The sequence below is a fragment of the Triturus cristatus genome, chromosome 9, assembly GCF_964204655.1.
Source record: "Triturus cristatus chromosome 9, aTriCri1.1, whole genome shotgun sequence".
Taxonomy (NCBI): domain Eukaryota; kingdom Metazoa; phylum Chordata; class Amphibia; order Caudata; family Salamandridae; genus Triturus; species Triturus cristatus.
The window spans coordinates 111,600,904-111,745,082 of NC_140592.1; the positions used below are offsets into that span (position 1 = coordinate 111,600,904).

General features: G+C 45.1%; 1 protein-coding gene across 2 annotated transcripts; it reads left to right on the top strand.

The window, feature by feature from the left end:
* Positions 1 to 4,962: 4,962 nt before the first annotated feature.
* Positions 4,963 to 120,810, top strand: CRBN (cereblon). Of its 2 annotated transcripts, none has more exons than XM_085624515.1 (11): positions 4,963 to 5,399; positions 35,245 to 35,357; positions 49,838 to 50,040; positions 56,158 to 56,307; positions 59,095 to 59,257; positions 71,131 to 71,193; positions 81,733 to 81,817; positions 94,356 to 94,471; positions 104,036 to 104,100; positions 114,766 to 114,897; positions 116,324 to 120,810. In XM_085624515.1, the coding sequence occupies exons 1-11, from the start codon at positions 5,291 to 5,293 to the stop codon at positions 116,505 to 116,507; spliced, it is 1,383 nt and encodes a 460-aa protein (XP_085480641.1). In that variant the 5' UTR covers positions 4,963 to 5,290; the 3' UTR covers positions 116,508 to 120,810. The 2 variants fall into 2 exon arrangements, with proteins under 2 accessions (XP_085480641.1, XP_085480642.1); XM_085624516.1 differs by having other exon boundaries at positions 5,193 to 5,399; positions 35,248 to 35,357.
* Positions 120,811 to 144,179: the final 23,369 nt, after the last annotated feature.

The window sequence follows — 144,179 nt, forward strand, 5'->3', positions numbered from 1 at the left end:
GACACGTTATTGATCAGCTCCGAACTCCGATACATTGCTCTCAAGTGACCGTCTGTCAGAGGAAACAAGCAGCAGGCACTTAAATGACCTATGGGGCCCCAATAATGCTAAACACTACGAAAATCAGATAGAAATCTGTACAAACCGACACGAGTCACATGCCATGTGTTTGGGTGTCGTGTGCTCTCGTGAGCACTGCCCATCAAGTCGTGCCACCCTGCAGCGTTTAATAGCACACATTATGACAAAGCTCTGAGCATACACCCCAGCATACACCCCGCTCCCTCCTCATCTTTCGCCAGCTTCACCTCTTTCACTCCTCCTCTGCCTTTATCCGTTCTCCCTGCTATCAGCAACCCGTGAAATACCTTCCTCTTTTACACCCTTCCTTTTCTCACCGCTACATCTTTCTTTGCATTCACAGCTCTCCGTGTTCCCTCCCTCTCCATCTCGCTAAAAACACCTACTCCTCTCTGCCTCTCGCCCTGCTTTAACCGGCTCATTCTCACTTTCCTGGCCGCATACTTTCCACGTGTTCTCCCTCTGAAAAACACTAATTACACTGGCGTTCCTGCCGGCACGCGTGGGTTCTTCTTTACGAGTGACCATCACACCGTGCCAATGCATGCTGGCCCCAGAGCTCTCCAATCAAAGTTTAAAACACTGCATCTGCTGTCAGGGGCGCTATTACATACACACTTTAAGGGGGGGGCTATTTTAAACTAGGTGGGGGGGGGGGTTGGAGCTATCTTCAGTACCTATGCCAATGTTTGCTTGTTAGCGTTTCTTTCATTAAGCACATCTACGGATCCCGCAAGTGGCTTGTTCCTGAAATGGCGTTGGGGATAAGCGCACAGGCACTGGTTGCTGCTTCAGTTGATAAACTGGTGGCGTGTGAACCAGAGAACTGCCCCATGCACATTGAGACGTAAGATGCACGATGACGCATCTTGTCTGGAGGAACGGGGAAGAGAGTAATTCTGACAAATTGCTGCTGTAGTTTGAGTTTGAAATGCATGTTTCGAGTAATCCGTACCAGCAATATTCTGAAACCCTCACTTTCACGCTTTTACACGCGTGAGTAAATATCTCTCGGGAAATATATGTTCCTGAAAAAACAGTCGCCAGCGTGTGTGAGTTTTGCCGAAAACGTCGTTTGTTTGAAATGAATTACAGACATTTTTGAAAAATATGAACACAAATACAGCTGTTTCCATGACTTAAGAAAAGGAAGGCGGTTTAAATTAATTTCGCTGACCTCCGATGTGCATTTAAGAGCAATTGATTACAATAGATGTATGCAGTGAGCAGCTGAATAACATGAATAACAATCCATCAGTGAGCTCAAATCCTCTATACATAATTATGCTTTATTATATGCCACATAATTTTACACCACTCAATGCAACACAATTCCACGCCATGCTACACAATTCTATGTCACATAATTCTACTCCACATCACATAATGCCACTCCACATCATGCCACATAATTTGACAGAACACCACATAATTCAACAAAGTGTAACATAATTCCACTCCTCCCTACATGACTCCACTCCACACAATGGCATTCCACATCACACAATTGCACTCCAAGTTACACATCTGCCCTTCATGCCATACAATTGCTCTCCATGCTGCACAATTCCATGTCTCACAATTCGACTCCACGCCACAGAATCCCACGCAACCAAGTTCCACGCAACGTAATTCAACTCCACACCACATAATTTCATGCCATATATTACCCCTCCAAGTCACATAATTCCACTCCACCTATTTTCAATCCACTCCATACCACATCATTTCACCACAGGCCACATAATTCCACACCACTCAAGGCCTCGCAGTTCCATGCCACACAATTCCACATCTCATAATTCCACTCATGCCACAAATTTCCACTCACACAATTCCATGCCACATAATTCTACTCCATACCACATAATTCCACTTCAGTGCACAACATATAATTCCACATCATGCCACATACTATGCCACATAATTTCACTCCCTACAACATAATTCCACTCTGTGTCACATAATGCCTCTTCCCTTTCGTGCCACATAATACAGCTCAACATATTTCCACTCAACTCAATTCCTTGCCATGCGACACAATTGCACATCACATAAATCCATGCCACATAATTCTACTATATGCCACACACTTTCACTCCACACCACATAATTCCACACCACATCACATAATTCCACTCCACATCACTTAATCCCACTCTACACAATTGCACTCCATGTCACACAGTGGCACTCCTCACAATTCCATTTCTCAAAATTTCACTCCATGGCACACAATTGCACGCCATACAATTTCACACCACACAATTCCATGCCAAATAATTCTGCGCCACTTAAATCCAATCCATGGCATGTAATGCCATGCCACACAATTCAAATCAACATAATTCGGCTCCATGCCACATAATTCCACGGCACGTAATTCCACTCAACACCACACAATTCATTACCATGTCACATAATTCCACTCCATGCTATATGATTTCCACTCCACTCAGTGACACTCCATGTCACCCAATTGCACTCCACAACACACAATTGCATTTCACGCCACACAATTCCACATTGCACAATTCCACTCCAGTCAACACAATTACACTCCATGCAACACAATTTTGCACCACACAATTCAACTCCATGCCACCTAAGTGCACTCCACCCTCATATTTCCAATCCAAGCCACATAATTCCACTCCATGTCGCATAATTCCAATCCTCTCAATGCCGCACAATACCATGCCAAACAATTCCATGCAACACAATTCTTCTCCACATAATTTCACGCCACCTAATTCTACTCTACACCACATAATTCCACTAGTCAACACCCCACAATTCCATGCCACACAATTCAACTCCATCCCACATAATTTCACTTCATGCAACATCGCATGACTCCACATCATGCTACATAATTCCACTCCATGAGACATAATTCCACTCCATACCACATAATTCCACATTGTACCACACTGTACCACCTAAATTTAATCTCCCCAAACCAACATAATTTCACACCACACAATTCCACACCACACAATTCCATGCCAGACCATTCCATGTCACATCTCATAATTCTACTCCACGGAGCATAATTCCACTCCTTGCCACCTAATTCTATGCCACACCACTTGATTTCACACCATGTCACATAATTCCACTTCACGGCACTGAATTCCTCTCCACACAATTGCACACCACGTCACATAATTGTAGTTCACGCCACACAGTAACATGTATATCTCAGTGAATGCAAAATAATTCCACTCCACATAATTCCATGCCACATAAAGTGCTCTCCACTTCTCATAAATCCACACCACATAATTCCATTCCATGGCACACAATTCCATGCCACATAATTCCAAACCACACCCCATAATTCCACACCACATCACATAATTCCACTCCACCCCCATACTTCCTCTCCGCAGAATTGCACTCCATGTCACACAATTGCATACCACGCCACACAATTCCATGTCTCCAATTTCCCTCAACACCCCACAATTCTAGGCCACACCACACAAATCCACACCAATTAATTCCATGCCATACCACATAATTACACTCCATGGAACGTAATTCCATGCCACATAATTCCACTCCACTATTAATGAATCCACTCAATAACATAATTCAACTTAGCGGCACATAATTCAAGTCCACCACATAATTTCATTCCATGCCACATATTTCCACTCCATTCCATGACACATACTTCCATTCCTCTCAACACAATTCCATGCCACACAATTCCACTCCACACAATTCCACACCACACCATATAATCCTACTCCACGCCATGCCAACTAATTCCACACCACATCCCTTAATTCCACACCATGCCACATAATTTAACTCCAGGTAACATAATTCATTTCCATACAATTGCAGTCTATGCCACACCACGCCAATCAATTCCACATCTCACAATTCAGCTCCATGCCACACAGTTCCAAGCCACTCAACATACTTTCATGCTACATAATTTCACCCCACACATCATAATTTCACTCTGCATATTTCCACTCTACTTGACACCACATAATTCTACTCCCCTCGACATTTGCAGAACAAGCATTTGCAATGCAATAGGTCTCGCATTTACGCAAGTTTAAGCTATTCACATTACAAATAACAATGCCTTTTATTTTTGTTTTCTTTTTTAAAACTTAAATAAAAGGCAGTGTCATTTACAATGCCAATAGCTTAAACTTGCGTAAATGCGAGACCTATTGCATTGCAAATGCTTGTTGTCTTTGCTGCAGAGACACATTTTCTTGACTATTTACGGTACTATTTACCCTTTCAGAAAACTTGAGAAAGTAGAACCGGGTTTGTATCCAAGGTGCCAACTGGCCAATATTATATTTATCAATATAGTGGGAATTTGTAATGCAGGACGAGGAAAAAAACTTAAAAAATCAACTAAACCTGGTATTTTTTATTTGCCATTGAGAATGGAAACCTAAAAGGACAAATACAATAAGAAATCACTCCATAGGTATTCTAAAGCTTCATAAAACTATTCCTAAATCACACGAAACACAAACAAAAAATCCCATATTACAAAAGAATAAAAAGATGATTTCACACAAATGGACCAGGTTACTGAACCCTTTAGTCTCAAAACACAAACAAATGACTGATTATATACCGCTAACAAAGTTAGCAAACCTTGATCAACTGCCCAACTTGTTCATAGAATAGTCCATTATCATTTCTGTGCAGCTCATTTGTCTCGTAGCATACATAGCATAGTAAACCACAGTGAATTGGTGACTCAATCTGGCCGGACCAGTCCAGACTTTTCAGTCGACGGCACATTGTATTGTGTACCTTTCAATTTCACTTTTAAAGCTATATGTATAGGCTTGCATATCCCAGCATGCAAAGCTTACACGAGCATGATAAGACAGGAAATTTGAGCCACTTGTCAGACATGCATCCTCGTGAAATGTTCAAAGTTCTCAACTGCTACAATTGTGGTGGGGTTAACTCACAAACTCCTACTACCCCCACCAAAGAAGCAGAGGAATAAATCCTCTCCGTGACCGTCTCCGAGGGAATTGAGGGTTCGCAACGCCCCTCTCTGATTCCCTACTATATAACCCTAAGATATAACCATAAGACGCCCGCGCTCGCTCTAGCCGCTCTAATCTCACTGGTGTGAGGGGACGCTCTATCCTCCGCTCCGTCTCCACTGCGCCGTGCCCTTCCCGTCATGCTGCGGTTGTAAACAGAAATGGCTGATGAAGACAGAGCAGACGAGGGGCAGAGAGACGTCGACAACCGAGAGCAGAACCGGAGCCCGGCACCTGGGCTAATGGGGAACCACCTGCAGCTCATCCCGGGTACTTTATTGAGTCACGGTCTGCTTTATACTTAATGCTTGATACAGCGGCTGCTGTGCCATAATGCCTTTAATTGTTTGATGCGGGCGTATCTGCACCTTAACCCTGGTATGGGGGCGGGACCGACTGCCCTGTCACTGGTGGTATCTCTTGGTCTCTCGGGGTACACTGTCAGCGCTCAACATTTTGAACAGGTGTAGCAGTGGCACCGAGACTGGGCTGGCTCAGAGCCTGATGATTGCGCATTCAAAACCCCTTTAAAGAGCTTGGCATCCAAGTGACAGAAGCAGGATTTTCAGCATGCTAATCTATTATCTCAATGAGTTGAGCACCCTCTCTAGATATCCGTCTGTAACCTGCATGACACTCACGAGGCGACCAGTGGTGGCAGATCAACTCTGAAAGTGGTGGTTACGTAAATACCGTCTTTATATTTCAACAAGAGAGCACAGAAAGCTAAACGCCCACCTTACTTCAGTGGTTCTGCCCTGCAACATTTTGTGAAAAAATCGTGAAGTGTTCGTTTTGTAACCCAATCTCATACCTTGTAATCTGGAGGTTTTGAAACGTCACTGATATATTAAAATACTTTTGTGATGTGCGAGGCAAGCATTGCCATTCCTGGGTATGTTGGGACTCGCCCTCAAATGGAAAACATAGAAATATGTTCGCAAAATTATTCACGTTTTCAACATTATATCTCCTAAAAGTTGGCCAAGGAGCTTTATTAGAGAGAGGTCAGATATTTAAGTTGTGTAAGGTCACGTGACCCAATGTGCTTCTTAAAATGTTTCATTATTCAGTTTTCCGCCATGTCCCTTCTAAGTAGATGCTCAGTCATGTATTTTTCTCTACATGAAAACGGCAGGGTGAACAAATCAAAGTTATACGTGTTATAAACACAGACATAGAGAAGAAAGCTAGACAAATCGAGAAGAAAGCTAGACAAATCGTAAAGACTAACACAGCAGTGGCATTGCTGTATTACACAGAGTTTAGAGTGGTTACATCAACCTTACATACTGAGTATTCAGATAGCAGTAGTAATAATTAAATGAAAGTTATCAATATTACTGATAAATGTCTTCATGCAAGCCATGAAATAGCAATCCTAGGTGAAAGTGCCCTTTGGAACCAAGGAACCAATGTAAGCAGAGTTTACCAAACTTAATTCAATATGAAATGTTACCGTATAAACAGCAACTCCAAAGATGTTTCAGAAATGCTGTAATTTTGTCAGCTTTACTACTTCTGAAAATGCAAAGATTTCACCTTAAATTAAAAAAAGGGGATCAATACGTTTTAATGACCCCAAACATATAATCTATTTCAAGAACCGCTCTATCATTTTGTCCCAAAATATCTCATTTACGTTTTTTGAAAATTCATATTTTGCCTCCAATATCAGCCTGTCATTTTCGTCAAACACCCAATACCGTCTTGCATGGAGAGATTCTTGCTTTCATGGCTATTTAACATAATCAGATAACGGGAGAACTAATACCATGGTATGGGTTTTCACCATAATCATGCCACAGATAGCCATAATTATGCTAAAAATATCCTTAATAAGTCAAGAATGGGCCACTGTTATTCCAGGGATTGCCAGAAATGTTTGTTGAATGACCACAATATGTCATGGATGGGTCACTGTTTTAAACAATGTCACTGATGGAGCTCCAGTATATCAGGAGGAGCCTGTGTTTCTTTAAGAATGCTCACAAATATATCACTGATGTGACTCATTAGATGCAGGTGAAATCTCATATGCCCTTCACACGCTTCAGCTTCAAGCCAGTGCGTCTATCCCGGGATTCATTCCTCTACGAATCACTCCACTCCAAACCCACTCTGGATTTCGCAAAATAACCACGAGATCCCACCATTGTCGGCATCCGTGCCCGGTCATCTCTACCTCCGTGCCAGCACTCCAAACGCCGCTCTCAACCGAGACGAGTTCAATTAACTTCCGCCCCCTAACAGCACCCACGCCTGGTCAATTCGGCTCCCGAGGTGCCAACCTACACGCTGTGCTCATCTGAGACGTGAACTATCACCTTTTCGGCAAATCGAATACAGCCCCCCCGGCACACGCCGGCTCTCCAATTCTACGTGCTCTCGCTTTAATGTCCTGATGATGATCTTTAATTGAATAGATCGAAACGCCGTCAACTTCATAATCAAAGCTCCCTAACTGTAACAAATTAATTGGGAGTCTTTGAATTGCTTTTCAATGCGATGTAAAGTTTTATTGTCACTAAGCACTTCACGCACTGTCACTTATTTGTGTGAGCACCGCAATTTCTTTTCTTAAAAAATGGATGATATTCCTTTTTATGATGCCAATAAAATGTGATGTCATTAAAAAAAAAAACCCGTGTCCACACATATATTGCCTACTTAATCCAATCCGGATCCAGTACTTAGTAACCTCATTTGAGTAAAACTTATTCAAATAATCAGTAGCCTTGTTACTCGAGGACCCTTCAGGCCTCACCAAGACCATTGTTTTTCCTAAACCTTTCCACAAGGAGCACCACACATTTACACACCCACTCAACCAAACACAGTTGGGTGTGTGCAGGATTTTCAGTGAGTTTTTTTTACAGTAGGTCAGCGGCAAACCTTAAATTGTTCAGTGGTGTCCTGCAAAGCACATTGGTGTCTGCAATGGCTTTTTACTGTTTCATCAGTAGCTCAATTTGTTGCAGGGATTCTGGTTTAGAAACAGAACTAGGCCGGGGATCACTGGATGTCCGTATGTAGGGACTGAGTCTCCATACCACATCAGTACCCATCAACCCAAATCCTGACTAGCTCACAGTGCCTTACCTGCCCTCTGAAACTTCCCAGAGTAACAGGTAATATGGCACCCCAGAACACAACACCCTAGTCCCCTCAGGGAACCGTGGTAGCAGGTCATCACCTTTAATTCTCTCACCCATGCATGTCCACAATAAACAGAAACGAGACACGAAAATAGTTTACAATATTTATTGAAACTATCATGTTCTATTAGGAATCAATTGTGCTGCAACTAGAAAACGTACAAAACTCAGTAGTGTAATTTGCATTGGCAATAGACCGTACACAATGCAATGCCCTGACATGCTTATTGGTGTATTTGCCTAAGACTAGCCTTATAATAATATGACAAAGATCTCTAGAATGGCACCGGGCTCCATATACAGCTAGTGCTCTCGTTCTGGGACCTTTCCTCTGTTAGAAATCTCTCATCTTTTTTCAAAATCGCAAGTCTCTGCCGATAAGATAAGAAATGTCCTACTTAAAAAGAGCAGCTGGGCCTCTACTAATGTGTCTAGGTGTTAGTATCCGACCACAGAGAAAAACAGGGCACAATGTTGTTTGACCTTGTACTAGATATTCAGACTAAATCTCTGCAAAAAGTAAAATAGTAAAACATATGAACACTATTTCTAAAATAAGTGTGGCACAAAAACAAGTGTGTTACTGCGTACTGTGTGCAGAGCAAAAGCAGCCTACAAAGTGTGCAGTTAGGCTAACATAGGGCAAAACTGCAGTGGGTCCTGTAGGAGACTTGTGACAAATTGATTGGCTGAGCTCAGTGAAGTACCAACATAAACTCAACTGGCATTTGAGTGAGCTGATTCGGATGTCTTCATAAGATCTGCATTAGGCCCCTGCATGAGCTCAGATGGTGACTAATAAGAGTTGATTTGGGTGTATGCATGAGCTCAGTGGAGTGCCTTAATGGACGTAGCTGGGTGTTTCATGAGCTCAGCTGTCACCAGTGTGAGTTCATTTGGGTATCTGCATGAGCTCAGTATACAGCTTGTGCAAACTCAGTTGGGTACTTGCATGAACGCAGTGAAGTGAGTGGAATGGCTGCATTCACACATTTTGTAGCTGCATGAACTCAATGGATTTCATACTTGAGGTCGTCTACTGTCAACATGCACTATAGTGCGTACCACTAGGACCTCAATGGATTTATCACTTTGATCACAAATAAATAGAATCAGCTCAGCTGTGTTTGCTTTACGTTGGAATTAGATAACACATCCTCACCCTCATTTTCACCTATTCACAATATAAAATTGCTAAAATCTTCATTAAAAATATTGGTGGGGAGAGACATATGTCTGCCTTTTTATCCTGCCATCCAGTGTGCCTTGAAACCGTGGTAGTGGTTAGAAAGGGTTGAACCCGTACAAAGGAATCCTGAAAAGCATGAATGGATAGCATAATGCGCCAAGTAGGTGTCGGTGAAGAATATGACAAGAAAAGGTGTACACAATACAACAAACCTAGACTATAGAACAATGTAATATATTTAAAAAAAAACTTCACACTATTGAATAGTAGTCAAGATGTCTGTAGGTTCTATATTCCCAGGTAGTTAGCGCAGCCTTTCACCAGTCTGAGGTTGATAACATTTGCAGAATAGCTCGAGGTGATACTAACACTCACTATTCCCACGCATAATGGCTCATCAGATTGTGGCATATGCTCTAAAAATCCCCCCTTGTATTATTATTCAACTTCACTCAGAGAACTTACCGCTAAAGGGTTTTTCACCAAGCCAAACTGCCTTGCTGTCCCCAAATGCATAACAAGCACATTCATACTGTGCACATAGTTCAGCTTGTAAGAGCTCGCAATTTCCGGCTGAGGCGAAAGTCAAATCAGTTTTTCTACTCTCAATCATACAGCATGTAGCTGTAAGCAAACATGACAACTTCCTGTTCACTGTACAAGTACTTTCAAACCTTCCCACCTCACTTCAATTAACTTTTATGATTATTTGCACATCTAATGCTGCCCAGATGAATCTAAAAATGTTTTAACTAAAATGCATCTGGGGTTGGCTTACATTTAAGCTCCCCATTTGAAATTACTCCTAATAAATTGGTATAGATGGTCATGAATGATGCATTGATGATGCTATGTTTTGAACGAAAACCTGCATTTTTCAATTGTGATGTTTGGTTGCTGCCGACGAGACTGCTCGGAGCACTTGATGCATAATTCTACCGTTGTGTTCTTTATCATTCACTGTGTCGATTTATAGCAGTACTGACTCAGCCCTTCAGTTGGCTGAAGATGTAAGAATGGCTGTTGTGCATGAGATGGGAGACATTTTTCTTAGCTATGCGCACTCTGTAGGTATTGAATATTATTAGGGGAGTGAACCCTAGAATTTGCCTAAGGGGAAAATGTAACTTCAAGTTGGTGCATGAAAATTGGAGAACCAAAGTTAAATGGGCTTAGCACTCCGTGAAGGTCAAGTGTGGTCACGGCAGATATGCGATGCCAACCATAGTTTATACATAGGCTGTCCGGTTTTAGGTTTAAACCTATTATAACTGATAAAACCCCACCGGAAGGGAAATAGCCCTCACCAGTGTAAACATATAAACACTGAAAAAAAACCTGAACAACAAACTAAATGCCATTCAAAGAATAGAAAAGGAGAGTGAAAGAGTAATTTTTATTTCTTCCTGAAGGGGCCAATACAATAACTTTGTTATACAGTAAGAAAGACTGGGCTAACATTATTCTGCTTGAGTTTTGTTGTTTAGTGATGTCACTAAAATATTGTTTCTTCCTTTTTTTTTTTTTTTTTTTTAGTTTTGTGGTCTTGTTTTAGGTGCTGTTTATTTATTTTATAAACTGTAGAGAATAAGGAAATATCAAAATCATATTTGATTTTTTGGCTACGTTTGAGTATTTCAATGATAGGAAAAATGTAGGTTTCATAAGAATCTTTCCCAATATGTACCATCACATATACCCACATAGAATGGGTAAAAACCCTTGATACATCAGTCCACTTTTCTAGTGAGTCAGTATTGATAGTAAGTGAATTGCCAAACACCCCAGGCTTTAAAAAGTCAATGCAAGGTATTGTTAGACGGACCGGGAGGGTCGGCCGAGGACAAGGGGAGAGGTCTCCGGGGAGAGCCGTCTCCAGCGATCGTACAGACGAATAACTCCCCCCCCCCCCCCCCCCCCACAGAGGTACACCACACAATGATAAGGTTTTGACGTTCTTTATAAGCAATCTTTAGGTACGATAGAATGGTACAAGGAGGTCAGGACTCAGGGGTCCCCTCGATTCTAGTCTCTTGGTTGGGAAAGGGGGTAGCGGGACAGTCTTGTTACCAATCTGGTAGCAGAGATGGTATGATGAATAGCTCACAATCCTCGAGCTCGGCGTTCTAGATGGACGGGCCGCGGCGGCGCCAGCAGGTCCCGGTGAAGGTGGTCGTTACAACGGTCCGCGGCAGCGCCAGCCGGTCCCAGTGAAGGCGGTAGTTACAACGGTCCGCGGCAGCGCCAGCAGGTCCCAGTGGAGGTGGTAGTTACAACGGTCCGCGGCAGTGCCAGCAGGTCCCAGTGAAGGTGGTCGTTACAACGGTCCGCGGCAGCGCCAGCAGGTCCCAGCGAGGATGGAGGATGCAGAAGGCTGCGGCAGCGCCAGCAGGCAGGACGATAGTTCGCAGGGCTACGGCAGCGCCAGTAGTCCGTCAGGGATGAGTTCTTCACGGTGTCTCTCGACTCCAGGATACAACTGCCTTCCTGCTCTGGAGCTGCCCCAGTTATAGGTCTGGTGCCCTTTGATGTCCGGACCCTCGCACTTGGCGGTCGGGAGGTTCGGGATGAGGGAGTCCAGACACCCAGCAGGGGGGTGGAGCCAGCGCCCGGGGGAGCTGGGGGGCGAGCGGCACCTGGCGGGGGAGAGCCATCGACACTTCTTTCTCCCATCGACCTGCCAAGTGGTCCGTTCACCTCCTGGGTGGATGGTGGTGCCAGGATGTCGGGGCCTGGCCAGGCCCAGGGTTAGGGTCGAGCTGAGGCCACGCGGCCTCGTGGTGCAGTGTCCAAGATGGCGGCCGGGCCGGGCGAGGGAGCCGGTAGTGGTTCGGCCCCATGATACAGAGAGGTCCGGGGGCAGGAGTCCCGTCTGGGGACGGGGTGCGGGTTGTTTCTGTGGGTACACCTGGAGGGCCGGGGCTCGGGCCCTGTCATGCGGGGAGGGAGCAAGCCCTTCACGTGGCCTGTCCAACATGCGTTCCCCCCCCCCCCGCCCCCCAGCTGAAGGTGGGGAGAGTCACCCATTCTCTTGGGGACTCTCCTCGTCGAGGCGGAAAAAGCGTGACAGGCCATCTGCGTTGGCGTAGTCTTGGCCCGGTCGATGTTCCACAGTGAAGTCCATCCCCTGCAGGGAGATGGACCAACGCAATAGTTTGGGGTTTTCCCCCCGCATCTGCATTAGCCACTGCAGGGGTCGATGATCTGTTTGCACCCGGAAGTGGGTACCGAAGAGATAGGGCCGGAGCTTTTTGAGGGCCCACACCACTGCGAAGGCCTCCCTCTCGATGGTGCTCCAGCGCTGTTCTCGGGCCAGGAGGCGTCTGCTGATGAAGGCCACCGGTTGGTCAAGTCCCTCGGAGTTCAGCTGGGAGAGGACCGCCCCAATGCCATGGTCGGAGGCATCTGTTTGTACGATGAATTCCCGACTGTAGTCGGGGGGCCTGGAGCACAGGGGCAGTGCACATGGCGGCCTTCAGCTTCTCGAAGGCCGCTTGACAGTCTGGGGTCCAGTTGACCTTCTTCGGGTGGTTTTTGGATGTGAGCCCCGTGAGGGGCCCCACAATGCTGCCATAGTCCCTCACGAACCGCCGGTAGTAGCCGGTGAGCCCCAAGAAGGCTCGGACCTCGGTCTGCGTGACTGGAGGCTGCCAGGACTGGATGGCAGCGATTTTGAGTTGCAGAGGGGCCACCAGACCGCTTCCCAACTGGTGTCCGAGATAGGTCACGGACCCCTGACCAATTTGGCACTTGCTGGCCTTGATGGTGAGGCCGGCCCGTTGGAGGGCCTGCAGGACCTCTCGGAGGTGGTGGAGGTGGTCGGACCAGTGGCGGCTGTACACAGCGATATCGTCCAGGTAGGCGGTGCTGAACTCCTCGAGCCCCGCCAAGACCTGGTTCACCAGTCGCTGAAAGGTAGCTGGGGCATTCTTCATGCCGAAGGGCATTACTTTGAAGTGGTAGTGGCCATCGGGGGTAGAAAAGGCGGATCGTTCTTGGGCCCGGGGTGTGAGACCGATCTGCCAGTAGCCCGCTGTCAGGTCGAAGATGCTGAGGTAGCGGGCAGCCCCCATGCGGTCGATCAGTTCATCCGCTCGGGGGATGGGATGAGCGTCGGTTCTGGTGACAGCATTCAAGCCCCGATAGTCGACGCAGAATCGGAGCTCAGGAATGGTGCCGGGGGTAGCAGCTTTGGGGACCAGCACGACCGGGCTGGCCCAGGGACTGTCCGAGGGCTCGATGACCCCGAGCGTGAGCATCTTTGATACCTCCTCTTGGATGCAGGCCCGTACCCGATCTGGTACGCGGTACGCCCGGTGTCTGATAGGGGGACTGTCCCCAGTGTCCACGTCGTGCAAGCACCAGGGGGTGACCCCTGGGGTGAGGGAAAACAAGGTAGCAAACTGCAGCAGGAGGTCCCGGCAGCCTTGGCGCTGTTCCGGGGTGAGGGCATCGGAGAGCCGGACCCCGTCCACGGAACCATCTTTCTCACGAGTCTTCATGAGATCAGGGAGAGGCTCGGAGTCTTCTTCCGCTCCACTGTCTGTAGCCATCAGGAGGCTGAGCTCCGAGCGCACAAAGTGGGGTTTGAGTCTGTTGGTGTGGAGGACCCGGAGGGGGTTCCGTGGAGATTCCATATCGATGAGATAGGTGACGGGGCTCTTGCGTTCGACCACTTTGAAGGGCCCTGTCCACTTGTCCTGCAAGGCACATGGTTCGGTGGGGGACATCACCCACACCTGTTGGCCAGGTTCGAATTCGATGGAGGAGGCATTTTGATCGTACCATTTTTTTCATGTCCTCCTGACTGGCCTCAAGGTTCGCTTTCGCCATTTCTCTGAATCGCCTGGTCTGATTGCGTAGGGTCAGGAGGTACTTGAAGACGTCTGGAGGGGTCTTTAGGGGGGCCATCTCCCAACCTTCTTTGACTAGGCTGAGGGGCCCTCGCACAGGGTGCCCGTACAAGAGTTCGAAAGGGCTAAAGCCGAGGGACTTCTGGGGAACTTCTCGATAGGCGAAGAGGAGGCACGGAAGTAGTACATCCCACTGGCGACGGAGGGGCTCTTCCAATCCCCCAATCATTCCCTTGAGCGTGCGGTTGAACCGCTCGACTAGTCCGTTTCCTTGAGGGTGATAGGGGGTCGTGAATCGGTAGGTGACCCCGCACTGTTGCCAGAGGGACTTCATATACTTTGAAATAAAGTTTGTGCCTCTGTCGCTGACGACTTCTCGGGGGAAGCCCACCCGGGAGAAGATCCCCATTAAGGCCCGGCCGACCACCGGGGCTGTTACAGTCGCAGGGGCACAGCCTCGGGGTAGCGGGTGGCGTGGTCCACCAGTACCAGGATGAACCGATGTCCTTGTGCTGTACGGGGGTCCAGGGGCCCCACAATGTCTATTCCCACCCTCTTGAACGGGGTGGTGACAACTGGGAAGGGTTGCAGAGGTGCTTTGAGTTTGCGGCCGCTCTTCCCGCTGGCCTGGCACGTGGGGCAGGACCGGCAGTGGTTGAGGACGTCGTTTCTCATCTTTGGCCAGAAAAAGTGGGTCACCAGGCGACTGTAGGTTTTGTCCTGGCCCAGGTGTCCAGCCAGAGGGACATCGTGGGCCAAATTTAACAGGAAGTCTCTAAAACGGAGGGGCACCACCAGCACTCGACTGGCCCCTAACTCCGCGATTCTCTGTTCACTGTACAATAGGTCGTTGTCCCAATAGATCCAATAGGCTCCGGTGGTGTCCCCCGCGCTCTGGGCGAGGGCTTGCTGGCGGAGTCCCTCGAGGGAGGGACAGGTCTTCTGTTCTTGACGGAACTGTTCCTGGGTGGGCCCCCCTTCTTGACGCCACTGAGCCAGGTTGGGAAGGTCCTGGGGCTGAGCGAGCCCTTCGGGGGTTTGCTCTGGGGGGTCGGTATGGTCGGTGTCCTCTACTGGAGCGATCGGGGGAGGAGGTGCTGGCCATTCTGGTTCTTCTGGTCGGGGGATGGCACGGGCGGCCATGGACCGGGTGGTTACGCACGCCCAGTCCGGGAGGCCCAACATCCCCAGGTGCTCTCTTCTTTCTACGGCGGCCCACGGGGAACTCTCAAGATCATTCCCCAGGAGACAGTCCATGGGGGCATCATCTCGGACCGTCACCTTCAACATGCCGGAGACTCCTCCCCATTCGAAGGGGACGCAGGCCATCCGACATAGACTCTCCGAATTGTCGGCTGAACGGACGGGGCAGAGAATGTTCGGCAGGATCTGCTCTGGTTTTACCAGGTGACAGCAGACGGCCGTCACACTGGCCCCCGTGTCACGTAGTGCTTCGGCCCGGCGTCCATTAATGTTCACCCACTGACTATATTTTCTGGTGTTGGCGGGTAGGGGAGCCCGCGGGACCATGTCTCTTCCCCCTAGGCACGCTAGAACCATGGCGGCCGGTTCCCACTCTTGATGTTCTTGCTCGTATTCTTCCTGTTCTGCGGAGATTTGTTCTCCCCCCAGGGCGGCGGCAGCTACCTGGCGGGGTCTCGGAGTTTGGTTCTGTGGACAGTTCGGGTCATTGGCGTAGTGGCCGACTCGCTGGCATCGGTGACACGTGACATTGGCTCGGAACCCCGGGCGCATCGGGAGGCTGCCCCGGCTGGCCGGGGGCGGGGTGCTGGCAGCGGGAGCGGCCGGGACGGTGTCTCTTCCTCGTCCCTGGCCTCCTCCCCCTCCTCGGGGACGGTGCTGACCTTGGTTGTTCCGGTTCTGTTCGTGCGGCCCTCTCCGGCCCACTCGGGTGCTTTCCCACCGGTCAGCTTCGGCGGCGAGTTGCCGTGGGTCAGTCAATTTACTGTCGAGGAGGTGCTGCCTGAGCTCGACGAAGCAGTTGTTAGAGAGGTGCTCCCACACCATGAGATTAAAAAGTTGCTCGTAGGTCGTTACGTGGCTTCCCTTGATCCAACCCTCGAAGGCTCGGCTGAAATAGTTGACATATTCCACCCAAGTTGTACCCGGGATCCGGGTGCAGTCTCGGAACCTCTGGCGGTACATTTCGGGTGTGAGCCCATATCGGGTGAGGAGGGCAGCCTTCATGTGGTCATAGGATGACATCAGATGGTCTGGGAGCTGTAACAGGGCATCGCGGCCTTCATTGACGAACCTCCCCCATAGACCGGCTCCCCAGTCACTTCGATCGATCCGGTGGGAGGTCATGGCGATCTCGTAGGCCTTGAACCACTGTTGTATGTCGTCCTCTCGGACATACTCTCGAACGACATCCTTGGGGATGTGGACTTTCTTTTCTGTCGCTCCCGGGGTGCGCGGTCGCTCGGGCACTTCCAGTTCTTTGTTCTGCTTCCGTAGGTCTATTTCTGCCAGTTTGCGTTCGTGTTCGTACGCTAATCTCTTTTCTTCGAGCTCTCTCTGCCTCTGTTTTTCTTCCTGTTCTTCTCGGAGCCGCAGATGTTCTAGGTTCAGTTTTTGTTCGGCTAATTTCAGTTCACCGTCCATTTTGAGCCGTGCCATTTCCAGCTCATGTAGTCTGCTTTTTTCTCTCTCTTGGATCTCTTCCTGCGAGAGACCCGTTCTTCGCTCCTCGGGAGCCGTGGTGTTCCTCTCTGATGCTGCAATGTTTTGGTCCGGGGATCTGGCGGCCCCGGTTTCTGCCCACGACTCAATGGCGTGCTTGAAATCGTCTTTGGTACTCAGGCCGGTGGTAGCAATGCCTAGTTCAATGCAGAATTGTTTCAATTCACGAGGGCTGTACTCTTCCAATTTCTCCATCTGGAATTTCTCGGTGGATCCGCTCTCTTTGGTTATCATTGTGGTTTCGTCGTGGGGTGAGTTACTCTCTGTACGATTACGCGTTGATTCGGATCGCACCGCTGGCCACCAATGTTAGACGGACCGGGAGGGTCGGCCGAGGACAAGGGGAGAGGTCTCCGGGGAGAGCCGTCTCCAGCGATCGTACAGACGAATAACTTCCCCCCCCACAGAGGTACACCACACAATGATAAGGTTTTGACGTTCTTTATAAGCAATCTTTAGGTACGATAGAATGGTACAAGGAGGTCAGGACTCAGGGGTCCCCTCGATTCTAGTCTCTTGGTTGGGAAAGGGGGTAGCGGGACAGTCTTGTTACCAATCTGGTAGCGGAGATGGTATGATGAATAGCTCACAATCCTCGAGCTCGGCGTTCTAGATGGACGGGCCGCGGCGGCGCCAGCAGGTCCCGGTGAAGGTGGTCGTTACAACGGTCCGCGGCAGCGCCAGCAGGTCCCAGTGGAGGTGGTAGTTACAACGGTCCGCGGCAGCGCCAGCAGGTCCCAGTGAAGGTGGTCGTTACAACGGTCCGCGGCAGCGCCAGCAGGTCCCAGCGAGGATGGAGGATGCAGAAGGCCGCGGCAGCGCCAGCAGGCAGGACGATAGTTCGCAGGGCTACGGCAGCGCCAGTAGTCCGTCAGGGATGAGTTCTTCACGGTGTCTCTCGACTCCAGGATACAACTGCCTTCCTGCTCTGGAGCTGCCCCAGTTATAGGTCTGGCGCCCTTTGATGTCCGGACCCTCGCACTTGGCGGTCGGGAGGTCCGGGATGAGGGAGTCCAGACACCCAGCAGGGGGGTGGAGCCAGCGCCCGGGGGAGCTGGGGGGCAAGCGGCACCTGGCGGGGGAGAGCCATCGACACTTCTTTCTCCCATCGACCTGCCAAGTGGTCCGTTCACCTCCTGGGTGGATGGTGGTGCCAGGATGTCGGGGCCTGGCCAGGCCCAGGGTTAGGGTCGAGCTGAGGCCACGCGGCCTCGTGGTGCAGTGTCCAAGATGGCGGCCGGGCCGGGCGAGGGAGCCGGTAGTGGTTCGGCCCCATGATACAGAGAGGTCCGGGGGCAGGAGTCCCGTCTGGGGACGGGGTGCGGGTTGTTTCTGTGGGTACACCTGGAGGGCCGGGGCTCGGGCCCTGTCATGCGGGGAGGGAGCAAGCCCTTCACGTGGCCTGTCCAACAGGTATAGTGACAGGTATATGTGAAAAGAGTGCAGTTGCAAAGCATCTGGGATACTGATGAAAACATAACACCAGACTTTTGGAAAACATGAAATGCAGTGTCACTTGGAATGCTGCTGCATGTATAAATTATACATGACATTTTGTGTGTTACAGATGGCAGAGGGTAAAAGCTAGTAAAGTGTGCACAGTGCCTTGTCATTAAAAATACATTATCAGAAGCACAGACATTCACACCACAATCCGAACACACCTTTAATATGCAGATGAACGATATTCGAGTGAGAAAGGACAAGGTATAACACCTTACATTTAAGAAAAAGAAAAGTAACTTTGAACATGACTATCTTTACTCTTTATTCTGCCAGTCATTAATGAGGAAAACTCGTAGAATTGATAGACATGAAACATGACTACTAACCCCGAACCTCACCTTTCTAGATAACTTTCTGGCAGGCGAGCTTCTTTGTGGATCCTCTCTGTTCTCACAGGTCATGCATCTCTGGATCATGAGCTGAGTGCCAAAGCAGAAGCTAGGATATGCATGGGGGCTGACACTTCACTCTTACTGTATCCTAGCTTCTGACAGGACAGAGAGCTCTTGTGCTAAAAAGACATCACCGCCCCTGCAGGTTTCTATCTTTAGACATGCTGCACTACAGTAGGCATGCACAGCATGACTACTCGACAGTGAATGTGAGATGGGAGCTGAAATGCACTGTGCCCCTCTCACGCACAGCCCATCTGGACTTCTGCTTCCTCCCTGCATGAACATGCTCCCTTTCTACTGTCTGTAGCACAAGCCGCAAAACCTAAACAGACGAACTGAGAAAGCCGTCAATTTGTCTGGAGTTTCTTTTTCTGTAGCTTCTGGTGCTGGTGGGGCCGCTCTTGTGCCCTTTTGCACTACCATGCTGTCCCTATTCTGCCCGATTTGCATCCCTTGTGTGATGGGAAAAGCTTGTGCTGATGGCACCATTTTCCACCTGTCTTCTAAAGTAGGGAAGCTTGCACTGTTTCTGCCCAGGATGCAGCTCTTCTGTGAAAAGGGGTGTTTTCACTGCTGTTGCCCCATCTTATAAAAACAGAGAATATTTTCAATACTCTTACCTAGCATGACCCGTCAGAAGTTTTTATTGTTCTCAAGGAAAAACTAGTTGTCGGGCCCTGACTCAGCGAACGTAGTCTCATTTACATCTTCCCAGCTTAGCCATTGTGTGTAACCCTGGGCAATTACTTTTCTTCCTTTTGCTTCCTTTTCAGGGATCACATTTTTAAGAGCACCTTTGAAATAATTCAGTTCATTGTTTAGTTGACCGCAGAGTTTCTCCACCTATAACCGCAGTAAAGGCATTCTATAGAAGGCACTAGACAACCAACCGTGTCTCTTGGGTCACATAAAATTGTCATCATGGCAGAAGGTGATATCCATACAGAATCTCAATTGCACAATGTCTAATCGCAAAGCCTGGTTTTAATCCCAACTTCTGAGGTTGACCAAACACTGTGACTTTAGGCAATTCGTTTTCTTCACTGTCTCCTTTTCCATGATCATAACATTTGTGAAATAGTTCAGGATGTACACTATACAACAACCTCTTTAGTGTGTGGTCTAATCAACCAAGTGTTGCTCCATGTATAAAAATAAAGCCTTATTTACGGGAAAACGTGGCAACTGTCTTGCCTTTTGAGTTATTAATACATTTGTCACAGCAGAAAGGGGGTGCTTCACTCATTTCAATAAAGGCCACTCAGAGCAGCTGTGATATAAACTAAGGTGCTAAAATGAAACCATCCAAAATATACTCTTTTCATGTAAATCTTTGTACCTCAGTAATAAATAAAGTTGCAGTTAGAGATACTTGCGGTAGGGCAGTAGGTCCAGCCTGAGCTAAGAGCTGTTCTCAGTCTCCATGACACAGATTTTCCAGACCGGATGAAACACAGATGGGGCTGAGGAGAATTATGGGACCTGGTCATCACCGACACTTCCACTGTCCAATTGGCGTTGGTGGCGAAGCAGGGGATGCTTTGGTGTTGGCTGCATAGTTTGCAATTTTAAGGCTTATGTATTCACACTGCCCACTTCCTGTCAACTGCGAGTGTGGCTTGGCTTGCTTCATAGAGTAAGCTATGATTACAGTGACTCGCCATGTGAAACATGCTACATATGCTGACCGCCTCACCAATGGTACATCTCGATGCTTCTTCAAGTAGTGGGGCCTGGGGAAATTTGCTCCATCACACCTCTGCTTCTAAGGCTAGTCAACAAGAACAATTAAGCAGGGAATTTTACATTTTTTTCATGAGATGCCTATATTCTTGGAGAACATGCCTGGGCCTATAGGGGCGATAATCAAAGAAAGAAAAATGCTGATGGAAAAGAAAAGCGAGGTCCAGTGCTCTGCCTTCCTGCTTTTAATATAGTGGTAGGGAGACCACAGTAAACATTTTTAGCTCACCCATGTACAGTTTTTATATGTTCTGACTGTTTAACAAAAGAGGGGACATTTAATTTGACACAAGTGACATAACCTCTTCCACACTAAGGAACTCCTAACCAGGGGATTGTACAACTAATGAAGAATAGTACTCTTGGATGATTCTCAGTGCTAGGTATTCAACCCATTGATGAAACATTCAACACTCGGTGGGTAAGTGTACATCTTTGTATGTGAGTGCATGAATGTTTGGTAATTCCATAAGAGGTCTGGCTGTTTGTTCCAATAGTGTTGTACTTCTAGGGTGTTTATGTCTGTTTATAGAAATCGTAGAACAGTATACAGCCCCGTCACCATCACAACTCTGCTCGAAGAACGATGCCTGACCTCTTGGCCCACTGTCAAAATCGCTGCTACCATATAGGCTATCCACTTGGGGTCCCCATCTTACCCTTGCCCACCAAATAACATCTGCAGATCAGCAATGCACTAAAACCCATACCACAATGCCTTCATGACTCCGCCACATTCCTGGACATGTGGAAACATGCCACTGTCATGCCCATGCTCAAGAAACCATCCGCTAACCCAGCCGCGTTTTCCAACTATGGACCCATTTCCCTTCTACCATACCTTGCAAAGTTCTTTAAGAAACTAATCGGCGAAAGCCTTACCACTCACCTCAGTAACCACCAGCTTCACAACGCCACTCAATCCGGATTCAGGCCCAACCACCGCACAGAAACAGCACTCGTGCACTGCCACATACAACAGCTCCATGATTCTTGACAGAGGAGGCATAGCAGCCCTTGTTCAGATGACTTCTACATGATTCTTGACAGAGTAGGCATGGCAGACCTCATTCTCCTGGGCCTGTCTGCAACATTTGATATTGTCTCACACCTCATCCTCTTCAGGAGCCTGCATAAGATTGTCATCCAAGGGTGCCCTCAGCTGGATATGCTCTTAACAGATGGAACGCAAGCTGCAAGCGTGGCACCTTACTCCACGGAAAGCCCGCAAACTCATCTGCGGACTACCTCAAAGTTCATTGGTCAACCTCATCCTCTTCAACACATACATTATCCCTCTGACTAACATCATTCACGCACACAACCTCCGCTTCCTCTCCTACGCTGAGGACATGCAGCTCATACCCTTCCTCTCGTGTAAGTTCCCCAACATAAGAAACCAGTTCACCGCCTGCATCACCAAAGTCGCTAACTGGATGAAAGCCAGTTGTCTCAAGATCAACACTAACATGACAGAAGTAGTCATCTTTGGCAAGAACATTTCACCATGGGTGGCCAGCTAAACTTGGACCCACACCCAGGATCCACGCCAGGAACCTTGGAATAATCTTCGCTGCAAACAAGGCATGACCGCACAAGTCCACGCCATCAGTGCATCCTGCATCCACACCCTAAAGATGCTGAGGAAGATCTTCTAATGGCTCACAAGCAACACTAGCAAAACGGTCACTCACTCCCTAGTCATCAGCAAATTGGACTACAGAAACACCCTCTATGCCAGAATCATCAATCATCCCACTAGAAGACTACAAACCATTCAGAACTCTACAGTAAGACTCATCATCAACCTCTCACACAACACCTCAGAGAGCTCCACTGGCTCCTGATACACAAACATGCTCATTTCACACACACATTCAAGGTACTACTCAACTTGGGGCCCACCTACCTGATCACTCTCATCTCCTTCCACCAACAAGCCAGACACATCCACTCTGCAGGACTCCTACTTGCACACATCCAATGCATACAAAAAGCGCTTCAATGGCTCTTCAGGGATAGTAAGCGCTATATAAATACAATTAGAATACAATACACAGAACCAGATCAGAACGGGTATTATCTTACATGGGACGGTTTCCAACTCTGCATCAGACCTTCCTTCTCTCTGCTTAAATTCTGTAAGAAGATGAAGACCTGGCTTTTCAGTTAGCTAACCTACCATGGGCAGGGCTAGGCACACACACCTGCCTAGCAGCTGATAGTGTACTTACAAATACACATAACCTAGACTTCCATATCATCTATTGCTCCGTCTTTAGTGTGTTAGCTGCCTGTGGTGTACGTTTCCTGTATGACTGATAGAATTGTGTGAAGTGCTGTCGCAAGGCCTGCCAGTGGTACACTGACAGGAGGTGGCACAGCACCAGCAGTTCATATTGGCTTTGAGCTGGGTGGGCCTTTTTTGACTTCTGAGGCACCAGTGGAAGAAACCCACTTCTGTGAATACTGTGTGTTTCTATGTCTTAGGGTGCTGACGGGGTGTTAGCCTCACCTAAAATTCACTCCTGACGTCATACATCGCTGAGTGGGAGCACGAGGCATAAGTACTGATATCGCTTGTGTATTCTATGTTAACCAGCACATTTTGCTTTATAAATCAATCTCTTTCTCTCCTTTTTTTTTTTCTCTCCTTTTTTTTTTCTCTCCTCCTTTTTTTTCTTTTTCTCTTTTTCTTTCTCTCTCTCTCTCTCGTGAAATAAACGTTATAACTTACATTTTATAATTCACATACCGCCTTCTATTTACTATAAATCACTGTACAGTCTTTCACCTCACTTGCCGCACTACATTAACTCTAACTCTGCACTCTACCAAGCACTGTGTTCTCAGATATATGGCATTTAAGATGTCATATGTGTTATGAGTGCTATCGTTTCACATGGTATAAGTCATATAATATGTAAAGGTATAACCAGTGCACAGTGAAGAATGGGAGAATTAAAATGTGTGGCATCGATTCCTGCAAATTACTCGGCTCTAGACTACACCCTACTGAATTGAATCTCCAAGAATGGTACCCCATCTGCGTGAAAAACCAGAGTAGCCAACTGAAATTCAGGGAGCATGGAAATTCAACCCTCTTGACAAATACTAGCACTAAGTGTGATTGTGTGCGCTACCTATAACAGTGTGATGTCCCATTGCATATGATTGGTCTTAGAGGAAGGGAGAATGATACAAGCTGAAACCCCAGACATGTGAACATGGCAAGATTTACACCACCATTCAGGCAGGTCTCAGGCTTTGTGAATCGTTCTACCTAAAAGGCCAAACAGAAGGCTGTCCTAATTTACGACTAACTCATAATGAGAGGAACAAGCTGGGGGAATGCAACTGATTAATTTGACCAGCTTCTCTAGGTTAACCAGCCTGCACTGCATGTATCATATGAATTGGTACACCAGCTAACAAACTCGGCCCCCAAATTCTCTGAAAGTACCGATTGGATGGCGGAGAACTTCTCGTCCAGGATAGACGTGATGGTGACTAATTTAGTTCCCATAAACCTAGCTCAAAGAAGCACTCCCAGCCTTGGTATGGGGAGTCATTAAAAAAAATCAAGACAAGAATGTCACAAACTGGAGCGAAAATGGGGGTAAAATTATGATGAAAAAGTAAGGAAGCAGTGTAAAATTAAACTAGCGGAACACAAACTGCTTATTCTGACTACCAAATCAGGATACTATTGTGAACAAATTAGTGTAGCCTGTCATGCAAATAAAACACTTTTTCAGGTCATAAAAAAACTTACAGTACCCATTAGCCTTAATGTAGCGATCAATAACCAGGAATTTTGTGACTCAGTTGCTGACTTCTTTCAAGAGTAGGTTATTAATATTCACAGTCAGTTAGCTACCTTGACTAATGTTCCCTTAGATACAGCGTAATGCCCCAATCTGGAGTTGGAGAACGCAGATAAGTAAATTGATCCCCATTACTAAATCGGGCTCTCCCAATGATCTGTGTCGAGCTAAGATTTTTCATATGGCACCAGAACCCTTCACGCTTCGACTAGCCAATATTCTGTAAGCAATGTGCAAGCAGGGAATTTTCTCTAATGACTGGAAATCAGCGTCAGTTTTCCCACTCTCGCAGTGGGGAATTTTACTTCCCAGTCCTACCATCTGGCCTGTGGGGTACCGCAAGGCTCATCTCTGTGACTCATGTTGTTTAATTTGTATGTCACTCCACTGGCTAAGCTCATCAAATCCTTCTCATTCTCCATAGCATCCTATGCGGATGACACGCAGATTATAGTGTCTCTTGCTAAAAATGCAACTGACCCTGGGGACTCTTTTAGTGAATGTATGCAGGAAGTAAACAAATGGATGAATAATAACTCTCTGATGCTGAACTCCTCCTAAACTGAGGTTATTTCGTTTGGAGAGAAGCCTTCTTTTTGGTCACACTCTTGGTGACAATCAGAACTAGGAGCACTCCCTTTACCGGTCCCAAAGGCAAAGAACCTGGGGATCTTTATTGATAAAGATCTGAAGTTGCAGGAGCAAATTGCTAAAGTTACCTCAGCCTCCTACTACTCGCTGAGACTTATAAAACAAATTGAGTAATATCTTCCCTTTGAACTCCTGAAAACTTTGGAAATGTCATTAGTTCTGACAAGGATATACTATTCCAATAGTCTTTACCTTAATATCTCAGCCAGACTTAAAAAAAAAAAAAGCTTCAAACTTTGCAGAATGCATCCGCACGCTTTCCTTTGCAGGTGTCTAGGTTTGAATCTGCAAAGGGAGTCATTAGAGCACTCAACTGGCTTTCAGTGAAGCGACAAATTGAGTTTAAGGCTGTGTACAGCTTTCATGGCCCTCCATGGGAATGGTCCGGGGTATTTCAGGGAACACTTTAGGTGGTACACTCCGAGTAGGGCTCTTCGCTCAAGCTCCACTAAAAATCTTGTAGTTGCTCCTTTTAGGAAAGCTATGTTGAGGGGGGGGGGGGGAGTTTATTTAGATCAACTGCTTTGCTATGGAATTACTTGCCAGGGAAGCTTAAGTCGTCCACCTGTTTACAAGATTTTAGAAAATCTTTAAAAACTTGGCTCTTTGCTTCTATCTATCTTCATAGCGCCTATACACCTCCAGGCATTAGCTTGTGCTTTATAGATATTTTCATTCTGCATTCTACCCTCTAACAGCTTCCTTTCTGCTTTCTACCCTCTAACAGTTTCCAGCCTTTTACGACTTTTTGAATGAGAAAAATGGCTGAAAAATCCTGTGCCCTTGCTGCCTTCATAAACTAGGCCCTTATTGAAGTGTCTCCGGACATGAGCTGCTGACCTCCCCTCATCCTGAAACCACTGCAAAAATTGATGCCCTATTTCCACTTAAGCCAGGGATGTGGAATGCCTGTAGCTAGACACACACGACATATTGTTTGGGGTCGAGGGCAACCAGTTTTTATGTGTATTTTGTCCTTGGGACAAGTAGGCCCAACCTGCAGCACAAACCCTTTGGCTGCCAGTTTGCAGTACCACATTATGGATCAGGGAAAGGCGCTTTCTGCAGTTAAGGTAATATTTTTGTTCATATTTTAAGTGTTCAACCTTGTATTTATGGTTCATTAATTGAAGGCCTTTATTATTAGGTTGCGCGCTCTAAGTAAATGTTGTAAGCTTTGACTGCACTCCTGAAAGTGGTTGCCATATGCTTGTCCTTAAACAATATCTTTTTCTTTGAGCAGATGTGGACCATCTGCTTCAGTAGCCTAAGCACCATCTTGCAGTTGGCTCTCTGTTGATTAATGGATTCCACCACAGACATTCTGTCAGATCAAAATACCACTGACCGATAACATAAGAAATTAGTCTAGATCAGTAAGGCCAGCAACATTGTAAGTAATTCGGGGAAAGTCACATTCTAACCTAACCTGACTCAAATCAATCTACTGGCCAATTTTGGCCACTTCAGAATTCCGGCAATGGCCCTAAAACCCATTTTCTCTGCCTGCTGCAGCAGTAGAAAGGCCTGTTTCTTTACTGGTTATCCTACGTTCTGGCCAAACAATAAAACCATTGAATCAAACCAAGAATTCATCTCGGAAAGCCAAATCCTGCCTCATTTGACAAAGAGCTGTGTCCTATTTTGAGCTATCTTTATACTTAACTTTGCCTGGGAGATAAATCGGGTAAAATGACAGCCCATAGGTATGATGCTGAGAGCAAGACTGAGTTGACTAATTAAAACTTGCAACTGGTGTAAGTCCACTTTCGGTGTGCTAAGATGGTGACTGAATGAAGCCTTGAAGACCTCCATGTTCTGTTGTAATCACACACCCTTCTGCAGTGTCTGTATCCGTGCCTAAGAAAATCATCTTAGTAGTTGGGCCAATAATTTTTTTCTGATGCTAATGGGATCCACATTTTGCTAATCAGCGGCGTGATTGTTGTTTAGGACTGATTGGCCCTGTCTGTGCCCATGAACTCAAAATCATCTAAAAAGTGAATGACCCACCCTCTGCTTCCCTCCTTTCCAAACACCCGCTCCAGAAAGGTGCTAATGATTCAGGATAATGCACAAGGCGCTGCACAACCCATGGGTGTGCGCAAGTCAAAGTAAACGGACCCTCAAACCAAAAACCTAGTAATGTGAAATCTTTTGGATGAACTGGTAGCAGTCTGCAAGTGGGTTCAATGCTTTCCTTGGCCAGGAGTGTTTCTGAGAATATCAAGTACCTTGTCTTTGGACGTATATTTTACAGAGGCCATATCTATCGAATCGTTAACTGAAACACTCTGTCACTGACCGATTGGGAATTAGCCTAAATGTCGACTGGAAACCTTTTTTTAGGTTTCGCCTAAATCTATTGCTTTTAATATAAACGTAATTGAGACTTGCATCCTGCCTCCTCTCTTTTCTGGCTTCTCATTGGTTCCTGTGAGTGCCACTTACCTTTCCGTCATTTCTATTGGCTGTAGCATATTCTCCTGCATTTACCAATGCTTGTTCCTCATCTGCTTCTCTTATCAGTTTACCGCTGCCAAAATACTGTTAACATCTGCTTTGATCGAACTGTTTTTTTAATAAAGTTTTGCCTTTTACCCTTGCAGCATATTTATATAACCATTTATCACCCAGAGAGATTAAGTGATTTGCATAGAATCACAGGATGTTGCACAGTGCCCCGGAGACTCAAACCGGGCTCCCCAGCTCTGGAGTCAGCAGCTCTAGCCGCTGCGCCACATCCTCTCCACTCCCTTGTTATCAGTCAAGGTGCTTTTTCCTTCTCCCGGACGATGATTGATGAAAACAGCTCTTTATTAATTACATAGACAAAACCGATGTATTGCCAGTGCTTGTTTATACCTTGACAAGGGGTAAACAAACCATCCCCTCATAAAGTGGTGTATTCAAGGGGCCCTCTACTCTAACTGCAACTCCTTCTGAATCTTACTAAGGGCTATCTCATGGACATCAATTGACCAAAATGCCAGGTGTGGCTGAATCGACTTGACCTCCTCATAGGAAATGATGTCATGTTATCCTTGGCCATAAATCTTACCAGGCATATAAAGTCACATGACTTTAGTATGTCGTTTGACAATATCCCAATAATTGGTACTGTTTAGGTTCCCTAATAACTGCATTTTTAAGATGACAACACAGATGCATGTTTTTTAGAATTAACCTACATCTTCGCATGATATCCTGTGAAACATTTCTCATTTCTTTTCGTTTTTCTTTTAAAAATGTGTTAATTTGTAAAGGATATGGTACCACATAACAATACTGGGAACCCAAAATATTTATTCTACTAACTGTCGTCATTTAATATTTGATGATTCCCGTAGTGTATACCACAGCAACAAATGTATTGATAAATCGCAAGGAGATGAAGAAGATTTAAAATACAAAAGTAGTTTTGTCCACCTGTATTGATTGATCTAGGCCAGGGGGCCCTTTCTACAAAGGTATAGTCAGTCGTAAACGTAATGTTACTGCCAAATTAGCGCCTGCACGGATTTGACAATGGGGTGCCCGGTACGAATAAACACTTATAGATGCTGAGTTCTGTGTCACAAGTGTGGATTTCTTTGCACCCGTAAATCTGACTCCGGCGGTGGGAATATGGAATTTTTAGTATGCTCTTAAGATGCGTTTTGCCATGGAAGTTTGTGAAACTCCTGGCATTCCTCATTTCCGCTTGGAAAGGGTCATATTTTCCTTCCAGTCAAGTGTTGGCGTAAATTCCTTTCCATATTGAGAAGTGGTATGGATCCCTGCCAGATTTGGTAGGGGTGGAGGGGAAGGGGCATTTTCTAGTGAAAATATATTTTCATGGTGGAGAAGAGAGAAACGAAAAAAGTGCATTTGCACCTGGGAGAACTCTGTGCAGTGGGAATGGGTTTTAAACGTGCAAATAGTGTGATTTCCTGAAGAATCCAGATGCAAATCTGCACCAAATCAGAAATTCAAAAAGTAGCAAAACTTTACTGGGACGTTGATTTAGAAATCTGAGTGTGGTTGTGCAACTTTTTAGGTCTCGCCCACGCAGCGCGCATGCGTTGCATAGGAGGACCTTTAGCCGTCGTTCTGCTCTTTTTCGAAGCACATACTCGTGCTTGTGGCGGCATTCACCTTGCGGGAGCGCGCAGGGGCACGCCACAAGTACGATTATGTGCTTCCAAAAAGAGAAAACAGCTGCTGCTCCTCGTGCGTGCGTTCGGAAGCATTACCAGGGCGTCTCTTCTATTCTGTGCACTCTTTTCCCCCCCCCCCACCCCTCCCTCTTGTTGTTCATTTGTTTCGGGGCAGGAACACTCGCACTTGTTTTTCTTTTTTTTTTTTTTTCTTTAATTGTAACCAGTTCAAAGGTCCACTTAACAGACAGGCTGCGCCACTCATGTGCACCCCTCGAGACTTCGTCCGCGGCACCTCCTAGATCTGAAGGAAACCCGAGCTGGGAACATGAAAGGGGCTCTCTGGAGATGGTACAAAGCGCCATAAACCGGGCAGAGGGTATGCGGGTGCATCCCTTTGAAGGGAGAGGGTGGCTGGGTCTACTTCTAAGCTCAGGTCATAAAGCCATTCTCTTAATGGAAGACCGGGCGCTTGGGCTGACTTCGAAAAAAGGAATGTTTAACAGCCGAGGGCACATTCTAAACTCAAATACTTGTTACCAGCAAACGTGCGATTGCGCAGCAACCAGGGGCATCCATACCCTAAGTCAAAAGGCTCAAACAATTGACACTTACTTTTCTTTGCGTCTATCAATCTAGTGTGAGTAAAGCGCTCACGCTATGACTGCCTCATCTCAACGCCCAAAAGGAGCCTGGTCACGCGGTAAACGAGACGTCCAAGAAGCTTTGCACAGGATCACACTTTGCATTAATTAAATGAGCTGACAGTGCAGTATCTCACAAGCACTGTTCAAACACACCGCATATACACAACTATGAACACACTCGCTCGCACATACTCTTATACACGCACACCCCTCCATCACCTGGGCACAGTTTCTCACACAGACCCAAAACCAATTTCTCATGCTCATACGCACATTTCTCTCACACACACAGCCTCTCCCAGACGCAAGTTCCCTCTCTCGTAAACACGCAGTCCCATACACAGACTGGCCCCTCTCGCTCTCAGTCTCACACATCCCACTCATACATGCACCCCCTCTCTTACACATACCCAATCTTGCACACACGCCCTTCCTTTCACTCTCATACACAGACACATACAACAAATTGTCCAAGTGGACACACTGTCTAGTATATGACCCCAGGCCCTCGGTGGAAAGCTGCTGAAGGTAACCATGCAAAAACCAAAGGAAATGATGGACGGAGTGTTGAACATTGCAAGCACTCACCCCCAGTCAACTGATCTGGGTTTAATCCATCACCTTTCTTTAGCCCACTCCGCCACCCCAGTTCAGACATGGCCATATGCAAATCAGTCGGACCCTGTGCCTCATGGGAACAGTCCAGCCCGAACTGCCAAGCCATGTCTTCCCTGGACCGGAAACAAGCTTCCTAGGACCGGTTTCTAGCATTTCCGCCGTCTTCTGCCAGGCTTGCTTGAATCCAGTGGCAAAGTGAGCAAGGGACTCACGTCTGAGCATACCCTGCCAACTTATGGTGAACAAAGCAAAAACCAAAGGAAATGATGGACGGAGTGTTGAACATTGCAAGCACTCACCCCCATGGCAGGTAACCATGGCAGAAAGCTGAGCCCAGGGTCAGTGTTGTAAACGAGTTAATGCCGGGGTCACGCTTTCATCTGCGCACGCTGGAGTCTTCCCTGCGGCGTTCTGCAGATGTGGCACCGTATGTGCACAGGTGTATGCCAAGGCCATGACCTCAGCCCGAGAAACCGAGTTTCAGGTTCTTGGGAGATGACGTCAAAGTGGTCTAAGCCCCTTACACTGGTATCTGCTACTTGCCTGTTCAAACCAAGAGCTTTCTCGCCATGTCAGGAGGGCACCCTATGTTTACTGCCGCCTTCTAATTTCACGAATCGGACATGGTCTTTACTTCATCCGAAACAATTAGAAGAATACTCCCGAGATCTGTGTTTTGTAAAAGAGGCCCCGAACTGGATATATGATGGCTTCCTAACATGGAGCTGTTTCTAGCTGTACTGCACCCCTGTCTGGGGGGGGGGGGGGTGTGTGTGTTTTGCTGTAATCCAATCCATCAGCATGAAGGCCCGCTCAAACTCCATTTATTTAGCTGATCTTGCTGCAGCGGGGACTTCAAAGCAACTGTTTGAGCGAGACCGTCTCACCCAGCGTCCTCTGTATCTCCGTGCTGACTGTCGTATTAAACATAGCACTGGCTAATACAAAGACCGCAGCCCGGCGGCTTCACGGACCATGTAGAGACTCTGTAGATCGGTGTATAGGATAACATAGTATGATTAGTTTTATAGGTGCTACGGGTCATTTTCTGTTGGTTCTTCCTTAGCACGAAGTGATGACCTGTTTCTATCGGCCATAACTGTGGAAACATAAAGGAACAACACATATTATTCCACCATTGCTCAGTATTGTCACTTCTCTCTTTAGAAAATGATAGATATAATTTAGGTGCGCACACTTTCAAAGGCATTCTCTTATAGTCTTTGGCCTTAACTGTGATAACTTGTGCTTTGCGCTTTAGGTAGCAACATTCACTGGATGTACATGTGTGTATGGGACTTGTATGACACGGCTCAAGGTCTGAAGCAGCGATCTGCAGCTTAGCACGTGGCAAACTGGATCACTCCCTACCTCTTCTACAAACCATTGGATCCGGACTCAAAATCTGGCCAGTGCTTTACACAAATACTAAACTGATGGGTTACACACAACAGACGCCTTTTTAACAGTCTTGAATGTCTTAATGTGTTTTTGTGAGTGAGACTTGTTCTTCTAGCAGAGAGGCGCTTGTGGGCTCGGCAGCATCTTTTCCTGAAAGGCGCTGTTCTGAGTTTTGGTTAAGAGGTGACTTTACATGACTGAACAAGATTTGTCTTATCCTGGTGTCAGTGATTCCTGTAAATGCTTTAGATCGCTATCTAGGAGTGGGTGTAATCATATACACACTGGGTTGCTGTGACACTTCCCCCTTTTTGCAATGTTATCCAGGACCTTTTGAAAATAATAAAATTATGTATACCTGTAAGGGCTTTCATTTGGCCCTTTTCATCCACTGATTTGTTGTTGTTCACATTTTTCTTTTACCCATTACTGTAAGGGCTATATAAATACAGTTACAGTTCACAACCTGATGCACTGGCTCATCCCACTTCAGCCATAGACTAATTTAATTGTAAGGGACGGCATTCTACTATTTTGCAAGGAGCACACTGACCCACCCATCTGTCCTTTCCGCACCAAGAACTAGTTATTGGCAATGTGTGCTCTTTGAGAGCAAGAAAATATTTATTAGCTAGTGTTATTTTTTTGTATTGATCAGGACAGCTCCTCAACAATAAGGTTTTAGAAAAAATACAGCAAATTAAGCATTAACAAAGGCGAAAGGATGGCAGGCTTATACCAGATCTATTGGCTTTTCTAGTGCTTATAGGATATTGGTAAGTAGCTTGCTTTGGCTGATGTATCTGTTAGGTGATGTTCACTTTGTTTGTGATGGTAACAAACTTCCATGGCAAGCAGCATTGTCTGTACCAGGGGTGAGGGCACAAGACAGACCATATAAAATCTTTTACTTCGTCACAAGATCCTTGTTTTGGGTAAAATCACGAGTAAGATGTTGAGGATTCTATTTTAATTACTGGTTCTTGGCATTTAAGAGTCGGGATCCGGAGCACTTCAAGTTTTCAGAGACCCCTCATAATAGTAAATCTTCCTTCATAGTTAGCTGCAATAGGCACTTTAGACAATGAGAACCTCCTTTACATGGTGCTGAAATGTTATAGTGCTGTTGACTTGCATCAAGACACTTGTCTTTCTGTCTGTGCATTAAAAAGCTGTGGAATGTGCCCATAAATGTTTCCTGAGGCAAGCATGCATTCTTAAATCAGGCTGCATAACCCAGTCTGTAGTAATTGTATAGCTGTTCAATCCCTGGCGGCACAGCACTCAGGATAATGTGCTGCATGGCTAAACACTTATAAGGTCCCAAAGGCAAGACCTATTGGCTATGCCAATGCTTGTTATGATTTAGGACCGCTATAAATGTGGTATGAACTGTGCTAATTGCTTAAATTATTCCTTATTATTGATTTATTTTGATATCTGTTAGTTTGTAAGGCACAATCACTCTTTCAAAGCACAGAGAGAAATGATTTATTGAGACTCCTATAATTACAATAATAAACATAGTTAGCAACAACGTTTTAAAAAAATGTGTGTTTGTTTAATCACAGGAATGTCCGTTGCACTGCTGAATTTTTCTATGTTTATAGAACCTGAATTTCAAGTTCTACTCCCTGGGTAAGCTGTATAAAGTAAACTGAGTTCAATAAGACACTGTTGACGTTATTTTTTTCACACTGATTTTTGTCACCCCATGTTCTAAGAGTCAGAAAGGCAATGCCAGGTGTCGCAGCTCCAACCTTTGGCGACACCTAAATGACGTTCTTGGGTTATCTCCTTGTTGGCTACCACAGACTGCTATTTTATGTGTTCGTCATCACCCACGACACCAGAAGCATACATTCTAAACCCATAACGAAAAATAAATGCAGTTGCTGAGATGCACTTGAGAAAGGTTTTAGCAAGAGTGGTATGACATCCAAAAGTAACCAGGGAAGTAGCTTTAATACCGAGTTGGGATAGTGTCTCAATTTGGCAATGTTTTACGTTGAACTTCTTGAAACACTTGACTTTAGGGTGAGGTTGTTGCCCAGAGAAAGAACCGCTATGCTTGAACTTGCAAGTGCTTGCCGCTCGTTTGTAGGTTTGTGTTTTTTGTAGGCCCAAGTGTCTCCTTCTCCCTTCGTCCCTTTCTGTTTCAGGCTTCTGATAGGAATGGTCAAGAATGCCCCAAGCCGTCTCCCCTTTTTAAGTGTCATGCCTTAGACTCTGGCATCGACATCTGCCTTTTTGTAGATAATAGGGTTAGACGCTTTATTCCAATGGAAGGTACTATCATATTCCTTCCTGTAGTTGCACCCAAACTCTGAGCATAAAACCTTTGTTTAGAGATTAAGCAATTTGGGCACCTAGATGAGGTGACTAAACTAATATAACCGCGATAGATGGTCAAAACATTATCAATGATTAGGTGAAAAATCTTCACTAAAGCACCCTTGCATATCTTCTTCTTTGCCTCCTGAGATAAGTGGATCGCTGGCTCATGTCAGTGTGAGAGTACGGAGGCTAAGGTTACTGCAGTTTGAGTCTTCTCCTTACTTTTGTTTTCTGCTTTCAAATTACCCAATACATTATTTTGGTCATTTCGGGTTCAGAGAAGATAAATTAACCGTGGCAACGGAATTATTTTGTTGACTAAAGTCCTGTGAAAATTAACTAACATTGGAGATTGAAGCCGCATTGGAAGTTGTGGCGACCTGCAAGGACACCAAGATCATTTTCAAAAGCACAATTACGCCTTCAGAGAGATTAGGCGAAATAATTCTCGGTACAATGGGATCCTTTGAGGGGCTGCTAGCAGTGGCTGCGTGCTCTTGGAACACATCTGAGGAGTTACCGGGAATAGCAACAGACTGTTTTATTGTAGCCTTTTTTTCTTGCTGCCTCTTTCTAGCCCATTTTTGGACTCGCTGAAAGTAAGCCTTAGGACCATGCAAGACGTCCTAAGACATTCCTTTCCCACCTTTGACCGGCTCTGAGGGAGGCATAGAAGGCGCAGGCTGTTGGGCTGGAGCATCTAGAGGTGGCCTCTACAAGGCCAGCAACTCATCAATGCTATCCAATCTGCCAGTTACTTGAGTAATATCAAAATAATTTCCCTTTTCCCCCCTCTTTCCTTTTCAGTTGTTAGGTGCCATCAGGAAGTATCACTAGTGACATGCTTCGACATGAGCCATGAGTTTGATCAGTCAGTCGTCTCTAGGTGCAGCTGGTCCACCTGTTTTATTATCTACTGCGTCTAAAAACCTGTTTTTCTGTCGTTAGCAGAGAGTGATGAAGACGAGGAGAATGAGATGGAAGTGGAAGATCACGACAACAAGGATGCCGAAAAGCCCAACATTATCAACTTTGATACAAGTCTGCCAACTTCGCACACAGTACGTGTTTCTGGTTTCTGTACAAGCCGTGCTATTTTTGCTTCCTGTTTTGCACTATTTAGTGTTGTCTGCAACCTGAAAGAAAACTGCACACTGGTCCAATACAGTGATAGAAGTTGAAGGATGCAATTATGTATGCCTTTATGGGGCACAATACTGGAAAGACCGTAGATGTTGCTGCATGTCAGACTAAAGGCAACCTGGAGTTGCGAGGGGTTTGAGTGCTGTATGAGGCAATGATGCACATTATAATGTTTACATTTATTTATTCTGGGTAAATTGACAGCCATGAAATTGCCACTCAAAGTTTTTCATTACAACTCCTTGTTCTGTCGCTGACTGAGATAAGCACTCTCCTGATCCTGGCTCTCACCTGTAGGTAACATGATGAAATCACTTCAGTCATTACTTAACCCATGATCTTTCTGAGTTAGAAAATGTTCACCGTTGAATTATATTTTATTTACAGACATGCAAAATGGCAAACATCTTTGTAGCAAGCAGTATTCACAAACAAATTGTGATTATTAATATACAGATATCACATTAATGAAAACTATGATAAGCGCAAGTATAATTTAGATTGCTCTTCTCTTTCCTTATCTCTTTTTGTAACTATGTAGAACAGGGAGAGTAGTATGGATCCTAGGTCTTGATAAGGGCCATTGACACCTTGTGGGCTTCATTTTTAGATGGAACATGTTGACTCTAATCTGATACAGTAATTATTATGATTCTTAACCATTAAAATCTGCTTTTACCCTTAACAGTGACGACTAAAATAAAATACGCACGGTTTCATTAGATAATTTTAAGAAATGTGTTTTAGGTAATAGGAATCACACCTTTGACAATCCAACACAATTCGTGCTCCCATAATAGATTTAGCACATCCTGGGATGTTCTTTGACCCAGGCTATAGAATGGAGCGCTATTATGAAGAGTGCCACCATGGTGGGTGAGGGTTCCATGTCCTAACCGTGGGCAGCGTGGTAACATTTCCCTTAGATTGTATCACTATACTCTGTATAAAGAGCCTTCTGGAGTAAACTGTTTCTTTCCTACCATTGTATCATAAACTTGGATTGGTCTTGGCTGTGAAGGAAAGTTTTTAAAGCATTAAGAGTATAATTTAAGGGGGGGCGTGGCTTGGCGCTGGCAAAGATGGCCACCTAAAGGAAGAACTCCGCCAGGGCCGAGCCCCAAAACCTCAAAATCCGACAAAAATTGGTGATCCCGGAACGCCCGCAGCGCTGTCGGAACATCAACCAGCCCGCCTGCTGTGAAAATCCCATCAAACGGACAGATATCGCTCCGTCTTCGGACTCCGAGTCGGGGCGAGGATTACTAGTGGAGGCCCCTCGTGGAGATCGGGAGCAAGCTGTAAATCCGCCCCTTCGTGGAACCGGCGCTACTGTGGGCCCTCACAGGTACGGACCAGCGGGACCTCCCTTCCTCTAACCCACTCCACCAGGGATGCAGGGAATGCAGGGATGCAGCCCAGCAACAAAGGTAAGAAGAAATAAAGGCAGGACACATGGGTATGGAAGGAAAGTGTAGAGAATATAAGTAAAACCACAACACATCTCCCTCCCCAAACCATATCAAGAGTTGCATAAAAACATTAAAAGAAAATACAATACTGTAATGTAACTGTCTAAAACGTTTTATAATCCTTATGCCAGGACGGTCTGAACCTCAATCTCCGGTAACTACCCTGATCAGGTATGACAGGAACACCACCATAACCTGCAGTCCCAGAGTTGTCACACGGTCCAGAACATCTAGGCTCCCTGGAAGAAACACAACCTCGTTCACTCCCATGAGCATTAGAACCAGGTCCCCATTTAACTAGCCAAGACATGCTCCACACTTCACCAGAATCCAAAACAACAACATTCTTCCTAATTTTTTTAATGATGAAGGGTCCCATAAACCGTCAACAACCCTTCTTTAAGAGACCAGGTTTCCTGATCAACACTTCATCCCCAACACTCCAGTGTTTGAGGAGAGAAGAATTTTTCAAGTCAAACCTGCTTTTGTATTTACCTTGGTGAAGTCTCCGTCTCGAAACAACCTGCTCATCCATTCGCACATCATTCACATCCAACTTTAACCTTGCAGGGCTCAACTTGTCATGTGGTTTCCTGCCTCTCAAAATTGAAAAAGGAGAAACCGACGTCAAACATTTTGGAGTATTACGAAGAGCCCACCATGTTTCCCTAAGCATTTTCTTGAGTGAAGACCTGGTTTGTAAAGCCCTTTGAGCACAAGACTTGACCAACTTGTTAATACTTTCAGCCAAGCCATTGGCTTGTGGCGAATACAAAGCCGTCTTAAAATGAGTGATGGATAATTCTTTAAGAAATCTGTTCATCTCGTGTGAGACAAACTTAACACCGTTATCAGTAATGAGATACTTAGGTATTCCTTCTCTTGAGAATTCCTCAGAAAGAAATTCTATAACAGTTCTGGTGTTCACAACAGACACACATTTTGTTACTACCCACTTGGCAGTGTAATCCACTAACAACAACACATAACGTTCGTCATAAGCAAATAATTCAAAAGGTCCAGCCATGTCCAAACCCACTTGGACCAAGGTTCAATAGGAACTTCTACAGGTGAAAGTGGTGCAGTCCAAGTTTTCTTACTCTTATTACTGTTAGCACATCCCCAACAATCTTTGACAACTTCCTCAATCTTTCTATCCATCGTTGGCCACCAGTACCACTCGCGAACCCTGGCCTTTGTCAAATTCCTTCCTAAATGTCCCTCATGGGCTAAATGAATGAGCTTGCACCTAAGATCAAGAAGAGGTATCACTCGATTACCCCTCAACAGTTTCTCATCAAAAACACATAACTCATCCTTGACATTAATAAAACATTTCAAATGTTCAGTTAGATCCTTGTCTGCTGGCCACCCTTAAACTGAAAATTTCCAATTCACTGTCACCACGATAATCTAAAGACCATTCATCGGAGTCAACAGCAGACTCGTGTACCCATCCAACCAGAGAATTTTCCACTTCCACACCAGATTGATCTAGAGGTAACCTTGAAAGACAATCCGCAATGACATTCATCGATCCAGGGACATACTCGACCACAAAATTAAATTCTGACAACCCCTCCATCCAACGTTTAATTCCAGGAGAAACATTGTCAACCTCTCTGCATGTAAAAATTTGGCATAAAGGACGATGATCAGTCCTAACAACCACAGGTAAACCCCAAAGGTAAAATCTGAAGTGGTGAATAGCCCAGAAAACCGCCAACGCCTCACGTTCAATCACCAAGTAGTGCTCTTCAGCTCCCCTGAGTGAGGGAGAGGCGAAAGCAACAATTCTGGACTCACCATCCACAACCTGTCATAAGACTGCTCCCAGACCGAGCATGCTGGCATCAGTGGAGAACATTGTTTTCTTACAAGCATCAAAATGCCCCAACGTGGGCATGCGACTGATTACATTCTTGATAGAGTTAAAAGCAGAGGGACATTCATCAGCCCATGCAAATTGTACACCTTTTTTTGGGTAGTAACCTGAGGGGAGAAGAAACACAAGCAAAATTAGGAACAAATTTAGAGCAAAATTCTGCTAATCCTAAAAATGATCGAACTTGGTCTTTGTTAGCAGGTACAGGAGCTTTCACAATACTTTCAGCTATGTCTAGTTTAGGACTAATCCCTTCAGCAGAAATAGTATGTCCTAAATAGTTCACAGATGCCACACAAAATTTACACTCTTCCTTTTTGATAACTAGACCAGCATCTTGTAGTCGTTGTAAAACTTTGCACAACACTTTATCATGATCTTGTTGGTCCTTCCCATAAACCAGAATGTCATCCTGGAAAATGAGGACCTTGGGTAAACCTTCTAGAACTTTATTCATGACCCTCTGGAAGCAAGCCGCAGCAGATGCCAGGCTAAAGGGCATTCGAATGAATCTAAAAGCCCCCAGAGGTGTCACAAATGATGTCAGATGCTTGGAGTCCGGATGCAGTAGAACCTGATGGTAAGCAGATGACCAATCCATCACACTAAAGCACTTGGCATCTTTGATTAGAGCAAGAGTTTGAGAGATATTTGATGAAGGTTGCCTGTCAACCCAAATATGTCTATTAAGACCACACAAGTCCACACACATGCGAATCCCCTTGCCACCATCTTTAGGTGCCAAAACAATGGGGGCCAACCATTCCGAGCATTCAATTTCTTCAATGACCCCAGCAGATATGTCTCTTGAGCTCTTGACCACAGGGGTTCCATCAATGTGTGGATCTTTCCTAACTTTACTGACAAATGGGTGAGTATTTTGTTTTAAAACAATTTTATGTTCAAATTTTTTGAGTAAACCCAGCTCATCACTAAAAACCTTAGTAAATTGTGAACACACATCATCAGATAACGAACCAGAGGACAAAAGTAGCACTTGTTCAGGTGAATTGGGATCTAATTTGATCCCCATATCCCCTCTGGTGTCTCCACCCAAGAAGATGATCTCCTCTTTTCGCTACATACACTTTCCCAACCGTCTCTGTCCTTGAACTGGATTTTTTTAAATCACAAAACATCAATTTTGACCCCACCATAACCTACTGGGTTGATGTCTGGCGGAAACAGCTCAACTTTTCCAAGACCAAAAACAGCATCCCAGTTGGCATCACCCACCATAGTGTAAGGTGACCGTGAGTCAGCCAAAACAGAAAATCATTCTCCACCAATGAACACCTCACTCAGGTATGTCAAGTGTATCACCATCGACAACACCGTCCTCTTACACTGTAAATAAACTTTTTCTCTTGTTCAACATATCGTACAGTTTGATTCCTACCACTATGACACACACGTGTGTAATGACCCTTCCTCCCACACTTATTGCAGACCACAGATCTTGCAAAACAACTGGGACTGTTAGGTGAATGACTCTCACTCCCACATTTAAAACCATTCACTCCCACTTTCAAAACCATTCCTGTTGTTTCTGGACCAAAACTGTTCAGAATCAGAAGACTTGTATTTGGATACGGTTTGCTCTGAATCAGAAGATTTCTTATCTCTCTCACTTTGACTCACCTTGGATGCCCCCTTGGAATCGTTTTTCTTGAATTCATCTCTCTTAATCTCATGAATAGCTCTATCGTCTACAGCAACATCACCAGTTTTCTCTACCTTCATCTCACGTACCCACATGTTAGTATTTTCCATGCTCTCCACAATAGATAGCGTATCTTTGAGATCAGGGTTTTTAGCAAGAAGCTTCTGTTGAACCTTTGAGTCATTTGTGCACCTAACAATTTGATCCCTAATAAGAGAATCAGTAAGTTGTTCAAACTCACAGGTACGAGCTAACGTTTTCAAGGTAGCTACATAGCTGCTAATTTCTTCTTGCTTTCCCTGGATCCTGGAAAATAACTTGTGGTGCTCTAATGCCACATTAATTTTTGAACCAAAATGTTTTTCAAGCATCATAACAGACATATCATAGAGATTTTCAGGCTCACCCTCACCACGCCCCAGGACAATTTCATCCAAATTGTCATAAACCTGTCTCCCTTCAACCCTCAAATTATGCAATAGTGTGGCTTGTTTTCTCAAAGCTGAAAATGTCTCCCACGCCCCCCCTCCCCCCCCCCCCCCCCCCCCCCACATTCGCTAACAGATATGAGTCAAATAGAGGATTCCATCCATCTTTTCCAAGGTACGATGGGATCACCTACATCCGAGAGTAATTCTGGTGGTTGAGCCCTGCTGGAAGAAGCCATCCTGAATAAAATATCAAGAAAAGAGTGAGCAACTGTAAACAAATGCGAAATACACGATCCTTGAACTAACATCATATAGTTCACTGATGACAATTTGTAACAGTACTTGAAATTGTAAATAAGCCTATTAAAATAGAGATAACGTGAGAAAATAGACTGGGTAATGAGCGCACCACTGACATACTGCATAAAAGAATTGTTTCATAACTATAAGTGAGCGCCTGGTTTGAAAACTGTGCACTAAAACGGAATATTGATCGATATCCCAAAGTACCTTTTTTTTTTTTTTCTTCTTTTTCTAAGAGTTGAATGCGCAGCCGTGCGCATCGGCGATGTGCACTAAAACCGATTACTGTAGAAATAAACACCAAGATATGATGGTGCGTATCCACGGAAACGCCCTCTCTCCACCATAAGTGTACGCATCACTGACACGCTGCCTCGAAGAACTATTCCAGAACTATGCATGCACAACTGTATAAAAGAACAGTGTGCACATCACTGATGCACAAAGTAAACAAAGTCTCACTTTTGGGGTGTAGCTGTAAACGCACAATCAAACGTGGTTGGCAAATACGTGATTGGCAAATCAAAATTGTAAAATTAAAGATGGCGGCACGTGGTCCGCGTCACTCTGGATGGCTCATGGCACGCAGATGCTGCACAGCGTCATCCGCATCACGTCGGTGAATGACACACGTAGATGCAATGCAGCACGAAGAAGATCAGAACATGAACGTCATCGCACAGACTCCCACGAAGAATCGGATTCCTTTGATGGAAGCAGTGAGGTAAGGAGCCTTACAGTGCGCAAGAGTAGTTCAAATGCTGCCAATGTTGGTTAGTAACGATATCACTCGCGAAGTAAAACATAGCAGCGGTGAGCAAAATACATGAAGAAAATGGCCACAAACCAAACGCCTTCCCAACAATAAACTTGAAAATAGTCTCAATTTAACACAATTAGTGAAGAGTCCACGTGGCGGTTTAGTCAAGTTCAAAACCTGTGAATTCCAGTTCATTTGAAAAGATAGCGCTGGCAGTCTTTAACGTAAGAACTACTTCAGGAACATGGAGTTAACTCGGGATATGAGTCACTCCAAATAAAATGGTACTGGAGTCTTGTATCTTCAAATCAAAATAATGTAATGCTGCAGTGGGTTCGCAGGGGAGACTGGTGGTCATCAAATCCTGTCCCCTCGCAGGTACAACTCGTCGCCAGTGTAAAGAAATCCAAAGGGGCACACTGGAAGAGGATTTATTCAAGAGTACATATCCAGGACCACAAGCCCAGGCAGCAGCCAATCTCCAACTGCCCAGGATGCAGCTTCAGAGAAACTAAAGCATTCTGTTACCATGCTATCACATGGAATGCAGGGATGCAGCCCAGCAACAAAGGTAAGAAGAAATAAAGGCAGGACACATGGGTATGGAAGGAAAGTGTAGAAAATATAAGTAAAACCACAACACAAGGTTTTGCCCGAATATCAGCGGTTGCGGTGGGGGGCGGGAGCCTGCTGCCTCTGCCTCCCCGAATATCTGCCTGCTAGCTGCCATGGCCTGAAGGGGACCAAAACTACCCAGACTATACCGCGCTTTACATTCTGCACAGCCCGACTGTGCTCGGAGTTGGAGATTGGGGAAGAGGGACCCCACCTCATTTCCCCCTCCCCCAGATACACATCCTGGGTTGCCTGCTGAGACATATGCGCGACCGGCCCCATGGGTAATACAGCTCCACCGAAGACACTGGGAGTGAACAGCGGTTGAAGGTGAAGGACGCTGAGCCCAGGCGCCCTCTACCAGGTGACTTTTGACCAGCAAATCGACCGTGCGAGGCTTTCATTTTGGAGCACGCACGCGCTCCCTACGACCTGACTAAACACGTGCACAAAAGGCCCCAAGGCCTGCTATACCTGCTCTGGAGGCCTGGATTAGGAGGCACTGGGTGGGGGCCCAACATGTGATCGGCTGGCCGTGGTGGTCACCGCCGAAGATTGCATGCACAGTGGCGCCCTGGTGAGACTCGGAGGGATCCCCCTCAACACGACGACCCTGTGCCCACAGACAACATTGCTGAGGTGGGGCTACATCTGATAAGTGCAGGGATCCGCTGGTGCAGTGAAGTGATGCCCGCCGCCTGCCAAGACAGAAGCTCTAGTAACGACGACATTGCTGACACTCAGCGGAGCTGACCACACCTGGGGCCTGTGTTGGGGTGACCCAAAGAAACGGGGGCCACCCTAGCGATCTGAGGTTGTCGACACACACGCCCCTACAATGAAGCCCAAGGGTGGCGCAGCGCAGCAGACAAACAAGCTCGATAAATACGCAGTACCGAAGCAGGCGCCATCGGGCGACGGGACCCAGAGTGGGCAGTCCGGCGACGACGAACCGTCCCTCAGCTCAATAATGGCGGCCATCCAGGTGCTGAGTGCAACGCTTGAAACCAAAATTGACAAGGTCTCCATCGAAATGAACCTGTTGAGAGCTGACATGAATAAAACGACGGACAGAGTTAAGGTGACAGAGGCGACTGTCACGGAGCTGCAAACCTCCACTAAAAAACTGGAGACGCAGGTCCAACAACTGGTACACCAACACCGCCAGATGGCCCTTAAACTCGAGGACCAGGAAAGGTGGGCCCGCCACAACAATATCAGAGTGGTGGGGGTCCTGGAGGGCTCGGAAGGGCCGAGCGTAGATCTCTTCCTTGAAGACTTAATCCTCAACCACCTCAAACCGAAACGGCTCATCTCTTTTCACTGTCGAGAGGGCGCATCGGGCACCGATCCCGCGACTGAAGCCTGGGTCTGCTCCCAGGACCATCATCGCAAAAATACTCAACTACAGGGACCGCAACGCAATTCTGCAAGCTGCCCGCCTGCCAGGGACCGCCGCTATGAGAACACCATGGTGCGCTTCTTCCCGGATTTCACTCTTAAAGTTCAGCAAGAGCAGCGTTCCATTGATGGGATCAAGAGGGCACTACGAGACAGAGGCATCAAGTACATGATGTTCTTCCTTGCAAAGCTCCAACTGATCGCAGACTGGAAATTGTGGGGGTTTTTCCGACTCCGTCGGAGATGCAGGCATGGTTGAACAAGGCGACTACGCGGAAGCCAGAAGCGACCCTGGGAGACAGCTGGAGAGACACCCATGCCCACTCGCCGGGTTCCGCAGTTGGCAGGTCGGAATCAGACAGGCGAAGTCAGCGATCCTGTAGGGCAAGATCTATTAGCCCGGCGACACTGGAGGCCAGCAGAGAATGAATGGATATTCCTATGGTGTTGGACTTGCGGAGCTGCCTCAGCAAACTGTAACGTATGATGCTTAATGGGACGGGACGGGATGGGATGGGAGTAGGGATACGCTATTAGGGACTGGCCCTGCGGGACTAATGGATCCTCACAATGGCACTCTCCTGTGATGGTTAGGGGTGGGCCCCAAGCGGCCAGAGTCGGCGCTAGCCTATACTCCCCCAAAATCGTTGATCTGTTCATTGGGCGATAGGCACTCTGCTAGTTGGGGATGTGGGTAGTTTTAAACCTACGCAGCAGGCTAGCAGGGAGGGGGGGTTGGTCTCATGGGAGTGTTATGTTAAAATGTATCGTAAGGAGTTTTCAGGGATTTTGGGAGGTGGGTTGTGGGAGGGGTAGTTACTGGTCACGCTCAAACAAAACTTATCTATTCTGGTTGCATTGCATGTTTAGACAGCACGGCAGGAACTTTATCTGTAAAAATGAGTCCACAATGGGATAAGAGTCTTAGGCTCCTTAGTTGGAACGTTAACGGGTTAGGAGGCAAGGTAAAACGAAGTATTGTGCTCCAGATGTCGCACTACTTCAGGAAATGCACCTAATTGGCAATACCTGTAAGGCGTTAAATAGATGGGGGTACAAACTGGTGGCACACGCCGGCATCACCTCCGACTCTAGAGGTTGTGGGCATTCTCTTCAAACACTCCCGTTCAGCATAAAATACACCTGGACCGACCCGCTGGGGTGTTACACGGCGGTCTCGGGGCAATGGGAGGGTCACACCAGTACACTACTAGCAGTCTATATCCCACTGGGTCTCCAGACCCAGTCCTTCAAGGACTTGGGGACTTTCATACTCTCCCTTCCAGAAGGACACCTTGTGATGGGTGGAGACTTCACCGCAGTTGTATCGGGCCATCTCGACCGATGTCCACTGCGAGATATCGGCACAGCGAGCAGTTGGCTCTCTAACTTCCTCGAGGCATTTGGCCACTCGGACCTCTGGCGGGTGCGCCACCCTGGTCTCAAACAATACATGTTCTACTCTGGGTAACATCACACCTTCTCCAGAATTGATTATATCCTCATGCCTGCGCAACAGAACACGACCATACAAGAAATCAGACAACTGGCAAGGGGCATCTACGATCACTCCCCACTGTAGGTACACCTAACAATTGGGGACCAAAGGGTCAGTTGTGTGGCACCCATTAACCTGTGGTATCTCCACAATCCCGAATTCAAAACCACACTAATACAAACTCTTGACCATTACTTCCAGAACAATGAAGGCACAGTTGACTCCCCTACCCCTGGGAAGCTTTTAAGACCGTCATTAGGGGCCCTGCGCTCTCGGCCATAGCCAGGTCGCGCAAAGAAAAGGACAAAAATGACTCATATTGAGCATGACCTCCACCACCTCGAGGAGGCGGCGAAGGAAGGGGAGGACCAGGCCGCCTCATAACCTGCAACTAAAGACGATGGAATATAAAGCGTTAGCGACTGATGCAGCCAACACTCTTGCAAGAGACTGGATGGACGCTTATACGACCAAGGAAACAAAGCAGGCAAACTGATCGCATGGTTAGACAAGAAAGAGAGTGCGAAAGGACTGGCACCAGGGCTCAAGGGTAGCGCTGGCGCCGTATTGACAGAACCCCACGACATTGTGCTTGAATTTGTGAATCACTTCAGACAGGTGTATCAGAGCAGTTCGGAACTAAAGGAGGAAGACTCCTCTGCACTTCTCGTAGATATCCCAATGCCTACCCTTACAGACTCAGACAGGCAATCTTTAGATAGTGCACTGACAAACGACGAAATTGCAACAGCAATAAGAAGTGTCTGGCCTGGGAAAGCCCTGAGCCCCAACGGACTGTCCATTGAACTAAGCTTAAACCCGACAAGCTGGCTCCGTGCCTTAGGAAAATGTTCGAGGACAGTAAAAATCATGGCCTACTCCCACGTGATCAATGTCTCGCCACGTTGGTCACCATACATAAGGAAGGGAAGCCGAAGGACGAATGCTGCTCCTATAGGCCCATCTCCCTGTTAAATGCGGAACCCAAAATCCTGGCCAAACTGCTGGCGAACCGACTAAGACAGGTAATTGACAAATTGGTCCACCCTGACCAATCGGGCTTCATGCCACACCGTAACATCGCGCTCAATTTGCGAAGGCTACACGGAGTGCTGGGGCGACTAGCCACCATTCAGGAAGACGCAGTAGTAGTCTCACTAGATGCCACCATGGCGTTTGATAGTCTCGAATGGGCGTATCTAATGGCGGTCCTCAAGAAGCTGGTCTTAGGCCCCAATTTTATTGGATGGGTGCGACTTCTCTATGCTGAACCATAGGCCTAAGTTGTAGAAAACAACAAGGTTTCTGAGGTGTTCACCCTTGGCAGGGGAACTCGATAGGATGTCCCCTCCCGCCCCTACTCTTTGCCCTGTCCCTCGAGCCATTAGCAACCTGGATACGAAAGGACCCCTCCATCAGGGGACTCAAGTGGGCGGAGGGGTGGGAGGACCGAATCTCCCTCTACGCAGACGACATCCTCTTGTATCTTGCCTCTCCCCAGAAGTCACTGCAAGTCGTCCTGGATATCTTCACCAACTTTGGGAGAAACTCTGGCTATAGAATTAATTGGAGCAAGTCGCTGCTATACATTCTGCACGGGGATCCCTCCCCTCCCATGCCCCCCCCCTTCCCCCCCGCCAAGGGACTGCCCCATCCTGACAGTTGCAGATGGATTTAAATACCTGGGTATTTTCATCACTATCGATGTTAAACTCCGCTATGAGCGTAACCTTCTTCCCCCTCTACAGAGGTTCAAACGAGACACCGCGACCTGGAAGACGCTGTCACTACTGGGATGAGCAGCGCTCTTTAAAATGATGGCATTACCGCGTTTCCTCTATGCCCTCCAGAACTTCCCAGACCTTGTTCCGCCCAAGTTCCTTAAAGACATCGAAAGCAACCAAAGGGATCTATTATGGGATGGTAGTCCGTGCATAGCGCTCCACAAACTCACGCTCGGATGGTATGATGGAGGCATAGGACTCCCTGACAAAAAATATTACTGGGCGGCTCACCTCGCAGCCGTAAATCACTGCACTTACCGCGCTGGTGATGACCCGGGTTACAGAATGGACAAGTGGCTACTCTCAGGGGGCAGCTTCACTAGGGCACTCTATTCCAGGCCCAACTAACAGGACCTACACAGCATTCAGTCCAACTCTGGCATACGGTCAACCGTAGCTTAGGCTGTGCCAAAAAGCTCACACTAGCCACTCCTCTGTGGGACTCCGAGCGCTTGGGCTCACTTGGAAGGACAAGAGGCTTTGATAAATGGGACCTAATTGGGCTCTCCTGCATTGGAGATCTTTGGGGAGCGAACGGGGTGGTCTCATTCGCCTCACTCCAACAGACACACGAGCTAGCGGACACAGAATATTTTAGAAACATACAAGTCCGACACTCCCTCCAAACTAACATCCCCACCGGGTCCTCCCCTCGAAATCCTCTCCTCTGGAGGACAGATTGCTGGATGGGTATTTGCCGGACAAAGCCATCTGCCTCACGTACAAAATCTCATTAACAACACCACAGACCCCCTAGTATCATTGAGGGAGCGATGGGTGCGAGACGGCCTTGAATTAGACGATGAAGAATGGCAGGAAGCACTGTCCTCTCATCCAAACTGCGGCTTGTCCAATTAAAAATTTTACACCAAATCTACATCTCCGGTCCTAGGATGGTACTAATGGGTAGGGTTGACGAAGGACTGTGCAAGAGACAATGTGGATTAGAGGGTTCCTTTATGCAGATCATCTGGGAATGTACTATGATTCAAGACTATTGGAAAAAGGTACACGAATGTATGAGTGCAGTCTGGGGAGTGGAAATTCGTCCCGAAGCCAAGAGGTGCCTCCTAAATGTGTGGGAGCCCATGGACCTTAACAGCAAGGGCAAACTTTGGGTGACTGTTGGCCAAATGGTGGCCAAACAAAATATTGCCCGTCTGTGGGGAGCAGCTGTGCCGCCAACACTTGAGTGCCTGGAAGGCAGATATGGACTGGAGTATGATTAGGGAAAAGACTGTATATGTTGCACGTGGCTGCCCCCGAAAATGGATGGCTGTTTGGAATAATTGGAATGTGTATCGAGGCAATATCTGTGAACCCCCTCTTGTTCCCTCCCTAGACGAACCATTATCGCCTTGGTGTACACGACTATTGAGTCTTTTTTCTCTGCTGTATGTAATATCAAATGCCATGTACTTATTCGACTTTAAAAAGTGATACTGCTGCAACCAACGATTAATTGTAAGTGATGACCAGAACATTTTGTTTAATAAATACCGGTAAAAATAAAAGTATAATTTAAAGAAAAGTTAACTTGAAAAAATACATGTTCATTTACCTTGGTGTGCATGTATTTAGATATTGTTTCCTCAATTCTGTTGTTTTAGATTTTTAGTTTGGAAGCCTTACTAACGAGCCTTCTCATTAACAAACTATGAATCATCTTTCTACCCTGATTGTAATTACTTAAAAAAAATATAAACCAGGCCATTCATTTCTTTCCTAGTAAAGAGGAAAGTCCAAAACATAGGTCTTTCCCCCCTTGCACCCATTACATCTGGAGTCTAGCTGGGCATATAACTCCACCTGGAGAAATATTTCGATATCTCTCTAGTGTTAATTCACCAATTAACAGTAGGACATGTAGCTAATAATGTCTGTAGGTTGCCTGGTTCTGCATGACATTCATCATGCAGAGTTAGTATTTATTTTTTTTATTTTTTTTTTAAATAAAATCAAAAATAACTTTGATCCAATTCAGGTAGAAACATCTTTTTTGTTGAATGTGCAGAAGTTTATGGATTGCGTTTCAAATGGTAAATTCCAAGTAGTTTGCTGTGGCCTCAAACAGCATAATTTGACACCTTGGTTATAGGAGTATGCACCATTGGCCCCAAGCAAGTTTATAAGGAGTGTGGTGTCATACATTGCCTCAGAAGTGACATATTAAGTTTACATCACCGGTGTGTTGCTTCATACTCAACAACTTGCTAACAGTTTGAGCTGATGTTCCTGCTGGTGTCGTCCGTAGCACATGTTTGGGACCCTCAAGCTTAGTAAGATCCTGAGAGGGGTCTTCGGTCACTGTCTTGGTCTCTTTGTACCCTGACAAGGTGCTGCATTGTAACTTACAACATAGGGCTGTAGGGTAGCCCCTTGATGACTTGCTCTATTATCATTCAACCTTTTCTTCTAGTGTCTTCGTAGGAGTAGGTCAGGATCACTAATCTGTTTGTCCAGTAAGGTCTTTGAGTTCGTATAGTACCTCAGTGCTGTCACCATAAATTATTTTCAGTATTGTTGCTCGCAGCGCTGATATCTATAGCCCGTCATCAGCTGTTAGTAATTCTATTTTTTCCTCAGTATTTAGGATCTGACATGGAGGAGTTCCATGGCAGGACAGTGCATGATGAAGACAGCTGCCAAACTATTCCGGTGCTCCCTCACGTCATGGTGATGCTCATCCCTGGGCAGACATTGCCGCTCCAGCTTTTTCGCCCGCAGGAGGTCAGCATGGTGCGCAATTTGATACAGAGAGATCGTACATTCGCGGTTCTTGCATACAGGTAACCATTGTAGATATAGTGCAGTGCTTCTGCAAGGACAGCAACGTGGCATGACTGAATGCTACTTGGTGTGAGCACTCATATGGGGTACATACAGAAGATGCTGCTGTAAGATTTGGGCTAGTAAGAAGAGGATAGATGCTGAAAACTCTGAAGAGTTTTGCTGTATGTGAAGACATTCAAAGGATGCTGTGCTTGCATTTCAGATTTGCATATTTATGGAAACATTTTCTCTTGTCTGTGCTTCTTTCACCCTTGTGCATGTAAACAAAAAGGCAGAATACACTGGAAGCTGTGCCTCATTTATCCAGATTCATACATATTGTCACTATATACTTGTAAGGTAATGTTAGTGAGATATTGATATATGGTTAAAATAAACTGTGTAATATGTGCATATATTCTACTGCATTAGGATGTTATGTAGCCCCCGGGTTTCACCTCTTGCCCATTTTGTAGCACTGAGTGCATTTTATGATAGTGAGTGATGACATAGGCTTTAGGAGTGGGGGACATCCAGTCCAATGTGCTAAAAGGGGCATTCACACTATTGCTGCTCCGTTTGACGTTACGGCCCGTCTGAGCCCCTGTGAATTTGATTTAACATGTAATTGAGGAAGACTTCCACAAACAGCACTCTGTCCAGCTTTGTGTTGATGTGCTGCCCTGCAGTAGTTTCTTTGAATTCTTAGGAGTGGGTTGTCTTAGAAGAGGATTACATCATAAACCTTGATAGTTCATCAGGAGTGTGGAATTTATTAGAAGATCTACTTGTCCGAGGGACAGGTTGCTTCATAAATCTACTAGTCCTGTAACAAAATCCACTTGCCCCTTTTGTGCCATGTAATGCGGCAAGAAATTATTGCAGCAATCTCATTATATAAGAGCTCTTAAATAGCCTCTCCGATTATGCAAGGGCTCCTTCCTTAGTAGGGTTTGAATATTAGCAATTCCCTTATGTTGCCATGTGTCCGCAGATCTACATGCTGATACTGAAGGGAATGGTAAGCAACAGTTCCAGTGTTGGAATGCCCCTTTGAGTCTGTGCCTACTAACTTGCATGTTTTTTAAGGATTTGCACCAACTCTTATCTAATCTTTTCCCATACTGAGAAAGGTTGGAAATTTACTTCTGACAGTGGCAGACGTTCTTCCAGGGTAGGGAAAAAAGTGGTTGGAAGGAAAGTGAACTTGCAAACACTCAGATTTTCGCATGAGCTAATCTACACCTGTAGATCTGCTCATGCTAATATACAGTTCACTAATATTTTCTAGGAGTACTATTTATTGGCCCTCTTCTGTAAAAGTCTTGTGAATTCAGGAACGCCGTATATTTGCACTTAATGCAAGGACATGGGTGCACTTTTGAGACTTTAATAATTGTGCCCCTAATTAGGTCTGGCGTTAAACATGACATTTTGTGTTTATTCAAATTCTGTCTCTCTCTTTTTCTCTCTCTCTCTCTCTCCATCGGCTAGCTTCACTGTGTGTGACAGCATTCTGTTCTTTCACAAGGAGCATATCGACACAGTTGGTTTGTTCAGTGCCAGGAACTACTGTGGCAATGTGTGCTTTTTGAGACCAAAACTATTTTTGCTTTTGCCTATGTTTGTTATAATTGTGAGGGCCCGGCAGCTCCTACACCAATACATTTTCACAAAAACCATGCCAACATAAGTCCCGCATTAACAAAACCAAAAGGCGGACCAACAATTTCAGACCTGCTGGCTTTACTAATGCTTGTTTATTTTTATGTTTCCCATAATCTTAAAAATAGTTGCACTGATTTTCCCTTATGAATATTTTTGTGAAATACCAGCATACATCATCACATTTTACTAAATGATGCTGCAAAGAAATGGTACCTAAAATGTTACAATGTTTAGCTAAATGCTTTTGCATTTTTTTGTAAACATTTTATTTTGAAAGTAAAGAATCATCAATCTTGCTTTTAAGCTTCGGCAAATATTTGCATCTAATCAGAGAGCATCCTGGGAGTATTATACATAGCCTCATATTGCTAAACATTGAAAGCGTGTGTATACATTTTTATTCTGGAACCACTGTCAGTAGTGCAGTCTGAGCTTACAACATTTACTTAGAGCACTTGCCCTAATAATAAAGGCTTTGCGTTAACGAACCATAAATACTAGTTTGAACAGCATTAACACATGGACACATATTACCTTAACTGAAGGAAATGCCTTCTCCTGATGCAACATGGTACTTTAAACTGGCAGCCAAAAGGGTTTGTGCTGTAGTGGGTTGGGCCTACTTGTCCGAAGGATAAAATACAAATGAAAACATTTTGCCCTTGACCCCAAACAATATGTCCCGGGTGTCAGGCTATAGGAATTCCACACCCCTGGTTCATGTTCTTTAACATGACTCTAGCAGTCACTGAAGAGGGGATAGAACGAGGGGGATTTAATCATTGGGTCTGGCTTGACAGCACAGCTGTCCTGATCCTTTGTGATCAATCTAAACAAGAACTTTCAGGAGTACACTGTGACTCTACCGAGATTTTGCTTGACCTGAGTACAGCTTTTGGTTCGGCAAAAGATGTGTACTTCCACAGAAAGAGTGCTTCTGTAGTACTCCTGTTCACTGTGACTTAGTGTCCGCCTCATAGTGTCTTTGTCTATTTTTCTGGCACCATCTTCCAGGGTCTGGATAATCGGGCTTGTGTCCCAATATTTATGAAATTGCTGTATAATGTGATTTGAGTCAGCGTGTCCAGTTTGATGTAGCATTTTAGCTCTAAATATTATATGGATGTTTTAAATTTCAACAGCAAATGCAACAACACTTAGCAAGGAATAATAGATTTTAGTAACAAATACTGCATTGCTTAACTAAGAACAGTAAGAGCGCATTGATCGTATTGAGCGAAGAGAGCTAATCGGCTTGGTTTAGATTGTAGAGGTGAGTTTTCAGATTGCAGCAAAAAGTCAGCAAAGCGGATTTTGCCTTTAGGTCCTCCGGCAGTGAATTCAAGCTTGATGTGGTTGCTATGTAAAATAATTGGTGCTCTGTGTGTGTCATTTTGAATCTTGAAAATTTCAGGCGGAATGTGTTCTTGCTTTCGAGCCCTATTTCATGAGAAGTTGTTAACTTTCAGTCCACCAAGTGCCGAATCAAAATTGTTTTTAAGTGTTAAGGATACACACATAAGCCCAGTCTTTTTGGAGTTGGCTTTCTGTAATTTATCAGTCATCAAGGCCTGGGGTTTGAGCAGCACAAATTGCAGGTTGAAGATATCATCAAATGACCATGTTTTTGCATGCTGAGGAATGGAGATTCCCGTACCGTCCTAGACTGAGCTCAATGGTTGCAGCAAAGAGAGGAAAGTTTACTTTGATATTGTTCATCAGTAATAGGTATGAGTAATAGCAGGCAGGCTTGAGCATCTTATTGATCAGAGTGAGATCCCTTGAGCTTAAGGGGGTTAATTGACTCTGGGCATTTGTGGTTTTAGGTAAGTGTGTGGTTGTTTCTGATGGATAAAACCTTTTTTAGTAAAGTATGTGAGGAATTTGGTACATCTGTTAGTTGAAGGACTGAGTACTAATTTGGCAATGGAATTGGATGTATTGGAATAGAAATGCAGCCAGTTTGGATGATGTGCCCAGATATCCTTGAAGAATGTGGCTTTGGCTGCTGTGATGGCTAGCTTGTCGTTTTTCTTCATGGATTTTAGTTTTGTAAAAAGATTTAGAGGCTCCCAAGACATTTTCTGGATTCTGAATCCTCTTCGTTTTTGTTGCGGTCCTCCTCGAATCATTTATTAACTAGGTTTCCAAGCTGTAGTTTTAACATAGAAGATGCCATGGTATTAGCTGCTGAGGGAGTGATCTTGCTGTAGGACGTTAGCATGTAGTTGACACCTTAGCTGTGTGCAAGCCAGTTCTGAGGACCCTAGAAGTCATGAAACCTACTCTTCTGCGACCTCTAGCTATGCTTACTCCTTTACCCATAACATCTAGCCCTGCCTATGATAGTACATGTGATTTATCCGCTCTGTATTCAGTGTATTGCAGTAAGCACAACTTGAATCCTTAATCACTTGTAGCTTGAAAATGGAGACTGTAAGCCCTTTGTAGATGTGCTCAGACGTGAGCCACTTGCTCACTTTGCCACTGGATTCAAGCAAGCCTGGCTGAAGACGGCTGAAATGCCAGAAACCGGTCCTAGGAAGCTTGTTTCCGGTCCAGGGAAGGCATGGCTTGGCAGTTCGGGCTGGAGTGGCAGAGTGGGCTAAAGAACGGTGATGGATCAAACCCAGATCTGTTGACTGGGTGTGAGTGTTTGATTGGTTCTGATGCTCCGTCCATCACCACCCCCTTTTGTACCGGAAAGACATTCATCCTGTCTTTACAATGGCTGAGCCTAGCATTGCCCTAGTAGGGAGGCTTCAGGCCTATGATAGTTTGGGGTTCTTAACTGGTGCTTGCCATGCGCATAGTCTGTAAGTGTACAATGTAATGTGTTCTCGATATGTTTACAGGAGTGGAGCCAGGTGAATTTGGGTGTGAATAAGGAGAATGTTTGTGTAGTAATCTGCTTTGATTAACTAATGCATCTTCCCTGCCACAGTATGATGTCATTTGGAATGTGAGGAATGTTTGTACTGATGGGAGAGAGTTGGAGAAGATGGGCTGAGTAGCCAGGTGGCTGCTCCTGGTGGGGCTTATATTGAGAATTACATTGGAACTTACTAAGATCTAATTTGCAGAATAAACTACCATCTACAAGAGCTGTTTACGAGACATCATTTATTTCTACAGTTTCCCGTTAGAAATGAGCAAAAACAAAGCCAATAGATCTGGCCTCAATATGGTAATACATACAAACCGGGGATGCAGACATTTTGTTTACAGGAGTCTATTTTAGTAAAGCCAGAACTACAGGCTTTACCCGTGCTTTTTTAATATTGAGGACTTAGCGTGCCTTTCTGCAATACACATGTACTTGAAAGGTACACTGGTAAGGCTGATATACAGGACCCCGGGAAAATTTTACAGTGGGTTGATTCCCTTAATTCTATTGACATTTTAAATATTAAGTTTTGTGTTTTACGTTCATTGGAGACTGCTGGTTGTCAGAGCTTTACATTCGCCCATTAGTCTTCAGTTACTTGAAGAGAAAAGGCACTTGCTATTTTGAGAATCAGTGCCTTTCCTCCGTTGTTGGTGTCCCTTTCCTTGTCATGGCCCAACTCTTGTCTAGGCTTCTGCATGCCTCTATAAGAGATGTATCTCTACAGGTTACGGTAATGGGTTGTAGGCAGACAGGCACCCTCATTGAGGGCTATATGGTATTGGAGGTGATGATGTTCTCTCTCTCACTGTCTCAACTTCATTCTTCCCACCAGTCTGGCTGCTTGTCAGCCTTCTTCATGAAACCGTGTCTGCTAACCCTTGTTCCGCACCCCTTAACAAGCTTGTTTCTTGTTAAAATAGTCATTTTCGTACCTTGTTTCCTTCCCTTAAAATAAACCCTGTCTTATTCATATATACGTCTCCTTCCCCAATACGTTCTGAGAAACAAGACTGTTCCATGTATAACGATTTGAAGTTCAAGTAAAAGCTTTATGAAAGTGAGGTCCCTAACATACTATTTTTGTCACCAGAAAATAACCATATTATACCTCCTTTTCATGGGGTCCGACCAACAGAGCTATTGGGTACAATGGCAGTATCCTAGGAAAGTCTCCCTTTTTCTGAGACCCACAATGAGATGGGTCATCCATTTGTATTCCCGCACCGCCCTGTATAGGGTAGTCAGGCTTGCTAGTCAGCTGGATTTGTCTGACTTCAGCCACTAAAGTGGGAGTTTATTCCTCAGTGCTCTACTCGTTTTGGTTGTTGAGTGTTCAGTACTATATTTAGAGCAGATGCCACGTGAATCTACAATATAGTTAATACCAGAGAATTAAAGATTGTTTCTTACGATTGCTCCCACGAGTGTGTCTTAAACATTTGTGTGATACACTACCCCACTTTTTCCAGTGCTTTAGTATTCGGGTACCATATCGTTGCTGCTTCATAGAACGCTGAGATAGTCCTCTGGTGCAGCTGTTTCAATGTATGCTGAAAATGTCTCTCTTTCTCTTTAGCAATGGGCGTGAAATAGATGCACGGTTTGGGACAACAGCAGAAATATATGCCTACAGAGAAGAACAAGAGTTTGGCATTGAAACGGTCAAGGTGAAAGCTGTTGGAAGACAGCGATTCAAAGTGATGGAAATAAGAACACAGACTGATGGGTAAGCGTCTCTAAGATGTGGGCGAAAGTGTAAGCTCCTTGTACGAGTTTATGGAGGATGTTAATCCTATATGCATCTGTGAGACGTGCAAGATTGCTTGTAGCTTTGCAGAGTTATGGAGGCTTGCTGCGCTCATTTGTTTTCATCTAGGTCTTGGGTGGTGCATTTGTTGATTTACATGGGGGACTACAGCTAATGTTGCTTCTTTTAGCCTTCGAGGTTAGTGAAATGTGACATTAATTATTCTGATAATGAGTGGATCTATCTTAAATTAAACGGGCCCATGTAATTATAAGAGCTGTAACACTATAGCTCCTTGAAAATCTGTGAAATGTTTCTGTAACTAAATGTGTTTCTTACTCCAAGATCTTCCTCTTAATTTTTTACATGTTTCGTATCCCTGCATGTCATGAAGATCCCTGAAACCCTTAGGCACCAAGTGTGAGAAGCCTGTGGATTTTTATGAATTGGGAATGGGGATTCTCGATTTGAGTTCAAGTGCCACTTTAGACAGCCATTGGAGTGAAGTGTAAAAAAACATTTCAATTGAAATTACAATATCATTCGGCTACTTTCACAGGTATCTAGAATCCTGCTGCACACGCCTCATTCACTGGAGATCGAAAGGTTCCCATCCTGGCCCACTACAACTCAAAATATTTGCCCCATAGAGCACGATTTGGCATAGATGTTCTTTGCATGTATTTAAAAAACTATGCCGTCATTCCTTTCTTGTTTTTTTCTTACATTTTTATTGCAGAAAATGTAGGCCAGTGATATGTACATGCTGCAGCCCCTGGGGACTCTATTTAGTAACCATGCCATAGGCACCAGGGGTACCACTTAGTAAGGACTTGAAGGGGTGCCAAAGTGTATGGCAGTGGTGTTACTGTTAGATCATTTTACCTTGTTTTTAGGGAAAGGTCACTGGCACTGGGGCTTGGTTAGCAGAGACCCACTGCACATCAGTCAAAAAACATCAGTAACAGTGGCAAAAAGTGAAGGTGACCATTAGAAAAAGGGGCACTTTCCTACACCAGTTACTTCTGCCAGTACCTCACCATGAACGCATGGGTTGTAGCCGTCTTTTTCAGGAAATTGCAATCTGGGCCAGGCGCAGCTTCCGAAAAAAACATACTGCAATCGCATTGCTCAGGTTGGAAAGGTGACTGGTCTAGGCAGGCACATGGGAAAACAAAACTGTAGGTTGGGATGATTTAAAAAAAAAAATGTGTGTGTGTGTGTATATATATATATATATATATATATATATATATATATATATATATATAGTAAATTAAATAAAAACGGAGGTTTTGCTACTACATAATTCAAAATAATATCTGAATTATAAGACGTAGGTGTTATTTTATATTGGCTTTATTCCATTTTTCCTGCTTTCGTTCCTTTTTCTTTCTGCTCCTCTGTCCTTTCTGTATTTTGATATTCATTAGACTATTCTTTGATTCACATATTGTAATCCAGTATTACATTGTGTTTTATCAATATTTCTCCTGTTACGTTACAAGAGTTTGGTCTTCTGTTGCAATGCCATCGTAGTTATGTATTTTCTATTTTATGGTTGATTCTTAAAAATAAAAAACACTAAAAAATGTAAATATCTTTGCAAACCTAGGAGAGTCATAACAGTAGGTGGTGTCTCCCTTATCATCTGGAATAAATAAATGGGAAAGCGTGGGGTGGGCAGTTCAACTATGGTGGATGCGTTTTGGAGAATACTCTTCAGGCTATCTTACAATACAAGTAATCCTAGATACCTCATTGTGCTGTTCCAGGAGTTTCATACCTACTCAGAAGGCTAATTGGTGTCTGTGCTGTTGCTGTGACACTAACCAGGAGAACATTAATTGCTGACTTCAAGCACCCTTGTTCTGTATACAGATTTGCAGGTTGGATATCGTGATTCTGGCAAAATTGTTAGTGCCCTAAGTCTCAAGGTTGCTGAGTACTATAATTTGCACCTGCGTATCCACCAATACTGTATTGTCTTTCAAGACTTCTCCTATTTTATATTATGTTTAGGTCAGTGGCTTCTAAATAGACCGATCTGTTGCGAAATTTGCCTGTGTAAAGTATTATGTCAGACATTAAATAGAATTCCTCCTCATAGCTAAAAAAATTAATTCCACAACAACAAAAGCAGTTTTACTTTTTCATCCTGAAACATTGTTGTCAGTATTTGTCTTGTAGCCTCTTGAAGGCCTGTTGTGAACAACATCTGTGAACATGCCAGTGTGGACTCCAAAGCAAGCTTGCATGTTGAGCAAGCCTGAATCAAGTATTTATTGAGTTGAATGGACATTATTTTTATACTTCTTCTATTTCATTTTCCCACCTGACCTAGGGTGTCTGGTTGTTACTATCCTTCAAAGATTGGGGATTCTAGGTAGCTCTTATGGCAGAGGTTTTTACCCGCAAGCCTAGTGCTCTATCACAGGTGTCATCCCATTATTCATAACTGATCTTCCATTCCACCCATACATTATAGACTACATTTTTTCAACTCCATTCTTTTAGCTACAGATGAACGATTTTACTGCTATTGAAAAGGGTGTTTTACGAGCTTTCTGTGTATCCAGTCTATAGTTTGCATAGTTTACCTTGAGGCTCCTGCTCATAAAAACATAAACATTATGAATAGCTGGGTTTAGTTTCTGTTACATTTTTTTTTAAAAAGTGTTAGGCATTGTTCTGACCTTCAGAATACACAAATGTGTATAAATGTGAGAATTGTTAAGAGTATCTTATGTCTTATTTTGTTCACAGAATTCAACAAGCCAAGGTGCAGATTCTTCCTGAGCAAGTATTGCCTTCCACCATGGCCGGTGTCCAGCTGGATTCCCTCAATAGGTGTCATGTGTACCCATCCTCCAAACCTTCCCGGTGGCAGGATCAACACGAACAAGGCTGGTGGCACAAGTATCAGAAGGTAGGCGCTAAACTGTTCTGTATTCTCTGCAAACTCCTATGTGTTTGAAGAATGGCAAGGGAAATACACCTGGACATTTCGTAAAGAAAATTGTTGCAGCTTCCCAAAATCAAAAAATTGAGATGCCATGTCTTTGAATACCTTTATAGTTGAATAAGTAATATAAAGGTATGGTTTAGTTGAGAACTCCGTTACCAATAAGTATCCTGTACGTTTATTGCTGTATGCAACACCAGGTGTACTCATAAACTTCTAATGCGTCTGGTTATTCTTGTGATCCTCACAAGCCCTATTGGTGTCATGCTTCATCAGTGGTTCTCAGCTTGGTCTCTATAAACCAGAATGGGATCAACAGTATTTCAGGGAGCGCTCTCAGTATTTTCTCAGATTGGGGTCTGATAGCTGAGAAATAAAAAATACGTAGTAGGCACCCTGTATCTCTTCAATGTTAGGTGCCCCTTATACAGTTACAAATTGTGTAATGAAAGGTATCTAATGTCATTGCACCTTGTTCTACGTCAGCATGTTTCAGCCCGCTGTCACTGGCCTCTTAGGGTCCAGAGCTTTCATCAGGACTTAATAGTACTTCTCTGTCTTTGTCCCTCTGTCCTTTTACCCTAGTCCCATCAGTCAGGGTGTCCCAATGACGGCACTAGACAAACCTCATTAATCGGCTAAATGGGAGACAGATCAGGGGCGGTCTTATTCGGAGAAGGGATGGTCCATAGTCTTGGAGAGCTCTAAACAGATCCCTAGAAACGCCCGCTTTAGATTGATCCAATTCTACATTGTCCACAGGGTATATCTCTCCCCAGACAAGATAAATAGGTATTTTCACAGATAGGACACGTGTTGTCCGCATTGCAAATTGGTAGATGCAGATCTTTTACATATGCTCTGGTCCTGACCTGATCTGGATTTGTACTGGGACGTGGTGATTGAGGCATTAACCACTAGCACTGATAAGGAGGTACCGCGGACGTGGGAGGCATGTATCACAGGCTCATTCCCAAGAAGCATATAAGACAAAGCATCCTCTAGTTTTTGGGGATTTGGGTCTAGCCGTGGCCAAACGGCTTATCACACGTCAGTGGAAAATGCAAGAGCTACCACAGAAGAAGGCTTGGTTTCTCTTAATGCTGAATTGGGTGAAGCTGGAGGCGGTTTCCTTGGTACGTGAGGACATGCTGGGGCTTCGTAATTTCCCCATTTCTACTGCGTGTGTACGCTTCAGGGGCTGCTGGTGCCGGATGACCCTCCAGATATTCCTCCTCTGGATTGATATTGTGTGATACAAGTGTTGAACTGTGGCCCGAGATGTACGCTGGTTTGTGAAGAATGTCCCATGTACCCCGCACTGTTATATAGGTTTCTCCAAGGAGACATGAAGTGCACCTATATGATTGTTGACTAGGTAGCGTCTCTTTGCAACTGAGATCCATGTTTTATTACCTACCTTTATAAGGCTCCTGCTCCCCTTCCTAAAAATCCCCCTCCCCCGCCCCGCTCCCCCCCCCCCCCCTCCCATCCCCCCCCCCCTCGATGGTGTTCGGATGTTCAAACTTATTAATAAGACTGTTTGATTGCATAAACAGATTGATGTGTTACGGCAGCGTGAAGCCATACAAGTTGTATATAGGCAATTGATATGTACATGCATAGTAGAATTTTACTGTGTTACAACAAGATTGAATAGCCATGCTGCAGGAGGGATGCTGTTAAGTGCTTGATGGAGTATGCCTTTTATGGTTACTAGATGCAACTGATAATAGTGATGTTCCCATGCCGATTAAATGTTAGGACAAAACAAACCACATAAATCAAAACATGGTGGTACAGGTTTACGTACCTGCCATCGGAGTGTATATTAATGCCTATTGTGCAAGAAGAAATGAGATCAATGATTTGTACATAAAACACAAATGTTGGTATTTAGTAGTGCAGATCCTGGACAAACGAAAACACTACATACTGGCCTTCAATCTGACGCGAAGGTGTCATCATGCATCAGTAGAAACCGCAAAATTGGTAATTCACTGCAAATCTCTAAAAACACTGTGATCGTGTCACATGCCACAACATAGAGGTATGCTTGCTCCAGGTGATATTCAATTATACTCCTTAAGAGGAAAGGCCCAAGGGCACGCCCTATAGCCACACTTAATAAAGAGATTCGTAAATAGAGAAGTTGTAGTATGACTTTTATGTGGGCTAAGAGTCCACTGACATATTGTCCTGTAATCTACTTACCAGTCCAAGAGTAATGTGCCTCTGTTTTTCCTTTTGTTGCTGTGTCCCACCTGTGATATATCAGCACTTCGGCCCGCTTATTTTAGCGCCGAGTTCCACTTGTGGTCTTGGGTTTCATAGTGATTCACCATGTAAGCGTGTGCATGTAACATACGGGATGGCGCTCAACATGCGAGGGATCATGGGGGATATAGTCTTCCTGGTTATTTTGGTGCTAAAATAAATACTGTTAAACTATGGGCCTTATTAAGAGTTTGGAGGTGTGGGACAGCCCTGCTAACGCACCGCCAAACCCAGGTAGGAACCGCCTGCCAGATCAGGAGTTTTCTCCTGCCTGGCGGGCAGTTCTTTGGCGTTCCAAGGACGGTGCCTATGAAATAGGCACCTCAGTGGGAACATCAAAGGCTGGACCTGCATGGCATGGACTGCTGCAGTCCATGCCGTGCAGGTATTGCTGTGCATGCACACAGAGGGGCACATGTTGTACCTTCCGTGTGCATCCACGTGGTGTGAGGAAAAAGAGGGCCCTGTAGGACCCCTCTTGTTTCCTCGCCGCAACACTTTTCATGGCGATCGCACCGCCATGAAAACTGTGGCGGTGAAGAAACACGTATTATGCATGGCGGGCCTGCAGGGGCACCGCCAAGCATTTTTGTGCCTCAATACCGGTTCGCAACCGCCAGGGATCTTCGGCGGTTGCAGTGGTCCCAGGGCGGCCTGACTGTTCTGGTTGTAATGAGGCGGTCGGAAGCCCCCCACCACTGTGCCCCCGTGAGTGTGGCAGTCTGTGGACCACCAGGCTCGTAATAAAGCCCTAAAATGTATGTGTGCACTCTTTAAGCAGCTCAACCTAGTCCAGTATTCTGTATGTTTCCCAAATATACGACATACATTATATTTTCACTGGGAACTATTTAAAACCTTTTTTTAAATAAAAATTTGTATTTTAGACTGTTCATGGGGAATTTTGAATGGGGAAAGTTGTAAATGGTGTAATAAATTCTGCAATCCTGTTTGAGTACACTTGGTTCGTGGACCACCCAGTCATTGTCATTATTACATTTGGCAGATCTCGTGCATCTAGTTATGGGCAATTTAATCTACATAATGCTTATTCTCTAGTACTGTGGGAATATCCCTCCTTCATTGCTGAATTTAGATATCACCTTCCACTGTCCTTTCAATTAATGTGACACTTTCACAGAGACAAAGACACATAGGCAGAGTGGAGACCCTCGCAGCTTTTTTTTTTTTTTTTGCGTTCAAACACTGCATCATCTGCAGATGCAGCACCCTTGCCCTACTGACCCATTAGGCCTATAAATCCATTTGAAGGCCTGATACAGGATTCTTTGAGACCGCTTAAACTTTCACCTCCTATGAAGACCCAAAAAATGTATACTATATCTCCAGTAAGATAGCGGAAACTACCATCCCCTCAAACACCCCGAAAGAGCAGGGCTATCTCACCGCAGAGCTCGTAGATCTTATATCAGGTGTGGGAAGTTGACTCTATATAGTAGACCACAACGAGGTACACTGTGTAGAGAGTGCAGGCAACCCATATTGGTTTAAAGAGGCAAAAATGAGAACACTAATTGCTCTCTTTTATGGTAGTGTGGGCAAGCACTTTAGGCTTATTAGAGGGTAATGCTAAGCATTTGTTCTACTCACAGAGGCACACTGAAGAATAAATCCGAGACCCAATGTAGAAAGTCGTATTTTTATATACATTGTGATACCAAGAACGTTATCAAGTAAGTACCTTTTTCTTTTTTTTAAATCTATTTTTACAGGTACGTAGAATGTTCACTTAAATGAATCTTTACGCAGCAATGCTTTCATATGGGGGGAAAGAGGCATATGCTGCATACAGTTATTTATGGTTGGTTTCTGGGGGTCTCCTTCAGGACTTTGGGTCGTAGGGGTCAATGTCCAAAGTACCACCAGTAGTTACTCGTCACCGGCCCTGGGGCGTTTGGGTGCAAGAGTGCTGTTAGGGTTGGTAGCTTTGCACGCTACGCTGGTGGAAAGAATGGGGGGGCACCTAAAAACAGCCTGCAGAGTCGGACGTGAGGACATGTCAGGAAGATCCCAACAGGGGGCTTTGGTCACAAGGGTTAAAGGCCCTCGCGGTTGTTGGTCTCGCAGGGTGCAGAAATAAGGACAGCTTGGCCACTTTGGAAGTGTGTCTTTGTGGCGGTGCTAATGTCCCTCAACGGTTGCTCGGTCTCGGTGCTGTTATATTCCCTACTGGACTTAAACACCCCTTGGTTAATGCCAGGGGTCCGGTACCCTAGAAATTAGTCCTGTGTGGCTCCGGTCGGTCCTGGGGTCCTCTCACTCAGTTGGGGGACAGATCTGACCTTCAGTAACCCAAATAACTCTTCCTTGGGGAGAGTGGTGGGGGAGGGCTGCTGCGTCGGGCTGGCCAGGGAGCGGCAGCACGGTGTCCTGGACTCTGCTTCTTTAGTGTATGCGGACTACAGGGGAGTAGTTCCTCTACTCCAAGGGAAATTGCTTGCAATTTCCATAGGTCTACTGGGGTTCTTTGTAGTTGCTCAGCTACAGGATGAGTCACTTGGTCACGATTATCGAGACCGGTGCAGGCAAGCAGGGTTTGGTGGCAAAAGTCCACTGCAGTCTACAGTTCTCGTCTCTTCTTTTGTCCTGTTCTTCTGGATCCGTTGAATCTAAATACTCAATTTAGGGGTGTTAAGAGGAGTGACGGGTAGCAGTCAAGGGGCTACATATCTTTAGGGTGACTACACCCCAAAAATGATCACTTCCTGTGGGAAGTGGGCATAGCCGTGACCCCGTAAGTCTAAATCCAACAAAAGCCAAGATGGTGAAATTCTACGTTTTGTGTTCACATCAGGTAGCCCACCTTGGGGGGTGGAACTATCCTGATGGGGAGCACGCGTCCTGACTAGCTCATTTTCCCACCTTTTCTGGTGCCAAATGGGCCCTGGGTGGTATTTCCCCTGCCTGCCTTATGTCTCATATCCAAGACGGCAGAGGCCTTTGAAGCCTCCTGCCTTGATATGATGATTACTTAGTATAGAAAGTGCCCCTTTTTGACATGGTCACTCCAACTTTTTTTCTGGTAAATGATGTAATTTTGACTGAAAGTGCACTGCGTTCCTGCTAACCGGGTCCCGAGTGCCAGAGCCCTTGCCCAAAACTTTATAATTGTTTCCCTCCAATTGGCAAAACCTTTAGCACCTCTGCAAGTCCTTAATTATTGGTACACTGGTACCTAGGGCCTGAGGTACTAAAAAGTGCCGCTAAGGGCTGCAGCGTGAATTGTGCCACCCTAAGGGACCCCTCACCCAGCACATGCAAAACTGCCATTGCAAGCTCTGTGTTTTGGTGCAGACAAAAGTGAAAACACGTCACACATCTGTGTGCCATGTCCCCTACCACTGCATGTAATATTTGTAAATCACCCTTACAGCAGGCCTAACGGCCCTGAGGCAGGACACTGCATATTAGATGTGAGGGCATACCTACATGAGCAGATATGCCCCTGTGCTGGTCAGCCCTAATACTGCCAGTAGAAGTTACCAGGGAAGCTATCTCATGACATGTGTTGGACACTGTTTACAACGAGTTTCCCAGCTACATGATGACTTCACTGAAAATGGGGATGTTTGGTATCAAACATCTTGTTTTGGTAAACCCACACTGATGCCAGTGTTGGGTTTACCAATACATGAGCACCCAGAGGGTGCCTTAGATGTGCCCCCTGAAAACCTACCACCCCCTGGTGTCCTTGCTTACTGGTTTCTGCCAACCTGCCACCCTATACACTAATCTGACCTCCTAAGGGGGGTGCCTTTTGGTCTCAGGAGACCCAGAACAAAAGCCTGTCTAGGAAGAGTGTGTAACACCTCCTCCCACAGGATGACCTTCTGATTAGCCTCCTTGTGCTGCCAAGCTTCAAACAGCTGTTGCCTTGGAATGCAAATCTGGCTCCCAGCAGAGGAATCTGCCACCCTTTGTCCTAGCCCCCCTTAGCTCCTGGACAGGCTGGAAAATTAACTAGTTGGGTAGACCTGCCACCTCTAGGCTAGTACCACCAGCAAGATGGGCTACTGTGAGGTAGAAACGAGTTTTCAGAAGTAATCATCTTTGTCATGCCAAACTTAGGATTTCTGGGACGGGGTTATGCCCACTTCCCACAGGAAGTGGTCACATAGGGGACGTAGGGACCCCAAGAATCAGTAGCCCATTAGCTATTACCCTACACTCCCCTAACGCCACAAAATTCAGTATTTAGGGGAGTCTCTAAGAAGCAGATCCTGATGACCTACGAAGGACACGAGCTGCAGAAGACTGAAGAGAGCACCTGACTTTGCCCCAGCTCTGCTGTCCTGTCTGGTGTTCTGTTGAACCTGCACCAAGGATGACTCATCCTGCAGCTGTCTGCCTCCAAAACTTGGGAGGAATGGCTGTCTTCAATAAAGACCAAGGCCTCCTGAAGAACAGCCAAACTGTTCGATGCATCCTGCAGAAACTCCAAAAACAAACACTCTGAGGCCAAACCCAATCCCTGAATTCACCACTGCACCTCTCACATCGCCTGCAGCCTCTGCATGCAGTCCCCCTCGACCGCGACTGCTGCCGTTAAGGAAACCCAACACCTAAAGACACCTCTGCAGCAGTCAGCCCAGGGCTACAGAGAAGAGGACCCCAGGTGTCCCTACATCCCCAAGCATTGCAAGCCTAAATCCCCCCCCCGTTTGCTTCACCCTGACTGGCCTCTCAGCCAGAGCCTGCAGCCTCTTTTCGCAGTGATGGATCTCCATAGAAACCTATTGCGCCTGCAGCACTGTTTTGAACCCGTTCACCCCTCTGCTGCTGGTGATGTACTGCGGGTGCTGCCTTGGACCTTGCCCATCACTTACCTTAACTCCTGGAGATTGGTCCCTTAAGTCGCTGCATTGTACCGGTTTGCAGAATCTTTTCTTCTTACCGTAAGATAACATTGCACATGTCCAAAATTGCACTGTCTACTTTTTGAAGTGAAATGAATCTATATGTAAAATCTCTGATGCCTAAACATAATAAAGATACTTGCTACTTTTATAAATTGGTGTGGATCTCATTCTTGAGTCATGTCTGTCATGTATTGAACATTGTGTGTATTTGCAAATGTATTGCATTCCTCTGTGTTAAGCCTAAGGCTGCTCGACCACACTACCCCTTAATAGAACACCTTGGGCTTGCATAGTAGGCCCCTGTCCACTCATAAAGGAACCCCTGGACTCTTCACACGGTATATCTAATTCTTGATCTATTGCATAAAGAGCCAACTTCCTACTGTTAGCCGTCCTGCTTGGAGGAGGTGATAACACTTCTGGCCGGAGCAGGCATTGTTTGTCTGCGGACAGTGCGGATTCTCACCTGCAGGGGGTCTGAAACCTGTCAGTGGTAGCAGGCTTGTCTACACCAGTCAGCCAGTACACTAGTAGCCGGTAGGTTTTCAGGGGGTACGTCTAAGGTGCCCTCTGGGTGCAAGTATTAATAAACCTATCACTGGCATCAGTGTGGGTTTACCAATACAAGATGTTTGATACCAAACATCTCTAGTTTCAGTGACGCCATAATGTAGCTGGGGAACTCGTAATTACCAGTGTCCAGCACATGTACTTAAAATACCTTCCCTGTTCACTTTTAATATCGAAGAATCTACTTTGACATCTCAGAGGCATATCTGCTCATGTAGATATTGCCACTTAGGGCTGTAAGGCCTGCTGTTGGGGTGACTTACCTATACAGCAGGCAGTGTCTGCAGGCATGGCACACAGGAGGTGTGCCATGTCGTGTCTTCACTTTTCTCTGCACCAAATCACACAGCCTGCAATGGCAGTGTGCATGAGTGTGGCACAATACCTGCTTCATCCTTAAGGGACCCTCTTTAGCCTCCTTGCCCTGGGTGCCAGAGGTGCCATTTATTAGGGACGTACAGGGGGTGCTAAAGGTATTGCCAATTGGGAGAACAAAGAGAGAAAGGGATCTGGCACTGGGGACCTGGATATGAGGAACCCAGTGCACTTCTGTCAAAGTTGCCTCGAATACCAGGCAAAAATTGGGGGTGACCATGACAAAAAGGGACACTTTCCTACACCTACTATGTGATCCTGGTATTCAGTCCTGGGTATTACCCGACAGCCGCATTATGCCCATCACAATCCAGATCTCGAAAAATATTGGCTTAGCAGAACCACGTCTGTTGAGCTGACAGTACGGCAGTCGGTAGGTCGGTAATTATGTAGAAATCAATGCAGTAGTAAGGCAGATGCAGCGAGGGTCAGCCGGTACAATCGGCTTGCCACTTTAGGCGAGCAAGCCGCACCAGCCTAACGCCGGCTGCCTCCACTCAGAGAACCTGTCTAGTGCCTATGCACTTTCCATTGTCTCTCTTGCTCCTAGGGCCCACACCACGGTCCGTCAGTCACTGCTGCAACTTTCCTTGGCCTGACGCATGGCCTGTAGCTTTTTTGTGGCCTCGCTCTGGGGTCTACCAGGAGGGGAGCTGTTGCCTGGCATTCTTCTTGCCGATGGCACACACTGCACAAAGCGCCAGAGTCGACATGTGCTACAAACATGAATGCCGGAATGCAGAACTGAAACCCTGCCCTCCCACCCCCACCTCAGTGTTGAAATTGCCTCTAAGATCAATCCTGAAATAATTCTTAACCGCTTTAGATTCAGGCTCCTGACTACCATCAGTTGAACTCCTTGTAGTGCCAGAGTAAACTCTAGATACGTGGGACATCAGGAAACATTCTGACTAGTCCAACACAGCACTAGAACAGCACAGAAGCCAGACTCCATTCCCTTTCGTAGGAACTCCAGGATTATCCTATTCCCAAGAAGAGGGAGCAGGTCCTGCACCTCCATACTAAGTCACCACCTCAGAGTTAAATTTCACCTCCACCACGGTCCCCACACAGGTCCCTTTTATTAAAGATCCTTATTATGAACAACTTCCTCCACATGAAGGGGGATCACGTGTGGGACGATTACACTGTGCATCCCCAGAGTAGCAGAAAACCTCATTATGGAGGAAGAGGAAGATCTTCTGGTCAAGACTGTCAAAGACCGAGAGGTTTCTACATTTCCAGCCCATACTTGAGTGTGATGAACAGTGTGCCAGAGAACTTTAAGGATCTAATGAAGACCAGGGTGGAGAAAAAATATAAATCTGTTTCAGAGGACCCACGTTACATTCAGGGTAATGTCCCTCCAAATTCACTGGTGGTACATACAGCTCACAAGCAAGCTATCACCGAGGGCACAGACTATAAACTCAATTCACATGGAAAGATGTAAGATGGATGCAGCCAGAAAACATGTCACTATAGGGGCAGCAAAACAGTGGCTTATTGCCAATTCAGTAGGTCTGCTCTCAACAAGTACCATTGGGAGGAGATGGAACAACTCCTGAAGAACCTTCCAGAAGCATACTGAAAGATAAGCCGGGAGTAAGCGCAGTAGGGGGAAGATCAACTCCAGAATCGAGGCAACAGTGCCACTGGAGAAGAGAATACTAGCGGTATTCTTCGCAAGCATGGATGGCTAAGAGTATGTGTTAAGTCAAAAGTTCCAGCAACACATTATTGTCTTTGATGGAGACTATCGTTTCCGGCCACAGTGGATACAAACGTTGGCCCAGGGGCCACAAAGTATGGTCTGAAGTGTGCCCGAGGGCCGCACTAATGCCAGCAGGATGGTGGTTGGGGTTCTGGATGGGTCCGGATTGGGTAGAGGTCTAAAAACATGTCAAATAAACAGGCAAGCATTTATTCGCTGGTTAATATATGCTTGCCCGTTTATTTACAAAAAAATCCTAAGCATTAGTGTTCAGTAGCTGAACAGCAGCTCGTGCTGCTGTTCACCAGGGGGCCACATGTAAAGGTCAAGAAGGCCGCAAGCGGCCCCCGGGCCAGACTTTGAGTATCACTGTGCTAAAGAATATGTACACAGCTGAGGCAATGGGAGCACTGCAAACACAAACCTTCAAAGTCAGGATTTTGTCGCCAACAGATGGAAGTGAGCACAAAACATGGTACGCCACCACTGGGCCCAGGCTACTAACAGCATCTGGCCTACCAAGATTCATAACCAAAAGGCCTTTTAACTGGGAGGATTTAGAGGCAGTGGTTACGAAAGAGGCCAAGGGAGCTCTGGGAAGGGTGTTTTCCCCTCAGAACAGTGTCTAGCCAATGATACAATCATGCAACACCTGGTGGAAGGCTCATTGACCTATTCCTCCCACAATGGGAGGAAATGACCTCAGACAAGTAGACTTGTCCTTGCACTGCTTGTAGTTCCACACCACACTCTCACATCTATCATTACAATGCCAAACAATCAGTCTGTAATATAAATGAGTACTCCGGGAGGAAATACAAGCACTTCTCTTCAAAGGAGCTATTGAATATGTACCCCAGCACCAACTGGGCTAAGGTGTGTACTCCCTATATTTCCTCATTCCCAGAAAGGAAACTATGGCCTATTCTCTGCTTTAGTCCGTTGAATCCATACTTCCTGATGGAGCATTTCAAAATAATGTCATGCACGAGATCATCGCTTTGCTCTGGTTCAGGGAGATAGCATGCAACCCTTGACCTGAAGGATGCTTACTTCCACTGCCTCCTTCATTTGGCTCATCACTGTTACCTCTGATTCATAGGAAATGGATAACGCTAATAGTTCAAGGTCACATCAGTCCCTTGTATATTTACAAAATGTCTGTCATTGGTTGCAGCACACCTTTGTCACAGTGGCATTCATGTCTTTCCGTATCTAGACTATTGGTTGATCAAGAGCGGCAGCCAACAGCTATGCGTAGCACACACTCAAGCAACGGTCTCATACCAAAAAGTCCCATCTCAGCAGATTTAGCCCTTACTCTGAGCAGTGTTAAACTCAATTACATTCAAAGCCCATACACATCAAGAGGGTGCTGGCATTTTAAAAGCTGCTACCTCTTTTTCAGGTACAAGAGTGCCTGACCAGATAATGGTCACAAGCAAGGGGTCACTGGGATTATTTGGTATTGGTGTTGTTAATTGTTAATACTGGCAAAACAAAAAATAGTTCCTGAGCAGGCCTTTTTGGACTGTGGGCTGCAGTTGGCCATTACCAGAGAAGCCTTACTCAGAGTGGAGACCATCTAAACTACATGACTGTTCAGAAACCTGTGCGCAAAAACAGAGAAAATGTTACATCATTTGTCTCGAAATTAGGAATCCAGTTGACCCTCACAGCATTTTACACACTCCTTACCTGTTTGGAAGAGCTAAAAGTGTTAGAATCCCCATTACTGTATTTGTTCTGCTCTCTGTAAGAAGTTTAACAACTAACTTATACTCTCCTTTCACAATACAAAGAGTGGTTTGTATTGTGATTGTTTATAAATATTAGCCTGTTGAAATATTCACCTTTTTGCGGGGAGTGGGATAGGCTTCATAAACAGCACAGTGATTTATTGTTGAGGATACGATATTCCTTATCTCACCCCTGTTAATTGAAATCCTCCTGCTAACTTTGAAGGGTGGTGTTGGGTGGCTGTTCTTCAGACTAATCAACCTATCCTGTTTTATTTGCAGAGGAAGTTTCACTGTGCAAGTTTGACGTCCTGGCCTTCCTGGCTCTACTCCCTGTATGATGCTGTGAGTATATCTTATTTATTTTGCCTGTTCTGTTTGTATGACTGTCAGTAGTTGGGCTTGATCACTCAAACAATGTCTGCATGCATTAGCAACTCTATCCTTATTGACTGCCTTGGAGTGTATGCTTTAGTTGAGAATGGAATGTCTCTGTATTAAGTTTCCACTTGCTGTCATTGATGCTGCTAATAGCAGAAGTCCCCCATTGACTTAAAGATATTGGATTTTATTTTGATCTAATTTTGTGTGACTGTGAGCCCAGGGCAAAAAGACAGCTTGATGTGTTTTTATTTCCTTTCTGATCAGGATATTTTTCAAATATATGTAATTATTTATTTGATACAAAGTGTTTTGTATCTTGACTTGATTACAGATGTGAATATATTGGATACTCACTACCATTTTAAATTGTAATATTAATGTTTTACAATTGCGCTTAGTTTGACAGAACGTCTTTTATTAAATTTGGCGATGTTAGGAGAATCCCCAGAAAATTGCCTTCAGTTTCATTCTTCAGTTAGTGTATGTGCCTTAACCTATTGTACAGAAATTGATTTATCTTTAAAACCTTAAGGAAACCCATCTTGACAAGATGTGGCTTATCAGCATGTTTGTTTTCCAGTATTATGGTTGAAGTTCGATCATATGTGCTGCATTTAGTGATTGTACATCTTTCAGCACTACTTGCTGGAGGTCTGTCAGGTTTAGCTCTCTTGCTAGAATTCAGGAATCAAATAAAACATAAATATACACTAAATGTAGAGCGGTTTTGCCATTGACGCTATTAAACTCTGGGTAACTGCATCAAACATGATCATATGTGCACAGCCTACTAAAAAGAACTACATTTCAGTGCCAAGCTGGTGGGCCAATGTTTGCTTTGCCAATGCTTTTTCTTTCCATTCTTTATATTTTTTAAAGTAATTCTTGTTTTTTAACTAGATTGTCCGTTAAAGTAATATAAAGGTAACAGTACCTGTCCTTTGCACTGACCAGAATCTTATGTTCGAGGCATATGAGCTGCAGATTGTACACTTAGCATAGGTCGCCATCTGGTGTTGGGCCCGGATGTTTGCAGTTTGTTTTTCTTCTTGGACAGTCTTTGGAAGTCACGAGTTTGGTGACTCCTCCTTCGGTCCGTACTGCGCATGGGCTTCGGCTCCATCCTCAGATTGTTTTTTTCCGCCATCGGGCTCGGATGTGATACTTCGTGCTCCGGCTTCGAACTTCTACGGTTCCAGCCTCGACGGAAAATCCTCGATTCTTCGAGTTCCTTCATCATCTTCATCTCTCGAAGCGGCACTTTTCTCCATCCCGTACATCGACACCGGCCTTCGGGCCCTCCGCGACTCTGGTCCCGGCCGATGGAAAGGACTCCGTTCAAAAAGTGCCCAAAATGTGGGTCTAAATTTCCCCACACCGACCTCCATCAGGTGTGTAACCTTTGCCTCTCTCCGGAACACGAGGCTAGAGACTGCCCCGCCTGCTAGTCTTTTCGATCGAAGAAGACCTTCCGAGATCGAAGAGCTCGACGCACCATGGCGCACTCATCCTCGGCAGCTCCACCGGACATCTTCGGAGACGACGCCGAAGCTTCGGGGCAAACACACACCGAGCAGGAGGAAGACGTCGTCAGCGCTTCCGAGGCCGACGACTCCGACGTGGAGGACGTTACACCAGCGCAGCGGGCCGTGAGTACTATGCCCCCTCCCACCCCCGCGCCGAAAACCAAAGAGACTCAGGTTACTCCCTCGCCTGCCGGCCTGGGCAAAACCAAAACTTCGATCACCCCACCTTCGGGCCCGGTGTCGAAGCACCCAAAGTCTCATGGCAGCTCGGGATCGAGCCAGCCGACACCCGGTGCCGAAAAACAGCATCCGGCACCGAAGACTGCAAAATCCAGCTCGACTCCGAAACCACCGGTGCCGAAGCCTGGACACTCGGTGCCGACCAAACACAAACACAAATCTGTCGGCTCCGGCGCCGAAACATCCTTCGACGCCGAAACACCCGGAGACCTCAAAAAAGCATGGCGCACACAGACCATCGAAACCCCCGGTTCCGAAATCACCGGTGCCGACAGACGACTCGACACCGTTGGCTCTGTTTACACCAGACCCTTTACAAAAGACTTTGTCCAAAGATCCAAAGACTGGGCTTTTGACTTTAACTACCAAGAAAAGACGCCTTGATGCTCCGGCTCCTCCTCCTCCACCCAAAAGGAAGGACTCTGCTACTTCTCCCCTCAGAGTACCCTCCCCACCACCGCCTCCCCTACCCACTCCACCTCCTCCACCGCCTCCACCTCACAGGTCTCCGCCACCTTTACCTCACTACGATCCGGCCCCATCCCCAGATCCGGATGATGGGGATCCGGACAATTACCCGGCGGACGCCCCAATGGATCCCACTCCACCAGGGACCCCAGATCCATGGGAGGATTACAATAACCCTGATATACCCAATGTACCTCAGGACGACCTATACCCATCAAGGCCGTCTCCTCCAGAGGACTCCTTAGGGTTTCATCATTTAGTGCAGAGAGCAGCACACTACCATGGGGTGGACATGCACAGTGAACCAGTAGAGGAAGACTTCCTACTGGATACATTTGATATACAAGACAAATCTACTTCCATTTTACCCATGCTTAAGGGTGTCACCAAGCACGCTACAGAGGTGTTCAAAGACCCTGTCAGAGCCAGAGTACTGAACCCTAGAATAGAGAAGAAGTACAAGGCGGCACCCACAGACCCTGCTTACATCAAGGGCCCTGCTCCCCTAGATTCCCTAGTTGTCTCCACAGCTAGAAAGCGGGCTAACTCCCAATCCTCAGGAGATGCCCCACCGCCAGACAAAGAATCTAAACTTCTGGACGCGTCTGGTAAACGCACCGCCTCCCAAGCTGCAAACATGTGGCGCATTGCAAACACACAAGCACTGCTTGCGCGATATGATAGAGCACACTATGACGAACTAGAGGCTCTTATGCAGCACCTTCCAGAAAAATACAAGCACAAGGCTCATGACCTTATACAGGAGGGTAAACTAATCACAAACACCTCCATTAAGTGTGCCCTCGATGCAGCCGACACTGCTTCTAGGGCCATAAATACCAGTGTCCTGCTTCGCCGCCACGCCTGGCTCAGGATCTCAGGGTTCAAACCTGAAGTCCAGGCATCCATACTCAATCACCCCTTTGACCAGGAAACACTCTTTGGGCCAAAGGTAGACGAAGCGCTCGAAAAGATGAAGAAAGACACAGACACAGCAAAGTCTATGGGGGCACTCCAAACACAAGCCTCCAAACGTTCCTTTCGACGCTCGTCCTTTCGTGGCACAGGTAGAGGCTCCTCCACCGATAACGCCTCTACCTCCTACAAGTCCCCTCCTCAAAATAACTTTTCAAAGGGCAATCAGAGAGGTGGTTACAGGGGTAACAACAATAAGGGCAGGGGCAAAACCAACAACACCCGTTCTGCCACCCCCCCCGCACAATGACTCCCCTCCGCTCCCCCCAGACCATTCCACTCCGGTCGGGGGCAGACTACAAAACTTTATCCACGTATGGGAGTCCATAACATCGGACAAATGGGTGACCCAAATCATTCGGTCAGGGTACTGTCTAGAGCTAACATCTACCCCACCCAATATCCCACCAAGGCACCGTCCAATGTCTCAAGAACATTCCACACTGCTCAAACAAGAGGTACTTTCACTCCTGCAAAAACATGCTATAGAGCAGGTCCCCGTCAACCAACGAAATCTAGGGGTCTACTCTCTATATTTCTTAATACCAAAGAGAGACGAGACCCTCAGACCCATTCTGGACCTCCGGCCTCTAAATGCCTACATACACTCAGACCATTTTCACATGGTCACTCTACAACAAGTCCTCCCACTCCTCTGCCAGGGAGACTTTCTCACAACCTTGGATCTGAAAGACGCATACTTTCACATTCCAATACACCCCTCTCACAGGAAATACCTCAGGTTCGTGGTGGACGGGCAACATTACCAATTCATGGTTCTCCCCTTCGGGGTCACCACCGCACCACGGGTGTTTACCAAATGCCTAGCAGTAGTAGCAGCACACCTCAGACGTCAACATATTCACGTCTTCCCTTACCTAGACGACTGGCTGATAAAAGCCGCGTCCTACGACCAATGTGTGCAGCATACAAACAGCACCATCCAACTGCTCCACCAGCTAGGCTTCACGGTGAACTACCAAAAGTCCCACCTCATACCATCTCACACAAAGCAATACCTCGGGCCACTATAGACACCTCCAAGGGTATTGCCTATCCAAACTCAGCCAGAATCACAAGCATTCAAGCCTTACGCAAAACATTCCTTCCTCAGCACTCTCTTCCAGCAAGAGTGTTTATGAAGCTCATAGGAATGATGGCGTCTTGCATTTTCATAGTGCCCCATGCAAGACTCCACATGCGTCCACTTCAAGAGTGCCTAGCACAACAGTGGAACCAGGCCCAGGGTCAGCTGACGGATCTGGTGTTGGTGGACGGCCGCACACATCACTCTCTGCAGTGGTGGAACACCACAAACCTTTCCAAAGGGCGGCCGTTCCTGGACCCGGTTCCTCAACTGACTCTAACAGCGGACGCATCGCTCTCCGGCTGGGGAGCGCACCTTCTACACCTCACCACGCAAGGTCTATGGACGCCACAGCAAAAATCGCTCCACATCAACCATCTGGAGCTCTTGGCGATCTTTCTAGCCCTAAAATCTTTCCAAAAACAGATTTCGGGCAAAGCAGTCCTCATTCGCACAGACAATATGACTGCAATGTATTATATCCAAAAACAGGGGGGGACACACTCTCCCCAGCTCTCCCGCTTAGCCCAGAGCATATGGAGATGGGCAATTCCTCAAAACATCTTTCTCCTGGCACAGCACGTTCCAGGCGTACAAAACACCATGGCAGATCTGCTCAGCAGACAAACGCAACAAATACACGAATGGGAACTGCATCCACAAGTTCTTCACCCATTCTTCCAACAGTGGGGGCATCCTCAGATAGACCTCTTCGCCACCCACGAAAACAAAAAATGCCCAAGCTTCGCCGCCAGATACCCACACCCATTGTCCAAGGGCAATGCGATATGGATGAACTGGTCAGGCAGATTTGCATACGCCTTTCCACCTCTCCCACTAATTCCATTAGTGGTCAGGAAGCTACAACAGCACTCCCTCACACTCATTCTGGTAGCTCCGACGTGGGCCAGGCAGCCGTGGTACACCACGCTACTACAACTGTCAGTGGTACCACATCAAAAACTGCATCTATCCCCATGCCTCCTAACCCAGAACCATGGAGAAATCAGGCACCCGGACCCAGCTCAGCTCAACCTGGCGATCTGGCTCCTGAAATCCTAGAATTCGGATACCTTAACCTTCCCCCTGATTGTATGAACATCATCATGGAAGCCAGACGTCCTACCACTAGAGCATGCTATGCCGCAAAGTGGAAAAGATTTGTAATTTACTGCCGCAACAATACAATCAACCCTCTAGATGCATCCATACAGCACATCATATGCTATCTGCTCCATCTTCACTGGTGTAACCTGGCATATTCATCCATACGCCTACACCTAGCAGCGATCGCTGCTTATCTACAAAACAGGCAGCATTTATCACTCTTCAGAGTGCCCGCTATTAAAGCCTTCATGGAAGGCCTTAAACGAGTAATTCCTCCCAGGGCACCACCTTCCCCTGTATGGAATCTAAATTTAGTTCTTACACGACTAATGGGTCCGCCCTTCAAACCAATGCACAAATGTGAGCTACAGTTTCTCACCTGGAAAACAGCTTTCCTTGTAGCTATCACTTCCCTTAGAAGGGTTGGTGAAATACAAGCGTTCACCATACAGGAACCCTACATACAAATGCATCACAGCAAGGTCATACTTCGCACCAATCCGAAGTTTCTGCCCAAAGTCATTTCCCCCTTCCACCTCAATCAATCAGTGGAATTACCTGTCTTCTTCTCGCAACCCCAATCTGTTGCAGAAAGGGCCTTACACACACTTGATGTAAAAAGGGCGTTACTATACTACATACAAAGAACGCAACCCTTCAGGAAGACTAAACAATTGTTCGTTTCCTTCTCTCCACCACATAAAGGCAACCCCATTTCAAAATCAGGGATAGCTAGGTGGATTGTAAAATGCATACAAATTTGCTATCAAAAGGCAAAGAGAACATTATCTGTTCCCCCTAAAGCCCACTCTACAAGAAAGTTAGGGGCTTCTATGGCTTTTCTAGGGAATATACCCTTAGATGACATCTGCAAGGCAGCCACATGGTCTACACCGCACACCTTCACAAAACACTACTGTGTAGATGTGCATTCCAAGCAGCAAGCTAGGGTGGGCCAGGCTGTACTAAAGACACTTTTTCAAACAGCTGCAACGGATACCGGTGGTCGCCGCTAAGGTTGGGTACTGCTATATAATCTATGCTAAGTGTACAATCTGCAGCTCATATGCCTCGAACGGAATATGCTACTTACCAGTATGCATCTGTTCTTGGCATGTAGAGCTGCAGAGTTGTACACGCCCACCCGCCTCCCCGGCTACCTGTATCCGTTCCAGTACATCTTATTTAGATACAACACATGGGTTTCTCACTGTTATTACTACGCTCCATCATTTCCCTGTTGGCGAAAAACAATCTGAGGATGGAGCCGAAGCCCATGCGCAGTACGGACCGAAGGAGGAGTCACCAAACTCGTGACTTCCAAAGACTGTCCAAGAAGAAAAACAAACTGCAAACATCCGGGCCCAACACCAGATGGCGACCTATGCTAAGTGTACAACTCTGCAGCTCTACATGCCAAGAACAGATGCATACTGGTAAGTAGCATATTCCTTTTCTGGGTTCTGCATTAAAAACAAAAAGTTTCTATATCTCTTCTAAGTGTATCTTCATGCTAGAAAGCACACGCACTTTTCTACTAAAATGATATGCGTTGTTTATTTATATTTTTATTGCCGGTATATTGGCAATTAGGTGGCAGCATCTTTCCTTTGTTCTCTTCTTTTTAATTTTGTGACGTAAGCTTGCAATAAACTTTATTTTTTTTTAATCACCTTTCCAAGGCCAGACATTGGTTTTCCAGTTTTTGTTCTTAATTTGTATAGGTTGAACTGTATTTAGGGGTGCCACTTTTTATTTAGTTTCTACCAAACACGGGGTTGTGCTCTAATAGTCTGGCTGAGCCACCTAAAATCCAACAAACACTCCAATGCCAAAACCGACTTAGAACAACAATTAATCCATAGTCACTATATTCAATAAAAGCGATCACTGTTTAATCTTTTTGGCAACATCCTACTCAGCCATTGATGCCAAGGGGATCACGAATGGCGTCTCCATCCAGAGGTGACGCAATGTCTCTTTCAACTGTGGGGAGAGCCTTGGTTAGACCTGTTCGCCTCTGCCAAGAATGTGCAATGTCCACAGTTCTGCACGCTGGAGTTTCCAAGGCGACTTTCGCTCAGACACTTTTCATCTCGAGTGGAGCTTAGGCCTCCTGTGCGCCTTTCCACCCGTACCATGCCTCCCCAAAGTTCTCAAGAATATCCGGAGAGACTGAGCCCAAGTCATTCGTGTTACTCCGGACTAGGCATGGAGAGTCTGGTATCCTGAGCGTCTCCAATTGAGTATCGATCCTCTGATCAGGCTGCCCCTTCAGGATAATCTTCTGTTGCAGTAGCAGGGTAGTGCTTCTCCACCCAAACCTGTCAACTCTACGCCTTCTTGAGTGGAGATTGAGCGGCGGCAGTTGATAACATGGCAAACGTCAGTAGGAAGGTCGAATGTTATTTTAGGGACCAGGTTCCACTCCACCAAGACCGAATACGCCTGCCGGTGGAACAAATTTGTAAAATATTGTACAGAAAGATCTATTGATCCTCTTTCGGCTTCCTCTCTCAAATTCTACTTTTTATTTTGACTCTTGCCTATCCTTCTTGAGGCTGTCGGACCAACCTTCTTCATTTAAATCCTCCTATTGTATTGTAAATAGATTTCTTAAGGGGCTTGTACATATGTTCCGACTTGCCCTTTTCATCATGCCTCAGCGGAACCTTAATTTAGTGCTCCCCCCTCCTGATGTGTGCTCTGTTTTAACTTCTGCACAACTGTCCCCTCTGGCTGTTTACCATCAAAACAGCCTTTTTAGGGGCAATAACTTCTGCCAGGAGGGTGAGCAAATCTGTCATCCAAGCCTCCTTACCTGACTATGTTCCCTGATAAGTTGATGCTCGCACTAGGGCCTCTTTCTTACCGAAAGTGACAACGCCATTCCACATGGGGCAGTCGGTAATCTTGCCCACTTTCTACGCTCCTCCACAGCCCTCTAAAGAAGAGCGACTCCACCATCAGTACCCAAAAAGAGCATTGTCGTTCTACCTTGACCGCACTAAAGAGTTACGGGTGGACGACCAACTCTTCGTGGGGTAAGTTGGATCAAAGAAAGGTTGTGCGGTGCAGAAGAGGACTATCTTGCGATGGGTCATCCTCTGCATCAAATTGTTCTACTCTCTGGCCAAAAAGCAGCCTCCTGAAGGCTTAAGTGCTCATTCCAACAAAGCTAAGGCTGCTATCACAGTCTTGCAATGTGGAGTTCCAGTCCTTGACATTTGCCAGGCAGCAACGTGGGCATCCCTGCACACGTTTTCCAAGCACTACTGCTTGGACATTCATGTCCGAAGGGACAGCCTTTTTGGCTGCTCTGTCCTTCAGGACTTCCTGGTCTAAACTTGTCCGCAGTCCCTCCTCCAGAGATGGTATTGCTTGGCTATCTATTAGGAATCTGCTGCTAGATGTCTCTGAGATGGACCTGTTACTTACCTTCAGTAACGCCTTATCTGGTAGAGTCATGATCAAGCTGCAGACTCCTTACTGACCCATCTATTCTCCCCGCACTGCAGACAGGTTTCAAGGGTCCGGGCCGATCCCCTTATAGGGCCCTATTTTTTCAGAAACGCACCAATGTCAGTGCATTTCATGGCTCCATGCTTCTGGCGTGGAAAGTCGTAGAAAGTAACTGATGTCCACATGGTGCAGACGTCACAACGGCGGAGATGGCACGAGGAGCCGACCGACACCACCTATGGCATGCAAGGGTATTGCTCTAAGAAAAAATCTTCTGGATCCAGTCTGACGCCTGGGAAATTCAAAGGTAGGGAATCTATGGTAGATCATGTCTCTACCAGATGAGGTAACTTGCCCTTTAATGCAAGTCTGTTCATTAAGCCCACTTATTTTTCTATGTATGAACACATAATTCCAGTTCTTTTGGCATTCTTGCTGCAGTATGCATTATATACAATACTTCATAGTGCACTTTGGATCAAGCCGTTGCTCATGATTGGATGGCTTTCTTATCTGTTTTGCTTCTCTGCTCCTTATTGGATGATTTACCTCCATGTTTTGTGAGTCCCACTCCTGGACCGTAGCTTGTTTACCATTGCTTTTTATTGGATAAAGTGGCATCCATCCAGTTTTTTTCTTGATTATTTAATTTTTTATGTAGCTCTCAATGGGAGATTCTTCCTGCATCTTGATGCATGCTTGTGCAGTGTCCTGGCTCCCAGATCTACCAAACTGGAATTTGACCTGCCATAATCCCTCCCAGTAATCCTTTATAGAGGACCTGGCGCTGGATGCCATGCTCCATGATACTATTGATGTTGTCCTGCAACCGGAGCATCCCCTTTGCTTTTTCTCACCGCCCACTCTCTATTACTGCTCCTCAACATGCTAAGCACCACGTTTTCCTGCAGGACTATCCTGTGCCTCTTGGTGCCCTTTACCAGAGCCTTTTTTTCTGGCATTTGTATTTCCTCCCAAGTTGGAATACTTTATTTATTCTGGTAATGAACACTGTAGAAGGCATCCACATTGCTAGTCTAAGTTTCCATTTTGGGGGGTACTGTCTGAATTGGTAGGGGATTGTGGATATACTGAAGTTTAAATCAATAAAGAGTTTTGGTGTCTGTATTAGTAGTGCAGAGAAATGTTTTGCTTTCATTACTAGAACGAAGAAGGTATGCCATTTTTGTACATGCTGGCAGTGGAATGTCATGTTGGCTACCTACGGGGTGGGGGTTAGAATTGTATTCCAGTCTACAATGTGGATAGAAGAATGAAATGTACTGGCCTGATGGCTTTGGGTGTGAGGGGAGAGGAGTGTGCATTTCTATATTCTTTGCAGGTACTGATGAAATGGGGTGGCTTTGTTGTAAATAATGTGGTCTACCTGGGAATGTAGAATGTAATGCGGTCTACCTGGGAATGTAGAACCTTGTGTACTATGAAAAAATCATTGCTGTGTGTAGCAGGGATGTAGTAGGGTCGTTACTGAGAGTACTATCCTTTTTTGCACGATACTTCCCGCCATTATCATGATGTCTACAGGCAGCGTTTTACCGTAACTACACTGTATGAGCTCTGTGGTTATGATGCTTAAATAAACCTTTCTAACACTGATTTTTCTTTCTCTGAAAGGAAACGTTAATGGAGAGAGTGAAACGTCAGCTGCATGAATGGGATGAGAATCTGAAAGATGACTCTCTGCCAGCCAACCCTATAGGTACAGTTTTTAGAGTATGTATTGGACCTTGACCTCTATGGCAGGTAACCAGTACAATGTTTATATGAGTTTTCATTATGCATTGCATTTCTGTCATTCCTGAGCCCAGATGGATGGCACGTCACTGATGTTAGGGTGGTATAAGTGCTGACTTTAACATGCTTGGTTGTTGTTTTTGTTTTTATTTAATTTCTTCAAGTGATAAGTTTTGTCTTGGTGACTCTGATCCCAAGTCCAATGGGCAAAATCATGTATTCAGATTTTTCCGTGAATTTCTGCCTGTCCCTGTCATTCAGTTGCCATGGCATACATGCCTGTACCATTGTGGAAAATGGGAAGCCTTTCCACCCTTGTTGTCTGTCACCCACCGTAAGATATTTGCTCCCTCTTCCTCACCTGATGAAGAGGTTGGATGGACCTTCTTTGATCTGCAGCTGAAAGGACCTGTCACTGTGCATATCATGAAGTTTTGAGCAGGGATTTGTTTCTGTCTTCGTCTCAAATTTTCCAGTGCTCCTTTCAAGCAGCAACTGGCACACCTCAATGATGCAGATTGTGCAGAACTCCAGGTTATTGCCAGAGTTACACCTAGAAGGGGAAACCGTCTAAGTGGGGGACCTTGGTCTGGCAAGGTGTGCCAAAAGCTGACCTGCTCTTTTACCCTCATTGTGGGGCCTGGCTCAGTAGACCTTATAATCAAAGCAACATAATCGTTTTATGGCGTTACAGAGGGAGCGTTTAATGGGTTTGATATCCGCTGCTCTGTCTGGATGGGACAGGATCAACTGCTCAAGGGAGTGCAGGGAGGTCTCTAGGTAGGTGAGTTCGTCAGCTAATACCTTTCGTACTCCAACCACCAATTTTAATACAGAACTGTTGAGTGACCACATTTAAGGCTTCCCATTCCACCAAAGGGGAACAAGGCTGTGCCCTCGTCAGTGAAATAATAATCAATATGGTCATATAGTGATTGGCATAACAGTTTGTCATCGAGTAAGGACTGCTGTAAATGCCAGGTCAGGATTTGTGCCAGGAACCATTCCCAGGTTAGGTCAGCCTGCAGAAGAATATGGTCCAACAGCATCCTGGCGTAGTAAGAGATAGTCGCTATTCGTGATTGGATGCCTTGTGTTCCTACAAACATAACTGTTCAGGAATAACTGAAGTGAATTGGAGAATAAAGGAGTAATCCCTCTGAGAAGGAAACTTTAAGTGCCAGATATCGTCTAGTTGCCATACATCAAGGCCTTCTCAGAGCGCCATCAATGTCGGAGTAGAAAAGTGCCCCTTTTTTACATGGTCACCCCCACTTTTTGCATGGTATTTGATGCAATTTTGACTGAAGTGCACTGGGTCCCTTCTAACCAGGACCCCAGTGCCAGTCCTCTTTCCCTTAAACAAGGTAACAGTTCAATTGTACCCCAATTGCCAAGACCTTTAGCACCTCTGTGTCCCTGGTACCTAGGGCATGAGTACTAAAGAGGGCTGCAGTGTGTATTATGCCACCCTAAGGGACCCACCACCAAACTCATGCAGACAGCCATTGAAGGCAGTGTGAAATGGTGCAAACAAATGTGAAAACACAACATAGCACAATCCCTGTTTGCGATGCCCACGAACACTGCATGCAATCTATGTAAGTCACCCTTACAGCAGGCCTTATAGCCCTAAGGCAAGGTGCATTATATAACCTGTGAGGACATACTTGCATGAGCAGATATGCGCCCGTGCTGTCTAGTTCAATTACTAGATAGTACAAGTGAACAGGGAAGGGAAGCCATCTTGGGTATATGTATTGTATATGTATTGGTGGGCTCTGGTTATTTTGAGTTCCCCATCTACATGATGGCTTTACTGAAACCTATGGCGTTTTGAAACAAACACCTTAATAAATCTGCACTGTTTTCAGTACAAGAATTATTATGACATGCACCCAGAGGTCGCCTTAGAGGTGCCCCCTGAAAACCTACCAACCTCTTAGTGTACTGGCTGACTGATATCATTCAGCCTGCCACCACAGACTTGTTTCTAACCCACTGCAGGTGAGAGCCCATGCTCTCTGCAGCCTGCTCCGGAGGAAGGTGTCTAGCAGGATGGCTTGTGAGTTAGCTTATCGAGTCCTAAAGCTTCAAAGCCCCTTCCACCTTTGATATACGACCCCAGCTTCCCCCAGACCTGGGAGATGATGTCCTCTGACCTGAGGCTCATTTAGCACTGGGACAGGCGGGACATTAGCTATGCAAGGAGGCGTGGTGCACTACCAGGCCAGTCAGAACCCTAAGGTGGGCTGCCTGATGTGCTCCACGAAAAAAGGGTTCCACCATCTTGGTTTTGGTGGAATTAAGAACTCTGTGACAGGGTTATGCCCATCCCCACACAAAGTAGTCTTCTAGGGGAAGTAGTGACCCCAAGGGTAAGTAGTCCATTGGTTACTAATCCTCACTCCCCTTACTTCTCTATATTCAGTATTTACTTGGCCCCTGACACCCGTAAAACCGATTCGCCTGACCAAAGAAGAACAAAGAGCAAAAGAACGCAAGAGCAAGAACTGTGGACTTAGGTGCCAAACCCTGCCTTCCTGCTCCTGTCGCAACAATTGTGACAGCCCGACTTGTCGTACAGTTGTACATCCTCCAAAAACCTCAGAGGGCTGCCAGCACTTCACCAACCAGCCAGCTTCTCCCCTTGGAGTGGAGGAGCCACTTCATTGCAACCTTCAGGCACTGACCACAATGTCTGCTTCACTGTTCTGCTAACCACCAGGTCCACCTACATAGCAGCCACCCAGGAGGAAGTCCCCATGCTCCAGAGGGTCATATCCGTCTCCCTGCCAAGATTGGAGAACCAGGCCCCCACTGGAGATGCCCTGCCCGGAGTACAGGACCCCTTGCAGCAACCAAGGCTTGCTAGTAGTCTAATCCGGACTCCAACATAGGGCCAACGAGGTACGTCCGCATTGCAGAGACCAGCTCCGAGAGTGGCCCAACTGTCCAGTTTTGTCCTCTTCTCCAGGTTGACACCGAACGTTAGAGCCTCTAACACCAGCGACCCACCGATTAAAACCCCTCTGTACCTGAGCCCCATAGCCAAAGTCCAAGCCGACTGACGGTGTCCCTTAGACTCTCAAGACCAGAGCCCCTCTTTGGTTTCGCTGGACTGGTGCCCCTTTGCAGCCTGTTTTCAAAAGGTAAGTTACCCATTGACTACAGCGTGTAGCATCCGGGTCTACCGCCGCTAAATCACCTCTGCACCCAGACAACCCAGGGAAGGTAAAACTGAACTCTTGGTGCTTTCTTGGACCTTGGCACCTACTCACCTTAAGTCCAGAAAATCAGTCCTGTAAGTCGTTTGCAAGTGACCCTCTGTAGTGAATGTTTCACCCATAGCCTAACATTACCGCATTCAAGGCTCATGCCTCAAATCCGACAGCTGTCCTTTTCTACTGTTTTCTACTGTATAATTTGATAATGTCTAAAGTACTTACCGGATTACAAAGTTGTTGGTGTTAAAAAAAAATGGATAATAAAACCTTTTAAGGTTTCTAAATTGGACTGTAGGTTCTTCTAGAATGTGTATCTCATTTATTGACTCAACAAATGCTGAACATTACCCTCTGATAAGCCTTCACAGCTCACCCACACTCCCACAACAGAGCATTTGGGATTATTTATTAAAGCCCTGTAGACCAATAAGGGTTGTCTGGACTTTGTATATAGTGTACCTCAATTTTCTACAATACTTAAAAAGCCGGTTTCCTACAGTCTGGATAGCCGAGGACTGTGAGAGTGGGGGATACAGAGCGATCTAGTGGCATATCGAGCACACAGTTAAAATGTCCCCATAGTAACCAATGAATTTCTGCCAAATCAAGTATTCAGTCTGACAATGCAGCCCAGAAACTACTCTGGGCAACATGTGTGGCAAAAATGCCTCTGAGCACCAAGGGTAAGCTGTCCAGTTGGCCCTGCAATAATCCATAATGACCGTCGACATATATCTTGGTGACTTTAACTTCAAATTGACCTCCGGCCTTGATCCAAAGTACCGCCCCTCTGGCATAAGCAGAGAAGGAAGTCCCTAAGACTTGCCCTTGCCATGTATTGCAAAGGTTGGAAACCCAGTGTCCAGTAAACTAGTTTCCTGTAGAGTAACTATATGTTCGAGGCATATGAGCTGCAGATTATACACTGTGCATAGATTGCCATCTGGTGTTGGGCCCGGATGTTTGCAGTTTGTTTTTCCTCTTGGAAAGTCTTTGGAAGTCACGAGGTCGGTGACTACTCCTTTGGTTCGTATTGCACATGGGCTTCGGCTCCATCCTCAGATTGTTTTTTTCCGCCATCGGGCTCGGATGTAATACTTCGCGCTCCGGTTCCGAACTTTTCCAGTTCAACGATCGACTCAAAAATCCTCGCTCATCGAGATCCTTCAGATAATAAATCATCTTAATCACCTTCTCTTCGGCACTTCTTCGATTCCGGTCGACGGCGGCCTTCGGGCCTATTCCGGCTCCGGTCTCGGCTGATGGAAAGAACTCCCTTCAAGAAGTGCCCTCGATGTGGGTCCAAGTTCCCCCACACCGATCTTCATGAGGTGTGCAACCTCTGCCTCTCCCCTGAACACGAGGCCCGAGACTGTCCCGCCTGCAAGTCTTTTCGATCAAAAAAGACTATTCGAGATCGATGGGCCAGACGCAACATGGCGCACTCCTCGACCTCCGCTCCAGTCGACCTCTTCGGGGACGACGTCGAAGCTCCGGGACAGCAGAACATCGAAGAAGAGGACGACGACCTCGTCGGTGCTTCCGAGGCCGACGACTCAGATGTGGAGGACATCACCCCGGTGAAGTGGGTCGTGAGTACCATACCCCCTCCCACACCCACGCCAATACCCAAAAAGGCTTCGGTCACACCTTCGCGCCTAGGCAAGACCAAGGATACTGCTTCTCACACCCCACCTTCGGGCCCGGTGAAGAAGCCTATTAAGCCTTCCGGCAGCTCGGGCTCGAGCCAGCCTACCAGCGGTACCGAAAGACACCCTTCGGCACCGAAGAAAAAAATCGGCCTCCACCTCCACACCGAGCCCAGCACCAAAGCCCTCGGTGTCGAAACCTGCCCTCTCCGTGCCGACCAAACAGTATAAGGCCCTCGGCACCGACACTCCCGTGCCGAAGCCTCTCTCGGCACCGAACAAAAAATTGGAGGTCCCGAAGAAGCACGGCTTAGACAAGCCTAAAAAACCGTCGCCCCGAAAACCTCGGCGCCAACCGAACAACCAGTATCGCAAGAACTTTTCACACCGGATCCTCTGCAAAAGACACTTACCAAGGATCCAAAAACTGGACACTTGACACGGTCTTCAAAAAAGAGACACTTGGACAGACCAGCTCCACCTCCACCTCCAAAGAGGAAGGACACTGCCACCTCCCCTTTCAGAGTGCCTTCCCCACCTCCTCCACCCTCCCCACCTCCACCTTCTCCACCCCCGCCTCATCGCTCTCCAACCCTGTCTCCAGACCACGATGATCTAGGGGACCCTTACTATGATCCAGCAGATGTGCCACAAGACCCCACCCCTACTGGATCTCCAGACCCATGGAATGACTAGAACAATCCGGACATCCCAGATGTCCCATAGGATGACCCATCTAGGCCATCCCCACCAGAAGATTCGTTAGGCTTTCACCTCCTACTACAGAGGGCGGCACATTATCACGGGGTGGAGTGACATACTGACCCAGTGGAGGAAGATTTTCTCCTAGACACCTTCGATAATGCACATAGGTCTACTGCCATTCTACCTATGTTAAAAGGGGTAATCAAACATGCACCGGAGGTTTTTAAAGACCCAGTCAGGGCTAGGGTCCTAAACCCCCGTATCGAGAAAAAATACAAAGCCGCCCCCACAGATCCTTCATACATTAAAGGCCCTGCACCACTGGATTCCTTAGTGGTATCTACAGCTAGGAAGCGCTCAAATTTTCAGGCGTCCGGCGAGGCACCACCACCTGACAAAGAGTCCAAGCTCCTAGACGCGTCAGGGAAGCGCACTGCGTCACAAGCCGCCAATATATGGCGTATCGCCAACACGCAAGCGCTATTGGCCAGATACGACAGGGCGCATTATGATGAGTTAGAGACCATCATGCACCATCTCCCTGAAAAATACAGGAATAGGGCTAATGAATTGATCCAAGAGGGAAAAACTATAACTAATACCTCTATACGCTGTGCCCTAGATGCGGCAGATACAGCCTCTGTCAAGAATCAGTCCCAGGTCCAAACACTCCTCAGGATTCGGGCGATGCTATATGGGGTCCACCTCTCGACGTCACCAACTTCCTGCACTAAAGGCACGGAAGACTGGAGCAATCGAGCGAGGGAAGGGCAGGATGGGAACAGCGGGGAGTAGAACCTGTAAAGAAAGTTAACATACAAAACATAACACAATGCGAGACAGTAAATACCTACTCTCCGTAATTCTCACTAGTTTGTCTCTTGATGATGAAGAGCCTCCTTATGTCATCAGAACACTCATAACATCACTCTTGTCGTAACCATACACAACTTTCATCACATCAACTAAGCAATAGAAAACACATTAGGTATGGGTCATTCTTAGTACACACCCATCTAAGAGAGAGGGTTGGCTGTCTCCTTCTCAGATAATTAGTGATGGACGGTACTGCACGTACTCAGGGGAACCTAACAGGACACTAGGTCTGTTTTAATACACAGAAGGCATTAATTCGAGAATCGAGCCCTCCGCCGTGATGCTTTGGTGGGTTTTATGTTTTAGTCTCGGTATTGAATATAGCATTAAGTTTGCTGGATGCTCTCTCAATCGTTAGCTCCAAAAATGGAAGTAAATGATACCCCACCTATCTAGGCATAAGAAATCTCCTCTAGGCTACTTTTTTGACTTCTCACTCGGTTGTCAAACACTGTTAGATTTTGGTCTTACTCCAGACCAATTACGGGAGAGTCTATGACAACAAAAACAACTTTCAACCGCCAGCCGGCCATGCACGCCTGATGTATCACAATTGCTCGTACGGTATGTCAACGACACACCCACTCTTTGGATACTTGCTGTTTGCTTGTTCGGGTGCCGCCGGGGGTAGCGGGAATCTCGGAACCCTCCTGCTATGGCTGCGGTAGGCTCCGCTGCTCTGGTGAAGCCAATCAGCTACCCGTCAATCGGCAGTGAATCTATGGAACCGGAGACAACTCTCCGTTGAACGAATGCGGAAATGCCGACGTTCTCGGCTAAACAGGTGCAGCAGCTCCCAGTCGCTCTGCCGGAAACTCAGGACCCTGAGACAGGGCTTCGAGGTAATTGAAGTCGGGAAACGCCGATGCTCTCGGCCAAAAGATGCAGCTCACCCTACGACTCCAATAACGCGGGAAAGTGTTGTACGGGTCGCCGCCCGTCAGCACAGGAAAATCTTTTAATTACGCACAACGTCGTGCGTACGTTCCGGGCTTTTTATGCCCGTGGCTCCTCCCACACTACTCCTAGGGTTCTGGGAACCGTAGTCTCGGCAGGCACGTAGTCTCGGCCGGCGCTCCACCTACGGATCCTGACAGCCTCCAGGGCCATAAACACCAGTGTCCTTCTCCGTCGCCACGCCTGGCTAAGAGTTTCAGGTTTTAAACCTGAGGTACAAGCCTCCATACTGAATCACCCATTCGACCAACAACATTTATTTGGCCCAAAAGTTGATGAAGCCTTCGAAAAGATGAGGAAAGATACTGATACGGCGAAATCCATGGGAGCCCTACAGTCACACACTCCTAGGCGCTCCTTTCGCCGCTCTTCCTTTCGGGGCACGGGCAGAGGCTACTCCTCGGATAGTGCATCCACGTCCTACAAATCCCCTTCTCAGTCTACCTTCACAAAGGGTTATGAAAGAGGCGGATACAGAGGCAATAATAATAAAGGCAGAGGCAAGACAAATACCGCCCGCTCTGCCACACTGCCTACCCAATGACTTTCCCCCGCTCCCTCCAGACCATTCCACTCTGGTCGGGGGCAGAATACAACATTTCCTAAACGTCTGGGAGACAATCACCTCAGACAGATGGGTGACCCAAATTATTCATTCAGGGTATTGCCTAGAATTAACATCTACCCCCCCCAAACATTCCACCCAGGCAACGCCCAATGTCTCAAGAACATGCCACGTTACTAAAACAGGAGGTAATCTCCCTCCTGCAAAAACAAGCCATAGAGCAGGTCCCCATCAATCAACAAAATTTAGGGGTCTACTCCCTGTACTTTCTGATTCCAAAGAGAGACGAGACTCTACGACCTATCCTAGATCTCAGACCTCTAAATACTTACATACATTCAGACCATTTTCACATGGTAACCCTTCAACAGGTTCTTCCACTCCTCTCCCAGAACGACTTTCTCACCACTCTGTACTTGAAAGACTCAGAAAGTACCTCAGATTTGTAGTGGACGGGCAACACTACCAGTTCAAGGTGCTCCCGTTCGGGGTAACAACAGCACCAAGGGTATTCACCAAGTGCCTAGCAGTAGTGGTGGCACACCTCCGAAGACAGCACATTCACGTCTTCCCATATTTGGACGACTGGCTAATAAAAGCCACGTCCTACGAACAATGTGTGCAACACACCGCCGCTACAATCCAACTACTTCACCAGCTGGGCTTCACAGTGAACCACCAAAAGTCCCACCTGGTACCATCACACACAAAACAATACCTCGGTGCTACCATAGACACCTCAAAAGCCATAGCCTATCCCAATCCTGCCAGGATTGCAAACATACAGGCTGTGCGTCAAAAATTCATATTTCAACACTCTCTCCCAGCAAGGGTGTTTATGCAACTGATAGGGATGATGGCCTCTTGCATTTTCATAGTGCCCCATGCAAGACTCCAGATGCGTCCACTCCAAGAGTGTTTAGCACGCCAGTGGAACCAGGCCCAGGGGCAACTGACAGATCTGGTGTTGGTGGACGGTCGCACCCATCGCTCTCTGCAGTGGTGGAACACCACAAACCTTTCCAGAGGTCGACCGTTCCTGGACCCGGTTCCACAAATAATCCTAACAGACGCATCGCTCTCCGGCTGGGGAGCTCATCTGTTACATCTCACAGTGCAGGGCACATGGACGCCGCAACAGAAGTTACTCCACATCAACCATTTGGACTTACTGGCAATCTTTCTAGCCCTAAAATCCTTCCAGACGCAGATTTCAGGCAAGGCAGTCCTCATTCGCACAGACATGACTGCCATGTACTACATTCAAAAACAGGGGGGCACACTCTCTCCACAGCTCTCTCAATTAGCACAGAGCATATGGAGATGGGCAATTCCACAGAAAATCTTTCTCCTGGCCCAACATGTCCCAGGAGTCCAAAACACCGTTGCAGATCTGCTCAGCAGACAAACACAACAGATTCACGAATGGGAACTTCACCCACAGGTTCTTCACCCGTTCTTTCAGAAGTGGGGGCATCCACACATAGACCTATTCGCCACCCACGAAAACAAAAAATGCCCAAGCTTCGCCGCCAGATATCCACACCCATTGTCCAAAGGCAATGCGATATGGATGAACTGGTCAAACAAATTTGCATACGCTTTTCCACCTCTCCCCCTTAAATCCATTAGTGGTGCGAAAGCTACAACAGCATTCCCTAACACTGATCCTAGTAGCTCCAACATGGGCCAGACAACCGTGGTACACCACACTGCTGGAACTCTCGGTAGTACCACACCAAAAGCTACACCTCTCACCATGCCTCCTAACCCAGAACCATGGAGAGATCAGGCACCCGGACCCAGCTCAGCTCAACCTTGCGATCTGGCTCCTGAGGTCCTAGAATTCGGATACCTTAACCTTCCGCCTGATTGCATGAATATTATTAGGAAAGCTAGACGCCCTAGTACTAGGGCATGCTATGCTGCAAAGTGGAAAAGATTTGTTGTTTACTGCCACAACAACACAATCAACCCTCTAAATGTGTCCATACAGCACATCATATGTTACTTGCTCCATCTACAAAGGTGTAACCTAGCATATACATCCATTTGGTTACACCTCGCAGCAATTGCTGCTTACTTACAGAACAGGCAGCACCTATCACTTTTCAGGGAGCCTGCCATCAAAGCCTTTATGGAAGGTCTCAAAAGAGTAATTCCACCCAGAGTACCACCCTCACCTGTCTGGAACTTGAATATAGTTCTCACAAGGCTAATGGGACCCCCTTTCGAACCATTACATAAATGTGAGCTGCAATTTCTCACATGGAAAACAGCATTCCTAGTGGCCATCACTTCCCTTAGAAGGGTTAGTGAAATACAAGCACTCACCATACAGGAACATTTTCTCCAAATGCATCAGAATAAGGTTGTACTCAGCACCAACCCAAAATTCCTACCCAAAGTCATTTCTCCCTTCCATCTAAACCAGTTGGTAGAATTACCAGTCTTTTTCTCACAACCTCAAACCGTTGCGGGAAGGGCTTTACACACTCTGGATGTTAAAAGGCACTTACTTTACTACATCCAAAGAACACAACCTTTCAGAAAAACCAAACAGCTATTTGTCTCTTTCTCTCCACCATATAAAGGCAACCCTATTTCTAAATCAGGGATAGCTAGGTGGATTGTAAAATGCATACAGATTTGCTACCACAAAGCAAAACGAACGCTATCTGTTCCCCCTAAAGCCCACTCTACAAGGAAGATCGGGGCTTCTATGGCTTTTCTAGGAAACATATCACTAGATGACATCTGCAAAGCAGCCACATGGTCAACACCGCACACTTTCACAAAACATTACTGTGTAGATGTGCAAATCACGCAACAAGCTAGTGTGGGCCAGGCTGTACTAAAAACACTGTTCCAAACAACTGCAACGGATGCCGGTGGTCGCCGCTAGGGTTGGGTACTGCTATATAGTCTATGCACAGTGTATAATATGCAGCTCGTATGCCTCGAACGGAATATGCTACTTACAAGTATGCATCTGTTCTTGGCATGTAGAGCTGCAGATCTATACACGCCCACCCGCCTCCCCGGCTACCTGTATCCGTTCCAGTCTATCTTATTTAGATACAACACACATGGGTTTCTTTACTGTTATTACTACGCTCCATCTTTCCCTGCTGGCGAAAAACAATCTGAGGATGGAGCCGAAGCCCATGCGCAATGCGAACCAAAGGAGGAGTCACCGACCTCGTGACTTCCAAAGACTTTCCAAGAGGAAAAACAAACTGCAAACATCCGGGCCCAACACCAGATGGCGATTTATGCACAGTGTATAGATCTGCAGCTCTACTTGCCAAGAACAGATGCATACTGGTAAGTAGCATATTCCTTACGTTCCATCGGATGAAGGAGTAATAGATTTTGAGTCGATTATGAAAATAATTCATCCTATTGATGTTTAGTGCCAGTAATTTATATTGACCACCCTGTGACGTAATCCAGCTTTGTTTAAGAGCTTTGTCTGTCATTAGTTGAATCCTCTTCTGAAGTCGTGTTGTTGGGCCCCTCTATATTGATCGACAAGTTGTATCTCCCTGTTGTCTCAGGCATTCATTCCTGTAGTCTTCTGTCCATAGGAAAACCATAGCTCAGTTTGTGTCAGCAGGCTTGATAGTTAAGTTACCATCACTCCCTAGTGATCTTGCTGTCTGCAATCCTTCATGAGACAAGTTGAATAAAGGGAGGGGATTGTTCCTTTCTTCAGTTTCCAAAACTTGGATAATGGTTTCTTCAAATGTATGTACTGCAGGCGGTATACAATGTGACGGTGGAATAAACGTCTATTTATTCTTTAGTTTGGTGTTTGTATCTCTGGGTATTAATTATTTCCATGTTGTAGAAAAAACATTTCAGGCGTATTTTTCTAAAGAAGTACGCTAGTTCAATTTGCATTGAAAAAATATTTTCCACATCTATAGGGGAAAAAAAAACATGCCTTTATTCAAAACCATGACTACCTCTTTAGTCAAAAGGTGGTTGCTAAGGTTGGTCAAAGGTTGCTGGTTCTGCATGTGACTGCCTGTTTGCTGTGGGGATGGTTGTGGGCTCCAACTGATTTACTTTTCTTCATCGCGAGCGTCCCCGCACTAAAGGCATCGATCCAAAGGGAGTTGTGACAGATTAACCTATTCGTCAAACTTAATCAGGCCCTTATTCTTAAATGTCACTATTAATTCTTGCTTCTGTATATTTGTGCTCGTCTTTTTCATTGATTGACTCACACACCTATCCACGTTTTTCTGTCTTTTTTTTTTTTATCGAGTTAAGTTAGTAGCCCAGACAGGGTCCCTCTTTTCTTTATGGGATATGAAATAGGCCATGAAGGTTATTCTTGTCCCAGCTAAGTTTAACAGGTCTTTTTAAATCTAAAAACATCATGCCATCAGTTTGGTACCAGTTAGTGTGATTTTCTCTCACTTGAGTAGCTCTGTGTCTTTTTCCCTGTGATTTGTCTCGTTACTGTGCTTTGCAGATCGGAAGTCTAATTTCAGGTTTGCTTCCCACTGGAAGATTTTTCTTATAGGGTGGCTGCTTGTTTACCCATTGATGACACGCTTCGTATCCAGCTGCTGAAAATTGGAAGTGCCATTCAGAGGCTGCGCTGTGAGCTAGACATCATGAACAAAGTAGGTACTCCTATTGCTGCTTCTCTTCATAAAGCGTATTGTATAACATATATTCTGCTAATTTTAATCTAATAAACCCAAATGTCTTGTAATACGGAAAGATTGACTTAATTGGAATTAACCTTTACTTTCAAATCCCTCTTTTATGTTTTTATATTGCTCTTCACTGGAGTTTTCAACTTACACTACATAAATTGTATTCTGCTTAAAGGCAACACATAAATGGGTTCCAGTCATGCCCAACACTGAGGGCAACATGATGCAAATAGTACAGCTAGCAGTGTCAAAGTACAATACCATGAAATCTAAGAAGAAAAACGAATATAGTACGGTGGGTCGGGGGGCTTACATCTGCTTTCGGAGATTCTTGAAGCAACATGCTTCTGCAGCCAATGCTTCAGTTACAAAGAGCAACAGCACCTAAGGAGTCAGTACTGCCCAGGGGGCGCCAGAAATGTGAATCATGAAGTACATTGACAAGTCTATAATTATGAAATAAAACGAAGTTAGAGCCCTCATTTGTCGGTCTGGAGTTAGCCAAGACCTTTTCATTTTACTTAAAATGTATGTGTACTGTAGCAAAGTAATTTTTTTGAGTCTGAAAAAATCTCCTTCCTTCAACCAGCATTTTGTTTTCTATATTGGCCCACCAGCTTCCTCAGTAGCGCACCCTTACAAAAAACATGACAAAACTAGCATTGACTGAGCCAAAAAGATGGCAGCCAGTGCCAGACCTTTTAGGTTTGCCAAGGCTTTTTCTATATTTGTAGCTTATTCAGCTTTTGGATGTTACTTCAGAATGGGTCAGTTCCCCATCTGGAGAACAAGCCTTCTCTATAGATTCACTTGTACCATTTACTGTGCCCAGATCTCAGAAAGGCTCTATTGTACAATATTGCACGTATTGGAATCCTGTAAGCATAGCTACTCTTAACTGCAGAGACCTCTGCTACTCGTTCTGGTTCATTCACTAATGTACATGTATTTATCAGTGTAGTCACCCCATATTTACAGATTCCCCCATCGCTAGCCAAAGGCACGGAATTAAACTATTCACCCCAAATCTGGGTAAGAGTCCCTAATTGAAAACCACATCTATGACTTTTGAGAGATAAACATATCATATACCTCATGGGGATTCTCACACACTAATAAACTACCATAATTGAATGCCAAGCTGTGCTCTAATTGGAGAAGGGATCGGGGAAGAATGTCAAAACTTAAATTAGCTGTGCAGGTTGTTAGAGGCAACGTGTCTTAACTGTGAATCCATTTTAGTGTTGGTATTGTGGGGTGAAAGTTTACCTTGACTTTGTCGTCCACGGCACAGCTCAGTAATGAGAATATTACCGAACCAGGTTGCTGTTGCAGACTTCTCACTAGCTGTATGCTCTGAAAGTTTTCTTTTTGCATTCCCATTACCGAATCCTACACAATATGCCATTCTCCTTGCTTTGAAACCTATCAAGTGAACAAATAAGGAAGTATGTTGAAGTCCTGGCTGTTGTAGATTGAGAAGATTTATCCAAAGAGCCTCTTCCTATTACTAGCTAGTTCTGTCCTGCCTTGACAGTGGCAGTCGTCAGACACAAGATGCCTGTTAGACAATGTCGCACCTGCATCCACACCTGAACTCTCAGTGAAATAATCGGATACATTTTACATACTATCTTACTGAAATCTGAGGTAAATTCTATGTGTAAAATCTTTGATACCTCTCTGTTCGTGAACACCGCTTTGGACTTGAATCCAAACTGTTTTCTCATTCGTGCTCCTCTTTCTTTGAATTTCTGCCTGTTGCTATAGAAGATGCCTATATCTTGGTCACTTCTATTAAATGTGGCTCTCTGCTGTATCTCTGTCCTCCCCCAATTTTTAAAATTGTACTCCTGTCATCGCTCATCATTTGACAGAATTGATTCATCTTTATATGCAGACTTCTGTGGTCCCTTCCTTTTGGAAGCAGGCCACTGTATGTTCTCTTCTCAAAAATTACATCCCTCAATCCTAATTTGCCATCTAACTGCCTCTATATGTGCTCTCTTTTCTAGCCATAATGCTGGAGGAAAAAAACCAAACACCCAGCTTTTTAACTATCAAGAGCCCCTTGTCCAGCTTCACTTTTCCTAGTCGGGGTTTTGTTTACTACATAGTGCTGACACATCACCCGATGCTGCCTCTGATAATCTTGGGGCTATGATTGACTGTCCTCTGTTGTCCTGATTCTCTTAGACCTCTCGGCAGCCTTAACACTGTATAACATTCTATTCTTCTCAAGTGTACATTAGTCCTTGCCATCTGCCAGTCTGCTCTTAAATAGTTGCCATCCTTTCTGTCCAACAGATGTCAGTTTGTGCATCTTACCCCTTATTGTTCAGACCTGGTTCTGCTTCAACAAAGTGTGCCATAAGGCTCCTCCCTCATCCACACCCTTTTAATATACAAATTTCCTCTCTTGTTGACCTTATCCGCCACTTTGAACTGGAAGTTTTCTGCTATGCAGATGTATTGCTGTTTGAGCAAGTTGCTGATGAATGTTCCTAACTTACTAGAGTAGGTGTAGGTAGGTAGAATCCTTCTGCATGGATACCCCCACTGTTTGCCTGGTGCTAAGCTGTTCTTGACTAGTCTGACTCGGATCCTGCTAATCAGGACCCCAGTCTCCCTGCTTTCTCCCTTAAAGTGTTGTGGTTAGTACTTGGGTACATCCCAGACTGGGTACTGTGTTACCCTTAGCAGTCCCTAGTATATGGTACCCAGGGCATAGGTACCTCAGAGGCGTTCCATGGGCTGAAGCATGCATTATACCACCCATGGGAGACCATTCCAAATGCAACTACAGGCCTGCCATTGCAGCCTATGTAAATGGTGCTGGCACCATTTACTAAAGATGTAGGTTTCCTATATCTAGTCTCACTGCCCTTAAAACCTATGAGTCGCCCCTGTAGCAGGCCTTATCAATCCTGAAGGCAGGGTGCTTGGTTCTAAGTGTGAGGATGCCCCTGCATGAGCAGGGCACCCCTACAGTCTACGGGGTCCAATTCTCCCAGGTTGTAAGTGAAACTCCCATATACTATATAGAGGGGCACCCCGTAATTACGCGATGGCCATCTCAAAATTGGCTGACACTAATCCTATCATGTTTGGTATCAAACAAATTGGAATCATATTGCCCACACCGTAAATGGTTAGGCTCTTAGTGTTCCTGGTGCCAGCCTTCTAGGCCCGGACAGCACAAAATGGTTGCTCCTGACCAGAGACACGATTCTGCCCTCCTGCTGTTGAGCCAAGCTCGAGCAGGGGAAGACCGAACGATAGGCATAGTGTCACAGTGAGGTGTGACCACCTCCCAGACAGGATTTAGTGTATTCGGGCCGGGTGATTGAGCTTGCCAGCGCCACTAAGTCTGCATGAGGGGCACATTTGCTGTCCCCGTGCATAGTCCAGTTCAAACAAGCTCTGGGAGCCATTGACTCCCGCTCTGGCGCGAAACTGGACAAAGGACATGGGAGTAACCTCCCCCCTGTCCAGACCCTCCCCCAGGAGGGTCCCCTGAATCGTCCCAACTCTTTCTCTAGGGTACTTAAGGGCTTACCTGAGGGTGGTGCCCTAGATTCGTCGTGGGACAAGATTCAGATCAGACACCACTTCTTCTACCGTCTGCGCACTCTGGACTTCGTTTGGGCTCAAGTTTGTCTCCCTTCCAGTCTGTTGCATTGTCCGTGCCTTCCAAGGCCTGTGGGCATCAAAGACACCTGAAGGAATCTCCCTTGAAGTGAAGGAGTCCCTTACCTGCATTTGCAGGCACTGCAACTAAGTCGACCGGTCTGCTGATCCTAAGCTCCTCAGGACTCCGAAAGGTTCTGCAACACAGGTGGTGGTTCTCCACAGCTCTCGAGTCCTGCCCTGCCCTGCCTTCTTACCAAGTTTGAGGCCAGTATCCCTTGTGAGGGCTGCAATTAGCGAACCCCTGTGCACCGCATCAACTTGCAGTTGCAAAGGCTCGTTGGCTTCCTTCTACCAAGCTCTTCGGGCTCCAAGTAGCCCCAACCTCAAGCATCTCCAGTGACCAAAGTCTTCGTCCACATCGCATCGTTTGCACCGTGGCCTGCATCTTTTGGCGAGCTGCTCGAGGTCCTCTTGCGACTCCAGTGCCTCCAGCCTGTGGGTCATGTTGAGGGTCATGTTGGCTTCTTTTGGGCTCCCCTGATTGCTCGGGCCTGACCTGACTCCCCTGCTTGTTGTGTGTGGTGAGTCCCCTGGACCTTGCTGGTCCTGACACTGCACCTTCTTTGACTTCTGAGTTGGTTGCATTTGCCAAGGCTTGTTGGTGCTCCCGCCAGACACCGACCCCTCAGCACTTGACGTGGGACAGCTTGTGCATGGCTCCTGGTCTTCATCAGCATCGCCTGGTCCTCGGGGCTGCAGAGTCAAGGTCATCGTCATCTCCACTGCAATACCCTACATCGAAGAGCATTCATCTTCCAAGTCTCCTGGTCACTCCTGAGTGACATAGACTCTGTTCCCTCTGCTTGCACGTACCGCTCAACTAGAATTGCAGGTACCGCTCACCTAGAATCCACCTTCGGATTTCACCCTCTCCTTCTTCAGCAACGGCGCTTTCCTGAAGTCCTCCATTGGGGTCGACTGCAGTTTTTGACACCACTTCACACCTATGCACCCGGCTTCCTTAGTGTAGGTAATGTGGGTACTAGGGAATCCACAGGTGGGTGGCTCTCCAACCTTCTTTCTTCCTCTGGGTTCCTTCAGAGTCCCCTGGGAAGGGTCCTTAATCTTTAAAAATCCAACTGCGACTTAAACGTAGACTTGGATGGAGCACGCAGTCATGTTACCACACTGCACACGCTCTCCGTGGGGTTCCTAGTTACTCACCTTGGGTGGTTCCTTGGGTCCCCAGCACTTCTACTTCCTCTTGACATTGTTGTGACCCGATTCCTGGTTCTTATACCACTTTCTTAGTATATGGTTAGGTTCCCCCTGGGGTGCACTGTGTATTCTGTGCTATTTACTGTGTTTCTTTGCAAAGTATTGTGTGCATTGTGCGTATGTCCGAGTAGGAGTTATTTGTGTCTGTTAGAGAGCATTATATAATAAATACATATTTTTATAAATGTCTTGTGTGGTTCTTTTTCACTGTGCAATCTGGTAAAACCAGCTGCTTTACACTCATTCTGGGCTAAGCCTGAGGCTGCTCTCCACAGGTACCACTTGGAGAGCTTTCTAAGGTTGTCTTCAATCCCTATAAGGGATGTCTGGACTGGTGCAGGGTGCCCACTTCCATAAGTGTACATATACCAGGCCTGCTTCTCACAGTAGGTAGCCTAAACCTGAAATGGCAGCACAACAAATGTTGCAAACACTGAGTGCATTATATTACTTTTGAGGGTAGATCTGCTTGAGCAGATGTGCCCTGGTGCTGTCTAGTTCTATTACTAGATTGTACAAGTGAACAGGGAAGCCATCTTAAGAATATTTACTGAGCACTGATCATTAAGAGTTCCCCATCTACATGACGGCTTTACTGAAACCTATGGTGTTTTGTATCAAACACCTTTTCCTAATAGGTCTGTACTATTGCCAGTACAAGACTTATTATGACATGCACCCAGAGGGCACTTTAGAAGAAAAAAATCAATCAACTAATTTGTAAAGCGCCCTACATACCCGCAAGGCTTTCAAGGCGCTGTCTAGTGTGGTGGTGACTGTTCCTTGACAAGCCTGCCACCACAGAAGTTTCTGACCCCTACAGGTCAAATCCCACTCTATCTGAGGCCAGAAACAAAGCCTGCCTTTGTATGGCGACCCCAGCTTGCCCCAGACCTGTTAGATGCCACCCCCTGCCCTAAATCCCATTTGGCAGCAGGACTGGTGGGAAATTAGCTATGCAAGTAGGCGTGCTGCACTTCCAGGCCAGTCGCACCCATAAGATGGGCTGCCTGATGTGATCCACGAAAGAAGGGTTCCACCATCTTGTTTTTGGTGAAATTGGGAACTCTGGGACAGGGTTATGCCCACTCCCCACAGGAAGTTGTCATATAGGGGTGTAGTGACCCCAAGGGTAAGTAGCCCATTGGCTACCACTCGTCACTCCCCTTAACACCCCTAAATTCAGTATTAAGCTGGCCCCCCTGACAACAAGAACTCAGATTCACCTGACTAAAGAAGGACAAAGAAGAGCTGAAGAACGCAAGGACTGTGGACATAGCGACAAACCCTGCCTGCTCCTATCCCGACAATTGCAAAACCGGACTATTCCTGCGGCTGTGCATCCTCCAAAAGCCTGGAAAGGCTGCCAGCTCTTCGCCAAACAGCCAGCATCTCCCTTGAAGTGGAGGAGCCACTTGTCTGCAGGCACCAACTGCAATGTCGGTTACACCAATCTACTGACCACAGAGTCCACCGATGCATTAGCCGCCCAGGAATAAGTCACCGTGCTCCAGGAGGTCAGATCCGTCTCCCCAACAAGTTTGGAGCCCCCAGAGCCCCCAGGATGAGCCCTGCACCAACGCACAGTGTGCTGGAGCCCTTGCAGCAGCCATGACTTGTTCAGTGTCCAGCCCCGACACGAACACCGTAAACACCCACCTTCCGACGAGGGCCGTCTGCACCAGAGACGTTAAGAGTGGCCCTGCTGTCCTGTTTTGTACCCAACCACAGGTCGACCTGAAAAATGAGATCCTCCAATGCAAGCAACCCGCCAGACAATAATCTCTGCGTCCGAGCCCCACATCCCAAGTCTGAGCCTACATATGGTGCACCTTTGCTCCAGAGACCCTCAAAAACCGAGCCCCCCTTTGGGTTCCGACGGACTTGTCCCCACTTGCAATAATAAAAACCAATTTATCGAGCGCATGGTTACACTAGGCTAGTGTGTCCCCGCGCAAGGAAAAACAAGGCCCCGGTTACCCTGTCAGCATACAGACTATACCCGCGTGTGCACAATATGTTCTGCTTATAGGTTTCTCCTTATACTTCAGCTGTAGCTTTTGAGGCTACCCTTGCGACCAGATCCTCCGCACCCGGACACACCAGGGCAGGTAACCCAAAACTGCTAGTGGTTCTAAAGGACATTGGCCCCTACTTACCTTTAAGTCCAGAAGATCAGTCCTGTAAGTTGTTTGCAAGTGACCCTATGCGGTGTATGTTTCTCCCATAGATTAACATTACAGCATTCAAGGCTCATACCTTGTATATGACAGCAGTTGTTTCTGTGTTTCTGAAATTTTGTTAACTTGAAAAGTACTTACCTAATCTCGTAGATCTTGGTGTCTAAATTAATTTGAAAAAGTCTGTTATTTTTCTAAAATGGTGTCGGTTTCCCTTATTAAGTGTGTGTCTTATTCATTGACTTTGTGTGTCCAACAAATGCCTAACACTCCCCTCTTATAAGCCTAAGGCTTCTCCACCACACTACCACAAATCAAGCACATTGGATTGTTAAAGCAAGCCCCTGTACAGTAATAAGGGCTTCCTAGACTCTGCACAGTACACCTCGTTTTGGTACGCTATATAGAGAGACAGTTTCCTACAAGAATTCACTATTTTCTAAAACTTTGGGTGCACTGTCCTCAGTAGCTTGTCTTTTTATTCATCAGCTCAGAATACAAATATGGGCACAGAGTGGGCACCTAATTGAGCTATAAACTTTAAGCACTTCTCATTAAAGTGACTATGCACAATTAAGTAATACAAAAATATCCAGACAGCACACGTGCCACACTGCACTTCAGATAGAGCACTATTTTTCAATTGTGAAAACCTCCTGACTTACCCCTCCTATTTCCTGCAACCACTTACACTGCCAGAAATAACTCAATATACTTTAGGTGTTGGAGGAGCTATTTTGTACTAAGTGGGCGGACACTGTGTGTTATCATATCCAAGCAACTGTTGGTTTCATTTACACTTCCATACACAGCGCTAATTAAAAAGCCAGGTCTTGAGTTTCTTCCTGAAAAGGCTGAGATATAGAATACTGTTGAAGGAGAGAGGGAAGTTATTCCCGAATTAGGAAGCAAAAAGGAGAAAGTTCAGCCACCCGGTCTGACCTTTATAATGGCCAGGACGGTAAACCGTGTAGAAGAGGCTGTGGTCAGGGCTGGACTGGCCGTACCGGGCATCAGGCGCTTTTCCGGAAGCTGGAAGGGTGGGGGGCGGTTTTGCAGCGGTGCTGCTTATCTGTCCCCATGAACCAAACAGCAGTGCTTGACATTTGCAACCATACCTCCCCCCACCCCAGGGAGGGACAGGTCGGGTGGGGGTAGGGGGGCTGGTCTGTCAAAATTACCTCAGCTGCTTTGGGTTCCCAGTCCAATCCTGGCTGTGGTGATATTGTTTATATTCATCCCTAAGGTATGTCGCATGCATTTTGATTTGTTATGCCAAAGCCAAATGCCTTCTACACTCCATACCAGTCACATTCCACTTGTGAAAAAGAAGCTATGATCCCCTTCCTAAGTAACATCCCAGGAGCAGACCTGTGTAAAGCTGCTACTTTCATTCACTCTTTCATTCAATCCCAGCAGGATGCACGTGCCGTCCAAATGTACTTAAAATACTGTTTCACAAATGTCCCGCTTTTGCTCCCAAACTACTGTTAAAGATTTAGAAACGGCTTTTTAAAGTCTCTGCACAGCATGTCCTCTACAGCAGCACATTACTGCCCCTGTTTTGCTTGCATGTATACAATCCAACCACCGATCAGTCGCTGTTATTGTGGTCTTGTTTTACATAATATAATTCTCTTGGTGTCTGCACATTGGGAGTAATGCTATACTGTTTGCTATTCGCTATACTGCGAGAATAGTATGGGTATTCCTAGTCCTAAAACGACAGACTGTAGCCACCCTTCAGCTGTTTCATAGTAGTTTTGTTAGTTGATTTTGCATCACTACAAATGCGAATTTGTGGTTGCTGGTGATTTGTGTTGCTGTGCTGTGTATGACACTTCTATTACAAGAGGCAGCTTTACTTCCAAGTTTAAGAAATAGTCAAGCGTTTTTTTTTTTTTAGGTTTAGAGTCACATACGTAAGATTATTTTAAGCAAAGCAGTACCTTACAGTGAAATTAATATCAAAATGTGCTTTCCTATTTCATACGGAAAAATAATGATTTGAGTATTGCCTCTTCGAGAGATATTTTGATCTTTCTGTTTTTTGGCAGTGTTCACATTTCCACTGCCAGAAAGAGTGTTAAATCTTAGAGGTGCTGTGGAGAGATTGAACCTAGCCCGTGCGTATTTTGTTTTTGGGCATTAATAGGCACATTTCCCTTATATTTCTGTGATATCCTTATTAATGACCATGTGCTGTTCTAATCAGAAGCATACAAACACTGTACCCCTTCTCGGAATCACTCACATTTTCTGTACATCTATATCTCTAAGGCCACGAATAACTCTGAAAGAATTGCATATCCAGAAATTAGACCTCTTGCAAATATTGTTCTTGGCACTACTTGACTGTTTGTGGAAATCGCATGTATCATAAAGCCAGCTATTTGATAATTGTACTAAATTTAGATTTTGGTCTCTTTATTTGCAGTGTACATCTCTGTGTTGCAAGCAGTGTGAAGACACTGAAATTACCACCAAGAACGAAATATTCAGGTGCGGGATGTTCAATATGTAATTTGTCAAACATGAGAGGGCAGCAAATTTGGCACAATAGTGGCCTTAGCCACGCAGTGCGCATATGAATCTTTCCTGGCTTTGGAAAGAAGACTAGCATAGCAAGCTTGTCCATGGAGGAGCCGGCATGTATCAGGTTTCGTTTGTTAGGGATGCTAATCTGATATTTGTTTTCTATATACCCTTATTTCATATTTTTGTTGTAGCACGAGTCTCACTTCAAGGATAGCAGAATGCTTTATAGAAACCACCAAAATACATCATAAAATAGCAACCAACAACGCCCTATGCAGATTCAGGGAAACTGGGTCCAAGAGACTAAAGAAAATTGGAAGTGACTTGAATAGATAGTCCTTAAGTGTCATGCAGACAGCAGAACTTTCAGATCTTTTCTTATGTACTCTGGAAGAGAGTTCTGAAGATTGCAAAAAAACAAATAAATGGTATTTTAGGATTGTCCTCTTTTTATTGAGAAGGAGTTCTGAAAGGTAGTATTAGTTATACCTTGTGAGATGAGGCATACAATATTTTGTTGTGGGTATGAGAATGTTGTTCAGTATCGATGCCTTTAAAATATAATGCACCATCTCGAAAACAACCTGGGCATATGGTGAAACGAGTAAATTAATTATCATTGCCACAGTGGCTGATTTCATATGCTGTCGGCTACTAGTCGTGCTGCTGCATCAAGGATGGATTTGATCAGCTTGGGATATGACTGTTGGCATAAATGGCACTGCCTTCATCAGTGCAGAGAAACAAAGGCTGCACACCAGTCTGTGTACTAAGCTGAAATCAGACATTTGCCCTGCGTAGTAGGTGTAGTCAGAAAAGGTCATATTAAAAAAACTTTCGCAGTATGATGTTGCATTGCTAAATTGAGCACAGTAAGACTTCAAGAAGCCTGGTAACTCACAGTTTTAATAGCGCCAGGCCAATGTGTGCCAGACGGCGGGAGAAGAATTTGGATCCTAGGGGGATTTCATTTGAAAGAAATGTGTATTTGTGAATTTCTGGGTGTACAAGAATGCTTTCTGCCAGTAGAAAGTTACTAGAGAACGCCCTGAGGTACAACTGAGTGTCATTTACAAATTGAATATATAGTGATCTTGTGATTGGGCAGAAGGGAACTCAGCAGCTCTGTGAATCCCAGTCCTCCGCCTGCCCCCAACACGTTTTGAGCATGACCATGTACATTGTGATTGTCTGTCAACAAAGGAATGGACACTTCGCCCAAGTGCAATGGCCATCCCGTGGTGCGCCTGGTCAACACATACCGCATACTGCTGAAGGCCATGGTTAGCAGGGGTTGGATGCCTGAAGCGGGTTTAGCCCTTGCAGCCAGCCCATACTGCTCATGGAAGAAGGCCTTGCACAGAGAGGGTTGGGAGCGCACTCCACCACATCTGGCGAATGTGCACAGTGGGAAATGGGTAATTTAAGTAGAAGTTAAATGCAGCAAATCATAAAAAAAAGATTGAAGGTATGGTAAAGTTCGTTCATATCAAAAAGGTTTATTAAAACCTTTAGAATTTAGTTAAAAGGCACGTTGCTGAGCAGTTATGATTACAAATTAAAGCGGGAGTAACCATTGAAAGTCATCAGTTGTTGGCTTTGCAAAGCATAATCCACACAATAGCATTGTAAACCATAACTCACACACCAAAAGCAGGGCTTATGACCTTGCAAAATGTACAGTAATAACTCATAAAAGTAAAATGAATAATATATTTAGCTGTCTCGTTAAAGGGGCTAATAGTCGTATGATCATGAAGGCCGACCCCATTCAGACGGGAGACTCCTGATTTCTAAAGCCAGGGCTTTAGTTTGACTGTCTCCCACCTAAAATTGACTTTAGCTTAGTCAATGGGGGGAAATTATTTCCTCATCCCTCCCCATTCTTTTTTTCATGAGTTCCCGCTTTCCTGTTTTGAAATGTTGACATGCATGTAAAATACATCATTTTGCCTGTAAAATTGTTTATCATTTCTAATTGCATCTGTCTCGTTAAGGGTGAGGTAAGGAATATTGCATTTAGTGGGAAAGTTATTGCTTGCATTGCTGAGCATAATTGGCGAATTTCAGTGGTTTAGACTGGCGTTATAGTACAGCTGTTGCCTTAACTTTTGTGAGCAACATAAAATCATCTTTGAGAAGCTCTACTGAATGCACTTGGGCTCCACCTGCATGTTGATTCTCTTAACTGTAGCATTTGACTGGAGAGAAGATAGGTGCTTCCTCTGAAGAGTGCTTGTATTGCACTTAATGCAGTACTGGAGGCCTGAATTGATTAAGGTGACATTCTAGTGATGCTATATGTCAGATGTCATAGGTCTGATCTGCTTATTATGACAATGTTATGAAAAACGAAGTAGGCCTGACATTTTACCGGCTCAAATCGAATAGTGATTGTGTGAAGGATTGTTACAGCACTGTGGGGCATTGTCTACCATTGTCTAAAGCCATTGTGTCATTACAACGCCTGTGGATGGTTATGTTATATGGTATCTCACAGATTAATTACTGCATAAGGCAAAGATTTCTGACAAACCTTCTAGGTAGAAGATTTTCATTGTGATGTTCTTGTTAAGCCTACTTAGGTGGGGGTGTACATTGTTTTGTCAACTGGAATTTTGTACATATTTTGAACTTTGATTGCATGCCTGATGATTACTTTGTGAGAAACCTATGCTCAATACAGAAGGCCTGAGTTGGTTATGGTGACAAGCCAATGAGAACAGTTTAACGCCTTTTTCGGTAATAAGATAAAGTTATGCGAGATACAATAGGTCTGATCTGCTTATTATAAAATTTGTCAAGGACAGTAGGCCTGACTTATTTATTGTAAAAAAACAACATGTTAAAGACAATAGTTCTTTGAGTTGTGATTACACAGTGCTAAAGCCTGTACATAGGATTTTTTATTATATGGGATCTCGCAGATTACTGCAATATGCAAGGATTCTGGTGCTGGTTACCCTTTCTGACCAATTTCACTGGTAGAAGAATTCTATTCTGAAAGCACTTGTCAAATCTGATCAGGTGGTGGTGTGAGCTGTTTTATCAACATTAGTTTTGTACATATTTGCAACATTTCACTGGTTTGCCTGCTGATCTTGTGGGAATACGTTTTCAGATGTTTATAATGTCAAAGCCATGATAAATCCTACTGACCAGTTTGGTTCCATAAAAAAGGATCTGTTCGGTACCACAGACATATTTATTATGATTAGATTTGACAAAGGCAGTAGAGCTGACTTATTTACTTTAAAAAAATGTTAACGCTAGTAGGTCTGTAGGAATTGCTATTACACTGTGTTAAAACCTGTAGAGAGATTTTGTTACTTGCAATCTCACAGATTACCGTAACGTGTAAGGGTGTTGGATATCTCCTCTGACAAACCATAAAGGGGGCGAAGTAGATGATTTGCACTGCGATATTCCTCTTTATACCCTTGTAGGAGGGGTTGTACGTTGCTTAGTCAAGTATAGTTATGGCATATTTGAAATGTTATGTCTGCATGCCCAATGGCTAGCTTGTGGGATAGTTTATTTCCAATACAGTAGGCTGATTCATTACAGTAACAAGCTACTGATACTATCTGTAGGCCTAATTTGGTTATCTGTGTAAAAGAAAAGATTAGTATGTCAGGTGCTGTTTATTAAGAAAAGTTATGAGAAAGTCTGTAAACCTGATTTATTGTGAAAAGCATATGTTACATCTAATAGGTCTGTAAGGGAGTGTTGTTGTTGTGCTGTGGTAAAGCTGGTCAATAGATATTTTGTTGCATGGTGTGAGAAAGTGCCCTTTTTGGCGTGGTCACCCTCTATTTGACCTACTCTGGTGCACCGTTGTCCAGTCCCCGGTGTGTGTGCACTCTGACCCCTAAACCATGGTAAGATTAGCTATATCCTAATTGGCATATTTAACCATCTAATAAGGCTGTAGTATTTGATGCAGTAAAATCCACCAATGGCATAGAAAGGTTAAATGCCACCTGTGGACTGCAGCACATGTTGGGCCATTCGATAGGCTGATAAAGGAAACATAGCTTCGGGCATACCTTTGTAGCATGACCCCTACAGCTTTTAAGCCTGCATGCAGGCCTGTCCAAATATGCCTTTTTGACAGGTTTCAAAAAAACCTATTTTTTTAAATATGAAATAGGTCACCCCTCCCGGCGCAGGGAGAAACCTAGTGTGTTGGCCACAGCTCACCTTGATGAAAGTGTGACTATAGGGAGCTTTCCTCCCTCCCCCGCCAGTTCAAGTCTAGATTTTAAATGAACTCTGTTCCTCATGGAGACCAAGCGGCTCTCCTACATTTAACCTGAGCAGCTACTCAAAAGGGTGGCTATCCTTCACCTCTGGATCATAAGGAGGTAGTGTTAGCACCCAGGGGATCATATTATTGCGAGTCCTGATGAAAGCCGGGGTAGTACATTCGGCCGGCTGAAACATATCGACGGTTTTGAAGAGTGGAGGGGTTGGTGTCTCATTAAAAGCTCCCCAGTCCACCATCCACTGGTCCGGTTATGACCATATTTTACTCTGGAGACGGTACCCAGTATTAAAATTGGAATAGAGACTCCCTGGAACCAGTTTTAATCACTTTTTCTGCACATAATTTCACATGTGATCCCACATCGTTATCATTCTGTGTTGTATTGTCTTCCCCCTCCCTATTGCTCCACCTCCAGCGTTGGTCTGCGCGGAGGTGTGTTAGCAGGCCTATGATTAAGCATGACACAGCTTGCTGTGTGTGAGGGCAGTTTTTAACACATTTGTGTGTTTCACCTACATGTGCCAACGCTATCAAATATTAAGTCCCTCTCCTAGGTTGTGTTTCGGAAACTTGTGTAGGAGGTCGGAGCGGGATGATTTCCTCTTACCCTTTAATCCTTTTGTGTGTTTACCCCTAAGGAAGCCCTGTAGCTCACAAGGTAGTGTGCCTAGTATTTAAAAGTGGTACATTCAAGAATATAATGTTTGCATGTACCTACAGTGATTAGCCCTCAAAGCTGTTTTCCCTGTCAAGGGCTCTAGCGGACCTACGGGGGAAAAAACAGTTTGGAATAAAATCGTAATTATACTATTATTGGCTTGGAGCAAGCTATGGGAGTAATTCAAACTCTATTTTTAATGTTTATTAAAAATCTAAATCAGTGGTAAAGTTGGAGTTTTATTTTACATTTTAAAACTTTTTTCTGGGGTTTTTCAAGGGATAAAAAACACATATGGTAAGTACAATGCAGCCATTTTGTACAAAATATCCTGACATACTTAAACAAGCATAGGTTTATGATAAGAGCGTTCTGATACGGTCATCTTCAAAGAATTGTTGATCGCAACAATACAGTAGGAGACCAGGGAGGGGTGGGGTAAAAGGGAAAATGGAGGGTTATGCAAGATGGGGGATGTTAGAACTGGGGGTCTATAGTTGGCAGAGGTAGGTACCTTTGACCAAATAGGGACCCTTGCTTCTAAGTCAGGGAAAGGGGATTACACTACTGGATAGCTCCTGCTCACCCCCTTGGTAGCTTGGCACGAGCAGACCAGCTTATCTCGGAGGCAGTGTGTTAAGCATTTGTGAACATATACAGTAACACAGTAAAAACACTACAGCTGGACACCACACAGGTTTTATAAAAATAAGTATTGTTTACATAGACTTAACACAAGACCACAAACGACAAAAATCCACAATACTGTACTCCAAAATAGACTTAAAGATGGTAGAAGTCACTTAGTTCAAGTTGATGATAAATGCGACACAGTTCTCACAAAAGTACCTAGATGCGATAGAGATGCGTCGGTTCCTTGCTTCGGGGAAGACTATGCGTCACGCCTCAATGCTTGCGCAAAGTAGGGGATGCGTCTTGGTCCTTACCGGAGAGCAGGTGATGAATTGATTCTCTTACTGCATTCCGGTTACGATGCGACAAGATGGCGCCTCGATACAATGCGACAATCCGGTGCGATGCGTTAAGATGGCGCCTTTGATGCGACGACGTGAAGTCGATGCGTGCATGCCTGGCGGCCATGCGGCAAAACTCTAACTTTGGAGCCGCGACAGGCCCTGCGACACGCTTCTCCGGTGATGCGACGGCGGCCTCTGCGGCGGCGATACGCTTCTCCTGTTATGCGTCGGGTAACAGCTTTGACGAAGGCACGCTTCTCTGGCGATGCGGCGGCGACCTCTGCGGCGGCGACCGGCTTCTCCGGCAATGCGACGGCAACAGCTGCGACGTGCAGGCTTCTGCAGACAGAATTCCCAGCAAGTAAATTCAGAGGGGAGCTGGCGGTGAAGTCTTTTGTCCCTGAGACTTCAGCAGGTGGCAAGCACAAGTTCAAGCCCTTGGAGTAGTATTCTGCAAGATTATGAAAGTTCTTTGAAAGTTCCTTCTCCTCTCCTTGGCACTGAAGATACCACTGTAGGCCAACACAGCACGCTGGGAGGGGGGCAGTGCAACTCTTACATCTTCCTTGGTTCTTCTCCTTGGCAGAGGTTTGTCTTGTTGTTCCAGAAGTGATCTAAAGTCTTGGGGTCTGGGTCCCCATATTTATACTGCTAAATCATTTGTCCTCTGAAAGCAGAGGGGCCTGTACCTAGTCCAAACCATTTCTGTGCAGTCCTGGAGCACTTTGTTTACAGGACTCCTTCTTTCCTTTGGCAGGGTGGGCCAAGGGCATCAGACGCACCACAGGAGGTGGAGCCAGCATTGTGGAAGGCAGGCACAGCCCTATCAGACCCAGGTGCTACTCCTCCCACCACCCTACATGCAGATAGGTCTATTCAGCCCTGTGCTGACTCACCCTGTCTCCTGGAATACCCTAGCCCCTGTCACTCACAAAACCAGACACACAATACACAAGCTAGCAGAGGCAGGCTGGATGGTTAGGTAAGAAAACACCTACTTTTTAAAAGTGGTATTTTCAAACACAGAATGTTAAAACCAACTTCACTAAAAGATGTATTTTATCATTCTGAGTTCAGGCATACTAAACTCGAATTTCTACCATGTTCCCTGGGTCAGTTACGATTTATACGGTGTTATAATCAAACTGACCATTCTGGCCAATGGGGACTGGTAGCATTGCAATAGTGAAAAACGAAAATGGCTGTAATTCACTATTGGGATATGCCACACACACCAGGGCATGTCCTACCTTATACTTACAATGCACCCTGCCCTTGGGCCTACCTTAGGGGTGTTTGATATAAAGAAAAGGGAAGGTTTAGGGACTTGCAAACGGGTGCACTTACCAAGTCAGCATGGCAGTACTAGACTACACACAGGCTCTGCAATGGCAGGCCTGAGACGCACTTTACAGGCTACTTCTGTGAGTGGCACAACCAGTGCTGCAAGCCCACCAGAAGCATTTGATTTACAAGCCCTGTGCACACACAGCGCACTATACTAGGGTCTGACAAGTAAATCAAATAATACAATCATGGAGTCACTAATCAATACATCAATTTAACATAGGGAGCACTTGCACTGTGGCACTGAATAGCAGTGGCACAGTACCCAAAGCATCTAAACCAGCAAAACATATCAAAAACAGAGGAGGTAATCAGAAAAAATGGAAGGGAGACTCACGCCAATGGTACCAGGTCTAACAGGGTATATGGGCCAAATTGAGCGTCTTATAAAAGGGAGGAGTATGAGCCAAACTGGTGTCGAGCGAGCATTGTATTGTACTTTTTAGAGGGTTCCCATGAGCAGGCTTTCGTTGCGAGAGAAAGTGGGGAATTAAGAAAAAGGTATGTAAAAGATAAAGGACGAGATATTTAGCATTGTTCTGAGTCTGTGAATTGGTGAGGTTAATAATTACGGTGACTTCACTTTTTGAATGTATTAGTCCAATTTGTTCCATAGTTTATTTGGAAATTGGGAATTAAAGTTATTGTTAAGTAATGAGTAGTCCGCACTACTCGCAAAACAGACCCACGCCCCACCAAGTATGGTGGAATAGATTCTAAAATCTTTTCCACTCACTTAGAATATTAGAATCTCAAGGTGTAGGAGGCATAGGTCTTTAGAGTTTTTAGTCCTGAAATGAGTGTGAGGGACCATGGGCCTAAAGTTACTGCATAATAGTTGAGGGAAATCTCTATATCAAAAATGTCCTCTATTATGAGTTTGATTTCTTCCGAGAATGTTCTCTGCATCTTTCAGTGAAATAGCATATGATTAAGAGAGCCTGTCGCTTCGTGACAGTTCCACCATTGGTCGAAGTCAATAAGGCCCGTCCTGAAATGTTTTTCAGGTGCCCATTAGCCCTCATGTAGTGTCCAGAATTTATTTGCCTTGGAAAATATTTTGCTACTTAAAGAGAATTTCCAAGTATTTTACCAGGAGCTATCAGCAGCAACCGTGGAGCAGGCTGTTGTAGGGGTATTCCTCCATTTGCTTGGATCTCTGCTAATGGCTTATTGTGAGCATTGCTAGTGTTTAGTATTCTATATATTTTAGCTGCTGCATGTGGTAGGGTGGACAGTTTATTCGATATGATAATGAGGTAAGATTTGTGTGCTCTATTGCATTTTCTTAAAGCTACCTTGAGTTTTAAGAAGTTGTAAAATCGATGTTTTAATTATGAGCTGCTTGTATCTCGGCAAACGTTTTGGGCATATTAGTGCTGCTGAGGACTTTGATGTATAGCATGTCTTTATCCGCCCAACTCTCCCACACTGGGAATTTCCATCCTTTATTAATTTTTGTATTACCCCAGAGGGAGGCCTATTCTGATTCTTAGATTTTACCAGAATGTTTTTTTTTTATCGTGGGCTTTAAGGGCGCAGAGTGTCCCTATTTAATAGATTGAGAGTGTTGAATTTTGAAGCTTTTCATCATCAGTATAGAGATCCGAGAGAATGGTTTTGTCAGATGTTCATTATTGTGTAACCATAGAGGTTTATTGTCTGCACTAGGGCGAGGCAACCATGTGGCTTGTCTGATTTAAAAAGGCTATTTGATATCTGAAAACGTTTGAAATATTGAGACTTACGAGTTCATTTATTTTTTATTTAAGAGATGTTCTTCCTCCTTTATTTTTCCACAAAAAGTCCGATATCAGGAGCTCTACATTTTTAAAGAAGTTGGTTAAGAACCGAATGGGTAGTGTGGAGGTGATAACTTAATTTTAATTTGTGGGGCAATAATCACCTTAATGCATTCCACTCTCCCCCCACAAGGTCATGAATTTAGGTGACCATGTAGAGAATTTTGGAGGAGGTTATCTTCCTTCTCTTTCTTGTTTCTTCAAGATTATTCCTAAATTGCACCCCAAAGTATTTTATTTGAGTTGGTTGCCATCGTAATTTTGTATTGTTCAGTATTGATAAATATAAATTATTTAGTTGGTAAAATCTCTGTTTTGTCTAGATGTAGTGAACAGTCTGATACCTCTGCATATAATGTTATTGTGTCTGGTATTGCTGGGACAGCACCCTCTGCTTCTTGTGAGAAGATTAGTACCCTGTCGCCATATGCCGCGACATTGTATGGATTATTTACAAAATAAATTCCCTTAATGTTTTTTTCATCTTGATTGCCGAAAGAAGGGATTCGTTGGCTAACAGGATAGGAATGGTAATGATTGTGTTGTGATGGTTGAACATGCTTTTAGGGCAGTATCACTTAGCCATTTGTATTGCTATAGTGGTGTGTTCTGCAGCGAAAACACTGTCTGATGAGTTTTTTACATTGGGCATTTACATGTGTGAAGACCATTTTATTGTTGGAGAGAATCACTTTGCAAGTATGCCTAACAAAAAATAAATGTGTCCTCGTGTAACGTAACTGGTGCTATGTAAAGCACTCTGATACCTGATTGGATTCGGGTCAAGTTTGCGCTATATAAAACTCTGAAGAAAAAAAAAATGTAACTTTGTTGCTGGACTATTACCCAAACAGTTTTCCACATATGAAAGCAGGTGGCTAAACAGAGGATATAATTCCATGGTAGTTTAATGTAGTGTTATTTCTTTCTTTAGGGCTATGTCAAGTAGTTTTGATGATCAACAGTACACATGATCCTAATATATTGTAGATGTTGAAAAATATATTCAGGTTGGCTATATGTTTGCAGTTTAGTCATTGTAACTGCATTTTGTAAATGCGTTGTTTTTTTATAGTTGTATGATGAAGCCTGCAGCCCTATTATCTCCTATATTGGGCACCCCTTGCCCCTCAGGTGAAGCCTGGCCCTCTGATACCACAAACTCTGGTTATCCTCTTCCTCCTTCTATCAGGAATCCTGGCTGACTTTGCCTCTCCTTTGTAGAGCAGTCTGGTATACCTTCCACCTCAGTATCCGGATGCTGGAGTGCTTTTCCATCCTACACACCCCACCCCGTGGGCTGGGGCCATGTTTAAGAGTGCAAATTAACACAAATATATCCATGACAATCTTTTTTCATTTAAGCTACCACAAAATTGCCAAAGTAAACTTGTTTTTCAAAGTCTTATTTAAGGGGATGCAAGACCCTAGTACCGCTATTAGTTGGATGTTTCTGAATTACCATATAGCTTTGTGGTTTCCTGAAAGTCTTTGCATGACATGCTGTTGCATACCTACCTCGGTATCTTCTCTCTGATAGCTAAAAATGTAACTTTCTCTTTTTGAACCCTGCAGTTTATCATTATGTGGGCCAATGGCCGCATATGTGAATCCTCATGGGTTTGTTCATGAGACTCTGACGGTCTATAAAGGAAGTAACCTGAACCTGATTGGGCGTCCCTCTACAGAGCACAGCTGGTTTCCAGGGTAATGCTTTTAAATGTTTTGTTGCAGAAATATTGTCAGTATTGCACAGTCGTAAGATATGAATACAGCTCATATGTTGTCTGAGGCATTAGATAGTGAAATGTATATACAGCATGGATCTTTATAGAGCCATGTGCGTTTGATCTCCAAACACCAGGAGTGGAGAGGTTCCATTGTGTTTGGATGTTGGGATCCGCAAATTTCAAGTACATTAAGCTGAATTTGTAACTACAATTTGCAAACAAAAATAAATAGTCTAGACATGCCTCCGGGTAAGAACATTAGACTCAGGGTGTGGAAAACTTGTCTGTGGTTTTCCTCTGGAGTCTTTGCCGTGCCTTTAATATAGTGCAGAGTGGGTTATCACAAACATCATTAAACTATAAAATGCAGGTAATGTTCACAGTGGTAGCTTGTCGGAGATAGAAAGTTACAGTGTTACCTTTAGTAATGGGGTGCAAGTCCTAGGTGGCAGAAATTGGAGAATCGTTGCAGTTCCATGTATAAGAAATTCTAGTCTCCACCTACTGATTTTGAGAAGATGTTGAAGATTTAAGGGGAAGTGATTAAGCAAGAGATGTATTCTTTATTTCTGTTTGTTAGTTACACACTCAAACTGCTGCTCACCTTTTCAATGATAAGTGACTGCAACACACTGAGTATCTCCACAGGTGACTAAATCATTGTGTTATAATGTCAAACATTCTACTGCTCCAAACTCGGGAAGACCAATTTTATGTCCATTTTAGCAACCACAGCGAAAAAAAAATGCAGCTAGCCAAAAAGAGACTGAAGATGACATTTCTCATCTTCTTAAACGCGATCGATCCTTTAAGTCAAGGAATTAAGAGGACAGAAATGTAACCACTTTGTGTCCTCCCTGGGAACACATGCAGTGATTTCGGGGTTCCTAACCCTGAAATTAAATATCTGTTAATTCCATAGTCCGACTTTGACCCTTAAATAGTCGCTGTTGACTACATAGAAAACTGGACATCACAAGTCCCTTAATTCAAGGTCGACACCAACCAAAACAACCAGCCGGAAAGCAGCCACAGACAGACAAAACAACTAATATTGGCAAGCTGAAACAAAAAATGCTAGTGCTTCTGACATTTGAAGACTGAAGAATGTTATTGCACTGAAGTTTTTCTTAATTATTTATTACACCGTCGGGAAACCTTATGGTCAATATTGGTATCTAAGTATCTGTCAAATTGTTATATGTGGGGATAGAAAGTTCCAAGGCATTTATATTTGATTGTGACTTGAAGGGTGGAATTCCAGTGATGTTAAGATAAGGTACCTATGTGTATCCCTCTCTGTTCAAAATGTGTGGTAGGTCATAGAGAGCTGAATTCATGCAGATATATGATGGCAAATAATCCTGTGGTCTTTGTATAACATTGTATGCATTTTTCCACAGATATGCCTGGACGATAGCCCAGTGTCGAATCTGTGGAAGTCACATGGGGTGGAAATTTACAGCCACTAAAAAGGACATGTCGCCCCAGAAGTTCTGGGGTTTGACACGATCTGCTTTGCTGCCGAGAATCCCTGATGAGGAGGATGAGACTGGCCAAGGGAGGACTCCTCTTCTGTGTTTGTGAACTGCTGTTTATCATCAGTAGATGCCACCCAGCCTGTGTCTTTTGACAAAGTCTGCTTAAGAAGTTCCTACTGCTTCTTCCGCTGTTAAACCCTGAACCCCAGACCTGGTCAATGCCTCAGTGGCACTGAGAAATGGAGTGATGGAACAGATGCGATCCGAAGAGACAGTGGTGGAACAGTGTGAAAAGAGTGCACTGGTTCTAGGAACCTTCAACAAATTCATTGGAGAGTAGCTCAGAAGCACAGTCAAAGGTTAAATCTCATTGATTTAGGACAGAACGGCGGAAGCATACAAAAAAAAAAAACCTTGCTGCACGCTTTTGTCGAGAGTGCTTATTCTAAAGGGTTTATGAGAAAGTCCTCTACATTAACTTTTCGGAGCCATTTTCCTTTCCCTTGTTTTCGGATAAAAGCAAAGGTAAACGCACCTCCCTGCACTATTAGTAGTGGGGTTATAACCTCCATGTAGAAGGCCGATTATTATGTTGGGAAACCGGTCTGACATCAGAATTGCACTAAAATGGGGATACCAGTTCATTTAAGTGTTGGTAAAGTATGATCTTTCCAGAGAAAAGCAAACCTTCCAGAGAAACACAAAATGCATTCTTACCTCTTTCTACCGGCCCTACCAAACCTATAAAAACACCACCTTGTTATGACGTTGTCACTTTCATGGTTGTGTAACAGTACATAAGTCCTATTGATATTGCAAGAGTTAACTATTCTCTTACCCTGCTCAGACGTTATTGAAAGAGACTGTGTTTCAAGCATGTGAAGAAGGGGAATGGCTTACGGGGATGGTGTTAAAGTGGAGGAAGATGACATACCAAAGTAGTCATTTCTTTTTCTGGAGTGCTTTTAGCAATGTTTTTTTAATCCTTTCTTCGTTGCTTTTTCTCCAAGTTGTTTGTGTCTTTAAATCCTGATGCTGTTCACGTGCGTCATAGTTGCGCCTTAGTATTTGGTGTCTCTTTTCCTGCTAGGTAGGATTTTTCCATCCTGATGGGATGGAATTGAAGGGATTAATCTACTTTTATACCGGCTGCTGATTCGTGGTGGTCTTGTCCAGCATAACGCACATTATTCTGGAGATTCTTGGTCTGCCCATGATCAGAAACATTGAGATTGGGACTGTAAGTGAGCATGAAAGAGTGGCCATTGTAAGGTGGCTTTGTCCTGTGGCAGGGCTTTGCTGGCCGAGTGGTCCTCTAATTGCAACTGTTCGATTGGGCTGCCCCTTACAAGCATATGCCAAAGCTGCATAAATAGAACCTGCACCATAAATTGCATATATCAAGGAACAACGTCCAACTCGTCTGGGTTAATTTATTTTTTTCACTGTAACTTTATCCTTTTTTAGCCTTCGTCACTGCCACTTTTGGAAGGGTGTTAAGGATTTTAAATCAGTGTTTTGATTTTACCATAATTTAGACGGCGCTGGTGTTGAATAATAGACTCTCTTGGTAAATCCTAGTAGCAGTTATTTGAACCATTGTCATACCTGCATCACATCTGCACAGAACTTTATTTGTAGTGAAAAATGCAAAGTAAGGCTGACTTGATTTATCGAATACAGATGTGGTAATTTTCTGAGAGAAATAATGCAAACATTTTTACTTCGTGCCACCAGAAAGTACTACACTGAACCTTTCACATTCCAACCTTCATAATAGAGGCTGCAGAGATGCGTTCTCTCCTCTAGGAATCTTTTGTTTGCCTGGTATTTTTTGTATGATCTGATGACTGTGCAGAAGACTTACTCTGCTCATACAACAGTTACCAGGGACATCACAGTGAGACAATACAGATATCCCTCTGAGCTATTGATGAGTATTTTCAGTTAACCAATCGCTGCAGTCACCCCCTAAACCCCAGTCCGTGTACAACAGGTTACTCACAGAATTGAGATCCCAGATGCATGCTGGCAATGTGTCCTCCAAGGCCCTGCTTACGTAAACACGAAAAAAATGCCACTCCACAGACATCTCGTATATTCACCACTGGAATAGATTTGCATTTACTTTCGATCACACCGGGTCAAACAGACTGCAGCAGGTTAACTTCTGCTTATGCAAAGCCAGACATGTCTAGCAATGTCTGTGCAAGGATATAAGGTTTACCTCTTTGCATATCAAAGTAGAAGAACCCTTCCAATCCCCTGAAAATGCACCTTTGTTAATTGTTAGACTATCACATCTCAAAATTAATGACATAACTGCCGTATCCAGTACAATGTGGCAATTTGAAAATATTTTCCATAAATGCCAATCTGAATTTGGCATCTGATAACGTTTTGAAGTACCTGAAAGTGAAAAATAAAAAAGCTCCTTCCTCACTTGAATCTTGAGTATCTGTGTGCCGAATTCATTGAAGAGCCCGGATGCTCTGGAACTGAGTCGTAAGAGTATGTGAGGATTTCTTGTTGAGAATTTTCTCCTAGTGATACTGGGGAACCTGTAAAGGTTCTTGAAGAATGTCATAATAGGGGTGGGCGACGTTCCATGGAGAGGAGCTGAACTTGTTACTGCACTTGTGAAAAAATACTTGGAGCATGTTAGCCACAACCCCAGCCTAGAGTGAAGGCAGGCTGAATGATTTAGTTTCAGAATCTATGTAGTGACTACATTGGACAATGTCTGGCCACAGAGATCAATAGTTTGATTTTTTTCACTTTAAATGTGCTTCCTGGAAAATCACTGTCATTTTGGACTCAGTAAGTGGAACTATCACATGTCTACATTCACAGCTGCATGCTGAATATGAAAATGACAATTTTCTACAACGATTTACCTTTATTTTTTGTCTACTTTTTGAGTGCCTTTTGTCTCTAATTAAACTACAAATTGGTAACTGAAACACAGTAAGTAAGCTCTATTGAAACGGCATTTAACCACTGTTTAAATTATAGAGTTGAAAATATTCACTTGATTAAAACTGAGATCAATAGGTAAATAAATTACTAAGATGAAAGTGAGGAGCAACGAAAACCACACAATTTTGGACATTTGTTTGGAGAAAATTGAAATCCGTTGGAGAGGCTAATAAAATTACCTCCTATTCACATACTAGTGAATATTCCATAAATTCATTTTGCATTCTTTACCTACTTAAAACCAGATAGCAACATCATGGCTAAATATGCATTCTCCTGAGGAGTCCACGTGCCACCTTCTACATAGGTACTTTAACAAATCCTCACCCGTTTCTTTTCCATGTTTTAATATCCATCTGTTTTGTGTTGCCTTTTTGAATGGCAGGTATCATTTATATTTCTCTTGCTTAGAATGGGGTATCTTGAAGAATGCACAGGCAAGGTCTGCCTTATGGCAAGTGACAGTTTTGTTGGGCAATTTACTGGAATAATTGGTGCCAAACAAATAAGCAACACTTTTCGCCCCAATGATTGCACTTTCAGGGTAGCTTACGTTTATTTTCTTTTTTGGGAAATTTGAAAGTTATAGTTGTTCATACTTTTTTGTCCTTTGAATTTTACTGTATGTGATATAATAATTTCTTCTGTGTTCAGAGTATGAACTGTGATCAGTGATTGATCTGAATGTTGTGCCTGTTCAAAGTAAATCCTAGATATTTCAAAGATGTCCACTCTATGAAGAAACCACACTAATCTCAAGTCTTTGGTATCAGCAACCTTGTTTCACCCTGTATAAGTCTATAAGATTGTACATTCAATTCTTTTTCTCTGTTTTCGGCTTCCTATCTCCATCTCCCGCTACTGTAAGTGCTGTATTGTTCTTATTCCTAGTACTTCTTGTTCTATGACTACATTCCTTCTGTTCTTGGTCATGCTTGATGCGTTTTTTTGTTATCCAGGTATTTTTATACTTTTACTTTCTTCTTTCATTTTAACAGTTCTATCTTTTGCTTGCCCAGTGTTTGGCCTTTTCGTTTTGTTCTTATTGCTGTATCTATTACAGGCAGCTTCTTTACTTTCTGTCGTTCTTCTCCAGATTTAGCTGTAATGGGTAGCCCCTACACAATTTTCTGATAAACAGCACAGTTATGACCGTTATGCTGCTATCCTGAATATAGAAAAAGGTGGTCTGAACAATTATTTATGTTTTGAAACCTGCTTGTTAAACTTCTGGTAGGGTTGCTGATATCGGGCCAGTTGTGGAATAACTCCAGTGTACAGAACAAACATCTGTATAAATGTGGACAGGTAATATTGAATCCCTGCAAAGACATATATCCCTTCTAAAGGAAATTGCTTGTTACTACAGTTACTTGCAGGCAAATACTTTACCTATGCTGTTCCTCCTAATAAAATAGAAAATGTAAAAACTTTGTCTAATCCTTTCTTATGAAAATACCCAAATGGTTATACTGTTCTGTGTTGGGTGGCATTTAGAGGTAGCACTGAAATCTTAAAGATAAACACAGGAATAATGTTTGAGGTACAAGGTCCTTTGCTGTTGTCAAGAGGAAGGTAGGTGTGTATTTTTGTGGGATTGGTCCTTCACAAATTTCACAGGATATAAGAGTGTTGTCTTGGTTGCTGAACTGCTTCACTTTATTATTGAATGTTAGGGATTTTTGTTTGGGGTTCTGAAGAAGTGTCCCTGCTTACATTTTGTCCTGAGATTTCCACAGCTTTTTGGGGCGGAGGGGTGGGAGATGGCAGGGCCTAAATGAGTGATGTGTTTCTTGGCAGGTCCATTGAGCCAGATATTGAGTGCTCAACTTCCTGATATGCCTAGGACCATGCTCTTTAAGTGCTGGAAAAATACGGGGTTAGGAGTGTGACCTATTGGTACAGACAAATGCTGTGGATTTGATGTGAAGTGAGAAATTAACAATGCGGAAGATTAGGGACACAACGTTGTAGACTCTATATATTACTACGTTGGACAGAGGATTGGTCGTATGGAGTACTATGACAAATGTATTGTCAAGCAAAATGGTTACTGTGTACAGTTTGGTATTCAAGTTTATTATTTTTCAGGTAATTTAAAATCATCAAATCGTGTTAAAAGGTTGCAGCTTCTATTACAATAAACAAGATTCTAGAGGTGTTGTACAGATTTAGTATTTTAAAAGAGCAACCATAGAAATAAAGTATTTGAAATAGAACTACCCCTACCGCAAGTTAGATTTTCACTTAGATATGGGAAAGTTAGTACAGAAAGTGTGCTGTGCAACGTTGATAAAAGAAATATTCGCGTACTAGGTGTAAAAAAAAAAAATAATATTAATTCAAGTTAGAACTACCCATACAGCAAGTTAAATGTTCAATCTGGGCTGTCTGTTGGTCAGAGTGAGAGTCACAATCCGGATACCATGCCATTTTGCACACTAGTTATCGCCTTCCTCAAGGCATTCCTGCCTTCTTAGGTACTGATATCATAGGTCTTGCGAATAAAGCATTTGACACCCGCCACACTTCTGACTTCTGTGGGGCTTACCCCACAGAGGGTAAGCCCCTTGACATAAGCACAGTGATGTTAACTTTATGGAGTGACTGCCTAGTGAGCAAGCACATTGGCCTTTAAAAGCTGGAAGGACCTACTGACTCTTGTGGATGTCCGTTTTCAATGGTGAGTAGACTGTCCCCTAAAGCACGTTAAGAGGAGGAGTCGTGGCTGCTGGGCACCCGCGGTATGCCCTGATGTTTGGCTGTTCATTGGTGGCAGACCACATGCCCCAGGAGAAATGGCAGCTGCCACCACTATCACGCCCGCACCCAAAGGCGCTTAACAAATTGGCTGCTGGGTTCCCGCAGCTACTGTTAAAGGCTGGGCCCCCGTTCTTTGATTCAAGTCAAGCCTACAGCAACGAGATAAGGTGAGAGTTTGGTCCTGCTGTGTGAAGTAACTATGGGGAAAAGAACTGTCCCGTTAGCTTTAACACCAGCCTCTACATATATTGCGTGGCCCTCAGTTACTATTGATAGCATGCTGGCCAGGGTGGTCAGTATAGTATCCGGCGAAATTGAACTCTCAAAGCGTGGATTGTCTCTGGGACGTAAGGCACTATCTATTGAGCCGGGTTGTGGTGCCACACCGAAATCTCGATATAATGCTAGCACCCCCCCCCTTTATATTGTTATTGCTCCTAGTGTTTCACAAACTGACTGGTCTGTCCCTGGTTGTGGCTTATCTTCAACCCAACATGTTATGGTAGCCCCTTCTGCACTTGACTGGTGTGGCAAAACGCAAAAGGACACTAAGAAAGCACACCTCTACCAAGAGGTAGCAACCCCCATGTGCGGGCACAACACGAAGTGACTTGGCTTCCTGGATACACCCAGCATTGAACTCTGACCCAGCATCCAAACTTTTGAGTGATATTTTTACCCAATCCTGTAGCACTCAAATTGAAATAATTCCTTTGCTACCTGATGTAGAGCAAACTCTTATCGGCACACTTTGTTCCTATATTGGTGACTTATTAGATAAAAAAACTCAGTATTTTGTTGGACTGCCTGACGAACTTGGAAACTCTCATGAATAGATTCTGCGATCGTGTTGCGGCTGTTATCACGCCCACTCCCGATGCTAAGGTGGGAGGGGGCCAATTGACAAGTGTTGCATCTATAGATTGCGTTACTTATTTAAATCACCGCCCCCTAGGAGGCCCCCTTATTGTACCTACCCCCAAGAGATGTACACAGCAAGATGTTCAACCGCCCCTAAATGCCATGGCTTTGTGCACCCTGGATGGAGGCGGTCTACCGGAGTCGAGCTCTTTAGTACCTCTTAGGTCTGCAATTGGTTTTAATCCTGCACCCATACCCACCTACCACCTAGGAACATCAAGTAAAAGTAATAGTGCCATCCTTAGCCAACTGCCTGCTAACAATCCATCATGTGGGTTTAGCCCTAATACCAATTCAGATGTGTTGGGTCTCCCCCCAGCAGCTTGCCCTTATGTAATGGTGCTGGGAGGAGTGCCCCACTCAAGGCACAGCAGAAGGAATCCTGGGCTACATTGTGCAATAAATGCGCTGATTGGTTATCTAAGTATAAACAGTTTAGCGTCTTAAATATGAATGAAATAATTACGTTGCGGAGAGTTGGTTGGGTGGGCGGTTCACCTATAAACATTGAAGGTGATTGTGTTGTAATCAATTTCCGCATACCTGCTATGGTTAGGGCGGTACTGAATCATCAGGAAATCCCTGCTGGAAGGTATACCCAAATTTGGTCGCTCCCACTGGGATATTTCTACAAACCATCTGCCAGATTTATTCTGTCTGGAACATCTCCCCTAGCCAACCAGAACAGGTTCACAGTATTGAATGACCTTGAAGCCCAGGACTTACTGGGCTCAATTGTTGTTGGGGAAGGGGGACTTATCTGCATGTTCTATCACTCTGGTGCATCCCTCAAAGGTCACAGCAGGGGTTTTGGCACATGACAACCAGGTTATGAAAATGTTAACCTGGAATGTGGCTGGCCTACAATCACAGATATACTTGGATGATTGGCTTCAGCTCGTTAGGGAACATGACATCTTGATGTTTAGGGAACCCTGGGCCACTAGAAATATCCACCTTGAAGGGTTTGAGTGTTATAACACTCTTGCCTCATTACCCAAAATGGGTCGACCCACTGATGACCTAGCAAAATGGGTGAACATTACTGCTGGGGTCTGTACCAAAATCACCTACCCATAATGACAATTTTAAAGTTTTAAGATCTAAAAGAGGCATGACATTTTATTTGTTCCATTTTTATAATAATTTCTATAATTTATTTATTTATTTATTTTCGAGATTTTTATTGCGCGAACAAATACCCGAAGGTGTCTCGGCGCATATGAGAGACTGAGCCGCAGGATTACTGATTAAACAGCCATGTCTTTAAGAGTCTGCGAAAACTTATCAAATTGGGGGCAGTTTTTATGGTGAGGGGTAAAAGGTTCCAGAGTTTGGGTGTGGCAACCAAGAAGCGTCTGTCTCCCCAGGTTGCCGTTCTCGTGCGGGGTACTGGAAGCAGGCAAGTGTTGGCGGATCTCAGCTGTCTCTTGGGACTATACAACTGGAACGCTTCAGTCAGAAACATAGGACCGACGCCATGCACTGCCTTATAGGCGATGCAGAGGTCCTTGAATTTAATACGGCCCTCTACTCTTAGCCAGTGAAGGTGACGAATGGCTGGAGTGATTGGCTGGCGGCGGGGGATGTCAAGAAGAATTCTTGCAGCCGCATTCTGTATGGACTGCAACTTAGATAGAACGAGTTTCTGAGTATTAAGGAAGAGGGCATTCCTGTAGTCGATTTTGGAAAACACTAGGGTGGAGACCAGGGTCTTCCCAGCTGAAGTGGGAAGGTAAGGCAGTATTTTCCTAATTTTCTTTAGAATGAAGAACGCAGATGACACAACCTTGTTGACATGAAGGTTAAATGAGAGCTTGCTGTCAAAAATGACTCCCAGGTTTCTGGCCTTTTCAACTGGGACAGGAGGAGAGCCCAGCTGGTTTGGCCACCAGGCGGAGGACCAATCCGGGGAGAGTAAACCTAACACTAATTTTATTAATCTTTTTGATTATATCACTGCCGTAAGAAACTTGAAGGATTTTGATAATACAGCAGGTATTTGTCTGGGCATCAATTTTAAAGCTAAACTGGAAGTAAAGGATTCTCCTCTTAGCAACCCCAGCAGAGCTCCAACTTGTGATATGGGTGTAGAGTTAATGGAACACCTGCTAATCCAAAATTTGAGCAATGTCATGGATATCGCGCCATTGTTCGTAATCTATCGTTTCCAGCGTTTAGAGGAAGGGGCTGTGCTACAACAATTGATAATATATTCATCTCCCCCAACCTAGAGGATCTTCAATTGTATGGCAAATTTCCACACATAATCTTCAATTGGTGTGGGAGGGGTTGACCCTGAGCAATTGTTTAACAAAGTGGTAAGGAAGAATCTTGCTCTGTTTGAGGTTTGTTTGACACCGGCTAATCCTGATGTGGTCATTGCATTCTCTAATCTTTGTTATTATACCATTAGGACTGAGCTTATGAAACTTATCCGCCCCTTACCTCACACTCCCAGATGGTTTAATCATGAATGCTCCGCTGTAAACCAACTGTTGCGTAGGGCCCTGGTGGCGAACCCAAGGTTTCTACTGACCGTACCAATGTTGAGGAAAAAATATAAGTTGGTGATTTCATCAAGGAGGGAAGAGATATTGGTCTCCCAATGGGATTCATTTACCAACACCGCGTGCCAAAAGAATGGCAAACTCTTTTGGACCACCATAAAAGAAATGCAGGCGGTGGGACAAGTTCTCTTACCGATAAGCTGTAATATGACTAGCGAGGCTTGGGAGGCACATTTCTCAGCAAAACAGTCCCATTACATAATAAAGAAACGCCTGAGCTGCCAAACATTAAGGGAGTCATAATTTCTCTTTTAGAAGTGGAGAAAGCTATAACCCAGAGTATAGGCAGTAAGGGCCGATAGATCTAATTAAATCCTGATATCTGGGCCCCCCTCCTGCTTAATGTTTTAAACAATTTCTCCAGTATTGAATCTTTTATAGATTCACATGCTTGAATCTTCCCCGTCGTCATGGTGTGAGTCCCACAGTAACATAAATAGCAGTAATACAACATTACCATAGACCTCCATAGAACAGAAAACTCACTTAAGTAACTTTTCAGCCTCATTTGAGAACATCTAAACTTCAGCCAATCACAGCTGAGACCTCAGAGTTCCCTTTCCCGACAGAGCCACCATACCTCAGATTTCTTACCACACGTCGTGTGATAGGGAGTCACCCTGAGCTCTGCTCAGTTACAGTATTTTCTTCTCAACTTTTGACCTCCAGTCTCGGCTTTAGCTGCGCTCAAGGTATTTCTTGTACTTTATACTTTTGACCTTCCTGATTTTGAGATGCCGGAGCCTAAAAAAGGGCTTTTTAGGCCCTGTAAGACCTGTGGGAAGTTTAGGCTATTCTCTGCAGACCCTCACAGTGTCTGTATTGCCTCTACCCTGACCACAAACCCAGGGAATGCAAATATTACTGTACTTTTTCAGGTAAAACCCTCAAAGATAGGGAGGGTAGGTTGTTACTCTAGCTACAGAAGAAAAAGTCTGCTTCAGATTCGGAATCTTAACCTGAGGCCTATTCTTCCTAAAAGAAAAGAAAGGAAGGCAGTCCTTCTTCACATCATGGGGGACTCTAAGAGCTCTAAATCACAGGACAAATCGGAGCCTAAACTCCACAGGAAATCTCAGTCCGAGGCTTCAAAATCCTCTTCAACTCCTGCGTCTGCCTCTCTGACCCCTCTCAGAGACCGATCTTCTCGACCGTCAACGTTGGCGAAGATTTCACTCAAGAAAAAGAGGTTCCTGCAACGTTGACAGCTTCGTCGTCGATGACGACGGTTAAGACGTCGACGGCAGCAATGGCGACAGAAGCTTCGACGACGGTAACGACGAAGTCGTCGCAGACGAAAGCCACCCATGCACCGTTGACGGTACCACAGACGATTGCATCGATGGTTTCACCGTCGACAAACCCGTTGACGGGGGGGGGGATAATCAGTCTCCTTCAGTACAGGCAAATTCAGGATTACTCAAAGGTATCTCCTTTACCTCCTGCTCGCCTTCTGGACTTCCAAGAGTCCGAGGATGAAGGTATGTTTGACCCTGCATACAGTCATCACAGTTAAGGGTCAAGTGCCAAGATTCTGATTATGAGGACATTGATGGCAATGGTCCATCTTCTTATCTGGCAGTGGAATTTTCATTTGAGGAAAGAGGCAAGATTCCTTCCAGGAACGCTATCCTTACAATGACCGAGAGGAGGAGCGTCATCAGTTCCGGGAACCATCATTGAACGTTCCAATGTCTGTTTGATCTCCGTCACATGCTTTTTTTAAATTTATTTTTTATTGACATTTTCAATAATGCAAATCACATTACAACAACATAACAAACAAGCTAGTTGGACATTTTATCACCACTTTAACTGATGTTCTGCAAGTGAGGCGAGCATGAAGAGTAAAGGATGTATCATTAAAACACACATTTGTCTGGGTATTATCTGCGTTACCTTATGCATTGTTACGTCTTTGCCTGTATCGAACCCTACGAGGACCAGCAGTGTCACATCTTCCCTCCATTTCAGCACTACATCTGTACCTTCCGACAAAATTACGAAGATTATTACAGCTATTCCTGGACACCTATACATGCGTGTGCACCATTTGTTAATGTATGCATAAAAGCAAGTGGTCTCTCCGAATTCCCAACCCCCACAGCCCCCAGGGCCTTCTTGGACCAAGAGCCCCTCACATCTACATATCCACGTCCCTTTGGTTTTGTGCCCACTGCAGAAAGGGCTCCCAGATGTCCCTTGGCCTGGAAGTGGGCGGCATGAGCTCCCAAAATGTAGCCAGCTGTGTATGTCCATATGTTACCGCAGCGAGCCAGCCTTCCATCAACGGCAGCCTCTTCCCGCCCCAGCACACCGCCACCTGTCTTTTTGCAAACAATAATAGCAGAGCATGTAGTTTACGCGCTTTCGGCAGGGTCTCTTTGACATATCCCAGTAGCCCCACTTCGGGCATAGGCGCATCAGATCTTCCAATTATTTGATTAATAGAGGTAAATATCTTCTCCCAATAGTCTGTCAACCTTGGGCAGTCCCATGCCATGTGCAGAAACGTGGCAGGGGAGAAACCACACCTCCAGCACCCATTGTCCGCGCGCAACCCCATCCTGTGCAGCCCTATAGGGGTCCTATAAAATCTATGCAGAAACTTGAAATGAATTAAACGTAACCTGTAATTTGGCGACAGCTCAGTTAACTGCCCGCAGCAGAACTTCCACTTATCCTCAGACAGCGGGAGGGCCAGCTCGTCATTTCAGTATTGCAAGGACTTGGGACTAACCACCGGGGCCGAATCTTGCGTGATCTTATAGATCCGCGTTACCAGCCTACGAGGGGATGGGGAACCAACCACGTTTTTCAGGGCGGCCAGGACCGGCGGGGCAGCTGGAAAATCCCCACTAAGGGCTTTACATGCCGCCCGGAGCTTATGGTACAGAAATCTCTCAGCAAAGGGTACCTCATGGACTCCCTCCCCAGATGGAGGGGGTCTAAAAATATTGTCAGGGAACAGGTACGCAAAGGTGCGAAGCCCCAGTTTCTGTACCAGTGTGTTATCAATTCCGTCCACCACGCATGGCAACAAAGGATTCCGCGATAGTGCCAACGATGGGGCATAGAGCAGCGGGACCCCCGCCCTCCTGTGCAGTTCCTCCCAAGCCCATCTAAGCGTGCCTGCAGTGTCTATGTCCACCCTAGGGCGGCCAGCAGGTCTGCATATTGCCACCTTTAACGGAGTAGTCGCAATCTCATCACATTCCACCGCCACGTGCGGCTGGAACGGTGTTGGGTGCACCCAGAAGTGTAAGTACTGGGCCTGAGCATTTAGCGCATATCTGGCGCTCCCATTCCTCCCTGTCGCAATGGGAGTGTGAGCAAATCCCATGATACTCTCGCCTGTCCACCTGCCCACGCCAGTGCTACAAGATGTGACCTCAGAGTGTTGAAGAAGTGTGATGTCAAGGGAACAGGGACATTCGTGAATAAATACAAAAACATAGGTAGTACGATCATTTTAGCTAAGGCCAGTCGACCGGTCAGAGACAGGGGGAGCTTCGACCATATTTTGACCTTCTCTTCCAACCATGTCATGGCTCTCCCATAATTTAGATTCCAGATCTCCTGCACATCCCGGCTAATCCATATTCCCAAATATTTTACTTTTTCTGCCTCCCACTTCAACGGATACCCAGAGTCCGATCTCGGCGTGCCTTCTGTTAGGGGGAAGATTACCGACTTTGACCAGTTGATGGTTATCCCAGCCAGTCCCCCAAATCTGATAAATTCCCTCAACACGGGGTCCAGGTTTTCTTTCGGGTTAATAAGGTAGAGAGTGACATCATCCGCATATAGCGATATCAGAATGCATCTGGAACTAAATCCAATCCCGTGTGTGTGTGCCGTGTGGTGCTGGCGTATGCGCGCAGCGAGTGGCTCCATCGCTATTGCGAACAAAAGTGGAGAGAGGGGGCACCCCTGTCGGGTACCGCGGGATATCAAGAGTGGGTCAGACAGCAACCCATTAACTTTAATCCTTGCCCTGGGGGAGCTGTAAAGCAGCCGTGCACTATTAACTTTAATCCTTGCCCTGGGGGAGCTGTAAAGCAGCCGTACACTATTGATAAAAAGCAGACTTAACCCCATACGACCTAGAATTGTGAACAGAAAAGGCCACTCCAAGGTGTCGAATGCTTTTGTGGCATCAAGAAACACCACTGCAGCTTGGACCTCAGGATGCAAATAATGTAATACTGAAAAAATGGTACGTAGGTTGTGCGAAGTCGAACGCCCTGGAATGAACCCGTATTGATCAGGGAGCGCAATCATGGGCAACAATGGCTGTAATCTATTAGCAATCAATTTAGCGTAGATTTTGACATCCACGTTTATCAGTGAAAATGGCCTATACGAATCCAACTGGGATTCTGGTTTCCCTGGCTTTAGTAGCGTAATTATGATAGCTTCCCTCATGGAACTAGGTAACACTCCCGTTTCCAGGGCTTCTCCATATACTTCTAGCAGCCTTGGTGCCAGTTCGTCAGCGTAGGCCTTGTAAAAAGCTGTGGTCAGCCCGTCAGGGCCTGGGGCCTTGTCGAGGGCTAAACTTTTTATGACCTGCGCAACATCAGTAGCCGTGTATGGAAGATCCATGTATTTCCTGTGATTATCATTGAACCAGGCTAGGGCGATTGAGTCTAGAAATGATTGCAGACCCTCAGGGCAGTCAGTCAGCTTAGCTTTATATAAAGTAGCGTAGAAGGCAGAGAATGCTTCCAAAATCTCCCTACCTCGAAGCACCTCCCCAGTCTCAGTGTGGATCTCATGTATGAATGTTGCAGCCCTGGGTGCCCTTGTCATGCCTGCCAGCGTTCGCCCCGGTCTGTCTCCCTCCCCATAACTCCTGGACTCTGCATGCTTTCCCAGGAACTTGACCTCCCGCTGCGCCTCCTCAGCATAGTCTAATAATTTAGCTTTGATCAAGCCAGTCACCTGCGCGTACCCTGTGGCATAAAATTCGCCTTCCAGCGCTCTTATGCTGGTCTCCAACGAGACAAGTGTCCCCCTGATTGCCTTGAGGACTCCCGCCTGGCAACCGAGCCCGTGTTCAGATCAAAGTATTCCCTGATGTCAAACCTAATTTCTTCTTTAAAGGCTTCGTCTAATAAGGCATGAGGTGGAAGTCGCCAAGCAAAGCCCCTCTGTGGCGCGCCCGGAAGTGCCAAGCGCAGCACACACGGAGAGTGATCCGACAGTGACATGGGCAGGTCCGCGGTATCTACAGACCAGGTGGCAACGTCCCGGGACACCAGCCAGTAATCCAGCCGGGACCATGAGCTGTGGTGATCAGAAATACACGTACCCTCCCTCAGCTGGGGGTGTCTGTCGCGCCAAATGTCAATAAGATCCCCATCTTCCACTATCCCCCTCAGTGCGGCGCTCGCCGCCGGGTGCAAGGTGCGGGCAGATCCCCGCCTATCTAGAGTATCATCTAGGACAGCATTAAAGTCTCCACCCCATAGCACAGTCGAGCATCCCGCAGCCCTAATCTTGGACCAAATGGTGCCGAAAAAATCAGGTGAATCAACATTAGGACCGTACACAGCCACGATTGTCACAAGTGAGACACATAGGAGCCCCTGCACCAGAACATATCGACCTTCAGGGTCACTCTGTGTATACCTTTCCCTCCAATCAAGCCCCTTCTTAACCAGCACTGCCCCCCGTGCATAATTAGAATACACCGATGAGTAGACATGTCCCCATCGATTATGGCGGAGTCGTTGTGAAGGTATTACATTCAGGTGCGTCTCCTGCAATATGCATATGTCTATGTTATGTCGGATATGCGTGGACTAGTCTTGCTTTCCTGCCATCATTAAGTCCCCGGATATTCCAAGTAAGGCAATTTAGAGTGCTAACAACCATAGGCTAAGTTCTCTATTGCAAGCGTGTTACCTATACCCACTGTGCTACAATGCGGCCCACTACGATATAGTTTGTCCAAAGCGTACTTCCAATCCTGGCATTTAAACAAAAACGTGAACCCTACCCCCTTCCCTCCACCCACTCCAACCCCCCAAACAGGTTGTAGGAAACCCCCCCCCCTTAAAAAACCAAAACATATAACCCACATCGTGACAATCGGGAACCTTCCCATGGGGGCGCAGCAACACTGGCCAACTTCCTTGCATCGTGCAAGGTGGCCAGGAGTACTGTTGGGGAGGCCATCCGCACACAGCCTGCTATGTACTTACTAATCTAACATTATGCTGATGAGTTCTGTAACATAAGGGGCAGTTCCTGTCTTGGCAGAGCACATGTCTCCAGTCTGCTCAGGCACTCCGGACATAGCGTGGGCCATGGTCCGTCCATTCTAGTCATTGTCACTCAGGTTGGCGTCTCCCCTTCTATCGACCTCGCGCTGCCCCTTCTTCTGTTTCCCACAGGCTTGTTTGGCAAACTTTAACGCAGCATTCGCGTCTGTGAAAAAGTGGGATTGCCCTGCAATCGACACCTTTAGCTTCGCCGGATATAACAGTGAGTACGGGATCTGTGCTTGTATTAGCATCCGCTTTGCTGGAAGAAACTCACGTTTTGCCGCCTGCACCGCCGGGGTGAAATCTGGTTAAAAGGAGATGGTATTTCCTTTGTGCGTGATGTTACCTTTCTCCCGGGCCTTCCTGAGGATATGGTCCCTATCCTGATAGTTTAGGAGTTTCGCTATGATGGGCCTGGGCGGGGCACCCAACGGCGGCCGCTGTCCCAGCGACCTGTGGGCTCGCTCCACCACAAAGACTGAGGAAAGGTGAGGATCAAACAGCTCATGCAGTAGCTCTGTTACGTAAGACTTGTATACCTTTACACTTGTGCTCGAAATCTGAGGTATGGTGGCTCTGTGGGGAAAGATGCGATTGGCTGAAGTTTGGATGTTCTAAAATGTGGCTGAAAAGTTACTTAAGTGAGTTTTCTGTTCCATGAAGGTCTATGGTAATGTTGTATTACTGCTATTTCTTAGGTTACCGTGGGACTCCCACCATGACGACGGGGAAGATTCAAGCATGTGAATCTATAAAAGATATCAATACTGGAGAACCATATTGTACAGGTTAGTAACTGTTTTTTTTACCCAACTCCCCGTTGCCATGCAAATGGTTGACTTCTATTATTGCACCAATATTTTTTTTAAAGGGTGATCGCCATGTACCGAGTTGCTACAGGCCCATTTCTTTTATAGATACAACGTTGAAAATACTGGGTTGGGTTTTATATAATACCATCAAAGATTGGGCAGAGGAAAACACGATCCTGCACCCCTGCCAATTGAGTTTTAGAAACAAGGTGGGCACAATAGAACAGTGCCTTAATTTAAATTTGATAATTGGGGAAATATACAATTGCCCAGCGCTCACCAATATACCTGCCGTTTATGGATTTGACCTCCGCATTTGATTTTGTTAACCGTTCACGGTTATGGTCTGTCCTGCTGGAAACTGGAATGGATGAGACAATAGTGCAATTCTTAGCCTATTAACATCAAAAAAAGAAAGCTGAAATTAGAATTACTATACAAGGCCAGGGCTGTGTTCTGACACCATTCCTTTTTATCTAGTATATTAAAAATGTACATATGTTTTTTGCGACGCTCACTAGTGGTGTCCCAAGAATTAATGGGCTTATACTCCCATCCTTATTATATGCTGATGACGCAGTCCTAATGACCTGCACCCCAAAAAACCCAGCGCCTTGTAGTATGAGGTTTTGTTGATTTTATGGCTTCTTTAGATGTGTGTACTAATTTAAAAAAATCTTTTATAATGTCCTGTAGATCAAGAAAGCACGCGCTGAATGTCCTCCATGTCGGCGATCAGCTTTTATCAAGCACAAGCACTTTTTTCTATCTGGGTTTGGTTTTTGCTTCTAATGGTCTGTGGACAGTCCGTACTGTTTATTGCAGGACTACGTTTTCTAGGCCAGTTAACACAGTACTCCGTTTGCCCCAACACAGGAGGTGGGGGCCTATTTTACCTATTTGGCAGCACAGTGGAAACTAACTAGAGAAAGGTGCTCTGCGATGCGCTAGTTAAATTTTAAAATGAAAGTAGCGTTACAATGCATTTTAAAACCCGAACGGGACAGCGTGCCATAACTGCTACAGTAATCTAAAACAAGCAGTTCCAGCTGAAGCAGCGCATGTAGTGCCTGCAGTAAGAGAACCTCATTGAAGAAAATAGTGCTTACAGACCAATTAACAGGTACCGTGTAACAACCGAAGCAATAGGGCCAGTAGCCATGGGCAGTAACAAATGGAGACCAGGCGGTATCAAGGAGGGACTAACAAGCCTCATAATGAGTTGGAAGCCAGCATTTCCAAAGGACAATGACACACAGCAATTAAAAATATGGGCGGAGAGTGGGCGGGGCTTCCAGTGCATACTCTACTACAGCTTGCCTTGCAGAGTGAGCAGCGCTGCTGCTAGGCTCGACCTAAAGACTTGCGGGCAGACCTGTACATGCGCTATAATGAGGAAAGACTGGCCACACAGTCCTGTAAATCTAGCATAGTTGTGTACCTGAATATTGAGAATGATCGACACTTGCCCAGCTATTTGACCAAACCTATGGGTCGATGGGAGCGTGGCCTCCTGTTCCACCTAAGAGCAGGCTCTGTCATATATGTACTATGCTTTCCTCTGGGCTTCCAAGCAAATCTCGATTTTATTTCTAGTCCTTGTATTGGGCACTCTGGCCAAACGCTTTTACATATCCAAATTTTCTTTAAGTTTTATGAACAATATACTAAATCATTCCTGCTCCCTCTTTTTAAAAAAATGATCACATATCGGTTTTAGAGATGCCTGCAAACCCCTCCTCGCACTGGGTGAGGATGAGCTAATAATTTGCGTGTGCACCTTACTGGAAAATGCGATTAGAGCCTGCATTTCAATGAACTCTGTCTAAATGCACTTTAGTTTGTACTGTATTGTAGAATCAAGTGTTTGTTTTGAATAATTTTATGATTGTGTATGTATGTATTTATTGAATGGGCTTGCGAATAATGATAATTGATTTGAATTGGATTAAAGCATGCTCCACCTAATAGTTTCTGTGGCATGTTCTGCCCTGAGAGCCACCTGGTCTGTGTCTCATAAATTCCTAATCTCCAACAACTCCAAATTACCATCTCGTTCTCAATTTCTTTCATAACAAGCCCAAGTGGTTGGTTTTTTTTTTAAGCTGCTTTTGATAACCAAACCGGGCTGAAAAATAAAATGGTAATAAAGTTCATATATTACCTCTTTATTTTTCAGAAACCCATCCAAGTGGCAGCAGCAGGGAGCTGTGCGCTTTAAAATGTGCATGTTTCTTTGGCCAGGCTTCTTGGGCCGGCCAGCCAGACATGCGAATTTTAAAGTTTTCTAACCCAGCTGTCTTAGAGAAAGCGCAGCCCTATAGTTCTCTTAGGGGTGCTGGGAAAGCAGCGCCAGAGAATTGGGTAGTGCATCGGGAGCTTCCGTGAGCAGAGATGACACCCGAGGGAGAAGGTTGACGCGCTTTAAGATAAGGTATGTTAACTTAATTCTTTTTTAAATTGTCCCCCTCCGGCTCACCACTCTCGGTACAAGACAGCCGCCACTGTAACTCAATTTAACATATGTCACTGATAGCACTCAGCTCATATGAAATATACACTTTGAGATCAAAGCAGTATTTTACAGGAGTGTCCTGGCAGCTAAAAATGTATAGAAAAGCCCATCCAAATGCCTTAAAGTATTTTTGTTCTTTGTCGAAATGACTATGTGCATTATGCAGAATGAGAAGATGTGCATTGTTCAATCTGAATGCCAGAAATAAATGGCAAAGAAAAATACAAGATGAAAAAGAAATTAAGGAATAAAGTAGAGTCTTCATTTGCTATAATTTGAAAATCTTACAGTGCTACGTTTCTCCTGTCATGGCAGGGGCATGTATCCAGCGTCCTCTCCTGTAGTCTCCATTGTTGCATAGTCAACGGAGTATAGTTGAAGGGGATTTTATTTTCCCAAATGGATTACTTGCATACTACATGGAAGGTAATTTGAAAGAGATGTTCTAGTTTTATTGAAGGGCTCCCCGGGGAACAAGACAAGTGGATCGTTACCTTGGATGATGTACCACTTTATACGCCATTCACACATGAGGGTTTGAGACCACTAGCTTTTTATTTCAAACCTCTGTCAACCAGCTTGCTAGAATATAGTAAAATACTCCTAGATTTTGCACTAACTTCTAATTATTCCATATTTAATGATGACCACTTCTTACAACTGTGCAAGTCAATTATGGGCTGCAAATCTGCACCATTTGTTGATAATTTGATGATGGGTTGCTGGTAGGAGGTCCATCCATGGCACTTAATCAATAATGGTTATATAGAGAAAGCGTATTTATGACTGATCAATAATGATCTACTGTTATTTTGGAAATGTTCCTAAGTAGATTTAAACCTACATTTGACAATGAGCATAAGCCAGAAGAGCCCAACATTCCTTGACACAAAACGGATTGTTGAAAACAGTAAACTTCCTAATATGACTGCACATAAAGAAACCACAGTAAGTTCAGTTTGGCATGCTTCCTCCAGCCATCCAATCTGAAGCAAAGCCTACATTGAAAGTTGCTTTCCATATGGCTACATTGAAGCCATGAAAATGAATTCATGTGAAAAATTGAACTGTTTTTATATAATGGTTTAAAGCAAAGCTATTTTAATGACCCTTGTGAATGTGAGCTGCGTTGCAGAGGTGGTCCAGGCAAAGCCCCTTTTTACACCCATCTGCAACGCAGCTCTGTGGCGCTTACTGGAGGTACCTGGTGGGCTAGTTGGACCCCAGGGACCCTCAGGATTCGAGGGGACTTAATCCCCCAATATAAAACGTGCTATGGGGTGTGTTTACACAGTGGTGAAGGGAGAGGGCGGGGCCTGAGGTGACGTGTGCAAACACGCCCTGTGGCGCGTTTTAGGTTGGGATTCCCCTTCAATCCTGAGTGATGTAATATGTGATGTCATCAGCAGTGCATTGCAGGGGCGCGCGTTATAGTTAGCTGAACTAACTATAACGGGGGCATTTCTTTGGTTTTGTACGAGTGAAATGTCCAACTAACTAGAACTTTCCCTAAAACCTATGGTTTTTTTCATTGAATTTCAAGGTTTTTTAAATGCTTATTTCTAACTATAACGTGCCTGAAACCTATGGTTTTTTCAGTGAAAAAAAATATATATATATATATATATATATAATTTTTTTTCTGCTGCCAGGTACAAAAAGTACAGCACTCGTGTGAAACTTTTTACCCAATTTTATTTGGGTATTGAAGCATACAAAAGACACGTTTCGGCGACTGCCTTTCTCAGTGTCAAACGGCAGCCAGAGACAGCGTTTTTTAAATAAACGAACATCCAGTTCATTGGTGGTTCAAATCGAATCAAAACAAACAAAGGACTGTTTGGATGGAAACGGAAACCATTTCGGCCATCTTTAACCATGCAAAATTCAATTATTTGTACATGTCTATCTAGCTAAATTCATATGGTTAGCTGTACATATATACATATATACACAAATTAATTTCTGGCCCTGAATGGGCTATGGCTGTAAACGAATAGTAAATCCATACCACACATTTTGTTGTTATAAGCAATTATGGATATCAAACATAATTTAACCCTGAATGGGCATATCCATTGCCACACTTGTACAATGCTGTATCATTATATATCAATTTGATATTCACTGACCACCCGCGAACAAGTGACAAGAAATCAGAGAAAAAAGAGAGAAACAAGAAGAAAAAGGAAACCCCCGAATAGAAATCGGAGAAAAGATCCAAAATACTTCAGGCTAAGCAAAGAACCTGTGTATTTCATTACATGACTATTTACAAATATATGCAATCCAGAATCCCCTTGTGCTACTATTTACACATGTACAGCTAGTTCCTCCCACTATTGAGTCCTTGAGGTATCTTAGTCTGGGTATCTATGATATACCTTGACTCGAGTCTTCGGAGTTTCAGTTGTGTATCCCCTCCTCTGATGTTACCTGGCACATGGTCTAAACAAAAATAGCGCAACAGATCCCTGTTGCTGCTAGGATGGCTTTCGAAATGCCGAGCCACCGGATAAGTCACATCCTTGGTGACGATGGCTCTTATATGCTCTAAGATCCTTATTTTGGTAGGGTGTATGGTGCTACCGATGTACCGGAGTCCACACAGACATACCAAACAGTATACCGTGTGGCTGGTGTTACAATTCATGAATTTTTCTATCTTTTTAGGAGTTTTCAATCCTGGTACATCATATGACAAGACCTTCTTACTACTCTTACATGTCTTGCATTTTTTGTAAGGATGAAAGCCTTTGATCTGGCCAAAGTGTAGATCACTTCTCCCTTGGGTAAAGTGACTTTGCATCAACTGATCTTTTAGAGATCGTGCCATCCTAAATGATAATAGGGGGGCTCTAGCCAGATCCTCCCCTATAATCGGATCCAATTTGAGGATATGCCAGCTCTTCCTCAATATCTGTCTTGGTTCATTGGCATTGCTAGAGTAGTTGGTAATCATTCTACAATCCATAGTTTGGGATAATTTAGCTTGCTCTTTTTTCTGTTTAGTCCTTGATACCCCACAGACCAATTCTATTCTTAACTTCGTGTCCACTTTCTTTTTGGCAGTGAGTAGAACTTCACTCGAATTGCCTCGTGTTTGGAATCTAGCTGTACTCTCATTTGCTGCTGTTTGAAAATCGCATTCTCTGGTGCAATTCCTCTTTATCCTCCGCAGCTCGCCATACGGAATACTATTGATTAGTTAATCCATATGGCAACTGCTGGCATGTAAAACGGAATTGCCCGCTGTGGGCTTCCTATGTAAAACGGTACATAACTTCCCTTCTGAAACAAAGACCTGTAAGTCAAGAAAATTCACTGTTGTCTCAGTCACTTCTCCAGTAAATTTTAAAGTTAAGGTCATTCATGTTCAAGACATTGACAAACTCTTTAGCTGACTCTACTGTGCTGTTGTATATGATGAATAAGTCATCAATATACCGGTTCCAGCTGACAAGTCTGTTGGTCCATTCCTCGTTGGCATCCGACCAGGCCACCCGCTTCTCCCACCAGCCTACGAAAAGATTCGCATAACTGGGGGTGAAGCAGGTGCCCATGGCCGTGCCCTGTGTCTGTCTAAAAAAATTGTTCCTGGAAAAGGAAAATGTTATTGGTTAACCAATATACGACAAATTCAAGAAGCATGCCATTATGTTCCATATAATTTATCGAGCGTCCTTTTAAAAAGAATTCAATAGCCTCCAAGCCTTTACTGTGTTGAATACTTGTATAAAGGCTGGAGATATCTAAGGTGATCATGACGAAGTCGGGTTCCCAAGTTATTCCTTCAATTCTTTTCAGGAAATCTTTAGTGTCTTGTGTGTATGAGGTCAGTTCAATAACAAAATCAAACAGAAAGAAATCAATAAATGTGGACATATTTTCCGTTAAACAACCCTTTGAAGAAACAATAGGACACCGGAGAGGGTTCACACTGTCCTTATGTAACTTAGGGAGATGATAAAAAGTAGGAATGACTGGATGTTTACAGTCTACGAATTTAAATTCTTCATTGTCCAACATACCTTTCTGTTTCCATTTTCTTATAAGATGTCCATATGTCTCTATGCTGTTGGAATATTCCTTCTTGTTGATCCGACTGTAATTGGAAACATCATTGAGCTGTTTGAGTGCTTCCTTACAGTAGTTATCCGATGTTAACAGAACAACATTTCCCCCTTTATCGGAGAGTTTGCAGACGATTGACCGATCTCCCTGTAGATCCTTGATTGCCTTTCTTTGTAGTTCAGTGATGTTGTCAGTGGCTCTCCGATGCTCCTCTTTAGATCTGAGCTTCATTAAATTTTTAGTGACTTGATCAGTGAACAGATCAATGGCATATATATATATATATATATATATATATATTTATTACCTACTGTCGCCAGTAGGTAGTTATAGTTAAGACCTAGTTTCCATAGAAAAAGTGAGTTTTCTTTAGCCAATGTCTTTGGCGCCGTTTTGAATCTTCGTGAAATTTTCAAAACTAATGGGGTGCTCCGGTCAGCTCCTGTTTTGCAAGTTTCAGGGTGATTCATCAAGCAGGGGCCAAGAAAACAGGGGGGTCCAAAAATGTGTTTTCTCCATGTTAATTTCCATAGGAAACTTTAGACACGGCTACAGGATGAATTGCGAAACCGAATTACACCAAAGTTGGCAAAAAGGTAGCTGTTGGTCCAGAAAGCTCTCTTTTCTTTAAATGGTGTAAATCCGTTCAGTAGTTTTTGAGATATTTAAACATATACAGATACCGATATTTGAGAATTGTAAGATCTGATTGGCTGAACCCTCCCGATCTTTAGCTTGTTTCTGATTGACTGCTAACACTTCAAATCCGGAAGTGTTGGCAGCCATCTTGTGACTCGGTTGAACCGAGTCACAAGAAAAAGGGTAAGAGAAACATTTAAAAAACAAGGATCCCCAGGGCCAAACAATGCATTTTATTTTTATATTTTCGGCGGGCTTTGCATACGTGCGCGATCCCCTCCAAAAATATATTTTTTAAATAAAGCGAGGTATCCCTGGGGACCACCAACTCACAATCACTCACTCTCACATATAGTCGGTTATATGCTCCACCACTCACATATAGTGCCTTTTACATATGTAGTTACTCACATATGTACCACTAAGACATCCATTCACTCACCAACACACTCCTACACACACTCACCCACCCATACAGCCCAACCCAGATACACTCTTGAACCTATACACCCAGTGAACCACCCAGTCACACATCTATGCACAGTCACACACTCCCCACCCACCCACCCACACAGACACTCAGGCACCCATACAAATACTCAGACAACCAATCAACCCATATAGACACTCATGTAGCTACTCACCAACCCATGCAGCCGCTTACACACCAACTGACAGACTGATAAAGACATTCACACAGTTTAGACCCATGCATTCAGTAAGACATTTAATCACTCACTTATACAGTCAGTCATCCACCTACTAAATCATCCATTCAGACACTAATACACCCACTCTTTCTTCAATACACCTTGGCGCATATATATATATATATATCGGCAAAGCACTCTCCTCTCTCGTATCCGACCAGCTGAGCAGAAGGGAGCACGGACCACAAGATTCTTTTCAAATATCTGTTCGTTTATTCAAGACTTAAACAAACAAGGCAGCCATCGTATATATATATAAAATTCAGTGAAAAAACCAAAGGTTTCACACATGTTATAGTTAGCTGGACATTTCACTCGTAAAAAACCAATGAAATTCCCCCGTTATAGTTAGTTCAGCTAACTATAACTCGCGCGCCCGCAATGCACTGCTGATGACGTCACATATTACATCACTCATGACATGGTCACTGACATCACTCATGACATCACTTATGCCATCTCAAATGACATCACTGATGACATCATCCTTGTGATAGAGTGGCAGACCTCCTCTTCCCCTAATATAACCTTTGATACACACATTCAAAAATAGAGACTGAAATTTTCAAAACAATGGACATACCAATACCAGTTACAAGAACCTCTTAAGTAATTCTAAGAACCACATACACATCCACTCATTCACCAACAGTCCTATACAGTCACTCATACATGCACTCACTCATCATATGTACTCATACACCTATACATCCTGTTATACAATGCCACTCATCCATAGAGTTACTCACACATACTCACTCATGCTAATAAAGAAACAAACATACATTTATTAGCTTATACAGTTATACACACACCACCACACTTACTTCTACGGAAACTTACACATACTTAGTCTTATAAACAATCACTTATAGAAACACATACTTATTCATACAGGAACTCTTTCAATCTCTCACTCTCACATATACTCACTTATATACACCAATAGTCACATATACTAGTTTAAAACATATGTAGTTACTCATAAAGACACTATTGAGACAGTCATTCACTCACTAACACAACCATTCACACACTCATCCACCCATACAGTCCTGCACACATGCTGTCTTCAACACATACAAAGAGTGAATCACTCATTCATGCACCTATGCACTACATAATACCCCCCACCGAACCATACAGACACTCAGACTGATACTCAAAAAAACAACTAATAACCTATATAGACACCCATGAAGCTACTCACCAACCCATGCAGCCACTTATACACAAAGTGAGAGACTGATACAGATATTTTCATATTTAAACATTACTCAAGTTTAAAGTTTCAAGTTTATTTTATTATGATAAGGAACTCTTTATGAGGTCCACATAAAACAACAATATACATACAAAACAAAAAATACATAAAATATTATTCCATCACAATTACGCGAGACATCTTAATACAGGTCCAAAAAACATTTTAAAAAGTTGTACAGTTTAAAAGCAAACATTTCATTAGGTGGGTTAATCAAGGCTGCCTTAAATGAAGAAGCAGATAATATGTTGAGTTGTAAGCAAATTGGTCTTAACCATCTACGCCTGCAAGACATCAGTGCAGGACAAACAAACATGACGTGATCTAAGTCCTGATCATACAATTGACAAAGATCACAGCATGCCGAATGACCATACCAGCTGGCATGTAGAACTTTCAGCGGAAGCAAATTATGTCTTAATAAGTACACAAGGCGTCTGACGCCATGGGAGATGTTCCAATACATATACGGTTGAGCTTTCCGCAGGGTATAAGATTCGATAACAGGCGTACCACCTTTTTTCGCTAAACAGAAGTCTCTATCCTGACAAAACCCCAATTCCCAGGAGGCTGACTTCAGAACAGTTTTTCATTGATGAGAGGATAATAAAAATAAAGTCTCCTCATCCAATTTCAATTGCAGCACGGCAAATCTGAAGTTTTTTACAATCAGGGAGAAATCATTAAAAGATCCTAATAATTCATTTTTTATAAGATCTCTTAAGGTATTAGGTTCACCTTTAGATAAAGCTACTACCCAACGTATGATACTTGCCAGGCCTTGAACCCAGCTGCTACGTAAACCCAGTTCCTGTCTCAAGGAAGCAGTCGAATTTGCTGTACCTACAGACATTAAACTGCGTAAAATTTTCCCTTCCGCAGAGTTTAAAAAAACTCCACTTTTTTACATCAATTAACTCAATTCCGTATAACAGGGAGGCCGGAACTTTCGCTCTGAAAACATCTAAAAGAATAGAAAAATGCCTACTACCTGTGGCTTTATACAGGGAAACTAAACTCTTTCCCTGAGAAATAGCCTTCCGAGAGTTATTGTCAATGTGTAATTTGTCACTTAAATTATAAGTGACAATTTTACCTAGGAAGGTGTAAGATTTCACACATTCCAGTTTTTTCCCCCCCACAACCCATGGATAATTAAGGCATTTAGGCTTCTTTCTACCAGAAAAGCAAATCACTTTGCTTTTTGCCGTGTTTATTGATAAGAAATGACTTTCCGCATATTCAGAGAGTGCTTGCAACCGATTGTTCAGGCCCTTTGGGGTGAGATCCAAAATCAGGATGTCGTCTGCATACATAAGGCATGCAATTGGAACTCCACCCAAGGACGGGGCAATACCGGCGCAAGCAGAAAGTGTGACGGGTAAATCAACTGTATATAAGGAAAATAGCAATGGAGCCAAAAGGCAACCTTGCTTCAACCCATTGGAAGTGGGAATTAATTTAGATACACCACGTTCACCTCCAAGTAGAACTCTGCACCAGGTGTCAGAGTAAAGGGCGCGAATTAACTTAATCAGGAATGGGGGCATACCTAAGTTAAATAACTTTCTCCACAGCAAAATTCTATCTACTTTATCAAAGGCGGTGGAGAAGTCAATAAAGGCGCCATATACCTGACCACCACGGACTTTCACATATTTTTCATTAATAACTTGCAATGCAGTCAGGTTGTCTAAAGTTCCATGATTTTGTCTAAAACCTGTTTGCTCCATGGGAAGGATTTTATGTTCAGATACCCATTGATTCATTAAAATAAGCACACATTTTGCGAAAACCTTACCAATGGCATCAAGCAAAGCGATTTGACGGTAATTTTGCGGTAGATCTCTTGCCCCTTTTTTATATAAAGGGACAATAATACTTCCTTTCCAGGAGGGGGGGACTGTTCCACTAGAAAAACAAAATTTAAACACTGGAAAGAGTATTTTACTCCAAAGTTCACTCTGGTGTTTTAATACTGAAATTGGGATTTTATCAGGACCCATCGCACCAGAGGAGCGCATATTCTTAATGGCACATTCAATTTCCTTTTCCGTTGGACAGTCAAATATACGTGAGACATTATCAGATTCAACATTAAAAACTTGAGAATTATTGTTACTGTACAACTTCTCGATATAATGAACCCACACCTGTTCCTCAATGGCAATAGGCGTAGGACTGGCTCTGGTACCACAACCTTTGCCGATTAAGGACCAGAATGTCTTGGCTTGGCCATTATAAGAAGCTTCCCTC

What these genes read in the sequence shown, in the direction of transcription:
- CRBN (XM_085624515.1), top strand. Translation starts at nt 5,291, where the DNA reads ATGGCTGATGAAGACAGAGCAGACGAGGGGCAGAGAGACGTCGACAAC. An exon ending in TTCGCGGTTCTTGCATACAG is followed by an intron (nt 50,041 to 56,157) that starts GTAACCATTGTA and finishes CTTTCTCTTTAG; the next exon opens with CAATGGGCGTGAAATAGATG. An exon ending in ACCAAGAACGAAATATTCAG is followed by an intron (nt 104,101 to 114,765) that starts GTGCGGGATGTT and finishes TGAACCCTGCAG; the next exon opens with TTTATCATTATGTGGGCCAA.